The sequence below is a fragment of the Actinia tenebrosa genome, unplaced genomic scaffold (genome assembly GCF_029948245.1).
Source record: "Actinia tenebrosa isolate PJP-AT-01 unplaced genomic scaffold, QUT_ActTen_1.0 PGA_scaffold5__44_contigs__length_20552954, whole genome shotgun sequence".
Taxonomy (NCBI): domain Eukaryota; kingdom Metazoa; phylum Cnidaria; class Anthozoa; order Actiniaria; family Actiniidae; genus Actinia; species Actinia tenebrosa.
The window spans coordinates 13,882,279-13,986,508 of NW_028292582.1; the positions used below are offsets into that span (position 1 = coordinate 13,882,279).

At 37.3% G+C, this 104,230-nt stretch overlaps 9 protein-coding genes and 2 long non-coding RNA genes across 15 annotated transcripts; 7 read left to right on the forward strand and 4 right to left on the reverse strand.

Moving 5' to 3' along the window:
- Positions 1-2,412: 2,412 nt before the first annotated feature.
- LOC116290800 (putative UDP-sugar transporter protein SLC35A4) lies at positions 2,413-12,407 on the reverse strand. Of its 3 annotated transcripts, none has more exons than XM_031697910.2 (11): positions 11,321-12,403; positions 9,268-9,359; positions 8,483-8,588; positions 7,438-7,602; positions 6,851-6,909; positions 6,698-6,760; positions 6,175-6,314; positions 5,399-5,424; positions 4,865-4,964; positions 4,363-4,439; positions 2,413-3,272 (listed from the first exon to the last, which is right to left on the reverse strand). In XM_031697910.2, exons 1-11 carry the CDS (start codon positions 11,390-11,392, stop codon positions 3,084-3,086), a joined length of 1,089 nt encoding a protein of 362 aa, XP_031553770.1. In that variant the 5' UTR covers positions 11,393-12,403; the 3' UTR covers positions 2,413-3,083. The 3 variants fall into 3 exon arrangements, with proteins under 3 accessions (XP_031553770.1, XP_031553771.1, XP_088893549.1); XM_031697911.2 differs by lacking the exon at positions 11,321-12,403 and adding an exon at positions 9,426-11,306; XM_089037423.1 differs by lacking the exon at positions 2,413-3,272 and adding an exon at positions 3,353-3,959 and having other exon boundaries at positions 11,321-12,407.
- Positions 12,408-12,674: 267 nt separating this feature from the next.
- Positions 12,675-14,558, forward strand: LOC148906636 (uncharacterized; the record flags this gene model as incomplete). Its single annotated transcript, XM_089038088.1, has 1 exon — positions 12,675-14,558. A coding segment is annotated over one exon (1,884 nt), but the record flags the coding sequence as incomplete, so codon positions are not given.
- A 12-nt stretch (positions 14,559-14,570) lies between these two features.
- LOC148906637 (uncharacterized) lies at positions 14,571-16,373 on the forward strand. The gene has a single exon (XM_089037422.1). It carries the CDS (start codon positions 14,583-14,585, stop codon positions 16,371-16,373), a length of 1,791 nt encoding a protein of 596 aa, XP_088893548.1. The 5' UTR covers positions 14,571-14,582.
- Positions 16,374-16,450: 77 nt separating this feature from the next.
- LOC116290797 (uncharacterized) lies at positions 16,451-25,956 on the forward strand. 2 transcript variants are annotated; one of them, XM_031697904.2, is made up of 12 exons: positions 16,452-16,657; positions 17,074-17,155; positions 19,635-20,032; positions 20,372-20,573; positions 20,826-20,879; positions 21,235-21,279; positions 22,179-22,487; positions 22,841-23,067; positions 23,746-23,872; positions 24,157-24,323; positions 24,487-24,583; positions 25,256-25,956. In XM_031697904.2, the coding sequence occupies exons 2-12, from the start codon at positions 17,110-17,112 to the stop codon at positions 25,507-25,509; spliced, it is 1,926 nt and encodes a 641-aa protein (XP_031553764.2). In that variant the 5' UTR covers positions 16,452-16,657; positions 17,074-17,109; the 3' UTR covers positions 25,510-25,956. The 2 variants fall into 2 exon arrangements, with proteins under 2 accessions (XP_031553765.2, XP_031553764.2); XM_031697905.2 differs by lacking the exon at positions 17,074-17,155 and having other exon boundaries at positions 16,451-16,657.
- Positions 25,957-26,217: 261 nt separating this feature from the next.
- Positions 26,218-36,937, forward strand: LOC116290796 (uncharacterized). Its single transcript, XM_031697900.2, has 11 exons — positions 26,218-26,517; positions 28,072-28,481; positions 29,831-30,029; positions 30,796-30,852; positions 31,452-31,514; positions 32,456-32,764; positions 33,232-33,458; positions 33,980-34,106; positions 34,468-34,631; positions 35,037-35,136; positions 35,777-36,937. Exons 1-11 carry the CDS (start codon positions 26,481-26,483, stop codon positions 36,031-36,033), a joined length of 1,950 nt encoding a protein of 649 aa, XP_031553760.1. The 5' UTR covers positions 26,218-26,480; the 3' UTR covers positions 36,034-36,937.
- Positions 33,452-44,291, reverse strand: LOC116290802 (uncharacterized). The gene is made up of 3 exons (XR_004196507.1): positions 44,220-44,291; positions 38,404-38,495; positions 33,452-33,510 (listed from the first exon to the last, which is right to left on the reverse strand). It is a non-coding gene; the product is annotated as an uncharacterized LOC116290802 (long non-coding RNA).
- A 632-nt stretch (positions 44,292-44,923) lies between these two features.
- Positions 44,924-50,372, reverse strand: LOC116290799 (uncharacterized). The gene is made up of 6 exons (XM_031697907.2): positions 50,049-50,372; positions 48,169-48,633; positions 47,638-47,859; positions 46,623-46,727; positions 46,236-46,411; positions 44,924-45,819 (listed from the first exon to the last, which is right to left on the reverse strand). The coding sequence occupies exons 1-6, from the start codon at positions 50,335-50,337 to the stop codon at positions 45,448-45,450; spliced, it is 1,629 nt and encodes a 542-aa protein (XP_031553767.1). The 5' UTR covers positions 50,338-50,372; the 3' UTR covers positions 44,924-45,447.
- Positions 50,373-56,576: 6,204 nt separating this feature from the next.
- On the forward strand, positions 56,577-57,998 carry LOC116290801 (uncharacterized). Its single transcript, XR_004196506.1, has 2 exons — positions 56,577-56,925; positions 57,697-57,998. It is a non-coding gene; the product is annotated as an uncharacterized LOC116290801 (long non-coding RNA).
- A 5,615-nt stretch (positions 57,999-63,613) lies between these two features.
- Positions 63,614-77,923, forward strand: LOC116290795 (uncharacterized). Its single transcript, XM_031697899.2, has 11 exons — positions 63,614-63,984; positions 69,174-69,416; positions 69,713-70,000; positions 70,803-70,919; positions 71,863-71,934; positions 72,195-72,239; positions 72,568-72,858; positions 73,664-74,011; positions 74,540-74,703; positions 75,500-75,584; positions 75,956-77,923. Exons 1-11 carry the CDS (start codon positions 63,789-63,791, stop codon positions 76,150-76,152), a joined length of 2,046 nt encoding a protein of 681 aa, XP_031553759.1. The 5' UTR covers positions 63,614-63,788; the 3' UTR covers positions 76,153-77,923.
- A 1,612-nt stretch (positions 77,924-79,535) lies between these two features.
- LOC116290784 (uncharacterized) lies at positions 79,536-88,552 on the forward strand. Its single transcript, XM_031697887.2, has 10 exons — positions 79,536-80,034; positions 82,363-82,595; positions 83,126-83,429; positions 83,610-83,705; positions 83,906-83,965; positions 84,241-84,555; positions 84,880-85,218; positions 85,697-85,860; positions 86,252-86,336; positions 86,577-88,552. The coding sequence occupies exons 1-10, from the start codon at positions 79,905-79,907 to the stop codon at positions 86,789-86,791; spliced, it is 1,941 nt and encodes a 646-aa protein (XP_031553747.1). The 5' UTR covers positions 79,536-79,904; the 3' UTR covers positions 86,792-88,552.
- Positions 88,553-88,897: 345 nt separating this feature from the next.
- On the reverse strand, positions 88,898-103,366 carry LOC116290783 (threonine--tRNA ligase 1, cytoplasmic). Of its 2 annotated transcripts, XM_031697885.2 has the most exons (23): positions 103,283-103,366; positions 102,921-103,169; positions 101,100-101,181; positions 100,596-100,695; positions 100,409-100,442; positions 100,001-100,082; positions 99,226-99,355; positions 98,604-98,721; positions 98,465-98,529; positions 97,762-97,840; positions 97,353-97,436; positions 96,648-96,710; positions 95,866-95,964; positions 94,567-94,662; positions 93,924-93,994; positions 93,577-93,739; positions 91,771-91,908; positions 91,264-91,341; positions 90,514-90,614; positions 90,227-90,331; positions 90,074-90,146; positions 89,564-89,678; positions 88,898-89,215 (listed from the first exon to the last, which is right to left on the reverse strand). In XM_031697885.2, exons 2-23 carry the CDS (start codon positions 103,149-103,151, stop codon positions 89,067-89,069), a joined length of 2,256 nt encoding a protein of 751 aa, XP_031553745.2. In that variant the 5' UTR covers positions 103,152-103,169; positions 103,283-103,366; the 3' UTR covers positions 88,898-89,066. The 2 variants fall into 2 exon arrangements, with proteins under 2 accessions (XP_031553745.2, XP_031553746.2); XM_031697886.2 differs by lacking the exons at positions 102,921-103,169; positions 103,283-103,366 and adding an exon at positions 102,377-102,583.
- Positions 103,367-104,230: the final 864 nt, after the last annotated feature.

A 104,230-nucleotide genomic window follows, 5' to 3' on the forward strand; every position in this document is an offset into this window, starting at 1 on the left:
TCGAGTCGTATAACTTTCATTCAATACTTGCCGGCTTTCCACATCAAACTTTTCCCAAATAAATTTGTCGTTCGTGTGGCCACCATATCCATATTTCGTAAGCTTACCTTATTTGGAAGTGAACACAGATTTCTCTTTGGTGATTTTCCCGCCATTCAAAGCTTTAAATAAAACGAAAATATGGATAAAAACCTCCAGATATATAGCGAAGAAACACTTAAGACTGTCCACCATCTTGAATTTAGCTTAGAGACCTAGCCTTTCACAAATGAAGCCCTGAACGTTTTAAAACAACAGGGATCCCGCGTGAACGACAATAGTTTAGAAAGGATTGTGGGTGAATATAAGGAAGCTCCAATATTGGAATATCCCCAGAAGGTTAGAACTCCTTCACATAGACTGAAATCAAAGCCTTCGCCAACCTTTTTTTGAAATAGCTGCATAATATGTAACTAAACCCAAAAGCTTGTGCGATTAAATTTAGAGAAAAAACAATTGTCGTCCTGCACAACCAGATAATAAAGCAGTTTTCGTATGGCTGTGAAAAAGTCGGTCCCGTATGCATGCCTTCACGCGACCGCAAAGTTTTCTAGAAGTTGATTGGTCTGGCAGCGCCGTGACGTTGTCGTGATGACCTTGTCCATGCCGTGTTCATGCCGTGTTTCGGGCATTTGATTGGATGGGGTGAATTCTCGTGCAATGTAAATTGGGTTGGCTTATGCCTTGCCGTGTCACGACCGTGTCCGTGCCGTGAGGTTATTACAGTCATACGAAAACTGTTCTATACGAATTGCCCTATTTCACTATGACGTCACTGCTTGTTTATGTGGGGGACAGAATCGCCAAATCCAATAGAAAATTCAACAAAATTTGCTCCTAGCGAAATATATTTATTACTACTAACAAACTATAAATTTTAAACGATGAAATGTTTTCGTGTCATATTCACTTTAAATATTCATTTTTCTTGAAGCAAATTAAAGTTAGAGCTACAATCCACATACACGATAATATGAAACCTAAATAGCAGATATCAATTCGAGGTAATTCCTTTGAAAGAAATTTTGCCAATAACTTTGTCCTGAAACTTTGCATGGATAAAAATTATGTTATGGACATTTAAAAACTGCAATAAAAAGATGGGGTCATCATTCTCGTTTTTTCGCTAGATGCTCTCCAAATATGTCAATTTATGGGTTTTATAGTGAAATGCGGTAGCAACCGGAAGCTGTAATCAAGAACCTTTATTCATAGTTAAAAGTACTTTCATATAACAAAACGTACTTATAACTCGAAGTTTACTAGATAATCTATACTATCAAGACCATCAAAGTCATGGGATGACTATGCTTCTTGAACTATTAGTGAAAAATGCAGGTATGTGCGCCTCTACAAACGTCCAAAAATTGCACGTCAACTATTCCCATCAAAATATTTCAAAATCTATCCAATAAACTTTCCTTCATATTTTGATATATAATGACGCACATCGCATTTATCAAAAATCCGAAATAAAAATGGGGGGTCACCATTCTCGTTTTTGATTGATCTTGGAAAAACATCTCAAAATAGTCGAAAACTGCTTTTTTCCCGAGTGGAGACTGGGACGAGTCAGATAAAAATCGTAATTTCTCTACTCAAAAAAGAGAAAAAAGTGAAAATTGGTTTTGAACATGTTTCTAATTTACTTTCCGAAAGAAATAAATCCTAAACTTAGATAGTTCCATGCTTTTAGTTGCATGTGCAGAAAAATGCGCAGTGCAAAACGACCTTAAAAATAAATCCTCTTTTATGTAAAATACTTTTATTTTGTATTTTATAATATTATATTATTCAATATATTTTTCTATACGTTTTTTTATTTTTATTTTATTTTTTATTCAATTTACGACGCTTCTACAATAGAGCGTTTTCACTCACGTGAGAAGGCAGCCATAAACAATATAAACTTTCTGCACAGTATTTGCACAAAAATAGAGTTCAATTCCCAGAGGGTAGAAAATGTATCGTTTTGGTACCCCATAATGACCGCTGTGACGTCACGTGAAAACGCTCTATAAACAAACAATACTAGTGTTTACAATTTACACATTACATACACATATTGACGCGTTATATATTACTTAAAATTATAATTAATCATAACTTCACTTTTCTAAAAAATACTAAAACAATTATTGGCCTCAGGCTCAGTGAATATCGTGGAATATAAACCGAGACGCGAGTTGAAAACGTTAATTTAAATTTATTTGTTGGAATTTGATACTACTCTTCCCAGTGGACCGAGGTAGTTGTGATATTTTAATCGCCTTCGTAGCGTCTGTTATGTTATCCGCAAGTACATTTCAAATCGACCACGTGATGACAATGTTGTACCACGAGGACAAGTTTTTTACACCACGTGATTAAAACTTGACTGAATTTTGATCACGTGGTGTAAAAAACTTGTCCTCGTGGTACAACATTGGCATCACGTGGTCGATTTGAAATGTACTTGCGGATAACATAACAGACGCTACGAAGGCGATTAAAAAATCACAACTACCTCGGTCTACTGGGAAGAGTAGTAAGGCAGCGAAATAATGGATGCATTAAATATAAAATGAATACTCAAAATTTCCCCCAATATTATTGATAGTGATAAATAATAATTTGATAAAACTGGAAGTCCCTCATCGTCTAAAGCCCCGATATCAACTTGATCATGTGACGTGATTCTCCTGATAGTAAACGATAGCAATAGTGACTTCATCAAGTCATCATCTTTGTAACCAATCAGATTAACATTAACCTGAGTGACCTTATTATACCTGAGGGATTAACCCCCTAGTATCTGTGACGTCATCGCCTGAGCGGAAAATTCTTAGTATCTGACGTCATCATCTCAATATCCAATAAGATATCTCGTAGCAGTTTCTCCCTATGTAGAACTATTTCAGCCCCATTTTTAGCTACTTACAATGCATCTCCTCAAGTGTATTTGTAGAATAAGGAAATACTGTTCAATAGAATGAAGTTGGACATTACGCTCCAGGAGAATGGGTCTATCTCGTTGGCAACATAAAAGGTTGGTTTCTGACTTACTAGTGATGGTATAGCTTCAAAGCAACAATGACCAGGGCAAAGGCAAGTATAAAGTAAATGTTAAGCTGTAAAGAGAATACCAATACTGACAGGATGGTTGTAACGACCATAGCACAGGCGATGATGATGAGTCTTGTTATGTTACTAGCGTGTTTCATTACAGCTGACATGATCAAGCCATTCATAGCCTTGAACAAACAAGAACACAACAGCATTATTAATAGTACCATGAAAGTATTAGCCCTACCCCACCCCCAGCAGTATGACATTATCATGCCATTCATAGCCTTGAACAAACAAGAACACAACAGCATTATTACTAGTACCATGACAGTGTTAGCCCTACCCTACCCCCAGCAGTATGACATCATGCCATTCATAGCCTTGAACAAACAAGAACACAACAGCATTATTACTAGTACCATGACAGTATTAGCCCTACCCTACCCCCAGCAGTATGACATCATGCCATTCATAGCCTTGAACAAACAAGATTACAACAGCATTAATACTAGTACCATGACAGTATTAGCCCTACCCTACCCCCAGCAGTATGACATGATCATGCCATTCATAGCCTTGAACAAACAAGAACACAACAGCATTATTACTAGTACCATGACAGTATTAGCCCTACCCTACCCCCAGCAGTATGACATGATCATGCCATTCATAGCCTTGAACAAACAAGAACACAACAGCATTATTACTAGTACCATGACAGTATTAGCCCTACCCTACCCCCAGCAGTATGACATTATCATGCCATTCATAGCCTTGAACAAACAAGAACACAACAGCATTATTACTAGTACCATGACAGTATTAGCCCTACCCTACCCCCAGCAGTATGACATGATCAAGCCATTCATAGCCTTGAACGCACCCTCACTGTACAACAGCATTATTACTATTACCATGACAACTAACCCCCAACCCCTTCCATCACTTTAGGATTATTAGGCTATTTATAAAGCCTTAATTCAAAACCTCTGCCGTTAAACACCACAAGCCACTATAACAACGATCTTTCAGACGTAAGAGAAGATCTTCATGAGTGATAACTTGACACGGTCCCTATTAGAATCGATGACATCGACTGACCCAATCAGAGTGCGCAAAGTTACTGATCATCTAAACAAAATGTTTGGACGTCATCAAGGAACCATTTTTCATATACATGGCGTAGGTTTGTCCACCCAGTTTTTTTACGAAATCTGATCTTTTTCCATCAATCTATTTGGTTTTTATGTGTAAACGTAATACTGCACCACAAACCTGAGTTATAATAATGAGAAAAGTCCACATTGAATATCCAGTGAAGAAGTCACCTAAACCAGAACCAGAAACAGTCTCTGCAAAAAAGGGTTCAAAAGTCGGAGTCATTTTTTAAGAATTTTGGTGAACCATTTTCTCCTCTCCTACCGCCCATTAGCTATCTCAGCAGTTCTTCACTCCAATTTCCCTCCCTCTTTCCTTGATTCTCATTTACATGGTTATCTTCCCTCCATTCCCATTATCCACTTCCCTCTTCTCTACTATTATCCCTCTAGTCATTCATCCTCCCACTTCTCCCATTCCCTCCCTCAACTCCTATTCCACATACCTATGTTTCTCCAATCTCTAACCCCCCTTCTCTCCCACTCCAGTTACATCTCCCCACTCCTCCCACACACACCACCACCACCACCATCATCCTTTTCCCTCTGACCTCAAGGTCTCCCATGGTTAATTCCCACACAACTCCTATTGCATCAAAAAGATTCAATATAAGACTTACCGTGTGTATTATTTTGGATGCTGTCGTTAATAATAAACGCCCAGAAATTGAGAACCACACCATATGTGTATAACAATGAGTTCTGTAGATGCAGAGAAACCTAATCCATTCAAAGCACAGAAGCGTTAGGCATTTGTAATGATATAACAATGTTTCTATTAAAAGGCCGATGCATGGCAGAATTGCAACACAAATGTAGGAATGCATCAGTGAAAAATGTCTTTACCATACTTAATATGCCTTGGTAACATATTATCAAAAGTATTAAAGTGTTTGACTGTTGGTGGATGGACAGACATGAAGCAAAATGTTTTGCGAACCAAGATCCCAAATAATAATAATTACTAAAGGACCTTGAATTGACGGTATAGCAAATACCAGACAAGAAGCAAGAGAATATTGTTATATGTGGTCTAACTTTAAATATCGCAAAATTAAAGTGTTGCAAAAATTTCATGCAATAATGTTAAACAAATTACTGGTATTATTTTAATAGTTAAGTTGCATTTTAATTAAGCAAGAAATTTCAATTACCTTGAACTGTCGCTTGAGAATATATTCTATTTAAGAAAAAAAAACAGGAGAAAAGTATTATTTGTTTTTAATGGGGACCAGGGGGGGGGGGGGGGGGGGAGGAGGAGTGGGGAATGGGAGGGGGATGGAATTCGTTTGGCAACCCATATGAGAGAAAGGACTCCCTTCTCTATTGTTGTATGAAATATTGCCCCTCTCTTTTTTTCTTCTGTTTATTATCGTAAAAGTGCTGTATGACTTGACCTTTGCTTTTTGCGGTTCCCCTCATAAGTCTGATTTTGGTGATGACAGACAGACAGACAGTATTCGGTATCAAGTATTAGAATATACATGGACTGTCATTTTACCCAAATAAACGTATGGAGGCTATAATTGTTGATTTATAGTAATTTCTCTTATGTTATAATTGATGGTTTTGAGGAACTTAACAAAAGAATTGTCAATGAATTCTTTTGTAATATCCTCCTTGATAACCCATTCCCCTCAAATCTCTTATCCCCCCCCCCCCCTCCTCTCCCTTTGCATTAAAAAAAACCCTTTGGGATACAATATATACATGCAAGAGATCCATTGATGATGTCAACTGAACTGATGACATCTCAACCAAAACAAACCATCATTTTACAAATAAAATGCAAAAAAGACAGATAAAATTAGATTAAAAAATATAACATTATTTCATAGCAAATAAAAAAAATTGTTCACTGAAATTTCAAATGTTGATAATTTTCAAACATCAATTATGTAAACCAAGATCTTTTAAGATATCAACCTACCAGTGTATACCCCTGCCAGTCCAGATATTGTGCAGTATAGTAACATTAATAGAACTCCAAGTAGTGTAACATAAATTTTATTTTCAACTTGTTGTTTGTTGTCTTTTATTATTTCATGGTGAGGGTGGAGACCACCATAGCTATTAAACAAACAATCAAATAATTAATTAAAATAATTAATGGGGATGTGATCTACCCATCTAATGATTCAGCTATCAATCCCTCCATTCCCCCATCCATCCAGTATCAACCTGCCATCCATATACCTAACCTCCTGCATCCATTCCTTTATCCCTCCCTCCCTCCAACCCACCCACTATCTATCCATCTATTACCATCCATCCATTTACAATTCACATATCCCTCCCTCCCTCCCTTCCTTCCTCCCTCCCACCCACTATCTATCCATCTATTCCCATCCATCCATTTACAATTCACTTACCCATCCCTCCCTCCCTCCCTCCCTCCCTCCCTCCATCCATTGACCCACCCACTTTATAAGCATTCATCATCATAATCTCACCTGTTTGATATCCCAGCTAATGTCACTAAAAATAAAGAAATCCATTTCTGTCTTGAAATTTTTCTGTAGAATCACATTGACAAATAATTCAATAATCTATTCAATAATATTCTAATATATTCTATAATATATGTATTATTTAATAGTTAGTACCTTTTAATTATTAACCAGTACAACACTGCAGTAGTTGCTATTTTTAAATTGCCGAGTACCTTAAATGTAAAGGACAGAAATATTATAACACACTAAATGGTACCATGCAACTTACATTTCATATTGCCTAATGATACAAAATAGTCAATAAAAATAGACAAGAAGGTCTAGTTGGGTGGGGGGTGGGTGGGTAGTTGTAGTGGGGATCACTGCCGACTATCCCCAATATGATACCCCATCCTTTCTTCCCTTTAAGATATATGCAAGGGTTTTTTTTCATTTTCAATGAGATGGGAACAAAAGGAGGCATAGCAATGATCCATTTTGCCTTCCATGTGCCTCTGGGTTCTCTGATTCATTCCTGCAATTGGGATCATATGTGAGTAGAGCTTATTAAGTCTCTCCTTTGATTAGAGGATTTTCTTTTGGGTTTGACTTTGGGAGAAAAAGTACGTCATGATACATTTTGCATTCTATTATATCTCCTACCATTACCCAGCCTCCCTACGCCAGATAATTTGTAATACATTTCCTGGAATTAAACATTTCAATGTAGTTGTTCATAAAAGAGGTTGTACTCAAATTACCTGGAAACTTGCAGGATCCAAATAGAGTTGAACATGAACAACAATGTTGTTATTAATGCAGTACAACACAGCTGGTATTGAAAATGCTAAGACAGTTTTAACAGATGGGCTGTGGATGTTACCAGCCAGTGCTTCAGGGATGAAGAAAAATAGAGAAAATAGAAGCTGAAACAGAAGTAAAAATGTATTTCAAAAGAAAAAGCTAAAGAAGAGAAAACATTTTTTGAACAAGTTGTATAAAGGGTGGTACAGAGGTTTGGTGTGGCATATGATTTACTGTAGGCTAATTAAATAAGTATGTGATAGGTAAAAATAGCAAAATAAAAGAGCAAGATTCCATGTAAATTCTATGTTTTCTGTAATCATGATTCTCCCCTTGAATGATGTACTCAAAATGTATGATGTACGTAAAAGTTAAAATCACAGGGTTCGTGCTGAGGTAGCCACTTAAAATTCAAGGACTATTCAAAATGAATTTTCAAGGAGTATGTTCAGCTAACTATGCCAAGGTTTTACACGGTGGTTGCACATGGCCGACTTTCAGATTTTCCAATCTTTCTGACTAGATCTATTTCAGAACCATGCAAGTAATGATCAAAGAAAAATCCAAGGAGTTTTCAAGGAGTTTCCCTAAAATCGTAAAATTCAAGAGCTTTTCAAGTGCCCTTGAAAACGTGAATTAAATTCAAGGAGTTTTCAAGGAATTTAAGGAGAAGCATGAACCCTGAAATCAGTTAAAATTTGTGATCTGTTAATGTGCCTTAAAATAATGGCGTGACACATGAATTTTGGGAATATGAATGAAGAAATGTGATACCGACCACCGCTGTGCCTTTCATGGAGGGGAGGGTAGGTAACAAAGCTGTATTGACCCAAGGGTGGGATGAGTTAGTAGAATGACTATACTTACTTTAGGAAGGGGAGAGAAGTAACATGGCTTTACAACATAGTAGGACAGAGAGGGTGTAAATGCAAGGAGCAAAAACGAAATAGGACTGTGTCTTTCTCAGGGAAGGGTAGATTAGTAGCTTGCTTGTTAACTTACCTTAGCTAGTTCTATAAGAAGTACAACTGAAGCAGAATTAAATGGTATCTTCCCATCCACTTTGCACAGATTGATTAATATAGAGTGTGATCCATAAATGAAGACCCTGGAAAAATAAACAGTTAAAATAAATTACAGCCAGTAAGTCTGATTAGAATGTCAAAGTATTAAAAATCTACAGTCTTTTGGTTATGATGTATAGACACCTTGCTTGTGATGTCAAAGCAGCTCGACCTGGGGGACAAAACAAAAGAATTCCAATCTTCTGAGAATTGGAACCTATTGTTTTGTCCCTCAGATTGAGCTGCATTCCAAAGTGCTGTGAGGGGGCTATTGGATATAATTAAAAATACATAAAATCCTTAGGCCTTTTTCCACTCTGAAATTCCATGCAACTTCACTGAAACATAAATATTTTTCAAAGATATGAGGGCTAACCCTGAGCAATAGGCCTTTGAAGTTAATGGTCACATGTCTGTACTGGAGAGCAAAATTTTTGCTTGTATTTTAAATGGGTGATTCTTCTTAGCTACTTGTAAAGAACTGAAAGAAACGATGGGTAACCTGAGTGTGTTACAGAAAATGCAGTTTTATTACAATCTCTCGAAACAGGTTGTAGAAACTTAAGTGTGTTTGCTCTCCAGCATATTTCACCCATGGGAATCAAAATGTTCATTCATTTGTTCTAGGTGAATTAATCAGTCTGTGATTACTGAGCTGCAAAGGGCACATAGAGACTTGAAAAGTGTAATATTCTAACAAGCTATTAAAAATAACATCATTACCCTGCAATAAACATTAGTTGCCATAGGATACTCATCAGTGGGTCTAGAAATCGACCATTTTGGGACATCATTGTTGGAGAAGGCGGAGGTAACTAAGATGATACAAAAAATGTTGATTATTAAATGTGTTACAGGTAAAGATATGGTATATCTCATACCTAAAACCAATCAGAATTCAGTAACTTTGCCCCTCAGTAAAGTTTTAGCCCAACAAAAAGTAAAACATGGTCCATTGTATGCCCCATACCTCAAAAACACAACACACAAAAACAAAATTTAGCAATTTTGGTCCTTGTAGAATGTGGACAAGAAAGAATAATAATTTAAAAAAAACTGTTTAGTAGCCTCAACGTTGAGATGTACAGACTCATCAGTACTCCATTTTACAGTCCCGTTCAATGACCACAAATATCAGTTCCAAGCCAAGGTTGGAGTTGCGACGCATGATAAAAAGTATAGTTTTGCTATGCGCGGCTGTTCTAGCCTTGACTTGGAACTATTATTCATGGTCACTGAATGGAACTGTTAAAAGGAGTCTTAAATTACTGTGTTAATTAAACTCATTCTAAAGCATTTAATAGCTAGAACCTAACAAAAATACCTAGCGTTACTTAGGGAGCGGTCATTTATTAGAGGGGGGAGGGGCTGGTGCAAATGGGGAGGGGGCCATATCTTTTTATTCAACCAAAAATAAGCGGCTGCATGAAATTATGCAAACATTTTTGGGGGGTCATGTGTTTTTAGTCAACTATTTCAGGTTTTATATAGAGTTTACATTTTCATAGCAAATTTAAAGCATAAAATCTTGGAAGTGAATCCGAGAATACTATAGAAAACAAAGTTATTTGGACACAAGCAAGGGGAGAGAGGGAAGGGTTTTCTGTGGGTAAAAAAGAAGTGCTTAAGAGTGTTTATAAAGTATGAGCGTATGGATGGGAGTCAGTTTGTATGAGTATTGTAGATTGGAAGAGATATAGGATATTATGAAATTTGTAAGGATTAATTTGAAGGTAACGTAGGGAATTTAACAAATTTACGATGGTTTAGCGTGGTTGGTCAAAATGTTATGGACTCACGAGGCGTAAGCTGAGTGGGTCCATAACTAATTTTGACCAACGTTTGGCGTCATATCGTGGTAAATAAGAGGACATACCACGCTAAACCATCGTAAATTTGTTTTTTACTACAAAACTCACAAAACTCTAGGAAATAGACTGCACGAAATCTTGCATGACGCCATTTGTTGGTATGGCCTCTTATTTACGACATTTTTTAACCAATCAGTGCGCGAGAAAATTTACAATTGTGGTAAAAAGGGGAAATATGCTGCATATGGCCATGGCACGAGTGGAGGGGGAAGTGTTGATATGATGTATCAAAATATAATTTGCTTGTAAGTTTGTATGATGAGCTCATGTGTAGGTAGAACCGAAAGTGTATGGATGTTAGACTTAGCGCCCTACCTTGGACCTATCATCAGGGGTGAAGATGCAAGATAGCGAAGGAAATCGACGTGTTTCATTACTCTCAGACCCAGGTTGCATTGGGTCTGATTGAGTTGGGGGTGGGTCATGTTATTTTATGTTCTCATTCCTAGGTGGCCATGTTATTTTATGCATTTGAAAGAACAGGGCCACAAGAAAAATATGTCATGGGAAATAAAAAAGCACCAGCCCACCCTCCCCTCTAATAGGTGACCGGTCCCTTAGGTTCTAGGCATTATACAAGGTTATCAAATATATATATATATATATGTGTGTGTGTGTGTTTCATTGTAACACTCTAATTGTATTAATTCACCTCTTAACTTCAATGGCAAATGAATGCAAATAAATATTGTATTCTTGGTTTGCAATCAATCCCAAGAGAGCACAATAACAAAAGGGATGTCCGCCATGTTGGAAGATGTAACAAAAGAATTCATTGAAAAATCTTATGTCAAATTCTTCCAACATGGCGGCTATGACGTCTATTGCAAACGAAGAATTCATTTTATCGTATTAATATGACGTAATTGTTCACAAATTGTATTGAAAATCGTTCTCCTACTCACCGAGTTCTCTTCTTTTGCTTTAAAATCACTGGTAATATCAATGCTTTCTACTAGTTTGTGATATTTAGACATTTCCAAAAATATATAAATAATATATAAAAACCTAACACTAGTCCACGTATCATAACATATTTAAGCTGATCGCAATAACTTTTGATATCAAGCTTTATCTAAAAGAAGGATTAATTTTTTTAAATCATTTCAAATACGACTCTTCTCAATATTCAATAAATATACAAAATCATTTTAGATTTTAATTTAGACTCGTCATCATATCACTTCCGGACGCCATTGCTGTTATCCGTACCAGTCTTACTCGGGCTTGTACGTGTTATGAGAGGGGAGGGGAGAAGATGGAATGTGCAATAAAGAGTTTTAGATTTAAGTTCATGGCCGAACGTGAAACGTCAGTTGACCAGTAAAAAATTCTTTTAAATGACTGAAAAAGAATCGCAAAAAAGTCCAAGTAGTAGAAAAACAAAAGAGTATTTGCACTTGGTGAGAAGGTTTGTAAATAGTAAAGTAAAATACAGGAAAACTATGAAAACGTGGTCACGTTTGAGGAGAAAAAAAAAGTGAATCTAAAACTCTCTAATATTCTCTTCCCCAGTTCAACCCTCTGCAGGACCTCTCTGAAAAACACCTTGGTGATGAGATCAGTTCCTGTATAAACATTGTTTACTATTTTTATCAAATATTTAAGAATTTATAAATTTTGTTTGAACTCATTGAAGATATTTGTTAACATGTTGAAATTCCGCCATGCATGTGTGATCCGACTGCCTTGAAAAAAATATATTGGGCTTTGCTACCTACAAGTTGGTTGAGAAGTCAAGAAGTCAAGCACGGCTAACTCACAGATATCGCAATATGGAACTAGTTTTACGAGGGCCGAAACCAGAGAACCCGGAAGAAAAACTCTGATATCATATCAAAGTGCGAGAGGAGAGACAGAGAGAGAGGTCTAACAAATTCTACTCACATAAAACTCCCCTAAACCCTGAATTATTATACTTATCTGCATGCGAGTCTAGGTTTTGGCCATGAATCAGCAGCTACTACTGAACCAAATCTAAATTGTTTAGATTAAATTTATGCTAATTATTGAACATTGATTGTGTGACTTATGTCACGTGGACTTTTATCACGTGTTATGATAACATTGATTTATGTAAATGAGTATCAAGACACAGTTTTTTTGGTTTTCAAAAATGTATGACACGTATTTTGCTAACCTGGACTATCAAGACGTTATTGCTAACCTGTACTTTACATGATTGGAATTTTATGGAAGTGTAAGAAGTATGTCTTTATATAGTCGCCACAGAAGTAAGTTGTGTGAATTTGCCAACAAACGGCCGACAAACTAGGACTTACAGGAAAACCTGTATCAATAACCCTGAGTAAAGTGGGCGGAGAAGAAGAGGTCATAAAGACGCATGTCTACAAAGTCCCCATCACATCGTTAGTCGACAATAAGAGTTATACCATCAACGCAATCGGGCTAGCACGCATTACTGATGACGTCAGCGGAGCGCCAATTCAGACCATAACAGAACGACTAAACCTGAGGAAAACCGACATCAAAAGAGGAAAAGGTACTGTACACCTGCTAATCGGGGTCGACCACGCCCACATGCACACTGGAGAAACGAGACAAAGTGGAAATCTGGCTGCAAGACACTCTCCCCTGGGATGGGTGGTTTTCGGATCCCCATCAACGAAGTTAGCATTGCACGTGAAGTATGCGCAACCAGTAGACCTTACGAGTTTCTGGACAACAGAAGCAATGGGCGTAAGTCCGAAGCAAGGCTCCTTAGATCACCTCAGTACTGTCGAGAAGAAGGAGGCTGAGGTAATAGAGAAATCCTGTGTAAAAGTGGGAAATCAATGGCTAGTACCCTATCCGTGGATAAAAGATCCAAACCGGTTACCCGACAACAAGGCCCAAGCACTGAAAAGCCTTGAGTCTACAGAAAGACGACTCTCAAAACATCCTGAGCAAGCAGCCATCTACGACAAACAAATGACTGACCTGGAAGAGATGGGATTTGCGAGAAAGCTCACGAGAGAAGAGGCTGATAACTACAAAGGGCCTATACACTATATAGCACATCACGCTGTCATCCGGCCAGAAAAAAAGAGTACCCCAGTGCGCATTGTCTTCAATTCTTCATCAGTTTACAAAGGTCATCGCTTGAATGACTACTGGATGAAAGGCCCGGATTTGCTAAACAGTCTATTTGGTGTCCTACTGCGTTTCAGAGAAGATATCGTAGCGTTCGCAGGAGATATTTCCAAGATGTATCATAGAGTCTTGATCACTGAGCAAGATCAACATGTTCACCGCTTTCTGTGGAGAAACCTAGACACGACACGAGAACCAGGTGTTTACGTCAAAACTGTGCTTACTTTCGGCGACAAACCCGCTCCCGCCATGGCTCAGATTGCTCTACGCAAAACAGCACATGAAAATCAAGAGAAGTACCCAGAAGCAGCACAGACACTCAGAGAGAACACCTATATGGATGACATCTGTGAATCAGTACACACCAAAGAGAAAGCTGAAAGGATTACCAAAGAATTAGATGAAGTACTAGAGAGTGGAGGTTTCAAGGTAAAGGGATGGATTTCGAACAAAGTCTTAGACGGCTCTTCAAATCAGCAACGACAGGAGGTCGACATTCTACAAAGCGAGGAGAAGATACTCGGAGCTGTGTGGAACAATGAAGAAGACACGATTACCTTTAAAGTTAACCCGAATCACATTAGGTGTAAAGAACAAAGCAAGTTGACAAAGAGAACAGTGCTGAGCCAAGTAGCAAGGATATATGATCCCATAGGATTCGCATCTGCCTTTCTCATCAGAGCAAAAATCGGTCTACAACAGTTATGGCAAAGAGGGCTTGGTTGGGACGACGAGCTTCCAGACGATATCAAGGCAGTATGGGTTGCACTGTTCGAAGAAATGAAGGAACTGAACTCTGTAACATTTGATCGTTCTCTAACTCCTGACGAAAGCGCACATTCTCCTATTCTATGCATTTTCACTGATGCATCGCAAGATGCATTTGGAGCGTGCGCATATATCAGATGGCACGTCAGCAATGGAACATTTGAAGTACGTTTCATAGCAGCCAAGTCTAGAGTAGCACCTATCAAAGCTCTGACGATACCACGATTGGAACTCCAAGGCGCGGTCATAGGATCTAGACTATCCAGAAGCATCCAAGAGGAGAGGAGGATTGAGTTTACTAAGGTGATGTTCTTCACCGATAGCGAGATTGTACTAGCTTGGATACGTAGCCAAGCAAGAATCTACAAGCCATTTGTATCAGTCAGGATTGGAGAGATTCAAGACAACTCTGATCCAGCACAGTGGAATCACATTCCTGGCAAGCACAATGTTGCTGATGACCTGTCACGTGGATTGTCCATCAGACAACTTGATGAAAGATGGAAACATGGTCCTGCATTTCTGAAATGCCCCGAAGAAGAGTGGCCCATTACGCACAACGAATCAAACCAGCATTGCAATGATGCTGACAAAGAAATCAAGAAACCAAAGGCAGTATGTACGGCAGTCAAGTCGCCAGACCTTATTGACTACAGCAGGTTCTCCAGCTGGAAGACGCTTATTCGTGTTAAAGCATGGCTTCAAAGATTTGTAAATAATCTACACGCAAGAAAGAGCCCAGCTTATACCAACAAGTCAGGAACGCTCACACCACAAGAGTTGGAACAAGCCAGGAAGACCATCATAAAGGATGCTCAAAGAAGTTTGAAAGCAAGAATCAAGAGCAGTGAGTTAAGTTGCCTAAGCCCGTTTGTGGATAATGAAGGTCTTATACGAGTTGGAGGAAGAGTTGACGAATCTGTTGTTACATACGATACCAAACACCCGTTACTTTTGCCACAGGAAAGCAGAGTTTCCTACCTAATCGCCCTACAGAACCATGAGTCTAGCCATTCCGGCATAGCAAGCACCGTTGCGAAGATCAGGAGACGTTATTGGATACTGAAGATACACCGTATTGTCAAAACGATCAAATTCAGATGCGTCACATGCAAAGCTATGAAGCCACAAACAGAGGAGCAGCTTATGGCCAGCCTGCCAGAATGCCGAGTAACCCCGAGCACTCCACCATTCTACTATACGTCATGTGATTATTTTGGCCCAATTACAGTCAAAATCGGACGTAACAAAACAGCAAAGCATTATGGTGTTCTATTTACCTGCCTGAACACTAGAGCAGTACACTTAGAAATAGCAACTGATGCTTCAACCATGGAATTCATTCAAGTGCTACGCAGATTTTTTGCTATTAGAGGTTACCCATCGCTCATGATTAGTGACAATGGAACCCAGCTCGTAGGAGCAGAGAAAGAACTAAGACAGATGGTTAAGGGATGGGACCAAGATAAGCTGCGAGATTACTGTGCTGACAAAGGCATGGAATGGAAACTCATAACCCCAGGAGCTCCTCATCAGAATGGGTGCGCTGAAGCCTTGGTAAAGAGCTGCAAATATGCTCTAAAGAAAGCTATTGGCAAACATGTTTTAACTCCGTTCGAGTTATATACATGCCTATTAGAGGTAGCCAACCTCGTAAATCAACGACCAATTGGCAGAGTCCCTAACGACCCAGATGATGGAGCCTACATATGCCCTAACGATATGCTGCTCGGAAGGGCATCCACCCACGTGCCACAAGGTCCCTTTGAGGAGACAGCCAACACTAGACGAAGAGTCGAGTTTGTTCAACAAATAGTTGAATCCTTCTGGAAACGTTGGTCGAGAGATGTATTCCCTCAATTAGTACCACGTCTGAAATGGAAGACCGACAGACGAAACATTCGTGTTGGAGATGTGGTCATGATGAACGACCAAAATGCAGTCCGTGGTAAATGGACCATTGGCAAGATTATTGAAGTGTATCCCGGTCGAGACGGTAAAGTACGAAATGTACAACTCAAGACAGCAACTGGTACGTACTCAAGACCAGTCTCGAAGGTAGCGGTTATTCTCCCTGTTGAAGAAGATGCTAATTGAAGATGAAGACTATGCCCTCATCGGGGTGGAGGATGTTTAGATTAAATTTATGCTAATTATTGAACATTGATTGTGTGACTTATGTCACGTGGACTTTTATCACGTGTTATGATAACATTGATTTATGTAAATGAGTATCAAGACACAGTTTTTTTGGTTTTCAAAAATGTATGACACGTATTTTGCTAACCTGGACTATCAAGACGTTATTGCTAACCTGTACTTTACATGATTGGAATTTTATGGAAGTGTAAGAAGTATGTCTTTATATAGTCGCCACAGAAGTAAGTTGTGTGAATTTTATGATTCATTATACACGATTGTAATCGTAAATATTAAGCTATGTGATCTGCATGTTTTAGATCGAATACACTACATTACTACACAATAAACAAGTGCTATACGGTTTGTGGTGACTCTGGTAACTTCTTCGCGGTACATAAATTAAATTATTTCCTTAGAATTCTTCTAGTTTATCTAACGCTATCCAATCATTGACTTCCAACGACGGGAAGTTATACGTCAGGGGAAAAACCGAGCAGTTCATATTTGGCATTTCGATAAATCAAGTTTTTTAAAAAAATCTTGGATTCTTACTTGAGTTGTGATAGCAAGATGATGCGACTGGCCTAGGAATCGTTGTCACCAACTTAATTTGAACGTTTATTAATTAAATATAAATTTGAATTTCAATGTTTAGTCAGTCTAGGTTTTTAGGCGGAATTGAAGACTAATCATGGCGGAAAATGTAAGCGATTTGATGGAACCACTTCTGCAACAAGGTAACTTATTCACCTCGAATAATGATAATTTTAAAATTAATTAGTTAATTCCGATATAGAACGAAAAGCTAGCGACACACACGATCTGAATTACTCATGATCTTTCCTTGCTATCATTTCCACATGGCAAACGAATAGTGAAATTATTATTGAATATAGAATTAGAAGTTTCTAAGAAATATTCAGCACGGAAAATGCGCTCTGCCATGTGTTTCCAATAACTATGTAGCTTCTTAGTAGAACATGTTATCAAAACATAAGACTATTAAGCATGTGAGTGCATATACAGTCAATGTCATTAACGTTGTCCACCGAAAAAAGACATTTACACATTTACACATTTAGACTAAAAGAAATATCACGTGTTTCCTCGAATGTTCTGGCATAAAACAAACGCTGAAATACAATTCTCCATCTATAATCCTCACTAAATGGTCGGGGCATTCTGGATTTTCGATTCACTGATTCGATGATACTGAGATCTTCAAACTTTTTAAGTAAGTCTATCTGTAATGAGCTATTTTTCATTTTCTACTCAGTGAACTACTTTTCATTTCCTATTCAGCTCTTTGTACTCTGATTATTTAGTATTATTAACATATAAAGACATCTTTGTAAATCTACGTGTATATTGTGAATTTAACCTGCCTAGACTAGCTTTAGCTATATGCAGGTCACTTATATAGTTTTTCTTTTTTGTATTCTTTTATTCATCAATAAAGTTTCAAAGTTTCAAAGTTTCAAAGTTTCACGAGTTGAATTTTACATTTAAAGTTCAGGCTCACTTTAGTCTAAATGTGTAAATGTGTAAATGTCTTTTTTCGGTGGACAACGTTAATGACACTGATGTATCATAACTAGAGTGTCGTCTATGTTTAGCTACTCCTATGACTATGACGTCTCGACATCGTCAATCGGATAATCAAGTAAACGTATGCTACAGTGTGTACCAATGATGTAGAGAAGTATATCAGTGCCAAATCCACATCTACTCTATTACTCTTCAACATTTACTTCTCCTCCTTAAGGTTGAGCGGTGGTGTAAATTCAACCCGATGGAAAGAAAGATTTCGGCTTGGTAACACCAGGGCCCAGTTGTTCAAAGCCCGATTAGTGCTAATCCTTGGTTAACTCTTAATAAAACCTGTAGAGTTAATCCTGGATTAGCGCTAATCCAGCTTTGAACAACCCGGCCCAGAGCGTAAAATGATTTATTCCGCCATATTTTTTGTTTTTTCTCGATTACTTTTCTTTCATTTTTTGATGAGTTTTTTTCCCTTTTACGGATATTGGTACTTCAACTCTGTTTAAGACGTCACCTGCAGTTGAACACTTTCACTTTTAAAACCTCAGCAAATTACTGTCAAATATTCCTTGACACGGAACTGTTCTTCACGTTGAATAATAAGCAGGACATACGAAGACAAATATTTAAATCTCAAGCTTTTTAAACCGTGAGAATAAGGAAGTGTTAGATAAATGAAAAGTCGTTAACGGAAAATACATAAGCCAACTTTCGAAACCTGGAGAATCTTAAGTTACTCCTTCTGGGTTTACCATAAAAAAGATTAAAGCTTATCGAAAGTAAAACTATTTGCGGTTATAAACAAAACCAAATAATAAATTGATATGCAAGGCCCTGTCTTTAGAGGACTTGTAATCAATGCTGCTACGAAGTTCAGAACAATTCAATAGAGGCTTTGCACCATCACGTGATGGCAGCCATGACAGGAGGCACAACAATAGAGTCTTTCTCCCCTGGGAAACTAAATTCTTTCTAATGTAAATCAGATAAGACCAGATTCCATTGTTCGTGCCTCCTGTCATGGCTGCCATCACGTGATGGTGCAAAGCCTCTGTTTACCCTTCGTAACAAGTATATAGTTAGCTTTTGATTTGAACCTGGAAGTTTTTTTTATAATTCGAATGACGTCACACTTACAATCTCTGCTTCGCAATGAGAAGCAACATGGCAGCTATATGATGTCTCGATAGAACCGGGAATTTCAAATGCCCTAATTATGATCACCAAAAGACAAATCTCTCCCGATAACCATCCCCCTCCCCCCCCCCCCCCCCTCCCCCCACCCTGCTATGATTTTTTTCATATCAAGCTCGAAATCTTCTCTAGGCATGAGCAGTGATTTACTTACTATATCAGTAATGAGTAATTTCGTTCCCAGAGCCCTTATTTCTTAATGCGCATGCTCGACGTAAAATAATAATGGCGTAGAGGATGCGCAGTGAGAAATAAGGGCTCTGGGTTCGAGAATGAGTAATAAGTAGGAGCATATAATAGAGCTCTGTAACTATGGTAGCAGCTAGGAGGTCAATAGTATAGAGGGGGTTTAAATGCCATGCGCAGCTGTTTACCGAGTCACGGTCACGGCCACGGCACATCTATAGAGTCATTTTTTTCGCGAATTTTTTTTAACGCTATTAATGCTATCAATATTTCATATCTGATTATTTTTAACAGAACATCAGGATTCAAGCTCCACTTCCTTCTCCAACATGACTTTACCAGCAACTACGATATACGGCACACCTCCTTTCTCTATATCCCCCATATTCGGAACTTCGCCAGATACCCTCTACGAGCACCCTGGAGGAGCTGAAGTTCTTTTCCTCAACTTGAACGAGCATACGGTGTTCGATAAAGTTCAATCTCGACGAGGAGGACAGGCAAGAATGCGAGTTATTAATGGTGTAATCGAGATAGTGTGCAGAACTCCCGTTCAAATCATGTGTATAAAAGCCTTTGTGTCACGAGAGCAGGAAGCAGCGAAACTCCACGGCGATGAGAATGGAAGAATAGAACTGCCAGTAGTTATGGGGAAGATTATGGATGTTGAAGATAGCCCTGGATTCTATAAGGTAGGACACCATTGTTATCACGAAGCATACTAATTCGTCATTCATTCCTCCCTTCGTAAAACCTAACACGATGAATTCCAATTTGATCTTCGGGTTAGCCGTGCGTGCCCTGACTTAGACCACTCCAGAGGTTGTTTCAGGGCTGGATCTGTGAATTAGCTATGCCCTGAATTAGATCACTCCAGAGGTTGTTTCAGGGCTGGATCTGTGAGTTAGCCATGCCCTGACTATCACTCCAGAGGTCGTTCCAGGGTTGGAACCGAGTGTAAGTGATCCGTGTTCTGAATTAGATCAGCCCATCCCTTCAGGTTCTCACTCCTCATTTATTCATCTTTTCAGCAATTTCTTTCTGTCAATTTGGATTCAGTTTACGAGGGGCCCAATAAACCGGTCTACGAGCTATCAAAGGTCGAAATGGAAACAAGGAATCTGTTTCAGCTATCGATTCAAGTTCAGTACATCGGCGGCCTGGGATATCAAGAGTTCAAAAGTGTTCCCTTTCTAATGAGAACCAAACCGAGGACAATGAAGAGGAAGTTTGGTAACTAGGAATCATGTTTGATTTCATTGCGCACGTGTCAAAAAATTAAGGTTCTAAAAAATATGTGTCAACTTTAATTTATCGTCCAATTCTGTGCCTTAAGATATATATGTTGGAATGTGATTTGCCGTTCCCATTAATACATCTTGATGCTATCAAGACGCAATAAGCGGAACAAAGTGAAAAAAATCGTTTAAAGAGGGGCAAGGTACAAAAACTAATCAGTGAAAATATGTTTTCATCTATTTTAAGAGGATGAAAACAGTCTGCATTCTCCAGATGTCCAAAGGACTCATCATGAGATAGGTAAGCGGCAAACACAAACACGATTACACTAAGACTGCGACGTGTGTGACGTCACACCCGCCATGTTGGAATGATATTATGAAATTTAATAGGAAATGACCGCCTATTTCAAAAAAAATTACATACGTGTTCTGAGAATTGTTTCAGGTAAAGAGAGGAGAGACAGAGAGAATGATAAAAAAGTCAAGAATCCCTAAATTGGAAAGAGATATTTGAAGAATGTTCAGTACTTCAAAAAGACAGAAGACTAGAGCTAAAAACCATGCGCTCACTTTTAAAATAAACAGCCAACAGTAATAAATTATCTAACACGAAACTAACCTTTTTGTTGTTTTTGACTAATAAAAAATCTAAGAAATGGAAAGTCCGCTGTACAGCAGTCTACCAAGTAACGGTGGAGGTATGACAACCATGTCCGTTCTTCTGACATTTTTCCATGTAGCTATAAGCGTATAGACCTCCTCGGCTCGGCGTAATGTTGTCCCATTTCAGACCACGTGTCATTCCCTTGAGAATGATATTCTTTGTTTGAGTTGTGTCCATATTCATGTGTCTTCTCATGTGCAACCGAGCGCAAACCTTAAACAAAGAAATGATACTCTAGGGAATGACACGTGGTCTGAAATGGGAAAACATTACGTCAAAGCCGAGGAGGTCTACTGCTGTCCATTTCAAAACGCGTGCCATTCTCTTGAGAATAAAAGTTTTTTTGTTTGAGCTGTATCCTTATTCATGTGCTTTCTCATACACAACTGTTTTAAACGAAGACACGAAACTCAAGGGAATTAAATGACACATTGTCTGAAATTGGAAGCATTACAACCAAGCTAAAACTGTGCCTTTAAAATGTTCATTAATCACTTATAGACCCTCTTACTTTGTTTAAAGAATATTATTTTATTACATAATTACCGATGAAATATCTATTTTTCTCTATTTCGAAAAATTGATATCTTCACACGTGAAAATAACATGTTATTTTCACGTGTGAAAATAACACCATTGCGATGGCTATTCAAAAATACGCGGAAAGAATTGCCTGAAAAAGCCAAAACATACTGTCATTGATAATTATATAATAAATAGAATATTACATGGGCGCTTGAAGATACGAAATTTATCTTCTCGTGTTGAAAATCTCTCACTCGTTCGCTACGCTCACTTGTGAGAGATCTTTTCAACACTCGAAGATAAATTTCGTATCTCCGCGCGCCCATGTAATATCCTCTATATATCTTGTTTATATATAAAAAATAATACAAAAAAAATTAAAATTAGTTTTGCTACTACATACCTCAGATCCCAGGACTGTGGAGTTCGACAGGGTTCGCATCTTGGACCACCTTGAAGCAAAACGAGCGTCCATTGACCATCTAACGTTTCGTGTTATGACATCACCTAAGAATGCGGACATTGGATATCGTTTTGGCCTGAAACACCCGGTTTTGAGGGAGGACTTTGAAGAGGGTGATGTCGTGGGATTTTTTAAAGATAATGAAGGGAAAACGGTTATTGATCTTCTTGATAATAACAACGTTAAAGATGCTTTTATGGCCGGGGTGATTTCGAGGTCTGCTTACATTGAAGCGAAACAGGGTTTTGAAAAAGGTAAGTGCCTTTGACGTTTAGGACTAACGCGGACTAACGCGGTCGTGACACGGCAAGGCATACGCCCGGCATATCGCACTGCGCGAGAATTTACTCTCCATCCAATCAAATACTCAAAAACGCCATGAGCGCGGCGCGGCGTGGACAAGGTCATGCCAAGGCCACGACACTGTTACACCAATCACATTGCGCGAGAAAAAAAACCCAGCTAATCAAGATTATAGAAGACTTCATGGTCGTGGCAAGGCATGCATACGGCACAGAGCTTTTCACAGGCATACGAAAAACTGCTCTATGTTGTATATCACTAAAAAAAACTTTTTCAAATGGGTGCGTTTGTTGAATCACTATAGACAATTCGGATGTGGTCTGTGTTATTGGGATCGTCAAGGTAAACTGTGTTGGTTCTATACGTGCTGGAGAGAGGATATACTCCTCGTTTAACTTAGACAAGCCAGGTATGGCTATGGCAGAGTCGCAGTTGCCACCGGGTGCCATGGTAACCAAGAGAGGGACTCTGTTAGGGATGGCTATGGAGGACAGTAAACCGAGGAACAGTGACGAGGAAAGACTTGTCAAAGTAAGACTCCCGTCATTAAACATATTGTGCTTCATCATCATCACCATGATCACTGATCAGTAATCACCATTAATGTCACAATCACTGTAATCACATACACCATTGTCATCTTAATCATCATGACCATCATTGCCTTGATCTTTGCTTCATCATCATCATCATCATAAACAAAAACATCATTTTTTTCATCTCAATCATCATGATCATCAAATCATTTCCATAATCATCATCATCCTTATATCCTCAATCACCATCATATATTATCATCATCAGCTTTTTCGTCATCACCATCATCAATGTTTCCTCTTCTTCTCAATCGTTTTTCATTTATTTTCATACCCCTCTCGCCATTACTATAATTATTTTCACCATTATCATCACCATCACAGTCGTTAGTATCAGCATCTTTTTTAACATCTTCATCATCGTGATGATCATGATGATCATTATCGTTACATCATTACGCCTCAGCATCTTCAGCATGGTTTTATGATCATTATCTTTAATATTTATATTATAAGCACAATCATCATCATTATCACCATAATTGTTTTTCATCGTCATCACCATCATCAATTTTTCATCATCTACAATAGCATTTTCATTATAATATCACCAATCATAAAATATTTCTTTGATTTGTTCAGTACACGACGAATATTGGTTGTTTGTCCACAGTGTTTTGTGTGTATTGTGATGGGAATCATTGATAAACAAGTGGCCAAGGAGGTAGAAAGCTTGTATGATCACTTCAACATACAGATGACCATAAGACTGAGAAAAGAGAGGAAACGAGCCCGACAAGGTAGATACTACATGAAGTAACATATCGAAAGTCAACATACCCTGACCATAGCCACCATCATACCCTCTTGACCTCCTTCCCCTCTACTTCTACCCTCCCCTCTTTTCCCTCAATCCCCTCCTCCCTCCCTCCCCTCCTCCCAACCTCCCCCTCCCTCCGCCATCGTTTTATACCCCTTTCATATACCTCCCTTCATATACTATGTAGTGTACATGTTCTTTTAACTGACCTTGTTGTTGTTGCGAGGTACAAATACTGATGTTTTCCTTTTCTTTCTTCAACAGCTCTCTGTCTCATTTTCTCTGTACTTGGGGTCCTACTGATTGGCCTGGCTGCTTTAGCCTTCGAGCTCTTTTACCCCGGTTCCGCCTTGCGGGTGTATATCTGTAAAATGGGAAGCATCAAAGGCCATTATTCAACGTTTAAATACTTTCCTAGTCAAATTATGAGGGTAAATACATGAAGTAAAATTAACAAGGTGGATCCACTTGCATTCCTGGTGTGAGGGGACTAGTTATATTCTAAACATATTGAAAACAGCAGAAACGATCAACAAACAGAACGAGTAAAAGTTCTCTTGACTGGAAATGACTAAATTTTTAAATTTTATTTAGACGTTCGAGGTTTATGGGATGGAATTCCCATCTTGGCCTGCTTTGCAAAATAAACTGCATCAGCTTAAAAACTTACCACCATTAAATGCTACTAAGGGTAAGCCAAGTCATATCTAGATTTTGCAGTAATGATTTTGACTATTTCATTGATTTATTCTTGCATCTATCCCACATTCCATCCATCTCTCCACCCTCAATCCATCTATTTACCCATCCATCAATATTTTTTCCATCAACCCATTTATATACCAACCACCTCATCTATCCATCAGCCCATCTCTATCCACTTTCATTCATTCACCCATCCATCCATCCCATTCACCCACTCCTGCACTACCTCATCGATCCAACCATACCATCCACCCCACCTCTTATTCATCCATCCATCCATCCCATTCAACCCACTATCTGCACTACCTCATCGATCCACCCATACCATCCACCCCACCTCTTATCCATCTATCCATCCATCCCATCCCATCCAACCCACTACCTGCACTACCTCATCGATCCACCCATACCATCCACCTCACCTCTCACCCATCCATCCATCCCATCCGCCCACTACCTGCACTACCTCATCGATCCACCCATACCATCCACCTCACCTCTCATCCATCCATCCATCCCATCCACCCACTAACTGCACTACCTCATCGATCCACCCCACTCTTTAAATCCATCCATCCATCCTCTATTCCACACGCCCATCCATCTATGCATTTGTCATTCGTTTTCATATTTCTCGTCATTTTCCCCCTATATATAGTAAACACCACCAAGGTCCACTATTACCTCAATCTTGATCGTTGTTCCTACGGAGGCTCCAAACTAGCGACAGTCCTTAACCTGGATCCCGTCAAGGAAGTGGGAGGACCAATCATTTACGCCATCGACCAGAAATGTTCCAGAGTGTATTACTATACAGATGTATACCCTGAGGGGTGGAGAAACGAGGAAAGTGTCAAGTATTACCCCAAACGACTTAACTGTTACCCAAGAAGCAGTTTCAAAACGAATTGATGTCCCTATCAAAAATGAAGGGTGGATTAAAGAAAGGGAGAATGAAATAAAGGAGAAAAGGGGAAAGGGGAAAAGAAAATAATGGGAGTTGAACAAGGAACAGTGGAAAGATAATGAAATGGGAATATAAGGAATGGGAAAATGAAAGAGTAAAGAAAATAAATGAATGTATACCTTGATAATCTGGAGATGGTAATTGACATTAGTATCATCTCCCTCTCCGTCAATCAGCACGTGATTGCTTAGCTGTAAAGGCCCTATTGACATTAGCATCATCTCCTTTTCCGTTGTTGTTATTAGTGACGTCACTTTCTCATGACGTCATCTTGTATAATACGAATAATTCCCTCTAAAGCTCCTTCTAAAACCTTTTGAGCTAGTTTTGAATTACGAAGTCACTAAAATTGAAATGATCGTGTAGAATAAACAATAACTGATTAAAGATGATCAAGACCTGTTATTACAGGAGAGATTGCTGAAGAAAGCTGAATATTACAATATATTGCTGAAGATTATAATTAGAAAAAAATTGTAAAGAAAGAAATCGAATGGACTTCAGACGTAAGATCATTAAGCGCATACGTGAGCAATATCGCAACCTCACAAGAAACGAAACAAGTGTTTCAATAAAGTATTGCTTCGTTTTGCTGTAGCTTCTTTGGGCTCCCTGTGGTAGTTCAATAACGTCATAACAGGAAGCCTAAAGCAACGGGTAAACCCCTATGTTATTCAACGTCATTAGAATCAAACTAAACACTTCAGCTCTAGATGTCCAGGTCTTATTTCTGATCTCATTCAGAGCTGGTCCTAGTGTTCTTAGTCGAAGGTTTCGAAACCATTCCAATAGTTGTGTCGTTGTCTTATTAGGCTCTTTTCGAAGGCTCTGTGTCACGTCAAGGACAAGATCAGTCCAACTTGACTTGCTTTAAGCGATTTTATTGCTACGTTCTTGCTCTCACTCGTTGGTGAAGATGACGGACGAACTTAGAGAACCTCTTCTTTCATCAGGTAAGCTAGGAGGCTGGCTGCTTTCTGGTCAAACTAAAGAACTTCTACACACTTTTTACGAGAGACTAAAGCCAAGCGTTCATTGTTCTTCATCACTACAAGACTTTATTAAAACCCTGACTTAAATTTCTTACAATCATGGCATTTTAAGATATTTGATATTATAAATGTTGTTTCAAACTGATGCTAAAAGAAAAGTGCTTTTACTTTCGAAGGTATAGCAAATCATAGGAGAAAATAGTACAGCGATATTCAGAATAATTTGTACTAATAAGGAAATGTGGCGTTTCGGAAAGTTCCGGCTGGAATAAGCTATCTGTGTTAGCTTCACGTCGACATTCGGATCAAATTTTTTCCAACTTCTATCCTAGTACAACAAAGAATAGATACAGGAGTGTGAGACTTTAAATTAACTCGATTTATGCACTTAATACTAGAAACCATGTAGAAAGATGAAATATATTTCCTTGTTATGTACATGCATGGCTACTCGAGTGTCGACGATGGTTTTGATGATTGACAAGTATTCAAATGGTAACAAGGAGTAGAATTTCAAGCCATGGACTGAACGGCGACCATAGCCATGTTTTTGAAACATGATTATTTTATCATATCACTAGAATTTCATGTTTTAATTATTTGTGAATTAATTAATTAATTGCTAATTAATTTAGTTAATTATGATATGTATCGTTAATCATTCATTGACTTTTAGATTCGGAAGCTTTAACTAATTTGAATTTTGATAAAGCTTTTTTTCTTTTCCGTATGCATTTGCACTTTAGGTTGTCAGTTATAACACCTTGACATGTTTACAAAATGATTTCTATTGCAAAGAACTGCAGTTGATGACAATTCTTTATTTATAATCTAATTGATTATGACGATCTCGGGGTCATATTGATGAAAAGCATTGTCGAATGACTGGAAAGATACATGTATACCGAAATCTAAAGAACTACCATATCTCTTATTCGTGGGTTCGAATCCCGCTATCGCAAGTAGCAACTTTATGAAATTTTTGGATCAACCGAGTCAAATCCCATTTTCGTAGCTGAAACTCTTTTAACTTTTCTTTTCTCGGATTCCTATGCAACTATCCATATACATATTACAATATTATACCTACATATATGCATGCAAGAGTGTGTTCTATGTATGTGTCTGCTTGTGTACATCCTACTCTGCATGTTTATATGTATGTATGTATATAAATTCAGTATATATATTGTATAGTTTATTGATATTATTATTAGTGTTAGTTTTTAGCTTAATTTCATATCTTAAATATTTTAGTCTATTTCTTTTGTTTTATTTTTCTTTAGTTAGAGCTCCTGTTGATAACAGTAAATTTATTGTATTTTACTGATAGGATAACCCTGTTTAAATAAAAGTATCTATCTATCTATCTGTCCGTGACTGTTAGGTTCAATCTAGGATTGATCTCCTGATCACGAACCAAAGGCTGGCATCGTCACCAACACGGCTCGACACTGCCCATACCGCGAGATTTCACACCCATACCTACTTTAAAACGTATTTCTTTTTCTATAGATCCAGTGAGAATTCAACAACCTGGAATACCAGACTCGTACATGCCCCACATGATGTACACAAACGACACTATGATTGGGTCACTTCCATTTTCTACATCTCCGATCTTCGGTATATCGCCAGACAGTTTCGGTGAAATCCACCGCGAAGCTGAGCTACAGTTCCTTAACTTGGACGAACACACGGTTTTCGAGAAAGTACAATCACGAAAGGGAGGGCTTGCTAAGATGCGAGTGTGTAACGCAGGGGTCAAGATGGTGTGCTCATCACCCTATCAGCTTCTCTGTATCAAGGCGTTTGTGTTTCGAGAGAAAGAAGCTGCCAAGCTCCATGGAGATGAGAATGGGAAGGTTGAAATTCCAGTTGTTATGGGGAACATGGAGGTGCAACAAGGACAGAGATTCTACAAGGTAACACTATGTCCTTAAAATGTTTCTCAATAATATAGTTATCTATCGATAAATGTCATTTCAATCCGGTTTCGTGTTGAGTTTTTACCATTGAGCCGAATGGCGAAAATATACATGGATCATTGAGCATATATCAGTGAAGGATTGTAAGGCTACGGACACACGGTGCAACATTGCGCAAAATGTTGCATACAATTGACCTAATTCACTATGACGTCACTGCTTGTTTATGTCGGGGATAGAATCGCCAAATCCAATAGAAAATTCAACTAAATTTGCTCCTAGTGAAACAGTTTAATCTAAAATGGCCTGGTTTTCAGATATAATGTGTGTTAATATGTACTAAAAAATATTCTGAGCGTTTGCTGGCTATTCTACTTCTCTTCGTGGAATTATACGGGATTTAGCATAATTTTCGGTTAGTTTACGTGGATTTGACCCCGTCCGACGACCATGATCCTTTGCGTTTAAACAATAGATTGTTGAATATTATTTTGATGTGACGTCATAGTGAAGTAGGGCAATTGATGTTGCGAGCCACGACACACGACGCAATTTGTTGCACGCAACGTTGCTGAAGTAGAAAACTATCCTACTCAAACAACATTGCCTGCAATTCAGCTGGTTCATACCAAGCAATCATCAAGACACAAAATTTTCTTTAATTTCAAACCCTCCTTTTAAATTTTCTGAAATACGATATTGCAGCTCTATAGAAGGTTCAAATCAAGGTTTATGAGTATTGGGAAAGAGATGGGTAACCTCATAGTCGCTACCATCATTTAGAACAAAAACCCATAAAGGAAATGAGACTTTTTTTTTGGCTTGTCACTTTTTAACAGTATTAATAGTCTGGTAATAGTTTTGGTAAAATTTGGGTCTATAAAGGCCTATAAAGTGTTTGCTAATAACGTTAGGGACTGTTCATTAATTATGCCTTGGGGGGGAGGCTGGAGGAAAAGTAGGGGGGCTTTGAAAAAAATCACACAAAGAAGGAGGGGTTTTAATAGTATTTGCTGACTTAAAGGGGGGTTGAAACAAATAATTAAGGTATGTCTAAAAGGTCACAAGGAGGGGGGGGGGGCAAAAAAATTTTTTTAGATAGAATTGTGGGGGGGGGTTGTGAATTTTTCCAAGGTTTTTTTTCAATTTTTCCTCCAGCCCACCCTGAGGCATAGTTAATGAACAGTCCCTTATTGATCCAAATTGCTACCACTGTTATTTAAGAATAAAAGTTTTTCATAGAAAATTAAATAAGAAAATGTTTTAATACTCTGTAAGACAATAAAAGTTTTGATGGCTTACCTTGCTGCCAGAGCTAAATATTTAATGCATATTTTGTGCCCCAGCAATTTTTTTCTGTCGACTTGGATTCGGTTTACGATGGTCCCAAGAAACCTGTGTACGAGTTGGCAAAAGTGGAGATGGAAGCAAGAAACAAGTTCCAGGTGTCCATACAGGTTCAATACGTGGATGGGTTGGGTTACCAGGAGTTTACTAGTGTCCCTTTCCTAATGAAGACAAGACCAAGAAAAAGAACGAGACTCGGTAAGTCAGTAGCATCAGTATTCCTTGATATGGAAAAAAACCCAGTAATGATCGTGATGATGATGGCGATGGTGACGACGGTAATACGCTTGGAAAATAGTGATGATAATCATGATGGACATGATGGTGGCGAACGATGACGGGGACTCATGAAGATCGTTATACAATGGTGATGGTACAACATAACTAATGCCATTAGTTACAATGATCGTGATGGTGGTGCGGCTGATGTTCTAGTTGCTGCTGCTCATGATGATGACGATGATGATTACGATTGATAAAGATGACGATAATGATGATCATACACCGCCTTAACATAAGCTACACGAGACGATTCCCAACTTATATTGTCCTCGTGTAACATGGCGCTAAGTTACGATTTTTAATATTTTGCACCAACATGATGGAGATTTTTGAACGACCTTCACAACTAACAACATTGTTCTCATCGATTTAAGGCTGCGATAGCCATGTTACACGAGGCCAACTCTCTGTAAATGTTGCACGTAAGATCATCTCGTGTAACATCGCCTTAAAAGGTTTTTTTAAATACGAATTTAACAAAAACAATTTGATATCTATATGTTAAGTGTATGCTACATCGAGTGTATTAGCAGATTAAAAAATCTGCCTCAGTTGGGTTCTCGCGAGAACCCAACTGAGGCAGATTTCTTAATCTGCTTATACACTCGATGTAGCATACACTTAACATATAGATCTTTACCGAGTGACAAAAACACATTTCATAAATTTGCTATCTGTCTAGAGTCTGAAAGCGACGTACAATCGCCTGATACTTCAAGGCCTCGTAAAGACAGCGGAGGTATATCTAAAAATTGTACAAACCTATCTTTCTTATGAAACATATACTTGCTTATAAATATTACGTAGTGAAATTATCAAATAGAACCTCACAGTGGCGGATCCAGGATTTTTCAAAGGGGGGTTCCGTTTCTTAAACTGTGTATAATTCTCTTTTGTTTAGTCGATGTTTGACAAAAAAATTGGCTCTAATCACCTAATTTACTATCTAGTAACGAAACGTAAAGGTAAATTAAACATTATAACAGCAAATCTATCATTGCGTGTTCAACATTATTTTTGTGGATACTTTTAAGCAAAATTTATATAATACATATTTCTATTACCTAAAAGATCAAATTTTCAAGGGGGTTCCGTGGACCCCTTCGACCCACCCCTGGATCCGCCACTGCCTCATATTTTAGAAAGAGCTATATTAGAGTGAAGTCATTAAACCCGTAAAATAAATATTAGACTAATACACATTAGTAGACCAGAATCCATTTTTTTTGTGTGTGTTTCTATTTGACTATTACATGTTGACTAACATGTTTTAGTTATTTCACGGGTGAAGTGCCTTCACTCTAACAGTAGTACTTTTTTTCTTAACAATGATAATAGAATCCTTGGATGTGTCTAGTAGCAGCAACTCATCTCCTGGCGCAGACTTTATCTCAAGTACTGGTATGTATATAATATATCCAACATTTCACTTCCTTCAGGCCGCCTTCATTCATGATTATTCTTTTACATATTGTGTCGTCGAAATAGGTTAAAAATTACTTTTAAGATACGTAAAAGTACTTAAAAAGATACTTAAAAGATACTTATAATTTCATTTTCATGATTCTCTAATAATTCATATCTATGCATTACTTTCCCATTCTCACATCGAAGTATTCAGGGGCGGCGGAAGCGGGGGGCCGGGGGGGCACTGGCCCCCCACTAGATTTTTTGGGGGGCCTGCCCCCCCCCCCCAGAATATAATGCCTCACACACAAAAAAAAAACGCATGAGATTTGGTTATGATTACCATTATTTATTATTTGATATTACATAATTTTCTGTATCTAAAAAAGATACGATATATCTAGCGACGACTTGCATCATTTTTGTATCTCTCAGCACAATTGCAAGTGGTTTAATGCGCGCAAAATGTTACTGATTGAAATATCACACATACACGTTTGTAATCAAGCTAAACAGGGAGGGGGGGGGTCATTTCAAGGTACCGTGAAATATTGGAGTGCCCCCCCAAAATTTTTCAGCTTCCGCCGCCCCTGGTATTGGGGCGGCTTCTTAAAATGCCGGATTAAAAAAAGTCAAAGAAATTGAGAGGATTGAAAGTCCATCCTTAAAAGTATTAGCTAAGTATCTTTAATATTAGGGTATGTAGAATCAAATGAATTTGCCATGTCTAAGATTAGAGGACCATTTTTGAAGAATTCATCATTACATGAGAAATGATAAAGTGAAAACTGTGAAGTCTAGGGACGTAGGGAAGTCTAGATCGAACAGAGCTTAGTCCGTGAAGTTCATATCCTTCCAACACAGTGACTCGGTGATGCATGCGACTCTCACATTGGTCTTCGTTTGAGGACGTTAATGTTATAATTACCTTCTAGAGTACAAAAGTGCAGAATACAATCATGTCAAAGTCTTAGACCATCTTGAAGCCAAACGTGCAACATTCGATCACGTGACATGCAGAGTTATGCAGTGCCAAAGCAATGCAGATATTGGGTACCACTTCAAGCTAAGAGACCAAAACGCAGCAGAGCAGTACGATGAAGGAGATGTCGTGGGATTCTTTAAAGATGAAAATGGGAAAGCAGTTATCGAACTCCTTGATAGTGAGAATGCTGATGATGCATTCATGGCTGGGGTGATTTCAAGGTCTGCTTATCTCGAAGCTAAACAGTCTCTGCTAGAAGGTAAGACTAAGGTCGAACGTCGACCTTCACATGATCTGAACCTAATGACATCAAATAAGACCGCCTTGTCGTCCATTGTTTCAATCAGGTTCGCCTCATGTGAAGTTTGACGTTCGACCTGAGCGTAAGAGTCCCCTTGCAATAGACGTTATTCGTTGTGGTGCAATGTTTTCCCATTCAGACAACCTGTCATTCCCTAAAGAATAACATTCTTTGTTTGAGTTGTATCTATATTCATGTGTCTTCTTGTGCGCAACCATTAAACAAATAAACGATTCTTTTAGGAATGGCACGTAGTATGTATAATGATACGAATGACAATTATATAGTTTGTTTGTCGTCTCTAGTAAAGCTTTTTGCAGGAGAAACATCTAAGGACCTAGCTTCTGCAGCACAGCCTCTGACCGATAGCGGTACGGTCTGGTTTTGCTTGTTGTTGAATCATAATTTGTTTATCAATATTCCAGAGGAGACAGACATTATTTGTGTGATTGGAGTCGTCAAAGTCAAATGCATTGGTTCAGTACGCGCTGGGGAAAGGATCTACTCATCCTTAGAAAAAAGTAAACCAGGTACAGCCATAGCAGAGTCACACCTCCCCTCTGGGGCTGTACTGTCTAGTCGTGGAACACTTCTTGGGATGGCACTGGAGGAGCGTAAAACCAAGATGTTTGGAGATGAAAATCTTGTAAAGGTAAAAAGATCTTTCCATAAGCCTATACAAGTTTTCCTCCCGCCGCAAAACCCTGGGGGAAAAAACAAATTTCAATTTGATGAGTTACCCTGACTTTGCAAAGCTAAGAGTTTGTTTCAGGGTATCGATACAATTTGAAGGTTATATTGTTGTATGTGGACAACAAGGGCGGATCCAGGGGGAGGGTCGGGGGGGTCGCGACCCCCCTGTCATTCCTGAGGTCAAATGGGCTTCCTGTGGTAAAAATGCGACTGGGATTCCTTTGCCCACAAAATTTACCCCTGAGACCCCTTTTTCAAAAAAACCCTGGATCCGCCCTTGGACAACCATAACAACCCTCTCCAGCCAACCAGGTTTAGTTTCTCATACCTTACTATAAACCTCTAAGGCTCAGGTCAAACGTCGAAAAAACAATGGACAACAAGGCGGTCGTCTTTGATGTCATTAGGTTCGGCTCATGTGAAGTTCGACGTTTGATCTGAGTCTAAGAATCTAAGATTATAACCTGTTCTTGTTTTTAGTGTTTTGTTTGCATTGTGATGGGGGTTACAGACAAGAAGCTAAACATGGAAATAGAGGACATTTACGATCACTTTGAGTATCAACTGTCAAACCGATTGAGGAAAGAAAGAAAACGAGCCAAGCGAAGTAAGGACTTATGAATATATTTTTTCACTAGTTTATTTTGCATTTTATCAAATTTTATCGACACCCTGGAACGACCTCTGGGCTGTTCTATGTCGGGACAGGAAGAATTCCAGATCAAAGTGGAATTTAGCGGGAATTTAGTGGAATTTAGGTTCTGCTGAGGGAGGAAAGCTGGAAAAGCTGGAGAAAAACCCCTGGAATCAAAAGAGAGACCTTACAAACTCTACTCGCATGATGGGAAGTCCAGGAATCGAACTCGAGACCACAGAGAGACTGGTGTACTACCGCTGTCTAGCACGTAGGATTACCCTATCTAAACGTAAACGTGAAAATCCAATCAAGTTCTTTTTTTCTACTTTAGTTTTGATTGCAGTATTGTTTGTACTGGGCTTGTTCCTCGCCTCCTTAGCTTTTTTGTGCTTTGAACTCTACTGGCCTGGATCGGCTTTGAGAGTGTACTTCTGTGAGAGACACAGCTTGAAACATCATACTGCAACGTTTAAATACACACCTGATGGCATCAGGGTAAGTCATGAAACGGCACTCTAAGTTAAAATAAAGGTTTTGCGTGCACCTATCATCAGGCGCCAATCTTGAATGGCATCAAGAGAAGACATTGAATTTTTTGGAGTAAAGGCATTCTGACATGCAACATGGTTGCTGGCATTTGTCATGATGAAAATCCCATGATCATCTTTTTTTTAAAAAAAAAAAAGAAAAAAGAAAGAAAGAAATAGACCAATAGCGACAAAATGTGCCATTATAAGATATTTGCAACTCGTACTGGCATGAGTTGGTTGACTTTAACAGTCTTGGTTTCTTTATGCATGCCAACAACCAACATGTGGCTGCCATTTCTTGATCCTTTTATTCTCATGAGAAGCGATCCATTCGTCATTTAAGTTCATTCTTTTTTGCTTTCTTATTCAGGCTTACAATGTTCGAGGCATCGAGTTTCCTTCTTGGGAAACACTTCAAAAGAAAATTGCTCCAATTATTGACCAGGTCCCTCCTTTGAACATGTCCAGACGTAAGTATTGTGCCATTCCTTACTACAACCCGTTTCATGCTTCTGCGACCTGACTCAAGACGTCTGGCGTTTTGGCTCCCACCAATCAAAGCGATAGATATTTCCACAACTCGACAGTTGAGTCGCGTTAATATGTTTAGCCTTTGATCCATGATCGCACTAAAAGGATCGATTTTTAAGGGCGTGGTAAAGGTGTAAACAAAACATCCTCAAAGCTCACAACACTCAAAACAGTCAAAATCCTTTGATGGGTCTACTCTATTGATTATGAGCTTATTACAGGGGCGAGTGGGGAGTGCCACGGCAAGCGCGTATATTCCTGCCAATTCCACAGGAAGCCCATCAGTATAAGCCATGCATAGAACCATTTTTTTGAATATCAAAGAGTTTTCCAAACAATTCCTCTTTTTTTTTTTTTTTTTTTTTTTTTTTTTTTTGTCCAAAATAAGGAATAAAATATAAACGTCAAAGGTCCTCCATGTTAGGGAGTTAGTTGGGCACAGGGCTAACAACCCTATCTCGTAAAACAATCGGCGTGTTACGAAAACAGCAACAAAGGAAAATAATTTTGTTGCTGCCATAAGGACGTCAAAGCTGTTTGCTAAAATGACTTCTGGTATTCTTGTCTTTTTTCATGTAGTCAACGTAACAAAAGTTCACTACTATCTAAACCTGGACCGTTGTTCATACGGAGGAACAAGACTCTATTCTGCACTAAATTTGGATCCAAAGAAAGAAGTTGGTGGTCCACTTGTGTTTGCCATTAATCAAAACTGTACAAATGTCTATTACTACACGGACGTACCCTTTAATCACTGGAAGCCTTATATAAGCGTGAGCACCTTTCCACAATCATTTCACTGCCACCCAGAAAGTGAATTCAAAAACCAAAATTAAACAGTGCTAAAATAAATATTGTGAAGATGAAAATTATTCAGCGTGTCATAACGAAGGTAAGGGAACTCGAAAAAAACCCGAGTAGAATGCTCTACCAGCGAGCTATAGGAGAATCTTGGTGAACTCTTGGTCAATTCTTGGAGTAAAACCAAATGACTTCAAATTCTTCGAGGTATAAATAACAATGAAACAGCCTTCATTAGGTACAATTCCCATCTCTGAAGTTTCCTTACTTCCTCAGGGACAAGCTGCATAGCTTTCACCTCCTCTCGATGCAGTCATTTGCAGACACAGTTGAATACATCCATAAATGAATACCACAAATTCAGTGTGGGTTGCCTCCCATATATATATATTTCATAATTCTAAAATACCGGCCATCGAGGCAATTTGGGAAAGGTCTAGAAGATATCCCGGTTTGTATTTCTTCTTCTTCTTCTTCTCTTGAAACACACGGTGTTGCAAATGGTGGCTGAACTGTATAGCGTCGCCCGTTCTGAGAATCGGGCAAATTATTTGTATATAGTTTGTGTTGATCGTAATCCAATGATATATATTAATAGTTACACCAGTCCGTGATCGAGTCTGGTGCAGGGCGCCTTATCTATGACGCGGAAGTCACTAAATATTTTGCATTTTACTAGTATTATATGAGCGCTATCGAGTTCGGACGGGGCGAGGGACGCTCGTGAAGCCTCTGACATCCAACGATGTGTCTTTCTTTTTTTAATAAAAATTATTATTATTATTATTAGGCGTTGTCCGAAAAGCAATTGAATTCATACAAAAACAAGCTTTCTAAAAAATATGTAAATGAAAGTAAACAAATGTAAATCAAAAACTGTTTTATCACTGGTAGATAGATTTATCGAGCAAAAAATAAAAAATAACAAAGTATCCTTGATAGTTGAATTCAATTATTTTATTATAAATTAACTCAGCATGCTTCAGCTTGGCATCATTTTATTATATATATCATAGATATATTATAATAAATATATTACACACTTCTTTAGCCTGGGCGTATTGTGTGGCATTTTCGTTTTGCCCCATGTATAAGGGAATCCGAAACTATGGATTTCGGATTCCAAGGGTCTGAATTCCGGATTCAAAAACTTTTGGTGCGGATTCTGGATTCCAAATGGGTGGATTCCGGATTCCATCATAAACTGGATTCCGGATTGCATTATTAACTGGATTCCGGATTTCAGAGTGCTGGATTCCGGATTCCAAAGCTTAAACTTTCGTGGATTCTGGATTCCGGATTCCCTTACATGGGGCGATTCTTTGTTATATCTATAAACCTATTTCCAAAAACGTTGTCGGTCGTACATCTGAAACTGATCTGAAATCTGAGAACGAGTAGCACGCTGCCTATATACACACAGATTTACAACGTAGTTTCCTTTTAGATTGGAATACGAAGGAAAGATTTGTATTTTTGCCAGAAAACATAAGAGTACACAAATTCAGTTTAGTCTCGGACACAATTGTGTCGCATTGGTGAGAGGCAAGTCCTCTCGCCGCTAAGGCGCCCATGCTTCCCAAAAAGCTGTGATGTGCAACTGCCTAATTATGAATAACAGATTATAATTATAGCAGAAGATATATAGAGGATATTACATGGGCGCGCAGAGATACGAATTTTATCTTCTCGTGTTCAATTTAGATGTCTCACTCGTTCGCTGCGCTCACTCGTGAGATATCAATTGAACACTTGAAGATAAAATTCGTATATCCGCGCGCCCATGTAATGTTCCGTTTAAGAACGAGTGAAAGATATCAAGTTTTCGACACTAGTGAAAACCTGGTATTTCATCGATATCTCCCGGGGGGGGGGGGGGGGTGTTGCTATGGTCATGGTATGGGTTAAAGAACAGGTGCTTTTGTTATTGTTGTGATTTATGTTTTAAAAAATAAGTTGCCTTTTATGAGAACTATGGATTAGTGTTAATCCCTCACCAATGGGCCCCAGAATGAGAATCAATCCCTGAACTGGTTGTATGTGAGCAGACTAGTTTGTTTATTCAAACTTACTAACTTATTCTCTTCGCTCCTTGTGCTGCATAAGGCTAGACACAGAACTTTCATTGTAATTAACTATTGAAAAGCTTTTCTCCCGTCCAGAAAAACCAACCGACATCTATTGTGATTTCATTATCTATTTTATTAGTTTCTGCTAACATTCGGCAAATTGGAAAGCTAAAATCGAAACTGATGCCTGCCTTGGGCAAAAAGTCAAAAGGATGAAAAATTAAACTGACACAACAAAAAAGAAGAAAAGAATAAAAAAGCTGAAGAGTAGAATCTATTTCTTACCAAATTTCCGCCCATGCTACTATACACTCTCCCCTACACACATATACTAACCAGTAGGCTCTTATTCATCAGTATTTAAGTTACTTCGTTTCCATGCATGGTTCCACACTAGTGTTGCTATCTTTTTTCGTTGCCAAGGCCTCCTTAAAGGGAATGGAATATGTAAAAATTAATAACCAATTTTTAAATTAGAACGAATTGAAATGAGCCACATATATCTAAAGTGTCTTATAATTGAACCTTGAGGCAATGTGATAAGGATGATGGCTTAGAGTACATACATATCTACCTCTATTTGATTACGTTTAAAAATATATAGATTAACAAAAAAAGCTACCTATAAATTTTTGTTTGAAAATAACTGATTGATAAATAATTAAATGTAAGGTAGCTGACAACTGTAGCAAAAAGCAACTAGAAAACATGTTGTAAGAAGGCTATTTTCAATACAGAATTTCACAAAACAAAGGAAAAAATGGGGTGTCCCTAACTACTTTTCGATATAATAAATTTTGAATACTCCCATATTGACAAGTTTTGAAAGAAAAATAAAGGAAATCAATCTTGGAATAAATTCGGTAGTAATTTTTCATTGACGCCAGTCAAAATAAAAGGTACCGATTGATTAGTTTTGATTGACAGCAGCGAAAAACCAATTTTATATCGCAACCCGTTTTCAAACGATAACAATAACATACAGTTGTCTTTTTCAATGATTCACAAAAGATTGCTTTTTGTCTGTTGAAGAAATTTAAATAAACAGTTCCCATGTAAGGTTTAAAGGTTTTATCCTATCGAAGTTTCTAATAAAACTTTTAAAGCAATTCGGCGGCCAGTAAGTTTTTTTAATGCGACCCACAAATCGAACGCTGCAAAAGCCTGCCGGCTTAAGGACGTTCGCGGGCAAATGCCAAGTAAATCATGTCAATTTTCTGAAACTTTGCCAGTCGATTAAACAACATAAGGCAAACAAAATAAGCCTAAGAAAAGGGGTTACTAGTGTAATCCGGTGAGTAAAATGCCGATCATTTAGGCACCCATTATCAGCCAGTCATCAAGACTCATTGCGGTCAAAAATTAACAATTATTGGGGGGAAAGATATTCCAATGTATTCGTAGCTAATAAACGATTTCCAAAATTGTTCTTTTCTTAGTGAGGCATTAAAACTAACACTCTTTCTCAAGGGAAAATCGAACTAAATTTACATTTCGAACTAAACTATCGCTTTTTGTACATGTAGTAGTTCTCGAGGGTCGAGAAATAAATCTTTTTTTTAATAACTCAATAAATTTACATTACATCTTCCGTTAAATGTATAAAATAAAAATGAGGGTCACCGTTTTGAAGAGATATAATAGCTTAAAGAGGTTTTGTTGAGTATTCTGCAGCTTAACAAAACCGATTGGAATAACGAAATTAAGACTAACGAGCACTAGCCAATCTCGTACCCAGAGCCTGCGGCGAAGAACGAGGACTCTGGCATAATCCATTTTTTCTTTGATCACTTTGATCGATTATATCTCACTTTCCGAAAATTGCGCATGCGCCAAAATATGGATTATGCTAGAGCCCTCGTTCTTCGCCGCAGGAAGAAACGCAGGCTCTGGGTACGAGATTGAGCACTAGCGCACTAAATTTATGCGTAGAAAGGATGCGCGCGAACAATGCCCGCGAAAATTAAGGAGACGAGACTTGCAAGATATGTGCGATGTAGAAGTGTCACGCGGTGAAGTGACTCGACATATTGTCACGCGCGGTATCAAAGCATTTGGCACATACACTATTTCAATGTCAAGAAATATATATGTATTTCCAAACTTAGTAAAAAATCGAATCTTCGAATCGAGACGTCGTGGAACACCCTTTGGGCTGTAAACGCCAATTAAGGAACGTTTTTTTTTTTTTTTTTGTCTGCGGAGGAAAACCATAAAACCGGGAGAAAAACCCTGGATCGAATCAAGGAAAAGGCCTAACAAACTCTATTCGCATGCGAGTCGACTCCAGGAATCTGAGACGTCTGGTCGTTTTTCTTTGTCATAGTTTATTTTATTGTATTCATTTAATGATTTTTCTTATTAAATTCTTTTTGCTTCAGTTTTATCATTTTGCTCATGTGTTAGTTAGTTTGTTCTTCTTTTTTTGTCTTTTGTACTCCATGTAATTTTGCGTGAGCAAATAGATATATAGACCCCGTCCACGAGCTTTGCTTTTTGGGGCTAATATGTGTAGAATATGTTTAAATAAATAAAATAAAATAATCTGAGACCTCAGACTGACGAGCTCGAGTCGGTACAACCGCAATGCCATGCACCCCTGATTCGAAACAACTATGTCCAGCATCAGTTTGGCAGCTATCAAGGGCGCATTGCCAGGGGTTGTGAGTCAGTAAAATAGGTCTGTATTGATTGGAATTAAATTTTTCTAATAAAAATCTGTCAAAAGGCATGTGTAGAAGAAAAAGAAGAAAAAAAGTATGCATCGCATCGAAAAGAGACAGCAACATTAAAGACTGGTAAAAAAATTATTTGCTTTTGCTTCAGGATTCTCATTAGTCATATTAGTATCACTACTGTTTTCAAGCACTGATCCTGCCTTTTTCATGAATGATTTATAGGGTGATTGGAACCCTTTTACGATACATCAGTACCACATTTGATTTAAAGTATATTGTATAGGTTGTAATGCGATACTTTCCATTACCCATCAATAAATCAATGACCTGCAAAAAATGTGTGAAAACAAGATTAGACAAAAAAGTTTTGTGTCAAAACAAGTTTACACAACTAAACTTTTAAATGTTCAGATTCAGTGATGCATAGCATTTTCTCAACTGTGTTGTTCATCGCCCGAGGGAATGAACATGTGGCTTGAAAATGGGACAAACTTGCCAAGCAGAATTCATTCTGTTCTAATAAACTTAACCAGATATAATAAACAAATAGTGGAAGCTAGTAGACTTCAATTGGCTAAGTTTGTATGCGGTTCTTTTTGTCATGCAATGTATAGCTCGTCTGCACACTAGAGAAAAACAAATTAGACATATAGTATTTGCCTTGCGGCTGTAAGTTATGTATTCAACGTCAATTTGAGCTGCACGTTTACCTACTTCCAAAAAGCAGATTTGCTAGTAGATCCTAAATCCATAATATCAATAGTAATCATCGATCCTTGCCATTCGACAGGATCATTAATTGTGTCTGCCTTTGGCCCTACGGGAGGAGGCGAGTGCCAAGACAAAAGAAGTACCTTTTTGGGATTTGAAAAGTTTTCTTAAGTAAATGTTTTTCAGTCTTTTGGCCCCACACTGGAAATATAGCATAATAGGTCCATGGTTTTTTAAATTACTTTTCATTCTGTTTATATATTTTGTCTTGGATTATAAGGATCCTATCCATGTTGGCAGAATCTCAATTCTATTTTATGTGTTAGCCTTCCGACAGAGGTCAACGTTCTGAGGACAAGTACATCTCATGTAACTCTATTCCCTGATATAATACTAGCTGATACCTGTTCACGCGTTCCTCTTGAATAAATTATGAAAATGACATCAAAACGAGATAAACGGTGAGTTGTTTCTTGTTCTGTTGAGACATCGCAGTGTCTTCTATAATCTAAGCGGATGTCATAAAGGCTTTTCAGTTTTCATTTTCAACCCTTCCGTTCAGTTTTGTTTTGTTTGTAAATATGTGACTCACCGTTCGTCTCGTTTTGATGGTCATTATCACTATTATTTTTTTCAATATAGCAGAAGAACGCGTGAAGAAGACTATAAGTGGCAAACGACTTGTTTTCTTCAAATTAAGATCAAAAAATATACGACGCCTTTTTGGCAGTTTGAGAATTCGATTTTGTTTTGATAGTTGACAGCACTTGTCTTTTTACCTGTATGTATGAATAATATACTTGAATTTGAAAAAGCAAATGACATTTTTTTCAATATATTGTATGTGAACTAATGACAAATAAAAAACGCGTGTTAAGTGTTAGAGTACCACCTGCTTATCTAAGCATATTTCTAGACTTGTTAAATTGCATTTCTAGTTACTATAGCAAATTCAAAGAAAATAAAGCTATTTTTAAAAATTAATGGCAACTAGTCGACCAATATCGATCAGCACTCATTGTAATGTTGATTGATGTCAACGATAAGTCGTACACAACATAACACTTTTCATAGAAGTTGAAAATTTTTTTGGTTACGGCGAAGAGCCAACTTACAGAAACATGCTGGAACAGGAATTAACCTACGCTTCGATTGCGGATCAGGAATCTATCGTTATATTTAGACTACGAAAACACGTTATAAAAAGCTGGGCAAATTAATAGATATAAATTTACGTTTATAAGATAGAAACCTGTGTTTGTGATAAAAGACTTATGGAAAGCAGAAAAACGTGTGAATGTAAGATACCAGTTATATGTAATAACAGAATTAAATGTGGCTTCAAAAACAGTAATTATAGTTTTTACCTGTTTAAAAAGCGACACTTGAAGTTCTAACGTGATGTGCCTTGTTTAGCACTATTTATGCTTCTCGCGTGGAAAATCTTTTTGTGTTCATTTGTTTAAAGGCTTCTGTTCTTTTAACTTTTAAGCATTCTTTGATTTACTCATGTTAAAAACCATTGGTCTTTTGCTCGTTTGGGAGAAAATCTTACATCTTATTTATACATCGTATTAAAATTTGCAACCACTTAACAATAACTCAACGATTAACAAAAAAACAAACTAAACCCAGAAATGAGGGTCGTTTGGTTAGCAACGTAAACAGGTTTAACTATCGTGCAAATCGTCTACAGAATCCTTCATTTACGTTTGATAATATTCTGTATGTATATGAACAGCCAAAATATGTCGTATTAAAATAAATAGAAAAAAAAGCGTGGGGGAAATGCCAGTGACTGTTTCAAGTGTTTTCTCGATAAATCTTTTTAGTGCAAACATGTGCAAGATAAAACAATAGATGACAACAACGTCTGTACGGAATGGGAATTGCTTTTGTTCAGTAAAAACGTGCATATAACTTCCCTTAACACTGATTCTTTTGCCTTGCCGTGCTTCTTTTACTTCGCTTGAGTCAAGGCCGGTAAAATACAAGACGTTAAACATGCTTGCTGTGATAATTATAGAAAACAAAAGAACTTCACATTTCGTACATCAATATTAGTTGTCACCTAGCTATTGTCTTAGCTTGCACGAACTTCGAAGGTACAATAGCAAGGGTTTAAGAAACGCAGAAATCAGAACGACATTCATTGGAACAGGGAACTCAAAATCAAAGGATGTAACTGTCAAAATAATATAGTTATTCTCAGGAAATGACATTTTGTATCCTGTGGTACGAAGTGTTAGAAACCATGATTGAGTAAACGATCTGTAAGTTGTACTTAAAGACTTCGATGTTCAAGAAAAACGGAGATGCTTTAGAGAGATGTTAAGGGAAAGTTTTTGTGTGTGTGCTTGGTAAAGATTGAAAATGTGAATGTTTGATCAAGCTATTTTTTCTCGGAAACAATTCTGAACTCCACTCGGGATTCGAATCCGTCACGACGGCCTCCGCTTGGAGTGCGGATCAGTTTTTTTCCGAGAAAAAGAGTAGCTTGACGAAAAACAATTCACATCTTTAAACATGATGTTCAAAAAAAGTTTGAATTTTAAATAAAAGTAAAGCCAAATGACTTCTAATTGCGTCAATTATAATACGACCAGCTGGATGCGTCAAACTTTCCAAAGATAGACAAAGACTCGATGGGCATAGTGCTGTATCATGAAAGAATTGTTTCCAACGAGTAACAAAGACCTCTCGTTGTGGAATCAAACAAACAATATTAGATTTGTACGAGAGTTTTGCGAGTTTTACACTCACCTTAAGCTAATTGCAGAGTTTAAACTACCCCAAAGAAACACCCTCTTCTCTCTTATCTTGTACTCATTTTAAAAGTAGTTTTGCTATTTTTAGAGATTAAAAGGACAAAAAAAATCGCTCCTTAAATGGGTTTATGAAAGACTAATATTTGCTAGCATAAAATGTGTGTTAGTCAATCTAGAACGGATAGCGTAGTTCGGAATCCCTAATACTTTTCCTGTATGATTTTGCAATAATCGGTCAGGACCGATAACGTTGTACATAAAACATGTTTGAACAGCGCTGGTTATGCATTGCGTAGTCTTTCCGGGGGAAAACGTGAGAGAAAGATTGCCTTTTATAGTTAAATAAAATGTCCAAACCATTGCGTGATTCTTTCACAATAAATAAAGCGAATTATTTGTTGGCTCGTTTTTCTGACGAAAAAATATCCATTTCGTTGGCTTATCAGAGTCACGACTCCGTCAAAACCGGTCTAGTCCGAACCATGATGAAATACTGTTTTTTTATTGTGTGTGTAACTTCAAAGAATAAGAGAGAAAAATAGCTTGAAATAAAAAAATTATCTTATTTGTGAGACTCGCATATAGTTAGGAATAATTCTTGAAAATTATATGTTCTTTGCGGGAGTTGATGTTCTTGTGGGAATTGATGTTCTTAGTAATGTTGGGATATGGACTCATAAACTTCAGAAGACTTTGAAATAAGTTTATTTTTGCAATGGTATTTTTTCATCAAAACTGTACAATTATTTACAATAAAAAAGATATTTGATACATGAAAACCAAAACACTTTCCTCTGATACGATTTTTTTATGGTTCAGAGAATATTGCTTTGTTAATTGCTATTGCGTGCCATCAATAACTATCTCTTAAGTACTACATACTTTCATATATACACGATGGCTTGTTTCAACTGAAAACACCCTGGGTTTAACTTACAATCTTTATAGCAAAGCAACATAATCCTAAATACAAGGCACATTTCAGGGAAGTGGAGAAGTGCTATATAAAGCTTAAAAATGCAAAACCTAAAACTGATTTCGTTCAGAAATAGATCAAGGATTTTAACTTCAGTTAATCTCACATACATGTTCCTCCGAGTCAAATTAAGTGATCCTTAAGTTTTTAAGAACGACATACATTTTTGAAAAGCATTTACATAACTGTACAAAACTATATACAAGGTATTTAAATATAAACATGCTTCTATAAACTTCTTAGTCTATCATGGCGTTTTGCAGCGCTTAAGGGAGTAGTTTCTCATCGGTTTACTTTGAATACCACTGAAAGTATGACATCGTCGAAACTTTGGTTTCACTGTCTTTTCTTGCCTTATGCTGCATTCTGATAGCATTCGTCTTCTCTTTTGGCATACTTGCCGACTGACATGAGACTTGACTGTTGATTTCTTTCCTCTGCTAAAGAAGCAGTATCCACAGGCCCACACGAAGGCTTCTTCGGCAGATCGATACCCGTTAGCTTTTCTTCGACTGGTTTCTTGAAGGTGGTTGGTCTTCATGACTTTTAACAGTCCTGCAAAGTTGGCTTGCTCTTGGATTGAGACGATATCGTTTTGGTCTTGGATTTTTGTCGATATCTAAGAAGATAATAATTGAAAGCAATGAATTTAGTATCAGGCGCCAACACCCCCCTTTCGCCTGCCCATGAACCTAAGAAGCCTTCTTTTCCCCCCTCAACTGACAAAGCTCAACATGTTTCGTAAGTTCTAAATCAATCTCATAAGCTAGCCGTGACCTGAATTTCATAAGTCCAGAGATAATTGTTTCTAGGGTCCGATAAAAGTTAAAGAACGTTTTTCGGTTTTCTTAGTTAACCAGGTAATTCATTTTAACTCTTTGTATATGGAACAAGGGGCCAAGAGCAAGAGAGCGCCCGCTTTGGCAAAAATAACCCAATTTGTATAACCTGGGGAGTGCATGAAAAAGGGCATTTTGTATGGAGTTTGTGTGTACATGTACTTCATACTGATGTTTACTAAACACATTAACTTACCACACTTTTGTCAAGTGTGCTTCCAGGCGCTAATGCTATCTTCTTTGTTCCATAATCCAAAACACCTTTTGACGTTGTATCGTCAGAGAACACGCTGTCTTGACATGGGAAGGGCTTGAATTTGCTGTTTCGAATGCTTTCTAAAGCACAGGACTTTGGCATTGAATCGGATAACTCTAGAAGAAACGAAACACATGAATATATGGTTTTTTTGCTGGTTATAGATACCGAGAAATTGAAAAAAATAAAGAGATCATTAAAAGGACAATAACAAACTATTATCCCTAGGGTATTAACAATGGTCATTAGCAGAATGTGTTTAAATAACAAAATTTAAAATAATAAAAAAAGATAACTAGAACGAGAACAAAAAATGAAAATACATACCTTCAATATTCGAAGAGTAAAGGCTCGACGACAAGCAGATTGAGCTGGCATCCATACGAGATATTGGAATCTGCCTCAGTTTTGTTTTGAAGCCTTTTTCATCTTCTGTTGAAAATATTGTACGTGATTAGTATTAAAGCTTTATGACGAACATCAGGATATGCGATTTTTTACTTATCCTCGCGTACTGACTAGGTTACCAACATATAGTGCATTTCTAAGGAAGTAGTAACATATTTCCATATGCGTGCATATAAAAATACATGAATACATCTGTGATAAGTATAAATACATTTACTGAATATATATGTTCTCATATACTAAAAAGAAACCTAGTTTAGCCACTTTAAGTGATTTTAGACGTTTATACCTATACAAAATCAAAAACTATTGGTGAAATCAAATCAAATACACTTTATGGATAAAACTGACTCGATCCGAAACACAAACCTCTCGTTCACTAACCGGAAAACCAAGAAGTAAAGCATTCAAAAGTTGGCGCATCTATAGAAAATGATTTTGCAGAAAGATCGTGCAAGATGTAAGAAAAATATATCTTGTAATAATCTCATCTTGTATATACGCTCACTGAAGCCCAACTGTGCCATCCAGAGCGGCCATGTTGGATAGATCTACAGTATGATGTCGACTTTCTTTCGTTCTCAGTTTACGTTTTCTTTTAAATTCGTAGGAAAGCGGTATTGGGCATATCAAGACATAAGTAAAGAATCTATGAATCAATGAAAAATCTCTATAGAGCGATAAGGACAACCTATCAGTGTATTAGGAAATGAGCATTTCCGTCTATAGAAAGCTCCTTTATGAGCCCCACTGTTTATAGTATTTTAGTTTACTGGCAGAACCTGAGTATTTGTTTTTCTATCATCCTTTTCTTGGCTTGAACTTTCGAATTTTTTGCAAAGATTGCTCCTTGAATTTAAACTTATTTAATCAAACTTATTATGCATCAGTACTTGAATAAATTGGCTGACTGAATACCTAAAATAAAACTTACCATATTCTTGGATATTTCTTCGGATCTGGAATGACTTTGAAAAGTGGCAAACAGATCTACCGTCTTCTAATTGTACCTTGGCAATAAATTGCCAGAAAGATGAGGTGTTTTTCAGACAGTCTGTTGTTTCAGAACTTGGAGGCAAGCACTGAGACAAGCACTTTAAGTCTACAGATAGCATTCCTGTTCTTCGGTTATATTCAGAAGGGAGACAAATTGGACCTGAGTTTGAAAACAAACAGCAAGTTTAAACTTCAAAGAATTCATGTTAGAATTAAAGGTATTGATCAGGGAGACGGGTTGTCTTTCCATGTGAAGGAAGCATTTAATCCATTTTGCATCACAACAAACTATAATGAATAATTTTCTTTAATAGTCAAAGTCAAAGCAAATTATTCCTGCAGTTGTTGCTTTTTTGCTCATTTGCATGTACTAATTAGGGTTTCGTGAGCAAAAGCATTGTTACCTAGAGAACAAGAATATATATATATATGTATATATCGATTTATTTAAAAAAAGACTGGTACTTACCGTGAGAACAATGTCCAGACAAGCCATCTTGGAATTGTTTCAGGTAGAGCTTTACACCATTAACTTTGCGACCAGTTTTCACGTATACACAAAGGAAAGAATCCTCGGTTCCCTCAGCGTGCTTGAAGTATACATCTTTGATATTGAGAAAGTCAACTCGAATGTCCTCTTCCATGGGCTCTTCCTTGATATTATAGGGGAGGTCATTTGAAATTGCATGAAAACTGTCTAGGTCTAGCAAATCAATTTTGTTCATGCCATCTATGATGTTAGGCAGGGTAAAATAACAGCTTGTTGATGTTTCACGTTTGATCAGACAGCTAACGGTTTGACGTGGAAAATAGGTATTGTCCCAGAAAGAGCAAGAGTCACTTGGGTTACCCTCATAATAAATTGTTGTACCGTGGTCCACAGAAATATCCGGAACCAGACGGTAATTTTTCTGATCCTTAGCTGAGAACAAGGCTGAAATAAAGCACGTAAAATAGAAATATGAAACATAAGGAAAAGATAAAGGGAGAGCCTTAGTTTATTCCTGTACTCCAATATTCATTTCTACTATTCAGTCAAGAAGCAAGCCAACGTGGCTTTTTTTAACACCCATTAAAATCGTTATCTGTGTTTAAAAAAACACAACAGTTTCAATATTGCCCTAATGAGAGATAATGGAGATAATCATTTCATGTGGGAGGGCATAAGTTTTCGTGAGCAAAAAAACAGGTGACCAAGGTAGTGAAGTATAATGAAGTATGTTCTACACAATAATTCAAAAACATAATTTGAAGAACAAGAAAATGATAGAAACCTTTGCCAAATTCAATTTTAGAGTCTAAGCCAATGAATGCATATTGAAACCAGTTAACTTGGCATCTGGGTCAATCGCAGGTGAGCAAATGAGCAAGTACAACGAGCGAATAACAAATAAAATAGGTCGCTGAAGTGGTAGATGGAAAGAAGCACTGGAAATCATTATTAGAACGAGTTAAACAGGTAGCATAATTGGTTTTATTTAGTAACATCCCGCTGTTTACGTCAAAGAATTTATATTAGATAGAAAGTAAACGGTTTACTCACTAATCAGCGTTGAGAGCTCATTATCAGATAGCAGGGGGGGGGAATGAGAATCACCGTCGAATATAAACATCTTTTATTATCAATGAAATAAAAAAAGGATTTACTTAACACGAGTATTTATCTCCAAACACTAGGACAGGGTAAATCTCTATCACATTAACACGATTTCATATTGGTTGATCACAATGTCTTTTTTCTCTCAGCGCCACTTGACCATGAGGTGTATAATTATTGATCAAAGATTAGTATTGATATTGGTGAGTTGGTATGCAAAGTTCCGTCAAGTTTAATGCATCAAGAAAAAAGCACAGAAATGATTATCAAAAACAACTAGATGTTTAAATCAATAAAATTAAGAATTTTAAACAATATCCGAAGCTTATATATCGGAAACTACCGAATGAGTTGCTTGCTTGGCAAAATAATTTCTTTGGATCAAGCTAGCAGGTGCTTATCACGTGTCGTGCTATAAAAAAAACTCGAGTGAATCATAAAAAGAACAATAAGACAAGCTTCATGTTCGTTTCTAGTGACAGTTTTTATAAATAAAAATGTTTTTATTGCAGTCTGTATTTTTTATTTCCTACTAATAGTTTTGTGTAACCTATGGAAACTTGAGTTTCCGTTATAAAGGAAATGACATCGTTTAAAGCACAACATAACTTATTTAGACTACAGCGCAAGTTCGGGAACAATACATGGACAAATTATAATTACAAAGAAATGGAAGGGAAAAAAAAGGAAAAAAAACTTTCTTGTAATTCATAAAAGTGATTAAACATAAATTGTATAATTTAAAAACAAACCTTTTTCCTCGAGTTGTTGAGGCATTGAGTCCAGCGTGCTCAAGCTCTGGTCCTCGTTACGGGTCTGGAAAAAGCATCCCAAGTCATTTTCAGAACATCGGCCACAATAAGTCTCGAATCCCGCACTGCAGTTAGATTTGGTGCTTCTGGATATAGAAGAAAATTCCATTTCATTGTTTGCCGACTCAGCTTTTAAAGCTTCCAGGACAAATTCATTTGCTAGTGACAGTTCCCTATCCAGGTCTGGATCAATCATGTTACAATCTGATAGTATCGTTAACGCTTTCATGAGAATTCAGACGTTTACTTTGACTGGAGAGCCACAACTACTTCTGCCGTTCGCCACGGCTCCGGGGCACTTTATACATAAATGTGTGGGCGGAAGTTATCAAGTGTCTTACATTGTACCTCGCGTCATTGCGTGATTTGACAATCCGTTTCCGGTTGGATGGTCACAACTTGGTTTCGTGTCTTGTGCGGGGGCTGAGGGCAATACAAGGCACAATACTGACACACCAAGACTACTAGCGTGAGATCAAATTTTCAATTCTAAATCTTTAAGTTAAATTGTCAAGAGTTTTTTTATTGCAATTGCAATAAAAATTAGCTCCATTTCTAAGAAGTTTTGGCTTGGTCTGCTCTATTAGCGACTGTCGTGACTTCTTAGAGCCTATTTTACGTTTCCTATTGGTTGCCGGAGATTTCTATTTCCTCTAGCTTGCCCTGTTAATCTGTAACTTTATCCATGTGTCTAGCTTTCATAACAGACACAGTTAAAAATTGAATTGAAGTATTCTACATGGATAAACTTTATATCTTCAAATTCTTTATATTTCTGAGGCCCGAAAAGATCAAATGCATCAAGCCTGACTACGTTGTTTGGTCTCATGACTAGTTTTCCTGTTAAACTAGACTTTAGTTCAACGAAATATATATTGTTTCTTTATTAACATAAGTAACAAATCCTTTGTTTTAGGAAACAGCCAACATCCTTTTCTTTAGGCCCCCTCTCTGCTTTTCCGGAAGACTGGTTTTGATTACCATCAAAGATAAAGCAAGACAAGTTTGACTTGTGGGTCAAAAGAGTGACGTAGCCAACACTCCCATAATTAAGACGTTTATGTTTCGCAATGCGAACGACGGTAGCGGTCATGGCGCATGCGCACTATGTATTAAATGACATGAAAATCAATGAAATGTTACCAATACGTAAGAACGGTATGACGTGACGGTCACAGACTCTAAGGGCCTCGCCTAATTTGGAGGTTTCGCAATCTATGCCGACATACGTCACTGAGTAGAAGCTCAGCCGCATAATTAAACTCAACGACCTTACAATGAGCCAGTTGCGAAATCTTCAATGGTTTTTCACGGTTAGCAAGCCTGCGAATATTGAAACCTCAATCACAAATATATTAGTATAATTATTGTCAATATTTGACTAAAAGGTTTAGATCGGCAGGAAATAAGTCAAAACATCGACAAAGAAAGAAAAAGCATTAGATATTAGGCATATTTGGACACAGACCCTTACTTTTTCCCTGTTATTATTTCCTACAACCAAAATAGAAAAGAGTATACAGAACTTCCGGAACGTTTATTTGCACAATCCAAACCAAACCAAAACTACCTTTTGAAACTGACCCAATGACGACCAAAGTTACTGTTTTGCTCGAGACCGACAATTTTTATGATGTCCGAGGTAAAAGCGCTCTAGAGAAGGATACATGTGGACATGCATGGGTTTCAATTCAAACCGATCAGGGAAAGCGGGCATAGGTCTGTAAGTGTAAGTGATTCTACATATACTACAGATAAACTGTATGTTTTTAAAATATTGAACCTACAAGTGAAATATTTCAAGGAGTTAACATTATTTAGTACTTGGTGGATGCAACGTAATGGTTGTTAAGATTGATTATAGTGAAAATTGAAGCTCGTGTAACCAGGATAAATAACCTACCCTGGTCCCAGAGGCCCGACGATATTTCTCCACGTATATTTTGAGCCGCGAAGTGGACTCGCTGCTTCGCAACTCGCTAGCCGCTTCGCGGATCCAAATATACGTGCCCGGGAGAAAAATTCGTCGAGCCTCTGGGACCAGGGTATAAATAACCAGGACTACCGAAAAAAAATTTCCCTGGCTTATTTTTTTTTAGAAGTAGTTTTTCAAACCTGTAGCGCTGGTTTCATTTCAAAATACATTTTTTGGGAATAAAAAGAAGAGATATAACTTTATAAAAAAGAATAAGGAATAAAAAGTTCGTAATTTTCACGTTGCAACATTGTTATAGGATCACATATGTTATACGGTGTAACATGTCTAAGGTGCATTGGACTATATATTGAATCATGAAGTGAATGTGCAGTCATCTTCATAGTCAGTAATAGCCGCTATAAAGTTCACTGCCTATGGTCCACTGCTCTATCAGTACTTAGATCATGAGAACAAAGTTGACATCATATGGTCAGCAAAACGTTATGGTATCAGAACCCCGATCTTCCTGCAGTTTGTATTTATTCATGTATTTATATATATATATATATATATATATATATATATATATATATATATATATATATATATTGTTTTTTATTGTGTGTATGTATTTTTTTAGTTATCAGTCACTAAGTTTTTTTATCTCTTGAATGATGCCGTAATCGCTAAGGGTTTCCGAATAACGGACGATTATATGCTGACCGACATCCGTATCAAAAACCAGGCACGTAATGTCCAATAATTTTATGTTCTTTTGGAAAGAGGGGGACCTTATAATTGTAGAAAGAGCAAGAAAATCGGAGGGCTTTGAATTTTTTGTGATGGTAGTAAAAATTCTACCCCACTCCTCCCCTCTTCGTACTGAACCAAGCGTAGTGTATGTACACCCAGGAAATACGATACTAAAAAGTTCGAACATTTTATTTTTATACGATATGTATTACATTGCCTAGCTCTCTAATAACCTTTACCTTCGCGTGTCTAGAACACTGATCAAAGCTTTAATGTCAAACTCCGGAATATTAAATTTATTTCACGCTTCATTAATTATTTTTTATCCATGAGTGTTAATGGTTAATTACTGTTATATGAGGATGTCTTTTAGTAATAATAGCTCGCGAGCGTTTCTTTTTAATGAGGGCTTCAGGGAATCATTAGTGAACGTCAAGTATCAGTTAACAATGTTATGACGTTATGATCAGACTGCGTCCAATATAAATGAGCAACCTATAGTTAAACAAGCTCTGCAGGTGTTCACAGAGACAACTAGTTGGATATGTATGTAAAAGGAAAAGAATTAGAAATAATTATCACCAATTTATATTATAATTCACAGTAGCACTTATATGCTGTGAGCAGAATTCTGTATTAATCAGTTGTGTTCTATTATATCAATAATACTATACATTTAATACTATACATTTACTATACATCTATACAAATGTTTGTATTTGTATTCACTATAAATATGTACGAATATTTGTACACGGTCCATAACTTCAGTCGACGCTTCCTTCTTAGTTTCTTTACTTTGTCGATCGATTAACCGTCCGCGCTTCATTTCATACAAATGAGTTATAATTTAACAGAGCCACCTGCAGTCACCCCAATAAAGCATTTATACTCTATTACGTTCTACTGAAATACGAAATAAAAGAAAAGGAAAAAATAAAAGTACAGCACAGTACAGTAAGAACAGAACAGAAAAAGAAGAAAAGTGAGCGATCAAAATAAAAAACAACAGTACAAAACCATAAGAAAACCTCTTTATATTAGATGAACAAAAGACTCGATTTTTCTTTTTTCTATCATTTGGTTTAGATGTTTTTTTTTCTTTTCTTTTGTTTCTTTCCTTTGCTTGATTCTGATCAAGTAACGAAAAGCCTCATTTGATGATCACCCAATAAACTCAACAGTTTTCATTTTCTTTCGGCTCTGAAGTCCCTGAAAAAAACTGACAGTTGGATGAAAGGAAAACGTTTTAGCCATCCTTCTATTCAAGCAAGAAAGACAAACATAATCTTTGACATAATCTTTGATCAAACAAGTTTGTTTAATACATTTTACGAGAAAAACGCAATCGACACTCGTACTTGCAAGAAAAGAACAACCAACTAGGTTTATACTTTCATACTTTACACGCGAACTCCATCTGTGTTTAACAGCGTGACTCACTCACTGAGGTCGGTTTGAGGTCAAAGCTTTTCAGATTCTTCTGCTGTACAAAACCACAATCTAACACACACGCACAGCGGCCAATATCCGCTTTCCATTCAACTGGCTCTTGAAGATATTTTGTAAAAACTTGGCGTCAAAGACAATTACGAAACGCCCCAAAAGGAATTTTATAAAGAGTTTGGTATATGCATGGTATAAAAGCTATTTTTTGAATAACACTAACTTTGAAAGACAGGCTTAGTATATTTATAGTACAAAGTATAATAGACCAATTGCCTCACTGATATGCATATACAATACTTTGACGTAAGTTAAGTAAATGACTACCGGTTCTATTGTTTAGTCGGATTCATGGTTGACTTGATGTCATAATGAACACATTAACATATCAAAATAAACATTCCAGTGACGTATGGACAGAACTATAGAAAACCCTTCGAATTCAAAATGGCTATTGTAATGTTCACTTTCCAGATACCTGTTGGTTAAGAATACTAGTAAACCCTTACACACGATCAATTATCTTCGAGGTGTGAGTTGTACAACCAACGACCTTTCAAAGACAAATACAAGAGATAGATATCAAATTCCATTGTTTCTCAATTGAAATCGTGCACCTACTCGTCAGTCAATGGCTAAGTTGGGTTACTAAGACTTGTCTTTCGGCAATCTTCGAAAACGATCGGATTTCCGCCAATTGACTGATGCCCTGAAATTTAACTCACTTTGTCTATTTCTTGGTATAACCTAGTTCATATAGAGTGCATACCATATATTCGTGAAAACGTTTTGTATGATGCACTTTAGCATGCGGTGGTGTCAGTGAGCGGGCAGTGAGTGATCAATACTTACTGACTGACTGTTAGAGGGCTTATAAGATTGAAGTAGTGTGTTCAATGCAAGCTAGTGTAGATCGTTGATGTGACAAAACAGAAATATTAAAAAATTAAGATAAACTTTCACTACCATGGGTCACTAACCAGGGTCCAAATTGGAAAATAGACTTTACGTGATACTAGCCAATAAATATGCCTTTGATATTATTGGTAAAAGGTGGTTTAATTCAGGAACTGTAATGTGTAGTATGTGTAGGCCCAACACTTTAGGAACGGAGTAAACGGAAACCCTTTTTCATAAGTATTCTATAAAGTATCCCAAGTTAACGCTTATTGATAATTTTTTTCTTTCTGGTAACTAATGGTTTCTGGAGGCGAAAGAGTGTGCTGTTGTCATCAGTAAATGTTCACTTTAATCTACTTTAGCTATAAGTCCTTCCGTCGAAGCTTCAAGTTTCAAGTCCGTGGCTACTTGGGCACCAGAAGTTCACTTCTGGTCCATTTGACGGGGCTCACCCTGATTCCCCGTTGATAGCGACTGAACGCCGGAGCACGGAACTTGCAACCTAAGTATACCGAGTGACAGATGACATTCATTGACGGCAAAATAAACCATCCATGAGATATTTACTTCATGTGATCAAAAAATCAAAGTTTCGAAATAATTTGTAAAGTTCGCTACCCACATAAAGCAATTGGGGAGTGGAAGAGGTTGGGCTAGTTCAAGTCCGACAGAACCGGAAAAGGAAGCCACGTTCTGTCAACACGGTGTACAATTTCAAAATACCGTTACGTGACAGTAATAGCGCATGGACGCAAAGGAGGACCTAGACGACGATGTCCAACATAGTATCAGTACGTTTTAATGACCAAAAAAACAGTACTCAAAAATATCAAAACAATCCTCACTTGAAAAGGATACTTTAGGGGAACAGTAAAAGTGTAAAATCTGTCATTCTAGTGGAGGTCCTGCTTTTTAAAAAAATAACGTCCATCGACTTTTATATAGCGGTTCGGGAGTTTTGAAATACGAAACTTTTATTCCTCATTTGATCTTAAGCTTTCTATTTACGGTTGACTATCTTAATCAATATTTCCGAAAATGTGGACATTCTTTTTACGACTAAGAATAGCCTAATAGATGAAGGTTTACAAGCAGAATCTTCATTTTTCAGACATAGAACTTCTTGATGTCCGGATATGTTGCAAGTTCCTTGAGCTGATTTCTTTGGCCTGATCGCATCGAATCCTGGCAAAAAAAGCTCCATTTCATCATTCCTATGCTCAACTGCATAGCTTAGGCATTAAGAGAGCATTTCGTCTTATTACAGAAAGTGATATTTTATTAAATTATAAATTTATGTGTGTATATACAGAAAGTATTTCGCAACACTACGACAGCTGGTGGCTACCTGCGATTACGAAGGTGTGGCTTGCGTTAACAGCGGGATAGAATTGAGATATGTATATGTGCCTGTTTGCACTAGGAAGAAAAAAATTGTTCGACCAAACAAAAGTCATGACCAAATTTTGGTTCGGCCAAAAACTGTTTGGCCCGTTGTGTTCGCACTACTGAGAAACCAAAATCTACCGCAAACCGCTTATGTCAATCAAAATTCAATACTATCTGCCGAAAGAGAGCGGATTACTTCTGAGCTCGGTACAAATCTTGGTAAAAATTTGGTAAACTCAAGACAAACAGCTACTCAATAACCTTTATGCCTCGATTTTACCGCTTTCACTGCATTCGTTCTGTTACATATCATGAAAACTGACAGTTTTGAAATTTGACAAAATTTTGACCAAGATCCTTCGAAGCAGGCCGACGGCGTCTTTGAAGTTTGGAAAGACAAGACAAAATTTGGTAAGAAAAAAAAAAAGCGTTTTATTTTCCCTGTGTTCTGGTTTTCTCTAAACAGATTTGTGCCTTATCTCGTTGGTGAATCAGGTCAGTTTATTTTGTGCACTGGTTGAAAGCAAAGAATTTCTACGTATCGTACTCAAGTCCTTTTTAAATCATTTCTTATCTTGTGGAGGACCCAAGTCCGTTGTTTTGTGTACTTAGTAGTTAGCAAGGAAGCAGTACGGATTGTGAATGCCCTATTAATAACAAAAGATCGTTTTTCGTCACAGATAACAAAGAGCCGTGCCACAGGGTTACCACCTTTAAGGTTTCATGTTTTATATGTACTAAATTACAATCCAAGCAACAAAAACGTGCTCCACGAGTTTACATACAATATCCAAGTCATCCGGCAAACTATCCAGCGCTTGTTTCGGCATTCATAGTGAATTTCAACACGGGATACAACTGCGGATGTATTACTTTCTCTGGTACAGAGCATATCTAACTCAATCGTATGTATGTGACCATACTATCACAGGAAACTGAATGTAATCTAAAAACTTCCAAATAAATACTTCTGTTGCCTTCTGCAATTGTTTGGATCCGGTTCTAGTCTCCAAGTACTACTTTTCTTTGGCTCAGCTACAAATTTTCTATTGAACCGCTTCCACCACACGAGTACTTAAGTCCGTAAAGGATAGGAGTGGCCAGTATTTGGCACGTGTTTCTACATTTTAGTTAGTTGTTTCCTATTTATTCAATTATTATTACTCTTTTTGCTCATTTAAGGGATCAAATCAGTTCTTAGCGTCCGTATATCAAGTTCTGGATGCACATGCACGGAAAACTGTTAAGCAGGAAGGACGCTATCTGAAGATACGCACGAGGCGTACCCTTTAAGAGATGAAGAAATAACTATTGAGTACACTATCCACTGCATGCGCTCCACCCATTTTTTATTATGGTACGTAGTCAGCCAGTCAGAGCCAGTCAGTCAGTCAGCCTTTAAACTAAAAGACGTTTTTTCTCATTTATATCTTGTAATGTTTATATTGTCATTTTTTGGTGCTAGATAAAACATTGTCTCGTTATATCGTTAGATATATTTATTTGTCCATTTGATCCATCGAAAACCCATCTACCCATCCATCCACCTATACCCAACGATTTATTCATTTTGTTATCATAGTCTCGCAGCTATTCATTTACTCATTCAAGCACAGTCATTTATTTATTTATCTATCAATTAATTAATCCATCCATCCGCCGAGTCGTGTATTCATTCAGACCTAAGTTGTGCTTATTCTATTCTGTCCCGGGGCAGGCAGTATAATTATTGCTATAATAATAAGATTGATTGCCATAACAACCACAATCTCTCGATAAAATATTATTCGGGCATTATTGCCAACTTACCAAAAACCCAGTTAGACTAAAACCTTGCTAATAGTTTCAAGATGAAATGGATATTTTTGAGTGTATATATGCACCGCATACATTACATGTGTGTATATTGAGGATATTACATGGGCGCGCGGAGATACGAAATTTATCTTCGAGTGTTGAAAAGATCTCTCAAGAGTGAGCGATTTTAGCTTTTGAGATTTACCTAGTTACTATTGTTGGTATGGATTTAGAGCATTGAGGCAAAATTAAAATCTTGTCTCTATGGAAACGCCAGTTCCTTCATGTAATGACAGTAAAAGCTGTGAACTGACCAAAGCGATACCCCAACACAGGCAGCCCAAACAAGGTTCATGTGTATTGTTTATAAGGGAATGTATGGGAGTTATGATAAAGTCATGACAATAAAATGGTTCACTCAACAATTTGCCTCAAAACTTGCTGCAGTTGTTGCTTTTACTTTGTTCGGTCTTCTGGCGAAGTTTCAGCTCGATTTGAGGCCGTTTGATGTTTTTTTTTCAAAATCCGCTCTTCTCTACCTAAATAATGGAAGGCTGGAGGCTTAGCACCCGATATCGATTACATCACGTTAGAAAATCCAAAAAATCTCTCTCTCCTCTCGAACCGCAATAAAAATGCAACATATCAAAGGAAGGATAATTACTCTATTATGACATGTATTTATACACAGGAACCTTGTTTGGGCTGCCTGTGTAGAGTCTCGGTAATTTCTTGTTGAATGAAAAAAGGGCCGCCGGGTGCGGTAAGCTTTGTCTAGACGTCGGCACGTCAGTTTACACATAATTGGTTCACTCCACATGTGCATTTACGTAATGATCACACTTGAGTGCAGCCTGAAACCAACGAACTAAAATGAAAACGCTAACGGGAAAAAATGGAATCTTCGGCACATGCGATTTCAATACCATTTTTAAGTCATTGCGCGTATAGTATTAAAAAAAGTCTTACTGAATACTTGATTAATTGAGTTTCGCATTAGCAGACTGGAGTTGAGATTATAACATTGTGTGGGTGTATTTCATAAGTTTCCTTGGCAAATCTATGCTCGAAAGTCACTTAAGTAGCTTAATTGGTTTGTGCTATGAAAAGCCCCTTCAATCAGCATTACAGCTACCACCTTCAATTTGCTAAGTTATCATCTTACTATCGTTTGCATGATATCATTAAACTATATTGCATTTTGTCTCTCCTATTATTAAGGTAGGCTGTGTCAGGCTTTGACTTGGAAGTTTTCACGAAGTTTACTTTCATTATTTTCACTGATTTCATGCAACAGTTACAACTATATCCAAGCTTACTTAATCTAATTATTTCAAAAACGTTTTTTTCTTCAGAGGACGGTGATATTGAGTGTAAGGATTTCGGATTAAACGCGTAGAGTTTGTTTCAAACATGACGTTTCGCCATGAGGTTTTAAGTACAAAGTGCCTCGTGGTCTGTGATGATAATGAATTGATTTGTTATATTTAGTAAAGGGATTGCGCCATATATATATTTTAAAAATAGGTTGATGTCTTTTTTTTTTATGACGCTTTTATATATTATATTGCCCTCTTGAGACAAGTTCTAATCAAGAGTTGTAAAAATAGAATGCGCACCCTGTAAATGTCCGGTGGTAAGTGCATGGCTCTCAAAAACTGGTGATGCGCGCAGTACGACGGCTTCCTGCATGATACGAAAATGAAGCAGTGGATCGGCTAAAAGGAGAACTGAATCATTTTTCCATCACGTACACAGCCAGGTTTTTTCTTAATTTGATTGAGACCCCTTTTCGTGTCAAAATCAATTGACTGAGAATTCCTATTGAGGTTTATGCATCTTAAAATAGGGTTTAAGTGGTGTACCGTCCTCTTATCTGCATATTCAGTTTACTGTACGTTCATCAGGCCTATCTTAGAGTATGCATGTCCAGTGTGGCATTCCTCGCTAATACAAAAGCTAAGGGATCAAGTCGAACAGATTCAAAGGAGAGCAACTAAGATCATCTTACCAATTTTCTCATATAATGAACGTTTGCATTAGCCTGGTCTTGTTACTCTTAAATGAACGTAGGGAATTACTCACACGTAAATTTTATGCTTCTATTTTTTCTGAATCAGATCGTATTCATGACCTGTTACCAAATATTTTTCATCATAGGTATGCTTTAAGATGCCCTAGGTCTATTCCACTGATGAAATGCAATACCAAACGTTTTCAAAATAGCTTTTTACCTTATTGTATTAGGACTTGGGACGCTGATCCTTAAATAAATTTTTAATAGATTTTATCATATATAGCGTATTTATTTCTTTATATATTTTTTCATTCTTATGTATTTCATTTCATTTCATTTTACTTTACTTATAGCCAACTCTTAGGTTATCAATAGCTAGCAGGTTAAAGAAAAGAGACTACAAAACGTATCGCTGAATAATAAGAGATCAATAAGAGAGGCTAGGAATCTACTACAGGTTTTCCCCGATAGATCCTATCAACTAAACGGCATGAATAAATGAATTAAACTAAACTGACCTAAATCGATCCTTAGAACTTAACCTTATAATTCTCCAATCTAACTAAATGTATCCTTGAACTAAAGAGGGAAAAAGGAACAAATGGTCTATACTGAGTAAAACCTTCAATATATTTGTATATCTTTTATATATATTTATTCATAAACTTAAGTTTTTCAATTTTATATTGCCAATTAAGTACTAATAAATATTATCTTATCTTATGAAAGTGTGAAGATCACAACATTTCGCTGACAGGAGTTGAGTACGGGTACTTCGCACGATTTAGGCTGATCTACACACAAAATGGCGCGATTCAGCTTCAAACTTTTAAGTCTTTTTTTCCTTCTTTTTAAACTACAACGCGAAGTGACGATAAAACATTTGATTAACTCACAACAAATAATAGCTAGTCTTGTATCTACCTCAAGATTTTCATTTGTTCAAGAAAACTTGATATTAAAATTTATAGAGCTTTTGTCAGAAAAAACTGACAATAAATTTTTAATTTTTAGTTTCAAAAGTAAGAATGGATATTTATGTTAAATGCATGGCTCCTGAAAAAAAAATCTAAACAGGCCGACGGTGAGATACGTATAATTATCCTTCGAGCACAAATTATGTTTCCTCCCTCTCCGTGGGGTTGAGTGCCGACAGGCTGGTCGAGGAAAAAACATGAAAAAAAAAAAGGGTTGAGGGCAGAAAAAGACCTCTGCAAACACGTGAATCGTGAACAAATGCAAGAATCTTGCTAGTCGGCTTTTATGTGCACTATGCCCCATAATCTTGGTCGGTGCGCTTTACATAAATATAATCTGCTCATAAGTTAAGAAAACTTGAAATGTGCAAAAATAATAATATAACGCAGGTAGCAGTCCACACCATTGTTCTTTGTGTCATGCTTAGTCATTCTATAATTGACGAGTTTTCAAATGCCAGTATTTTTCTTAAAAAAGACAAATATCAGGAATTATAATATCTAGGTAACTGCTTGGTGTGTATATCAAGGATCTTTTAGCGTAAATGTTAATGACTAAGGAACATTAAAAATATATTGGTTGGGAAGGGTGCTATGTTATTACCAAAATTTAATAAATATATGATGGGTAAAACCTATTACATCGCTGCATATTAACCAAAAAATATTCTCAATGAACCCGGCAAAAAACCGCTCCGTCGCTGGAGATGCTCCCTGATCCCCTCCAACCTGTTAGTTATAAAACGGGTTTTATAATTAATTGCTGAGATTGACTGAAATATTTTAGCCTTTCTATACTAAGGCCACAGCGTCATCAGTTTAATTCCTAAACTGTTAAGTGCAACCCTCTTAAAATAGAGTCTATTGTATTGTATTGTATTGTACAAAACGAGTTTGTACACCTGATCTATTGCACAACCATCTATCAATTTCTAAATGCCTCTCGATCTCTAGGAGCCCCCGCACACTACTTTAACACTTCCCGCAGATTTGGAATAAAACTGCATGTGTCCGATGGGATTCCCCTGTCGGAAACTGAAGAACTCAGGCAGCGTTTCACGCTAGCCTTTTGACTCTTATGTCTGTAAATCAATCCGCTTACAATTTTCTTGAATAGGAAGGTGCTAGAAGGGAAACGGAACTATTACTCATATACATATATATTCAAATTATATCAAACTCGAGTATTGCATGTAGTGCGTGCCTTCCTTTACAGTTCGGGAAAGACGAGCACTCTAGATATTCCTAAGGTATTAAGTTTACAGTTAATACATCAATTCCTATTGCATTCCTATATATGGCAAAGAAAATGTGTGTTAGTATAACGTCTCCGCCGGCAGATTCTCTGCTCTTTGTCGGTTGGTAAATCATTAACCTCTAGCAGATTCATCATTCAAGAAATATGTATACATATTTCATGAATGACGAATCTGCTAGAGGGTAGTGATTTTGCCTAGCAGAAAAAGTTGCGGCTTCCGTGCACCAAAGAGTCAATTTTTTAAACGCCTATCGTTAGGTCAAAATATTGGATATTAATTTATCTTTGTCTGCTTTATTTCTTACCGATTCTTTTTCCTTTTTTATCTTTTCTTCGGATGAGATTAACAGACAGACAGACCATATTTAATAGAGGGCACTGTCCCCTATACTAACCAGTGTGGGCAGACGAAAGATTGTATGAAGAGGGAGGTAGAAAACGATAAGTCAACGAAACTAACACACGAAACAAATAAACATAAGTAAATACAAAATAAGCAGTAAAAAAATCTTACAACCAACTATCTTCTTTCAATAACAAATGGTTTGGTTGGGTATAATAATAATAATAATAATAATAATAATAATAATAATAATAATAATAATAATAATAATAATAACTTTATTAGTGTCTCTAATCTTCTAGCCGGGCACAAGTGCCCTACTAATCGGGGTGTACCCTATATTGGTACTTCAAGTACGGATCCAGGAGGGATGAATTGGATGGGTTTTTTTTTTTTTTTTTGGACTTTTCTCTCATACAGTCGGACGGACTTAACAGTTAGTTAGTTCGGCTGCACGCAGGCTAACGTTCTCTGGTTCAGAATTGTTTAAGTGTGAAAAATCGTTGGGCAAGCGCAGATAGACAGTACAACGCAACCACTTAAAAAAAGATATGTTTAATACTCTAAAAAAATTCAAAGTCATACAACCGAAACCCGTTTTGACTGAGCTTGGGTTGCCTGTGGAAAGAGAAGTGGATTTTCGTGTTGTTATGCCCAATCTCCCGCGGCGGGTTATCGAAAAAGGTTTTAGCTTGAAAACAATCTACAACACTATGAACATAATGTAGAATACAAGCATAGTTCTTGAACTTATAGCTGAGTTTTGTACAAGGACATGAAAACCTTAGCGCTTACGCTCAAAAACAAAGCAATATTGTGGGAAAACAATAACAAGTTGAATCAGCACCACCTCGAGGTTCCTGGGATAGGGAAAGTACCGTGATGTTACTTCCTGTTACTATTAATGCTACACAACATCAAGTGAAATTACAATACTTTCGTTATGACATTGTTTTTCCCTCTAGTAATACCGATGGATACACACTAATTATCTTGGATATGGCCGCAGAAAACTACGGGAATCCTACGGAACAACAGCTCAATGATATCAATGATATTATTGCACCTTTTTTAGACGGTATAGTATAAACTGTATAGTTTGACAGATTGAGATTCCTGAATCCTTCTCGCAAACGGCAAACATGACCACGTCTTTATCGTTTCCCTACATTTCACTTTACCATTACCAAAGATGTTTATCTAGTACTAATGGGAGATTTTTGTCAAATATCTTTTCCACTAAGAATCTTTCAATGCTCAACTGAAGTTTCACGTTTGCCAACTAAACGAAAATCTTACCACTGTAAACTCTCTATTAGCACGAATTCAGCCTGAAGAGCTAACTAGTCGATGGAGGGATTCCAAACGATTGCTACATGCTGTCTAGTCATGCTTTATTGAACCTATGTAAGAAACTACATTATTTCATAGAATTATTTCAAGCAGTCTTTAATGAGAGGTATTATTTGTGAATAATTCCAATTGGTTTCTTGTAGCAATGTCAATGCCTCAGCAGTTTCCTAACTATTGAGCTGACTTTCGAAACCACATTCTATAATCTCGAATTAACTGCAGCTAGTGTAGATTAATTATACGTTGAAATTAGATCACTTGAATTATTTAGTTCTGAATGAATAGATATAGGCATATTCTCATTAGACACTAAATTGTGATTTCTTGATATTTTTGAGTATTGACTGACCATAAAAATAATATAGTCAAGCCTCTATTGGCAGTTACAATGGCCAGTGACTTGGCTACTCAGAAGGTGACTGCTTAGATTATAGAGGTTTGACTGTAGCAGGAATCAGATTATTATTAATTAAAAACACAAGTGTATGATATCTAGTTCACTAATTCTTGTACTTTAATATTTTTGAAATTTTGTACTATTAAGGAGGCTGTCACTGATAAGGTATTTGAGGTGAAACAAAAGCTGTCAAATATTCTTGTTTTTATAGTCATAGGTTAATGGGCATTACAAATGCAACTTGTCAGGACATTGCTAACTCACAGATTGAACATCCTGAAATGTCCTCTTGAGTGATCAAAGTCAGGGTATGGTTAACTCAAAGATCATACCTTACAAACCTGTGGACTGATTACATTTACATTTACCAGTTAGGTCATTTGCTCAATACTGAGCATTTTAGACCATGCTAAATAGTTATTAAAATAATTAAATAATAAACATATTAATAATAGAATAAATAATAATAATTAGTAATTGTCCATTAAGTTAATAAATGTCTGCAACTGCATTCTTAAATGCTGCAGTGAGGTTGCTAGTGCTGCTTCCTTTGGGAGTTGGTTCCATTCTGAAATTGTTCTTGGGTAGAATGAGTACTTGTAATAATCCTTTGTGGCCATAGGCTGAGTATACACATACTCCTTATTGAAATGGATAGAATAGGAATGACAAAGTGGCTTGATTCTAACGTCATCTTGACAAACCAGCTTTTGTATCTTGTAAATCATAGATAGTCGTGCTTCCGTTCAAGTGTCTTCCACTTCAGTACTGAAAGCATTTCAGTTACACTGTCCTCACAATCAAAGTGTTTCAGGACCCAGTGTGCAGCTTTCCTCTGAACCATTTCAACCAAAGGAAAGTAAAGGAAAGTGCGAATTTCAGTCTTTCGTTAATATATATGCATGAATATATCAGGCATATACATGAACATATCGTTAAATACAATGCAGTAATAGAGCTGGTAACTTTGGCCAAAAATAGTTTTTGCTAAGTTTTGAATCCTTTTACTAACCAAGTTTCATTCCACTTCATTGGTTTGGATATTTAAATATATTTATTTCAATTGATACAATGTGTCTTAGTAGGTCAAGATTCTTGTGCTGTACTTCAAGATAGAGAGTAGTCACGTCAGTAACTGAATATTATTTCTAAGCACCTGCATTTGTATAGTTTTTTTATGAATCCATTACTAATTGAGTTTTATTCCTCTTTATTGGTTTGGATGTTTAAAAAAAACACTTTAAGTATACATAAAAAGAATAAATTGGCAACCCAGTGCAAGCTCCAAGAGCAATGTCTTGTTGATTTATAGTTAGCATGTTTGGTTTTGTGAAGGGCGGAAACCATTTTCTAATAGTGACATACCTAAATAATTAATCCTAAAAACTTCAATACTAAAAAAATATTTCTATTTTAATGATCACTGGCTTTCAAAAGTGGTATATAAAATAGATAACTATAATACTAATTCTACATGGAAATTTAATGGTGCAAAATGAGCTACAACTGACAAGAAACAGAAACTACTACATAAACAAAATATTAGATACATCATTATCTATATTTTAAATCTTTCACAATTTAATCATGGTATTTTCATTATAAAGCTATTATCAGTTACAGTAGTATTATAATCGAACATCAAAAACATTTTTATCAATATTTTAGTATTGATCGAACCAAGATAATCCACAAATGAGATTCAATAATTAAGACAAGATGATATAATTGAAGGTAGTGAATGCGTCTACAGACCAGCGAGTTTCATGAATAATTTAGTCTGGAACATAGATTCAGAGTAAAATTCAAATGAATTGGCAGATACTGCAAATGCAGCAGATTGCAGATGTATCCCATTTGGTCCGGCTTTTGGTTTTTACTTTGGATCATGGATCTAAATTCTCTTCAGAAATGTTTTATGCTTGTTTTCATCAGCAGTGGACAAAAATACAACTGTCAAATTATTTATGAATTCTGATTTTGCAACTTTTTTAGGATCGATAGATTTGGGCATTTTAAAATTAAAATTTTTATGAATCAATTAATTTGCATACCCATACTCACACCATCAATAATTTTAAGTTCACACATTTTACTTCCCATTTCATCCCATTTTTAAATTACTATAATAGTGTATGTGGTACATTAAGATTTTACTTACGTTTTTCAGCTTTGTTTTTCTGGAAGGCTAGTCAACTTAATAAAAAGTAGATATTGATGACTGTCAAGCTATTTTATATTAACATCTTGATCTAAAAATCCAAAAACCAAATCATTCAAAAAATTTTTTAAAGTGCTACTATGACGAAAATCGCTCAAACTTGGATTCATCTGAAACTTCCCAAGAATACTCTTTAAAGGTCCAATAATCACTGTATGAAGTGTTTTCTCGATATTCAGTACGAAAGTATGACATTTTTACGATTATTTTTTGGAGTCTGTGACGTCATACACTCAACATCGAACATCGCTGCATACATTTCTTTGTAGTTTATGATCAAAATATCAGTAATAAAGGGAGAAAGAAATACCCAAACACCCCAAAATATAAATTATAGTCACAAGTAATGTGAAATAAGCACATTAGCCACCCTTTGGGCTTCATAGGAATAAAATAAATTAAGGATTTATATACAAAGAAATATATGTAGCAATGTTTGATGTTGAGTGTATGACGTCACAGACTCCAAAAAATAATCGTAAAAATGTCATACTTTCGTCCTGAACATCGAGAAAACACTTCATACAGTGATTATTGGACCTTTAAAGAGTATTCTTAGGAAGTTTCAGCTGAATCCAAGTTTGAGCGATTTTCGTCGTAGTAGCACTTTAAGGTGGCTGCCTACTTTTGAACGTTCGATTTGAGCCCACGATGTGCGCGCGCTCAAAAACCGCTGAAAAATCTACAAGATTTTATTGAAGAACCATACACGTTTTGAGCTTCAACACGGCAAAACCCTCAAATTTTGCACAGGACTCTATATTTTTTGATAGCTCATTCGAAAAAACTCCTAAAAATCTAGGTTATATGAACATTTTAGGAAAAGTTTAAATCAGGAACACGTGAAAAAATAGATTTTTGTAGGGATTTTTGTTCGACTTTATGAGATTTTTTAAGAGCACCGAAACTACAAAATATGACAAATCAATGTATCTCTCTGTCTTTTTGTCGAAAATATCCATGTATTATTGTAGAAGGATTAACTAGCCTTCGTTCGTGCCATCATATAATCTGCAAATAACTATTATCTTATGAATCTTTTTTTTTTTTTCTAATCACTTCCGGTGGCGCAATTTTTACTCCAAAAGCTCGTGCGTAGGCTCCCATTAAATGCTGATTATCTCGAAAACGAGCTCGGGACACCCTATTTTTCTTTCCAGATTTGGAATCAGCATTAAATTTCAATTCGGAAAATCGAAGTTTTAAGAAAAGCTTAAATCAATTTCCAAAAGTAGGCAGTCACCTTAAGCAATGATATTTGCAAGCAAAATATATAGAGGATATTACATGGGCGCGCGGAGATACGGAATTTATCTTCGAGTGTTGAAAAGATCTCTCACGAGTGAGCGCAGCGAACGAGTGTGAGATTTTCAACACGAGAAGATAAATTGCGTATCTCCAAGCGCCCATGTAATATTCTGTTTATTATATAATTATCAATGAAGTATGTTTTGGCTTTTTCAGGCAATTCTTTCCGTGTATTTTTGAATAGCCATCGCAATGGTGTTATTTTCACACATGAAAATAACTATTATTTTCACGTGTGAAGATATCAATTTTTCGAAATAGAGAAAAATAGATATTTCATTGGTAATTATATAATAAAATTGATTATTTCATGTTAATTCAAAATATAAATATTTCTGGAAATAATTTTCTTCTTAGCTAGACTATCTATTGAAGCTTTTCTTAGCTATTTAGGGAAATAAATAACAAGAGATTTTGTAATTTATATCCAAGATTATAAGCTTACGTCCAAAACTAATAACGTGGCGAAGACTTGAGTCAGAAAATTCGTGTTTCTAGCTTTTTTTGCTTAGCTTCCAACACCAAGAGGGTTAACTATTGTCTAAAGATAATAGCTTTGCAATTTTTATAAAATTTTCTGCATTAATATGGCACAAAACTGAAGATATTTACCAAATATTCCCCTCTTTCTTGTTGTTGTTGTTGTTCACTACCGCCATCTTGATTCAACTTGTCAAACGCTCGCGCACGCGTCTGTGAGGAACGATTTTGGCGGGAAAATAATGCAATTTGATTGGTCGAGCGCCCATCACACTATGAATACTACTAATAAATTTTAGATTTGGAAATTTTTTATTAGAATTGTTTATTTTGTTTTGGTGTGTTTGTTTATTTGTTTGTTTGTTTATTTGTTGCCAGTTCGTTTGTTCAGTATTTTTGGTGTTCGATTTTTTGTGGATAAAATAGAGGGTAATGATTCGGGCGCATGTTTCAGTTCGAGTGCATCTAGTTTTTCATGTTAATTTGAGCAGTCTTTCTTTTAACATAGATACCAACGAAGAAAAGATTGAAGATCTAAGCCTTTATACCGTTGAACCAGACGTCCAGTTTGAAGTGTTCGATCTCAAAGACATTTATGACAAAGTCCAAAAGAAAACCGCCGAAGGTTCCGAGCAACGCATCGCCAATGGCGTCGTCAATATGGCTGCTACAGCAACGGCACAGATCTCAGCTGTCAGAGTTTTCGTCAGAAGAAATGAGAAAGCTGCTTTGAAAACAAATGACAGAATAGGTAAAGCGTTTATGCTTTCGTTTATGCGACTTTGTCGGTGTTGTTGTATTCTTTTTGTTGCTGCTGTTGCCCTTCTCTCCATTTTTCCTTTGCTGTCTTTGTCGTTTTTGTTATTGATACAAAGCTGCTCCAGGTTTTCGTTGTCGTCATGTGTTGGTTTATAGTTGTTGTTGCCCTTCTCTTCCCTTCTTTTCCTCTTCCTCCGTTTCCTTTCTTGTGCCTGTTATTCTACTTTTCTCTTGGGATGGGACTACTTCGGCTTATTTCAGTTCAGTGTATCTTCATGACCTTCCCAGGCACTGTGGAACTACCCGTTACCGCGGTAAAAACTGATTCCGAGGACTTCAACAAAACAAGATTCTCAGTTAACCTGGATTCTGTGTATAAGAATGAAGATGGTTCTTATGTGTACTGGTTAGACAGAGTTGAAGTGGAGGAGAGAAATATCTGGGAATTAGCAATCTACGTTGAGCTGATTGATGGGACACAGAAGACGTTTCTGTCAAAAACGTTTCGAATTCGAACAAAACCAAGACCAAGCGCAAAGAAATCTGAACCATCTGCAGAGAGCACCGCAGGACAAGGTAAACATAATATAAATAAAGCAGTGCCCGTAATCGTGCCGTGCCGTGACCGTGATATTTTCTAGAATTTTAATTGGCTGATTTTTTTTTTTTTTTTTCTCTCTCGCGTAATGTGATTGGTCTGACAGTGAGGTAACCTCGGCGTCACTGTGTCCGCAACGTGTTTATTGGTATTTGATTGGATGGAGAGTAAATTCTCGAGCAATGTGATTGGTCTGGCGTATCCCTTGCCGTGTCATGACCGTGTTTGTGCCGTAAGCTTTTTACAGACCTCATAAGAAAACTGCTCTAGTATCTCAGCATTTAATACACATAGACCCCTTGCATGTGACGTCAAAACAGCTCGGCGTTCTGGGGGAGAAAACAAAAGAATTCTAACTCTTCTGAGAATTGGAACCTATTGTTTGTTTCCCCAGATTGAGCTGCATTCCAAAGTGCTGCAAGGAGTCTATAAGATTTAGCTACATGGTATTAGAATTTATTACAATCGTCATCATCATTGTCATAATTGTTGTCATTATTATGATAATAATTATGACAATTATGACAATGATGATGACGAGTGTAAATTATACCATGTAATCATAATCATCATTATCATTATTACCTCGGCCATCATCTTCATCACCGTTTATTAATTAACCAGCATATCATTATTATTGCAACCATTTTGCTGTTTCTTTCTTTCCCTTAAATTATTATTATCATTATCGTCATCATCATCATCACTGTTGCATCTTCATCGCCAGGGCTATCATCATTATTTTCACAGTCTTATATTCCTTCATTTTTTCATGCCCAGCTTTTAACACTATGAATGATTCTCAACGCAATGAAGCGTCTCCCCCACCAATGTTATACCAGGAAAGTGACCCACTCTTTGGTCCCTCTGGTAACAAGAGAAAGCGATCAAGTCCTAGTAAGTATAAACTTCTGCCTTTATTTACCAAGATTTTCAAGCATGCTTTCATGATCCGTGATAGCCTGAAGTATATCACGGGAAAAGTCACTCTCTTTATCTCCATATTTACTTAAACTTATGACGTTTTTAGCCATTCCGAGGGCGAGGAAAAAAGCTGGGTCGAGTTGACGTTTTTAGGGTTTCACATTGCCAAGATGACGGCTATTTCGTTCCTTAAGGTGGCTGCCTACTTTTGAACGTTCGATTTGAGCCCACGATGTGCGCGGGCTCAAAAACCGCTGAAAAATCTACAAGATTTTATTGAAGAACCATACGCGTTTTGAGTTTCAACAGGGCAAAACCCTCAAATTTTGCACGGGACTCTATATTTTTTGATAGCTCATTCGAAAAAACTCCTAAAAATCAAGGTTATATCAACATTTTAGGAAAAGTTTAAATCAGGAACACGTGAAAAAATAGATTTTTGTAGGGATTTTTGTTCGACTTTATGAGATTTTTTAAGAGCACCGAAACTACAAAATATGACAAATCAATGTATCTCTCTGTCTTTTTGTCGAAAATGTCCATGTATTATTGTAGAAGGATTGACTAGCCTTCGTTCGTGCAATCATATAGTCTGCAAATAACTATTATCTTATGAATCTTAATTTTTTTCTTATCACTTCCGGTGGCGCAATTTTTACTCCAAAAGCTCGTGCGTAGGCTTCTATTAAATGCTGATTATCTTAAAAACAAGCTCGGGACACCCTATTTTTCTTTCCAGATTTGGAATCAGCATTAAATTTCAATTCGGAAAATCGAAGTTTTAAAAAAAGCTTAAATCAATTTCCAAAAGTAGTCACCTTAAAACAGCCCCCAATTGCAATACCAACTCGACTCAGATTTTTCCTCAAACTCGGAATGGCAATTAAGTATAACTTGTTTGGTCGTATTCTTATAGGTGTTGGTAGTTACGGAGCAGTCCAATCGCCATTCTCTATTCAGTCGGGACCTGCAGCGTCTCCACTCTCGGGTAAGTACTTAGGGCGTAGTCTTTTTGAATGTCTCATTTTTACTCCAGTAGCACTGTTGCATGTCTTCTCCGCCGGAGACTATAACGCAGTGATATATTTCATCAAATAAATACATTGTCAGGTTACGTTTGTGCTACTCTCCTTAAATTCCTTTACACAAGTACTGGAATGAATGCGAAGTAAAGCATACCCACGTACCCTTTCAGCTTTTTTGGCCATAATATGTTTTTAAATATTATATGTTCTTTATCGTTTTTAGCTAATGGCAATGCTGGATATGCACAGTCTGTCAATAGTAACGACGGTAAGGCTGTCTATGATTACCATTAGTGTAACAGCATGCTTGCGCACTGGACAAGAAGGGGGAAACGATGGATTGAGAAATGAGAATTGTACTCGATTGCTAACATATGATGGCTATAAAATTATAATAACTAACTTACAGGGGAATGGAGGGCATGGTGGAAAACACTTGCCTCTCACCCCTGAGATCTTGGGTTACATCCCAGTCTCTCCATATGAGCTGAGTTGGTTGGTTCTCTTTCTGACAGCTCCGAGGGTTTTTGCGGTCCTCTGGTTTTTCGATTACGACCGGGCCCAGATATTTACGATCATTATTTTCGTTTTTCTAGTTATTCTTACCGACTATCTTGAAGCACAACGCGCACAGATCCAGCATCTAAAGGTCCAGAAAATGATCTCTTCTCCTAATGCTGATATTGCTTATCACCTGAAACTTGAAGGCCCTTACTACAGAAACCACAATCTAGAAGAAGGTGACGTCATGGGATTCTTTCAAAACAAGACCACCGGGGAAACTGAGATCTCTCGTCTTACGCCATCAAATGCGAGGGAAGCCAGAATGGCGGGAGTCATCAGCCGTTCTGCGTATCTCCATGGAAACGTTCCGGTAGAAGGCATTGGTGAGATATATAACAAAGAGCTTTATTTGCATGTTATTCGGCGATTCAATCTTAAAAAATAACAATTAAACCTCTGCAATTTGTGTTAATTTTTTAAAAGCTTAGTAAATCGAAGAAATAACAAAACATAAGAATATCTGGATGCGGTGAGATTTGAACCTAAATCCACCAATAAAAAATATTTTTTTAAAATACAATCGACTCAACTTTGCCATACCCCCGAGACATCCGCAGAGCTGAGGCGTCGTATGGACTTCGGACCTGACGGCGATTAAATCCTTCTGCCCTTGGGTGTACGAATTACGCAAGAAAATGTTCTAACCGAAGCATCAGGGGAGAGACCAGCCGGCACCCAGACCATATCGACTAATCCCTTGCATCTCTGCCACGCACGGAATCGGTTGAAAAGTTATAGTTAAAAAGTCTAGTCTATTGGGTGCATTGTTTTCACGGCTATTGTTGTGCTAATTTCTTGAAACCGTGGCCCAGTGGAAAAAACTTGGGCATCGAAGATATGTGTCAAGCCCGTTTGGGGAAAGTTAGCACTTGGATGGGTGACCTAAAACCGATTATATCTACTCAAGGATTTGTTTGTTTTCTTGTTTTCTTGTTACTTTCTATTTCTCTATATCTCATTTATTCATTTATTTTTCTTTCTTTCATATACATTCGTTTGTGCTTCATTCATTCATCCATCTGTTTTTCCTATTTACCTTCTTTCTTTTTCTCATCATTTTTTTCCCCTCCTTTTTTCTAAATTCTTTCTTTCTTCTCATCATTTATTTTTCTCCTTGTTTCCCCATAGAACGAACCGACACAGTTTGTGTCATTGGAATCGTAAAAGTCAAGGTAGCTGGACCGGTACAAAATGGAGAACGAATTTACGCTTCCTTTGACGTCGCCGGCGTGGGAATCCCTGAAACTCAAATACCACTGAGGCCGTCCGGGGGAATCAGTCCTATCTTACTTGGGCAAGCATTGGAAAGCTCTCAATCGTCAAAACTTGATACCATCCATCCTGTGAAGTGCTTCGTGTCTGTTGTACTGGGAATACAATCTCGTGAAGTGTCTCATGCCGTGGATAATGTACAGCGACATATGCAGAGGAAAATCGCAGATGCGATAAGACTAGAGAAGAGAAAGTTTTACAAAGGTATGGACGTTAAGATTAGTTTTTCAAATAATTTCCGGATCCGTTTTTTGGCCTTCCGTTGAATTTTATCAATATCCTGATACAACCTCTGTGCTAATCTAAGTCAGGGCACAGCTAACTCACAGATTGAACCTTGAAACACCCTCTGGGCTGATGTTAATCAGGACACAGCTAACTCACAGATTGAACCTTGAAACACCCTCTGGGCTGATGTTAATCAGGACACAGCTAACTCACAGATTGAACCTTGAAACACCCTCTGGGCTGATGTTAATCAGGACACAGCTAACTCACAGATTGAACCTTGAAACACCCTCTGGGCTGATGTAAATCAGTGCACAGCTAACTCGCAGATTTGAACCCTGAAGCAATATTTGGGTCGATCTAATTTAGGACATGGCTAATTCACATGCAGATCGAATTGGAATTGGAATTGGAATTTGATATGTTAAGTTTTCAATCAAGAGAGGGACCTAATATTTTCAATATTTTCAAAATAATCTACATTTATTCTTCATAAATTTCAAGGTATCCTTTGGAAAGGATCGATCGTTATCTTATTCTTGGTTCTTCTCACCTACTTCCTCTACGAGATATTCTGTCCCGGGAGTTTATTTCGCTATTGGCTGTGCAAACGAGGATCCATCCCTAACCATGAAATGTGGTTTACGTATCATACATTCGACGAACAGGTATAGCTTATTTTATTAACTTTTACCCGCATGAGGGCAGGGACACTACAACACATGGCATAACTATAACCAAGCAATTACTTTTAACACGAACACTAAAGATGGTCGTCACCAGCGTTTTCAGTGGGTCTTTTATATGTCCGCCTTACACAAGGTTATAGTGAATCTGATCATAATACGCTGACCATTGCTAACTTGCGTCACTAGCAGGTGTAGCTCAGTTGATTAATCCGCGACCTTGGGAGCTAGAATAGACTCTTTTCTCAAGGTTGCGTGCGCACCCAATACAAATTCAAGGAACTTGACGGGCCACGATAACAGAACAGGAGCTTTGTGATCAGAATTATCATACATTTCTATGAAATAAATGGTTTTCGATAATAATTCATAAAATTGATCATTCTCCTCTTTAAATATAAAATTGGCTTCTCGATTTTACTGAATTTGTGTTTTTCAGTTTTGGGGCCCGTTAAGTTGGATGCGCACGCAACCTTGAGAAAACGGTCTATTCCACCATTCGATCCTCAGGATCTCTACATCTGTTTCGACTTCTCTCTGATCCATGTAGCTTTAGCTTTGAATACTTTAAACAGAGCTTTGATGGAAGATAGAGAAGTAAAGTGCGCACCCTCAGCTTCCTGGAAGACTATTTACTATATGCTAAATAAGGCCTTTATCTCAATGGCCGCGGAGGACCCGCCCTTAAAGTAGGGAGGATGTTTAGATTGGAAAATATATGTTACTAGATTAGATTATCAGGGAACCGACAGGTTAATTTAAATGCCTTCAATTCCAGACCCCTAGAGTTCATGGGGTAGAGTTTGAGTGGCCCGTTCTGAAAAGGAAGCTTCACCTTGAGTTTAAAAAGAAGAACGCCTCAGGTACGTCAAACGTGTTTACTTAAGTAATTAGCTTGTTTACTGAGCATGTGAAATATGTTAAATCAATTTATTCAATTAACAATTTGTCTGCGATGTTAAATAAAGTATATGTTATGTAGTACGGGCGTGAAGTGGTTGAGGAGGTTGACCCATGCATGCAGTGATCAAAGAAGAGAGTGGGATGGAGGAAAAGCCGGATAGACGAATGAATGAATGAAAATGGATGACTAGATTGAAATAGGGAAGGAGGGAGAGAGAACGTGAGAGAGGTATGTGTAAACAGCCGTGGGAGGGAGAAAAAGAATGAAAGAATGAACAAAAGAATGAGTCTAAGCAATCTTTCTTTGGATGTTCTATCCATAATCCCACAGGGATGCGATACTACCTTAACCTGGACAGATGTGCGTATGGAGGTGTAGTCGCTGTAGCATCTCTTATTGATCACAAGAAACAAGTGCGAGGTGCTGAAATATTCTCTACTAACTCCTCGTGTGATGTAGCTTTGTATGAGTTCGATGGAGATTGGCGTCCTTACAAAACTGGCAGAAATTTTGTTTGCAAACCATAATTACACTCACAACATTCAAACCCAAACACGCTAAGTTGAAGTTGGGTCTGGGAGTTAATCAGCCCACAAGCTGCTTCAGGGTTCGATAAAATATACCTTAAGTGTGTTAAATGTAGTCAAGAGAATATGAACTAAGAGAAGGAATCCTACCTATATAGCCTTGTAACCATCATGTGCACAGTTTGATGCTATTTTTAGCTTGGAGATATTTTGAGCGAAGAACCTGATTGGTTGATTTCTTGAGGGTATGCGGCTTCCAGTCTTGCAGTAAACAAAAGCCGGTGTTTTTGTCGTGGACGAAACGAAATATGGCGCTTTTCGTGTTCAAAAACGAGGCATTAAAGGGAAGCATGATTATCGCGCGGGTATGGTAACGAGTTAAAAATAGCATCAATGATTCTAAAAATAGCATCAAAAAGTGCACAGCACATGATGGGGCACGGGGATTCCTTCTCTTAGTTCATTTTCTCTTGATGTAGTGTTTTCTCATTTCGTGTCATTCTCTTTAGAATAAGATTCTTCGTTTTAGTTGTACCCTTATTCATGTGTCTTTTTATGTGCAAACGTTAAACAAAGATATGATAATCTAGGGAATGACATACACCTAATCGAAATATGGCGACCAGTTTGAATAGCTATTGTTCTGCGCTGACAAGCGACTAACTAGCCTCGTGTTCACGTGGAAACATAAAAGCATTTTCACATGTATAGGAGGCTAGTCAGTCGCTAGTCAGTGCAGAACAATAGTTATTCAAATTGGTCGCCATATTTCGATTCGGTGTATGTGGTCTGAAATGAGAAAGCATTACGCCCAAACTAAAAGGAGGGTGAAATTTTCCGAGTAGCTATAAAATTTTAAGAAAATGCAATTAGAACTGGTGTCGATGTTATCGTAAACTATTAATAATATTAGAAGATAGTTATATTTATTTAAAATATTTTTTAGAGTGAAATGCCCTTAGGTATGATCTTCGGGTTTTTTTTTCATGAGTGGGAAACGTACGGTACTGACTTACAGCACGTGCACGGTACGACACGCCGTAACATTGAAATGGCTTCCCATTGTCTTTCAGTAATTTATGTAAGTTATCCAATCATAACGCGTATTTATGGTTACGGTAAGATACGGAACGGCTACAATACGGCTACGAATTTGTCGTATCGTTTCCTACTCATACAAAAAATGCTCCACATGCCATTCAAGTGGTCAATAGTAAATGTATGTGGAACATACATCGCCTGTATATAGCACGTTTTTAGTGGGAAAACTAAAGTTTTTTTCAAAGTAATGATAGATAGATAAAATATTGATAAAGATATATTTAAAGAGATATTTTTTGATAGCGCGCTTTGAGCCTTTTAATCTTATTCTTGGAGTCATTGTGAGATTTACATACCGCTCTACTAACTCAAGGACTGTTCATAAATGTCTGCTCCCCGGCCCTCTGCTCGCTCTTACACACATATTTGTCAAACCTTGAACATGATCTTACCCTACCCCCTGATTATGCACTAAAAGATAGAGTGGCTTTCATTAACCCATGCAACAAAATGTACTGAATATTAGAGTGTAATAGTCACAAAAAGTGTATTTCACGGGTTTATGAAAACCACTATATATACATTTTTCTTACCCCCACCACCACCACCACCTCTTCTGACCCTGCTGATTTATGACCAGTCCTTGACTTATTCATTAGTATAACTATAATATTCAAAAATATACCAATAGAAATATAGAGTATTATGAATAAAATAATGAAAAGTCTCAGCATAGAAGGTACTTTCTTCCTTTTGGGCTCCCTGTGGAATTTAACCACAGATGGGTACTAAGCGTTAGTGTTATGGATGAATGCGGAATTACTTTATGAGATATGTATCTGTTAGTAGTTTGTTTAACGGATGAGAATGCCAGCGACTTTAAATCTTGAGCGCGCACTGAAAAGTCTGGCTGACTGATCTAAGCTATAACACATTGCTTCCCTCAATGTAAAAAAGGTTCAGCTTGCATGTGGCTAAACTAAGCTCAAATTTTGATGCGAAAATGTTGTTTTTTTAGTAATTAGTATTGATTGACAAGCTTTTTCGTTTTTGTTTTTTTCGTTTGGTTTTTTTTTTGTTTGTTTTGTTTTGTTTTTTTCGTTTTTTTGCGTGATTTGAGTTAAAAAGAAATTGTAAGAGCCGGAAATTAATGATGTACACTGTAATGTAGATCCTGCCTGTGAATGGGGTAGGCATAAGTGTTGTTGAGAAACTTGTTCGAGATCTCATTGTTATCCACTCTCAATTCATATCCTTTTGTGGGGGGTTAGCAAAGGCTACTTTAACCACTCATTCACGACTCTGCTTTGAATCATCTTCCTGTTAAGCGATGAAGAACCATTTTTACCACAGGAGCAGCTGGTGTTATGCATAAACTGGTAACGGTGACGTCACAGGACGCGCATCACGCAACCTCGTGTTCAGCATTACAACTTCAAGGTCAGACTCCCTGACATTTGAAAAATCTAAATTCTAATTTTAAAATGGTTTAAATAATTTAAGTTTTAGAGCAAAAATAAATCTCAAACTTCCTTGTTTTTCCCCCCGAAGATTTGGAACGATTCCCATGGGAACGAGGTAGTTGCTTAAGAGCAGTTGTTATGGAAACCAGAAGACTCCTGGCCAACGGATTGCACTAAAAGCGGAACTAAAACTCTTGACGCACTTCAGTAAACAAAATCATGAGCTCCAGCACACTTTAATTTTCTGTGAGGGGAGGGGAGGGCTGTAGATGATTTGATGGGCAATTTTCATATCTTTCCTCCCCAAAAATGCACCTTTTTGTCAATGGTCCTCAACCACTCAACTACTCAAACTTCAGTGAACGGTCATGAATATGAACTCCGTCAAATATCATTATTACTAATACTATCTAGGAATGGGATTTCTTTGCTTTACTTTGATGAACCGAAAAAACACTAAAAATAACATGAAAAAAATACTAGTGAATTTATTTTAGATTCCTAAGTTAACTTTTGAATCGAATTTAAAAGCTTTGCAACTACTTTTCGGCAGTGTTTGGTGATGCTAGTAATTTAACACGATATGGGTTAAATTTACCCATCATTAGAAAACCAAAAGTCACGAAAATCAAATATAATAATGGAATATTTGGGAGATCACTCAAATTCGACTGCATTTGCCATCCTAGCCGATAGCCCGAATGACGTGTATAATTCCACCACTGACCATATAAAGTAATATGACGTCATCACATAAGAGTCAACACTTGTAAAGACAAATGAAGACAGTTTGAAAATACTAGTACAAAAATAAAGTAAAACTTTAAAAACTGACAAAAAATTGTGTGGGGTGCTAGGTAATTTAGTTTAGCTTGTCTTCTGGTAGGTTTGTGGTTGGGAAGAAAACTACAGGCGCACGATACGTGACTGATGAGTTCAACAAGCGTGCTGTCACTATAAGGGATCGGATGTCACGTCAAGTTAGGCATCCCAACATTAACTTCCTGTCGTCAAACAGATCTTGCAGTCTATGTTTGAACTTCATCTAGCTTGAAAGTAAAGCTCAACTCAACAAGTTACTACAAGAATCAGAAACGCAGCCAAAAGTTAAGTTGGTTAACTAAAATGAGGGAACTCTAATTATATTCGAAGCGAATTTTAAGTAATAGAAGTTGCGAAATCTCCACTAATTCCTACCGTGGACTTAGCTACCCCTCAAAGATTAGGCTTTGAGCTTCGAAAGTCCAGATGGAGAGTAAAGTTTTCAACGAAGTTCCAAATCTCGCGCCCTGTTTGGGCGATGATCTGAATGGGACAAGCTTGGATGAATTTCTAGAGAACTGTGTAGAGAGAGAATGGGATGCAACGATACAACCAGGTAAGAATGAATCAAAGGATCCTACTGACCAAGAGATTGTATTTCACATTTTTTAAAAAAAAGCTTGGATTTTTCCTGATATTTTGATGACTGCTTGCTAAATTATACAACTCCAATGGAACAATAGAACATTCGATTATTAACTGAAATCGACTTAACTTTTTACAAGCGGTTAAATGAACTCAAATAAAGCTCAATTATGCATAATAAATTCGAATCAAATTCAAAAGAAACAAATATAATATGCGAATCTATGTGTCACACATAAAAGATATTAAAATAACAAGTAATATATCTGATATTTTTGATATTTTCTAATATATCTAACTGGATTAAATATAGAATTTTTTTGGTTGAAATAATTGAAGTTATTACGAACTTTTTTCTTTGTGAAATATAATAAAGAATATCATCTTTGGTCATGATGGCTGCCCTTCTATGTCGCGTTTATATGTACGAAATAATACAATTGAATTGAATTTAGATCATTTGTTAGCATGGTTATCTAAAATATTGTACCTCGGTAAGAAAGATTATAGTCTTGGCTGTGAGGAAGACTAGAAACATTATTACACCGTACAGAAATAGTGAACTCAATGACAGTAAAAAGCTATATATGACAATTACTTCTAAATCGTATTATTCTCTCGAGAATTGCTTGTTCAAATATGCGTGGAGAAAAGAAAAAAAATATCTTTATTGATAATCTAGAAGCCTTTCAAATGAACTTTAATACAAACTATTCCAAAACGTTGTTCCTGTTTCATTGTCAGGAATGATTGAGAAAGACGTTGCGTGTGGAATCTGTATATACTGAACACACGTCATGGCTATATAAGGTACTAAGTCACGCGAATTGATCTTACTAGTCACGCGAATTGATCTTACTAGTCACGCATGACTTAACGTTTTCCGTGGGGGGTAATGCTTTGTATCGACTACAAAGGCTTAGATTATCAAGATGACTTCATGTTTCAAGAAATTTTTATCAACGACCATAATTTTCTTACCTCGCACCTGCCTGATAAAATCTTATAACCTTTTTCAATCACATTTCACAAATTTTTAAGTTTAAAATTAACTTGTTTAAATTAAGTTGGTTCAATATTGTAAAGTCAAAATTTATTAAGATTTCACAAGTTTTATTTATCTGGTTAGTTATAAACAACAATAAGTTAAACCACGTAGAAAACAAGAATCTCTGTTTCGTATTAAACTTGTCAGTTGCCAGTGACCAGCGAGTCCTATATTTTACGACGTAGCATTTTTCATCCTTATTTTCACTCCTTTTAGCAAGCTCGTACAGTTGGACTTTGCTATTTTGTTGGTATAAAACCCTCTTTAGAGTCCTTATCGGAGACTCCCCCACTACCTACCACGTCAGATATTAATAAATTTACAGATGCTTATCTATCGGATGTTTATTTTTCCTACTATCTCATCTCATTTTTTCAATATTTAATCTAGTTATCGTGATCCAAAATACACTATTTGAGTGGTTTTGTCACTTTTCTTAAAGTGTTTCTACCTCGGTAAATGTTACCTGTGGATAGCAAACGTGACTTGAATCAGCCTTCATGATCAATAGGAATTTTCCCGGGTGGGGCCGGGTGATTTTATAGTGTAAAATCAATATAAAAATGGTTGCCTTGTTATGGGCTCGCTGTGGTGTGCCAGTCAAAAACTGATGACGTTATTTTCTTCTTCTTTTCTATCTTTGTCCTCTTTCTCGCTTTTCTTTTCTCTTTTTAATTTCCGAAATATTATTAATTTTACCTTCACGATTTTTCTAATGTAGAGTTTCAAAAATCTTTGAATCAGACGCCATATTCTTTTGTTTCACTCCACGCCAGTGATAAACTGTCTTATGCCAAGCTGATCACGTACACTACAGACTTGAGATGCACCGTCATTCAGGCATGGCGGTCTCCTTTCTTCTGTTAATGATAAACGGAAATGATCGCAGGAAGTAATTCTTGTTAATATTTTGTGTTCGTTCGTTTCTTAAAAATTAAAGTTTCTAGCTTAGGGCATGAGGGCAAAACAATTGTCATCTCACGGTAAGCGATTTAGGGGGGAGGGGTGGTGTTACCCGGTACCCACCACCTCTGGAAGTGAAATCTTAGATTTTGTCCCCAAATATCTCCAAAACTAAAAACCAAATCACAGAAATGAATGGACTGTCTGTCTACATGTATGCTAAAAAACATATTTGCGTATAGAAATTGCCACTACAGACCCCCAGTATCGAGCATTTGAACAGGTCTCTGAGGGGGGAGGGGGAGGGGGTACTTCAAAAGTTTTGACATTTCATTTTATTACTTATAGCTCAAGCTGTTCCAGGGTCCATGCCGCACATACCGGCGCTGGATCCAGCAGAATTGTTCTCCATGAACACACTTTACCAAGCGCCCAAGATTCCAGATGTAACGGTGTCTGTCCAGGTTACTGGGCTCAAGGATTCGTACGAAAAGGGACAGAGTAGACATAAGGCCAAGTCACAGCAAAGACTATTGAATGGAGAAGTGAGTTTTACAGCGACAGTGTCACATCCGCTGCAGGTAATTGAATCTGTAATAGAATGAATGCTTAATGGTGAATGAATACATGTGGATAGTGGAAGAGAATTTGAAATGGGATAAATTTGAAATGAGAAAAAGCTTAGGAAATGGGGCAGGCAAGTGGATCGGAATGGAGGAAAACATCTTCACATTTTATCGATACTCTAAAATAATTCATACAACCCCTGGGCTGGTCTAAGTCAGGGCACGACTAACACACACACATCAAACTCTGAAACAACCTCTGGGCTGATCTAAGTCAGGGCACGACTAACACACGCATCAAACCCTGAAACAAACTTTGGGCTGATCTAAGTCAAGGCACAGCTAAATCACAGGTCGAATCGGAATTTAACTTGTGAGGTTTTGTGGAAAGAGTAAAACCGAATGAATCAATGAATGAATGACCGACCGACCGACCGACCGACCGACCGACCGACCGACCGACCGACGGACGAACGAGCGAAATGGATGAATGAATAAGAAACTATGGACAGTTTTTGAATGAGCATTGTATTTTTTTTGTCTAGGATATTTATGTATACGTAGAAAGAGTTCCCGAAGCAGCAAGAATCCTCCAAGATACCACAGGGCGCGTCCCTTTGCAGATAATCTGGAGGAGAGGAGACTCGAATTCTGTCATCTTCTCCGTAGATCTCGACTCAGTCTACGAAACACCGGACGGTGGAAAAGTCTACGAGCTGTCGCGAGTAAAAGGCGAAGAGAGAAACATCTTCCATCTGGTTTTAGTGTTCCTATTTATGAATGGGGTCACAAGAGAGTACTCTTCCAAGAGATTTAGAGTTAAAAGCAAGGCTGCCTCATCGAAACCTGGTATGTATTACAAGATATTTTTATCGACATCATCAAGCAGGGGTCCGGGAGGAAGCAGTGTGCCAGTTTCCTGGCAATACACACGCGTGTGCGTTTTACGAGTTTCCCGCCAAATCCACAGGTTTAACGCTACTGTAACAAACATGGAATCGAGGTTAACTCATTTGACTTTGGTTTTAGAATCACGTGACGAGTTGGAGGGCAGCACGTGCAGCAGTGAGGATCAAGTATCGTTTTCGTATGATAATTCTCCACCAAATAGAAAAAGAAAACGAGGTAAGTTACACTACTGCAGCCTTGACTCGTGCCATACTTTTGGGCGTTTTATTTGGTTTAGAGGGGAAGTTGGACGCAATTTGATTGGTCAGCCAATGCTAGCCGAGCCTTTTGATTGGTCCGTTGAAGGAAGGCATTTGATTGGTGCAGACCTATTGCATTGATACAGATAGTGACCTAACTATATTTATTTTATTCAGATGAACTTGGTCATGGAGAGTTCTCTCCTGGAAGCATCAGCAGTGGAGTCGGTAGTGAAGGTACGCGATGACTCATCATTATATCTATCATTGTATGCAATATGTGACTTTGGGTGCAGTGATTTCCTATATCTCGGAGATTCTATATAGTCCCAAGCATTACAAGTATAACGGGAAAAAAAATACTCAAATTGAATGAGGCGTGATTTGAAACGGTTATTGGTAAAAGTGGTTATTCCATCGTTTCTTACTTCTCTCTTCTCGTATGAAACCCAGTAATTCATTAAGTTATTATATAGAAAAATTAAAATTCTTTTTCTTTAAATTATTTCCAGTGTCAAATAGTTTTTCCGAGGTCATCACCGACCACCTAGTGGCCAAAACTGCGATCATTGGGGAACTCCAGATTAACAAACCAATGCTGACTGAACGAGGTGACATTGCTTATCACTTTCCCTTGGAAAAATCCCTCAAAGACGAAAACGAGGACCTCGAAGAGGGAGACGTGATCGGGTTTTTTGAGGACCCTGATGGCAAGACCTATATTCAGAAGCTCACTTATTTCAATGCCAAGAATGTAAAGCTGGCGGGTGTTATCAGCAGATCTGCGTATCTTGAAGCAAAAGCTAACTTAGAAAGTGCCGAGAAAGGTTGGTAGTAACAATATCTGCACTTCGTCTCCCCTCCTCTCCCCCCACCGTATGTGTTTTCGATCTTCTAGTATACAATGTAAGGATCGAGCTATCCACGCTGTCACCATGTTTGTACCCATGACAGTAAAACCTTTGTCTATGCCTGAGTAAGTTTATCATCAAGCATAACTGTCGTTTAGCTCTGCAGCCTGGCTCTCGTGATATAAGAATAGAGGCCCTGGGAGACTGGAGCTAAATTACATCCAATCAAAGTCGAGAAAAGGGAACGCTTCCCTGTTAATAATATTTAAATATTACTCTAATAACTATCTATCTTTACAGACACAGACGAGGTCGTTTGTATGATTGGGATGGTCAAAGTCAAGGTCATGGGTCCTGTCAAGAATGGCGAACGAATCTACGCGTCGTTAGAAAGCCCTGGAGTCGCTGTCCCTCAGAGCAGAGTCTGTGACGTCACTTCACAAGATTCCTTCCTTCTTGGTCAGTCCCTGGAGACTGTGGAGTGCAAATCTAACGACATCACATCCCCTCAGTGTTTTGTGTCGATCATATTAACTATCAGTACTGGTCACGTGACTCGAGCCGTTAATGACATGCGCAGTGGGGTCAAGGAGGATGTTAAAAGTGAAGTGAAGCAAGTTAAGAAGAAATGCATGATGGGTAAGTGTATATAATCAATAGGAACGCTGGTATAAGCGAGAGCACAGGAATAAGTAGAAAATAATGGGGCCTGGATTAGGGAGAATAGTAATGCCTACTATGAAAAAACCTCTAGGCTGATAAGGTTAGGTTCTCCTTCGAATCAAGGGACTCCAGAGTCGAGTTCACTTCCCACAATAGAGTTTTAGATTGACTTTTTTTCTCCCCGCAAACGGCAAACGTGACCACGTTTTCATCGTTTCCCTGTATTTTACTTTACCTTTTACAAACCTTCTCACCAAAGACAAATATTCTTTTGTTTTTCTACTACTTGGACTTGAACGTAATAGTTTTAAACGTTTGCCGTGAACGTAAATCTAAAACTCTCTAATACCTGAAATGGATTTGAGGGAAGGTATGGGAATGAGAATGGACCTGAATCAGACCTAGTACAGTAATTCATTCACTAACTATAATATTTTGGCTACTTTATCCCCAGGTCTTCGTCGCTGGTTATTGGCTGGGTTTATTCTAGCGGTTCTCATTTCTGTCCTGTTATATCAGCTTTTCGCTCCAGGCACGGCCCTCAGGTACTTCATGTGTAGCCAAGGAGCCATTGAGGGGAGTGACCTGTACTTTACATTTACTACTGTAGACAAACAGGTGAGCTATTAAGACACAAAATAATTATGTCCGCTGTGATTGGTCCAAAACGTTGTTTATTGACTGGTTCGAGAGTGTGATTGGATGGAAGCAATTTCTTTCTTGGTTTTTGATTGGTCCAGGGTTGGAAGCCATTTGAGAGCCATGTTTCTATTGTGATTGAATAGTAGACATTTCTTGTTTTTTTTGATTGGTCCATGGGTAGAAGCCATTTGATTGAGAACCATGGTTTAATTGTGATTGGATAGTAGACGTTTATTTTTTAATTGTCATTAATGGACACTAGGAGACGGAAACCATTTAAGTGTCAACTGCATTAACTCTATTTTCGTACTTGTCATTGGTACTTGATATATATGACATTAATATATACGGTATTTTGTCTTTCTAGACTCCGCGAGTGCATGGTATTCAATTTCCATTTGCTAAATTAAAGAAAAAGTTGGAGTTGAACTTCAACGAAATAAGCATCAAAGGTAAGCTCTTAAAAAACTTCTTCGGACAGTCACTAATGTCTGTCTCTCATCTCTGTTGGCAAGCTTGTCCTTCTGTCATGGCTAGAATATTTCATACCTTTCCCCCCTCTCCAAAACACAAGTTATGCAAAACCTCAACATTTCCCCCAATTTAGAATGACATTAAATCATTGTGCCTTGTCAGACTGTCTGTCTGTCCAATTATCAATCACCCCATTAATCGCCAACTATTTTATTCAGGTGCCAAGTACTACCTCAACATAGATCGATGCGCCAATGGAGGAATTCGCCCAGTCTCCTCAACCCTCGATGGGCTCCCTATGGTGCGTGGGGCGGAGATAGTAGCTGTCAACCACAATTGCTCTCGAGTATATTACCATGCAGAGAAATGGGAGCCTTATGACACGGCAAGAGATATCGTATGCACCAACAATGAGGAAGAGTTTGGAGAATAACTTGCCCCATCAGGGGAGGGGTGGGTACACATGAGTTGAGTACCTCCACCCTCTTAGGTTTTTATTTGACCTCAAAAGCTTGCTGGTTTGAGCTTCATCATTCAGTCGTATGCATTCCAGGCGTCTGCTCTGAATAATAATTTAATATTCATATAATGATAATAATTTTAGATTTTATGGTTGGTAATCGTACATACGGAATGAAGTGTCATGATTGGCTGGAATGTGGCTTCGTGTTTTTGATTGAAACCGAGAGAAAGCCATCAAAGTGTGACCGTAATTAAATTTTCCTCGCTTGTATCCATCAACATTACGTTTGTAAAGATTTCAAATGCAATCTCATTCTTTTGATTCGATGAGCTGACCATTGCATTTGGCTATATAATAATTAAATACTCGGTACAATACTAAAACAAAAAAAAAACAAAACAAAAAGAAAAACAAAAAACAAACAAAAAACAAACAAACAAATAAACAAAGAAATTGGACCGACTTTGTCTGACCAACCATTTCCTACACATGTACGTAACCGACAAAATTATGAAATCCGAATGGGAAGGATGTTATTAGACATTTTTAATCGTGTATATAATATTTCTGTACATAGAACTAAGAGGCCATTCATTCAATACACTCATCACAATTACCTTCCAAACACAAGGAACCATAGACTAAATTTTTGAAAGTCAAAACCTCCTTGACACTTAATATCCTCTAGCTTTGAAGACTGTCAAAGTTGTATGGGAATAATTTTAACTTTAACTCAAGGTAATTTTGGTAACGCAAGTTTTAGCAATGGCTTTCTTCTGAAGTATTTCTTATAAATTTTGGCTATGTAGACGATGATATCATATGGGCCTGGGGCGAGTTAGGTAACGCAAGGCAGTCTGGGAATGTTTGATTTCATATTTGCGAATCCCAGAAAGCCTTGTGCGCATTACTCTCCCCAGTCTTGGATATTTAGGTATATAGTATTTTGTAGTAATAGAAAAAATATTAGTTAAATATTAAATACTACTCATATCAATACAATTCATATTCCCATTATCGAATGTATTTTATACTTGCTTAGATGCTGCTTATTTTAAATATTTATTGAATCATTGGTCCTTACGTATTTTACTTACTTGACGCTGATTGGCTTTTGACACAATATGGAAGCCATTTAGGTGCTTCAAGAAGCCAATTAATTGCACATTCAATATCTAAATCACACAATTCAAACATGCAATGTATTTAGATGCATTTTTGGATTCGTATGGCTATATTAAAGTATCATTAGTTGTTTTATATTTTGACATTTTATCATTGTAATATGCATTGTGATTGAATAATAGAGAAAGCCATTCAGGTGCTCGATACATATTTTATAAATTATTGCTTTTAAATGCTGATTATTATGATTGTTTAATATAATTAAAGTGCTTGATATATTAAAAGTTAATAGTTATATGCTGTGCTGTGCATTGTGAAAATACATTTATAATTAATAATTACTTTCACATGCTGTGCATTGTGATTAGAAGCCATTTAAGTGTTTGATATATCGAAAATCATTAGTCATATGATATGCGATGGATTTTCATGAGAAAGATAGTGAAATCCACTCAAGTGTTTGAGACACTTGCTGCTTTAATATATATGCTGTGCATCGTGATTTGAACTTTTAGGTCGAATCGACCATTAAAAGTATAACTGTGAAAAGATGGTAATATCTAAAAACAACAATAAAAGTTAATAAATTTGAAACTGAAAATGAAAGATTTATTTGTTTTCAATTTATTTTATTTGTTTATTTAAGAACTTTGAAAAAATTCGAACCGGCTTGTACATGGTTTTTCTTTAAATAGTTTAGAAGCTCATTTAGGTGTTTTCTCCTAACCTCACTACCTCTTTATCAAGAAATTATTATATACCCTAACTGCCTCGCTTCCAAGTATGGGGCTGACCACTAGAAGCTTGTGTTACCATTTTCTAATAATGTCATTACAGTGTACCTTCATTCCCTTTGGTCTTTACTAGATCGTATTATTTTACGTTTGCACTATTTTTACCAACATTAACTAACTTTCATTAACGATCGAAGCCAGCACTGGCTCCAATGTCAAAAAAAAAAACATGAAAATTTTCTAAATTTATTGAAGCTTGTTTTCAATGAATTGTGGATTACTGTCAATCAAAGTAAACGTGATTAGTAGGAACCTTTCACTGGTGCAGCTTGATGGACTAATATTGGAAGCAAAGAGGGGGATTGTCTGCGCATTTCAAATCTTTCTTAAAATTTTTCTTCACTTTCTCTAGTGCGTTCGTTAACGAGGACAGAAAACCTGTTGATGACCTCCTCAATGGTTTTTTCACCATGTACGATGTTGTCACGAGTACGAACATTGACTGTGTTAGACGTGGCTTCTTTCTCACCAACAACTGCGAGGCAAAATATTTGTCTGTTAATATCAATCCAGTGGAATGAGAGCCATTTTTTTGTTTTTGTTTTTGTCTATTGGTTCTTTTTACATACATTTAAATACAAAATTCGTAACCTAATTGTGATATATTTTGAAAAAGTTAGAAGCTGGAAACTAAAGGAAAGGAAAGGAAAGGAAAGGAAAGGAAAGGAAAGGAAAGGAAAGGAAAGGAAAGGAAAGGAAAGGAAAGGAAAGGAAAGGAAAGGAAAGGAAAGGAAAAGAAAGGAAAAGAAAGGAAGAACTGAAGATAAGAAAGATTTCCGACATTAAAGAGAAATATCAAACCAGTTGACCCATTTTTCCTTACCAAATATGAAGTTGTACTGAGCCAGTTGGGCATTTCTTACTTTCTTGTTTAGTGTGGTGCCGTGGTCAAGATCAGCATCTGCTAGAAATCCTGCAGCAAATATCTGGTCCTTGACCTAAACAATGAGAGACAGAACCATTAATACTGCTCTGTTTAGAGAGCAAATGTATTGGTTGATCTTAGTATACTAAAAATATTCATGAATCATGTTGTTGCTGCTATTGTTGTTCTTGTCTTGATGTTGTTGCTGTTGTTGTTGCTTCTGCTGTTGTTGCTGTTGTTGTTGCTGCTGTTGTTGTTCTTGTCATTGATGTTGTTGCTGTTGTTGTTGCTTCTGCTGTTGTTGCTGTTGTTGTTGCTGCCGTTGTTCTTGTTGTTGCTGCTGTTGCTATGCGACATTGTTGTTGTTTGCGTTCGTGATGTCAGTCCAACCAAACGTTGAAGCCATCCAAGTTTTTTTATTTCTTTTTCTTAGGAATATTGACAAATTCCATAAGCTACTTTCCTTACCTTTTGAGCATATTCATCATATTTAGGTCCAACTGGAATAACAATAGATTGTCTTGGGGACAACCAGAATGGCCTGTGAGGACAATAAAGCATCGCATAAATAAACCATTGCTAATCAAAGAGACTATAGAATTTTGAAGAACATTTTCTCACCATTTGCCACCAAAGTTTTCAGTCAGAATAGCAATCATTCTTTCAACAGAGCCTAAAATAGCACGATGAACGATTACTGGTCGCTTCTTCTCATCACCTTCACCACTACAATGATCAATAAAATAATTGAAATAAACATAATTAAATACTTAGTGCTAGTCCCCCCCGGAAACAAATCGAGAAAGAGTAAGGCAAAGCTGTACATCTTGAAATAATCAAAAGAGCACAAGAAAAGCTAACTGGATATTGCATTTCTACGTTCGGATCCTAACAATATCTTAACTTACGTGACATAGTGTAAGTTGAATCTCTCAGGCAGCTGGAAGTCCAGTTGGATTGTAGCACACTGATGATAACGACGCAACGCATCTTGAATCTGGATATCGATCTACATACAACAGCGGGATAATTGGCATTCACGAACACTCACAACAGTTTGAGTTATATTATTATATTGTTGGTGGATGGAAGCCAAAACCCCCATGGCTTAATCCCAAATTGTATTAGGTCTTAGATTTTTGGTGAGAAAGAAAAACCGCAAAAACAGAATAAAATATTCAAAATACAACAACTTTTAGGGGAGGGGGGTGGGGTTAGGACATGGTATCTTTGAATACAAACGAATGGGATATTACAAAAAAAAATATAATAAAAATAATAAAGATAAATCACTTTTATTGAAGTGTCTAGTCGTTCTAGCACTTTCGCACTAATTGGGGACACTTTTCGCTCACACGCACTACCACTACATTCAATATTCTATGCACACAACGCTCAACTCACATGCTGATTTTTACGGAGGGTGGAAACTGGAGAACCCGGAGAAAACCCTCGTAGCATAGGAGAGAACAACACATCAAACAAACTCAATTCACATGTGGCGACCGCAGGGTTCGAACCAGCGACCCGACCCGTTGGACTCACGACGGTGAAAGACGACACGTTAGCCGCGAACGCCACCCATGCTACCCAAATCCTTGGCAGAGAAAAAGACGTCAAAACAATGAAGTTAGTGCCATTTAGAATGCCTTGCTTACCTTAGGGCCATAAAATGCACCATCACCAGGATTTAATACCCATGGTAAACCAAAGTTATTCAATGCTGCTTCTAGCTCCTGGAATAAGAATTATGATGAGTATATTTTCCTAGCATTTGCTTATGTATTTGAAATTTGATGCAAATGTATTACAGCTTAGGTCACTGGGAATGGGAAATAGAATGACAGCCTGTGGAGTGCTGCAGGGTTCATCTATAGGACTTGAATTTAGCTCACTGGGAATGGAAAATGGAATGGCAAGATTGGAAGTTCTGAACAGCTTATCAATATGACTGTGATTTATGACTGCGAATAGCAATAACATGACTAAAGGTTTTCTCCAGAGTTCATCAATGGGAACTGAATTTTGGTAAAATTAAGCTGTAAACTAGAAAACAATTGGGACTCTTGAAAACCAAGTGTTACAGTCCATTCCCAGCATCAGGTTCAAGGGTCGTCCTATTCATATTCATGCACTTTTTAAGCAGTTCTGTAGCGGTTCCTCACCTTCTCCGCATCATTCCACAGTTCTAGTTTTCCCATGTATTTATCTGGTCTGGTGGAAAGATTCAGTTTAAAAGTGAAGCCAAAAATACCATAGACATGCCTGAGGAAATCTAGGCAGCCAACTATCTCTTCTCCAATCTAAAATATTGAAAAAAATGAACATATATTGAGTGCAATAAAAAACGTATTCTTTAATAAAGAGCAAACTAAGGCAACTTGCAACAACACAGAAAGAGGGAGAAAAATGGACAAATGGATGGGTAGATGAATAAATGAGTGATCAGTTAAAGTGCCTATCACCCTTCTGACAATATTCACAGTATTAATTCTACGTGGGGTAAGATGTTGAATAACACTAAAAAAATATATAGTTTAAGTGCAACTTCTTGAAGTCTTAAAGGTTTTTCCATGCCATATGCTAATGCTGTGACGTATGAGGAGTAATCATTTAGTATACAAAACACTACTGGTACAGATAAATTAAATTTGAAATACATCATTGTTTTCCCCATTGCTCTTATAGAAATGATTGCAAGTTAGTTTTCCCATAGAAGCCGGTGTTTCGAATTACGATGAACAACAAATAACCATAAATGCCTCCTCATACGTCACAGCATTAGCATATGACATGGAAAAACCTTCATAACTTCAAGAAGTCGCACTCAAACTATGTAATTTTTTCGGGTTATTCAACATCTTACCCCATGTAGAATCAATACTGAGAATATTGTCAGAAGGGTGATAGGCACTTTAAACTAAGCCGGACGGCATGATGGGAGAGAAACGAATGTGTATTGTTTATGTTCTTTGATAACTTGCAAAGTATTTGATAGAGTTTTCAGTTTTTAAAGTGCTTATAAGCCTTTACACAATATTTTCAGAATTGATTCTTTAGATAGTGAATAGTTGATTGTGAAAATAATTCGTCATTTGAATGTCGGGTCTTTGAGATACGAAGGTTTATATTTCCAATATGTTAATGACTATGACGTAACATAAGGGATTTGAGTTATTTTGTGGCAACTTTTAATATTGAACGCTGGACATTTTTTGAAAACAAATTTGTAAGAACCATTATGTGAGTCACGAGTAAAAGGGTGGTGCTTTTAATATACTGTATTCCAGAACGATTGCAGTGTTGTATATTAAATGATCCCTTACGTTACGTCATAGTCATTAACATTTTGGGAATATAAACCTTCGTATCTTAAAGACCCGACATTCAAATGACGAAATATTTTCACAATCAACTATTCACTATCTAAAGAATCAATTCTGAAAATATTGTGCAAAGGCTTATAAGCACTTTAAGTACCTTGGAGTTACAGACAAATAAATAGACAGACATATGAGTGGAAAGAAAGACAGGCAGAAAGACAGAGATGTGGGAATAATGATACATACAGATGAACAGACAGAGAAAAATGGACAGACGATTGATGAACGGAAAAAGGAATAAAAGAATGAAAAAATAAATTGAAGAAAGACACATAGAAAGACAGAAAGGTCTGTATACTAAAAATACCAAAATACATACACTGACAGACAGATGAATATACTGATAAACACAGATAACATGGCAGGCACACACACACAGATTGTCAGACAGACAGACAGTCAGATGAAACACGGTCAGACGACAGACGGTCAGACGACAGACGGTCAGACAGACAGACGGTCAGACAGACAGACGACAGACGGTCAGACAGACTGATGGTCAGACAGACTGATGGTCAGACAGACTGATGGTCAGACAGACTGATGGTCAGACAGACTGATGGTCAGACAGACAGACAGACTATTTACCTGGTCTGCAGTACAGAAGATATGAGCATCATCTTGCTGAAATCGTCGTACCCTTGTTAGACCACTTAGAGTACCAGACAACTCATTACGATGAAGAACACCAAAGTCTGCCATTCTCAAGGGTAACTCCCGCCAGGAGCGAGGACGATGGTCAAACATCACACTATTAAAAACACAACACATGTTCACAATCAGGGATTGCTTCAGTGGTCTTTTCCCCAAACATCACAAGGTAAGAATAAAGATATATACATGTAGTAGTAAAGAGATGGATAATGTGCTCTCCTCATAGTTTCCTTTTTCTTGTAGAACAGTTATAGTTGTTTATAGTTTCAACATGAGCTTACCAATGGCCAGGGCAGTTCATGGGCTTGAGGGCATAGCGCTCCTTTTCAACTTCAAATGAGAACATGTGTTCCTAAAATATAGAAAAGAAACTGACAGGTCACATCAAGTCAACATGGCTGACTTGTGAAAATGGTCCTCATTGTTCTTACAGTAAATGATGCATACCCAACAATTGAACCAGTGACATGTCCTATACCACTACTGTAGGACTCACAGTGAATATTTTACAACATAATACAAGGGCAGATCAAGCCAAAGTTTTAGAGAGGGCTAATTGAGTTTCGGGGGGGGGGGGGCTAATTGAGTTTCGGGGGGGGGCTAATTGAGTTTCAGGGGGGCTAATTGAGTTTAGGGGGGGGGGGGCTAATTGAGTTTCTTCCATCAACACAACGGAAAACAATAAAAAAAGCATCTAATTCTTCAGTTTTGTTTTGTTTTGTTTTTTTTCTGCTGAAGGGGTGCTTAAACCCCCCTTTGCCCCCTTGATCCACCCTTGTAATAGACCTCTTTAGCTTGGGTGCTGTTTTCCCTATCAGACCACAAAGAAACGATACTCTTACGAATTTCTAGTGGTCTGAAATGTGACAACATTACGCCCAAGCCAAAGAGGTCTATTCCAGTGTTGGATCATAAATTCCCTACCTTGTAGTGTTGCCAGTGTCCTGAAGTCTCCCATAACTTGGTGCTGTAGATATTGGGAGAGACAACCTCTTGAAATCCTCTTTTCCTGTACTCCTCCTGTAGCAAATAAAGAATGCCATCATCAGTGTTTTCATTAAGTTTTGAAATATTAGGAGCTGAAGAACTGAACTAGCCAGAGAGTCCTGGCAGGGTTTTCATTAAGTTGTGAAATAATATGAGAAGATCATGGTAGTTTAAGGTGGCTGCCTACTTTTGAACGTTCGATTTGAGCCCACGATGTGCGCGCGCTCAAAAACCGCTGAAAAATCTACAAGATCTTATTGAAGAACCATACGCGTTTTGAACTCTATATTTTTTGATAGCTCATTCGAAAAAACTCCTAAAAATCAAGGTTATATCAACATTTTAGGAAAAGTTTAAATCAGGAACACGTGAAAAAATAGATTTTTGTAGGGATTTTTGTTCGACTTTATGAGATTTTTTAAGAGCACCGAAACTACAAAATATGACAAATCAATGTATCTCCCTGTCTTTTTGTCGAAAATATCCATGTATTATTGTAGAAGGATTGACTAGCCTTCGTTCGTGCAGTCATATAGTCTGCAAATAACTATTATCTTATTCATCTTAATTTTTTTTCTAATCACTTCCGGTGGCGCAATTTTTACTCCAAAAGCTCGTGCGTAGGCTCCCATTAATTGCTGATTATCTCGAAAACGAGCTCGGGACACCCTATTTTTCTTTCCAGATTTGGAATCAGCATTAAATTTCAATTCGGAAAATCGAAGTTTTAAGAAAAGCTTAAATCAATTTCCAAAAGTAGGCAGTCACCTTAAGGCAGAGAATTTTGCTCAGTTACAGGAGCATTTTCCAATCTCCGACCATTAATAATAGGAAGTTAATAACACACAATAGTACATAAAACAATGATGGGAAGTTCTTACAGCGTATACTGTATAGTGCATTTCACAGTTGTCTCAATGCGCTGATCTGTGATATCACTGGAGGACTTTACAGGTTACATACTAAGGCATTATTAGCAGCAGTAATAATCATGAGTGAATATTGTTAGAATCTTAGTATTATGCCTCCAAATTGGGATAGGTGCGTGTAGCCTTGAACCCTGACATCATGCTGTACTAGCATCTTAGTGAGAGTGTAATTAATTAAACGAGTGACACATTTGCATATTCAGAAGCCTTACAATATCGTTTCTACGCTCTGCATATCCATGAGTTTTAAATTAATACTCGATAGTCAAGAGCAAATACCAGAGATCCAAAACTGCAGATAGCATACCTTGATGAAATTGATAAGAGTATTGTAGATGTGTGCTCCCTTAGGTAAGAAGAAACAGCTGCCAGGACTTAGATCATGGAAGAAGAAAAGTTCTTGATCCTAACAAGATAAAAAAAATTATTATACTCTTACAGTGCTGCGCGCCGAACCGTGAGCACCCAACAAAGTTTCGTACAAGTTTTAATTGATCTCTTTACCACTAACCAAGTATGTTTTGGTGCTTCACTTGAATGTTTCGATATCATTACGTACATCGATGTACAGACTCTGCCTATCCAAACATCAAGGTGAAGCGCTGATGTCTAATTGGTGAGTGGTAGAGAGCACAATTAAACTTGTCAAAAAGAAATCAAAACTTTGTTGGGTGTTCATGGTTTGGCGCGAAGCACTGTAATCATTTTGGTAATGTCCCTTTTTCACCATGTTGGTTTAAAAAATAGATTTCACCACGCCTAGCCTCTCATTCAAGCGCAAGGTTGGTGCGGTGTGTGCTGCTAATGTCTTTTCTCACCAATGCAACCCAGGTTTTCAATCCATGGCTCAGTTTTGTATGTGAGTAGAGTTGCTTGTTGGTTTTCTCCTGTGCTTCGAGGTTTTTTTAAGAGTCTCTGGATTTTCTCTTCCTTAGAAATCAACTTCTACCAAATTCCAATTTGATGTTTAGGCTTTAACCTACTGTACATGTGTAGTTGGAGGCTAGCTCTGTCGTGATTGTCCCATGCTGTGATACAACAGCCAAAGCAATAGATTTTTGATAGACAAGTGTACTTCTTGTTACTTACCCTTCCAATCTTCCTGTGGTCTCTCTTTGCAGCTTCCTCCTGGAATTTTTTCCATTCTTTCATCTGCAGCAAATTCAAAATGGTTGATAATAAGCAAGGGTTCAGAAAATAAAATAACAATATGTTATTACCATCAGCACAATGACAAAACAACAAACATCCTCCTCCAACAACAACAGGATTCATAGATAACTGTCAGTTAAGTCTTCCTAACTGACTGGTTGGATGTACACGTGCTTTCTGAGAGCACACAGCATTTGCACACACTTATTTTCTATTTAATCGTTCCATGGGCAATCCAGGATTTTCTTAAAGGGGTTCTACAATCAAGGGGCACCCAACCTCAAAAAATGTCACACCAAAACAAAAAACAAAAAAGTTATGATCTTCTAGTAATCGTTCTCTCAAAGAAGGAATTGGAATTATCAGTTGGGGTGGGGGGGGGGGGGGTGGGGGCGCAGACCCAAAAACCCCACATCCCTCCCCCTGGATCCCCCCTAAATTTTTATCCAAATTAAAGAACCATCAAATTAAATAATGGTTATATGTCATGCTTCTCCTAACACTTCTCTCATGCTAATCCCAGCGTGCTTTAGGACTACATACCTACACACATGTGCACATTTGCTATGGAAATTGCCACTTTTAGACTCAAACAGCAAAGTGTCTGTCAGTGAGTATTTAGAAATAGTAAAACAAACTGACCTGTTTATCATTAGGAAACGAAACTCCATAGATTCTCTGTAGAGATTCTGCTTCACAATTACCTTCCCAATAAGTAGCGGAATTCTGTAGACATAAATAATACAGTATAAAGAACCATAACAAAAACTCTTAGGCTTATGACTGGAAGGTGTTGTTCCAGAAAATATCCATACTGTACCACCACCACAAAGGGAATTTGTACCCCTGCCTACCCCTTGGAACTTCTAATTTTCTTCCATACAAACTCTGTAATTTTGTTCTTTCTCTGACCCCCCTCCCCTCCAGAATTTTCAATTTCCTCTGTGGGTGGGACATGAATATTGTCCGGAACTACACAATCTATTAATAACGTCAACAAATAAACAGCATCAAATGACTGCAAAACAAAGAGAATGCCTTTTTGACTTACCTTAGTGACAGCCATTGACTTTATTTTACCAGTATGTCTGACATGTGGACCTCGACACAAGTCAATCAGCGGACCACATCTTAAAAAGTAAGACGTTAATAAATAAAAATACAACTACAGTACTGTAATAAGGAAGTTAATGATCCCATCTCAAAAACATGATCAGGGTTTGATTGACCTGGGTTTAAGGGCCACAGATTTGTCATAACATGTAACCCTGAATGATTGTTTGATTGGATGTTGATTCCTGGACTTGACTTCACATGTAGAGAAGAGCAGAGCAGAGCAGGACAGAGCAGGACAGAGCAGGACAGAGCAGGACAGAGCAGGACAGAGCAGGACAGAGCAGGACAGAGCAGGACAGAGCAGGACAGAGCAGGACAGAGCAGGACAGAGCAGGACAGAGCAGGACAGAGCAGGACAGAGCAGGACAGAGCAGAGCAGAGCAGAGCAGAGCAGAGCAGAGCAGAGCAGAGCAGAGCAGAGCAGAGCAGAGCAGAGCAGAGCAGAGCAGACTAGAGTAGCATCCCTTGAATCAAGGGAGACCTATCAAACTTTATTATCATGTGAAATCAAGTCCAGAATCAAACCTGAGACCAGAGGTGAGTGCACTACCCACTACTGTACCTCTGTGCCTTGCTTCATCCCCAAATATATAGATTCATTTGAGAACTCAAGTAGACATTGAGTATATGATACCTACCTATAGACAGTAGTAGTTGGAGTATTGACTTTTTCTCTCAAGATTCTGCATTTGAATTCGTTGTACTGTAATTTGAAAGAGAAAGCACATTAAAAAGAATGATTTCAATGAATTTTGAACATGGATATGAATAACTGACCTTGAACATTTCAAATAAATCTTCTTTTTTCATTTCTAGTCGTTCAAATGGTTGTTTTTCTTTTGTTATTGACTTGGTGAGAGTGTCAAGAGAAGGGAAATCATTGGATGAGACTTGCCTGCAAGATAAAATATGAAAAATTGTCTTTCATATTTCTTTTTTAATTTCCCATTTTCTCATCCCAAATAAACAGCTAAAAAATAAATACAGAAATCTGAAATTATGACAATAGATCTCCAAGGCTCCAAGTCAGGGTTGAACTTGACAAAATACAGTAAATGTGTGAACACATCAACTTCAGCCTAAACTTGGTGTGATTGTTTCGCTGTCACTTAAGCAAAATTCAGTAAAGGTCTATTATCTGGTATCGTATGTACACCTACTTGCAAGAACGTTGTCATATGAAATTAGAACATGAGTGATTATGTGGGATAGGAATTGTATTAAAAAACAAAAGAAGATCACTGAAGCTGAACTTTTTCATTTGTCTTTTAATGTATTCCTTACTCACTAAATTACTAATGTTCTAATATCGTATGACAACGTTCTTGCAAGTAGGGGTACATGCATGAATGGGGGAGGTCAAATGGACTTAAATAATAGTATTCATAATGTAACAGACCTGCCGTCCAGATGCATATCATAGAAGTATCCCTCTTCTATTGGTGGACCATAACAGAGACAGCCCCCATAGTGCCGTTCCATGGCTTCACCAAGAATATGCGCACTGGAATGCCAGAAGACTGCTTGTCCTAAAAATAACATAATTGGGAACAACATGTATTAGAATAAATAAATAATAATAAAAATAAATAAATCATGGGATTAACAGTTGATTCCACAGTGGCTCTTCTTCCACTGGATTCCAATTGGAATTTAGAAGTTGATTTTTGCGGAGGGAGGAAAGCCGGAGAACCCGGAAAACCCTCAAAGCAAAGGAGAGAACCAACAAACAACTTGAACCTGGGTCGCATTGGTGAGAGGCGAGCGCTCTCACCAGCACTCTCACCCCTACATCACCCATGCTTCCCATAATATATATTGGATGTTTGCCATCAAGAGGAATAATTCTTTTCCCTAAAAGTATAACAAACATTTAGCAGTGATTCCACAGAGTGGATCTTCTTCTGTTTAATTCTAATTAACTAAGAATTGATTTTTGTTGAGAATAAAAAACTGTAGAACAAGGAGAAAAACCCTTTAAAGCTCAGAAGAGAACCAACAAACAAATCCATCAATAACAAAAGACAGTAACAAATAAAGAAGATGAAAATAAGTTAAATAAGAGGGGGAAATGCTACTAGATTCTACTCAATATACCTATACTATATGGTAATAGTAAAGCAAGTTTTTGATTTTTTTTCATTTTAAAAAGACCAAAAAGTAGAGAGAATTACCTTCAGGATCATCAAACTTCAAGAACTTTAGAGTACAATCACCCTCTAGGACTCTATCCAAGTCAAACACTTCACCATTGACCTGAAAATCATAATAAAGTATATCAGTATAGTTTTAGAATTTATTAAAGAAATAATCTGATACACAAAAGAAAAACCCTTGAGTCATGAAACCAAACAAACTCTGACTAAGCACACAATTCTACAGTATGAATAAAGAATTGTAAATCATAGTGGTGGTTGTTGTAGGGAAGTAGCTAACAACTTTTATGCATGGGGATTTTTACTTGATAGGCGGGTATGGGAAAATTTCAGCTGGGAAAATTCAGATGACAGGCAGGTGTTTTCCCTGGCTCCTGGCTATTATATTATACATTCCTTTGTTGTATGTTATGGGGGTAAAGGTACCTTTGCAACTACTGTATTATCTGCCAAGCCTTGGCTATGGAAATGAAAAAAAGGACAAAACATTAAGTTAAGTACACGCAACTTTGATATAATTTGGGAAAACTCTTTGTAACAAACTTTGTTGGATGGTAAATTGGCTATCATTATTTTAATTTTAAAAGAATAAGATTGAGGGAAAAAACACTACCTGATAGAACAAGCTATTTCATATGGTGTGGTTTTCCAAGCCAAACCCTCAACAACCTTGCCGTCAGGAAGAGTAATCTTGATTGGAGTGTTCTCTTGGGCTATCATGGGAAGAAAATAAATTATAAATAAATTAAATAACCTTAAGAATATTGACCAAAGAATTGACCAAATCATATATTTGATATTTTTTCAAAACCTGAAACAACCTCTGGGCTGATCTAAGTAAGGGCATGGCTATTAACTCAGATATAGAACCCTTATACAACCTCCTGGCTGATCAAAGTCATGGCATGGCCAAATCAAAGATCAATTTAGAATATAGCTTGTCAAGTTCTGTGGAGGAAGGAAAACTGGAGGATCCTTAAAAAAGCCTCAATTCAAGAGAGAGACCTAACGAACCCTGCCCACATGTGATGCCAGGTTTAGAAATCTAACCCAAGACCACAAAGAAAATTGCAAGTGTACTATTAAAACGCCACTCTTGATATCCCCATATGCCAACCTGCAATTTTGGCCTCATATTCTGACTTCAATCTGTCAAACAACTGAATCCTTTCTTGAATATATGCTGGTGGTGGGTCCAGCTATAACAAATAATGATATAATAATTAGAATTATATTATTAGTTGTTGATATACCAATAATAACACATTATTGTGAAGCAACAGTCATTAGAGAAATCTAATAAGTTTCCTCATATATTTCAAACTGGGTTTCAACCATGCAGCTGATCCCGTCTATTAATAGACCTTTCCCAAATTCGCTTGGATGACCACAAAACAATGGTTTGAAGTCGAGACTGAACTTGATTCTTTTATTCAACAAATTCAACCTTGACTTGAAACCACCATTTCTTGGTCAGTCAAGCTAATTTAGGACAGAACTATTGTATCTTATTATCTGTTCCAAATGGTTGTCAAAAACTGAACACCATGGAAATGGAAATGAAAATTTTCTTTTATGTCGATTGCAAAAAATCGCACACTTCCGAGATATGCTTCACTTATCATGCACAAAGGTTTATGTATGCGGCTAAGACTAAATGAAATTTATTCTTTTTTCTGTCACGAATGACTGAGGATTATCCATTAAGCCTCACATTGAATTCTTTGTGCGTGACAAGCGAAGTATATCTCAGAAGTGGGTTATAGGGGGGAGAAAACAATAGGTTCCAATTCTCAGGAGATTGAAATTCTTTTGTTTTGACCTCCAAATCGAGCTGCTTTGACGTCACATGCAAGGGGTCTATTGAAACAATCTGTAAAAAGGTTGATAAGTTGACATTATCATATTAAAATAAACTTAGAAATTCAGCTGATCTGGCACCCTGGCTCAAGTTCAAATATGAAAAAATACGAATTTTTGTTCAATTCTATTATTCTAAGGTTATAAAAAACGGTACATGTAACATTTAAAAAAAATTGGGGGTTGAAAATACAGTAGAAGCTGGTTGGTTATAATATTTTAAGCACTGTTTAGGAATAATATTAATAGTAATATCAATAAATGCTAGAATGATTAGAAACATTGATATGAATAATTCTTACTATAATTATTCTGGAATAGCCACGAAGTAACTTTTGATCTAATTTTACGATAGTAACAAAATTGATCAGATTGATCTTTACGCACAGTAAACTCAAAAATACTAATGAAGTCATTCAGAACTAGATATAATCCATGAGTAATCATATCCTCAAAGGTTTTAATCAAGAATTATTAATTTCCTATATATTAAGTTTTGCAAATCTTTCCATGTGAAGTTGAGTCGCACTGTACCTCCAGAGGCTCAGAGCTTCCCTCTCCTTTTCCCTTCTTTTTATCAGCTTTTTCTTTTTTTCCAGCCTTAGGCTGAGGCTTCTTTTCCTCTAGATTCATATTTTCCATCTTTTCTTCAACTTTCTCAGCCATTGAGAGTGATATTTTGGGATTTTTTGGTCAACAATGAAAACTTTGGGAATTCAATGAAATGCGCCGCAAATCTGATGAAATTGCAACCCAATACGCATGCGTACACTACTCACCGCTTAAAACTTTGACTGAAGGTTCAAATATGGCGGCCTCTACTAAAAATTTCTAACATTAATCTTAACATGTTCTATAAAATATTGGAGGAGTAATAATTTACAGTAGAGTAGGCATATTCTAGATAATTCAGAAAATGGATGGTCCAGGTTGTTACTAAATCAGTTAAAATATAGAATGAATATAATGCGCAAAAGTGAGAAATAGAACTTGCGCAGTTATGGAAACTGTAAATACGTGCTTTCTTTTAATGAAGTGTAATGTTGTTAATCTTGTTAGATATCAGTAAAAATCCTACCTCTAGTGGATAACATGGTTGGTCATCGCCTTTATTCGAGGAGGAACGGCTAGATGCAGATCGCCGGACAGCATTCTGCAGCCACAATCGCCGATAATGATGTAGATAATTCTGATTGCATAAATGAATCCTTCTACATCTCTGGATGTACCAGAGCTGAGCTCCAGCAACGCTGTTACGAGACTTCAATCCTGGGATGTTTTTGATTATCCCTAATGTTGTTCTCAGCATCGTAACATGACATCAACTCTGAGAGTAGACAGTGAAAATTATCTTGATGAACGTTAATTTTTACAAAGATCATTGACAGTTAAAAACATGACAAACACAATAAATCCTAGAATATGAGCTAACCAACTTACATGGTAATATCAGTTTTCATATCAGCTTTGCAAATGATTTGTAAACAAAAACATTGGGCACTCTCGGCTTGTCGGAGTCATCTGTTCCAGTGATCTGAAAGGAGCCTGGGTACTAGCTAGCGTTTTTAGAAATCATTTCCGGTTCCGGCGTAAAGGTTTGGCAAATTTTTATATCGGAAAAAGATGACGTTGTATGTATTGGATAACTTACAAGAGAAGTGGACTCAGTTGTTTATTGTTCAAAGGAGCATGGATAGGTGAAAAATTGGTAACATTAAGTATTTTTCCAAAGCCCATGCTCATTCTACAAATCCACCCTACCCACCCATAAAAAATCCTTTTTTCATGGCTTCTTCAAATCAACAAACATTTTAGGTTGAACTAATTGTAATTAACCCTCACAATTGCAAATGCTTGCTAGATGGGGACACCAAGTGATGGTCTCAGAGGGTGTCCACTGTAAATAGAGTTGACTGCATTTCAGGTTGTCCAATAAGCCTGAAGCGAGATGATGTTTTACCCCCGGCTCTATACCATAATAGTTTTTAAAATTCTTTCATATTAAAATTTTTGATTCCTTAGAGAATACAGGAACATTAGTCATAATTAAATAACAAAAGCAATGTGAAAAGGATTATGGTCTAGAGACGGGGGTAAAACGTCATCTCGCTTCAGGTTTATAAATCATCAATACTCACCTTGTCCTTATTGTGCCAACAGATCAGGTTAAAGAACGATAGGTAAAGAATGTGCTAGCATAGACAATACAATCATCCTGCTTTGGTATACTCAAGGTTTCCCATGATGCAATACATATAGCAGTAGGGAGGTGAGAAAAAAGTTATAAGTCATTTCACTCTGGACATTAACTTTTGTTTAATTAAAATTTTATTTTGATAGTGCATGCATTGTAATATGTAGCAAAGCATCATTACAACTCTTGCTAAT

Excerpts from the sequence above, each read along its gene's own strand:
- LOC116290800 (XM_031697910.2), bottom strand. The coding sequence starts at position 11,392 with ATGTCTAAATATCACAAACTAGTAGAAAGCATTGATATTACCAGTGAT. Across the intron at positions 8,589-9,267 it reads CAACTAATGTTTATTGCAGG|GGTCTTCATTTATGGATCAC; the intron begins GTAATGATGTTA and ends TTATTTTTCCAG. Across the intron at positions 3,273-4,362 it reads TTCTCATTATTATAACTCAG|GCTATGAATGGCTTGATCAT; the intron begins GTTTGTGGTGCA and ends TGTTTGTTCAAG.
- LOC148906637 (XM_089037422.1), top strand. The coding sequence starts at position 14,583 with ATGTTCTTCACCGATAGCGAGATTGTACTAGCTTGGATACGTAGCCAA.
- LOC116290797 (XM_031697904.2), top strand. The coding sequence starts at position 17,110 with ATGGCGGAAAATGTAAGCGATTTGATGGAACCACTTCTGCAACAAG. Across the intron at positions 20,574-20,825 it reads GACAATGAAGAGGAAGTTTG|AGGATGAAAACAGTCTGCAT; the intron begins GTAACTAGGAAT and ends ATCTATTTTAAG. Across the intron at positions 21,280-22,178 it reads TCTACCAAGTAACGGTGGAG|ATCCCAGGACTGTGGAGTTC; the intron begins GTATGACAACCA and ends TACATACCTCAG.
- LOC116290796 (XM_031697900.2), top strand. The coding sequence starts at position 26,481 with ATGACGGACGAACTTAGAGAACCTCTTCTTTCATCAG. Across the intron at positions 30,853-31,451 it reads GCCTCGTAAAGACAGCGGAG|AATCCTTGGATGTGTCTAGT; the intron begins GTATATCTAAAA and ends CAATGATAATAG. Across the intron at positions 34,632-35,036 it reads ACACACCTGATGGCATCAGG|GCTTACAATGTTCGAGGCAT; the intron begins GTAAGTCATGAA and ends TTTCTTATTCAG.
- LOC116290799 (XM_031697907.2), bottom strand. The coding sequence starts at position 50,337 with ATGAAAGCGTTAACGATACTATCAGATTGTAACATGATTGATCCAGAC. Across the intron at positions 47,860-48,168 it reads GTCTGGACATTGTTCTCACG|GTCCAATTTGTCTCCCTTCT; the intron begins GTAAGTACCAGT and ends TTTCAAACTCAG. Across the intron at positions 45,820-46,235 it reads GCACACTTGACAAAAGTGTG|ATATCGACAAAAATCCAAGA; the intron begins GTAAGTTAATGT and ends TTATCTTCTTAG.
- LOC116290795 (XM_031697899.2), top strand. The coding sequence starts at position 63,789 with ATGTTACTTCCTGTTACTATTAATGCTACACAACATCAAGTGAAATTA. Across the intron at positions 70,920-71,862 it reads GAGAAAGCGATCAAGTCCTA|GTGTTGGTAGTTACGGAGCA; the intron begins GTAAGTATAAAC and ends GTATTCTTATAG. Across the intron at positions 75,585-75,955 it reads TAAAAAGAAGAACGCCTCAG|GGATGCGATACTACCTTAAC; the intron begins GTACGTCAAACG and ends ATAATCCCACAG.
- LOC116290784 (XM_031697887.2), top strand. The coding sequence starts at position 79,905 with ATGGAGAGTAAAGTTTTCAACGAAGTTCCAAATCTCGCGCCCTGTTTG. Across the intron at positions 83,706-83,905 it reads AAATAGAAAAAGAAAACGAG|ATGAACTTGGTCATGGAGAG; the intron begins GTAAGTTACACT and ends TATTTTATTCAG. Across the intron at positions 83,966-84,240 it reads CAGTGGAGTCGGTAGTGAAG|TGTCAAATAGTTTTTCCGAG; the intron begins GTACGCGATGAC and ends AATTATTTCCAG.
- LOC116290783 (XM_031697885.2), bottom strand. The coding sequence starts at position 103,151 with ATGCTGAGAACAACATTAGGGATAATCAAAAACATCCCAGGATTGAAG. Across the intron at positions 95,965-96,647 it reads ACCACAGGAAGATTGGAAGG|GATCAAGAACTTTTCTTCTT; the intron begins GTAAGTAACAAG and ends TTATCTTGTTAG. Across the intron at positions 94,663-95,865 it reads CTCTTATCAATTTCATCAAG|GAGGAGTACAGGAAAAGAGG; the intron begins GTATGCTATCTG and ends TATTTGCTACAG.